Below are 109,829 nucleotides of genomic sequence, written 5' to 3'. Positions count from 1 at the left end.
CACCACCCTTATGGCAGAAAGTAAAGAGGAACTAAAAAGCCTCTGTATGAAGCTGAAATAGGAGAGTGAAAAACTTGGCTTAAAGCTCAACATTCAGAAAACTAAGATCATTGCATCCGGTCCCATCACTTCATGGCAAATAGATGGGGAAACAGTGGAAACAGTGGCTGACTTTATTTTTCTGGGCTCCAAAATCACTGCAGATGATGATTGCAGCCATGAAATTAAAAGACGCTTGCTCCTTGGAAGGGAAGTTATGACCAATCTAGACAGCATATTAAAAAGCAGAGACATTACTTTGCCAACAGAGGTTCGTCTTGTTAAGGCTATGGTTTTTCCAGTGGTCATGTATGGATGGAGAGTTGGACTATAAAGAAAGCTGAGTGCCGAAGAATGGATGCTTTTGAACTGTGGTGTTGGAGAAGACTCTTGAGAGTCCCTTGGACTGCAAGGAGATCCAACCAGTCCATCCTAAAGAGATCAGTCCTGGGTGTTCATTGGAGGGACTGACGCTGAAGCTGAAACCCCAATACTTTGGCCACCTGATGCGGAGAGCTGACTCATTTGAAAAGACCCTGATGCTGGGAAAGATTGAGGGCAGGAGGAGAAGGGGCTGACAGATGATGAGATGGTTGGATGGCATCACCGACACAATGGACATGAGTTTGGGTAGACTCCGGGAGTTGGTGATGGACAGGGAGGTCTGGCATGCTGCGGTTCATGGGGTTGCAAAGAGTTGGACATGGCTGAGCGACTGAACTTAACTGAACTGAATGACATAGAAGGAAAAAAATATACATATATATGGAATTGCTTTGCTGTACACCTGAAACATTGTAAATCAATTATAATTTTTTAAGAAAAAAAGGATGTTATGAGTTCAGAGGTTATGGTAAATTAGGTACAACAACAAACTCCTAGATTGCTGGTAGAAATATCAACAATCTCAAATACACAGATGATACCAGTTTAATGGCAAAAAGTGAAGAGGAACTAAGAAACCTCTAGATGAGGGTGAAAGAGGAGAGTGAAAAAGCTGGCTTAAAACTCAACATTCAAAAAACTATGATCATGGCATCTGGTCCCATCACTTGATGGCAAATAGAAGGGGGAAAAGTGGAAGCAGTGACAAGTTTTATTTTCTTAGACTCCAAAATCACTGAAGATGGTGACTGTAGCCATGAAATTAAAAAACACTTTCTCCTTGGAAGGAAAACTATGACAAACCTAGACATCATATTGAAAAGCAGAGACATTAGTTTGCCCACAAAGGTGTGTATTGTCAGAGAGCTATGGTTTTTCAAGTAGTCATATATGGATGTGAGAGATGGACCATAAAGAAGGCTGAGCACCGAAGAATTCATTCTTCCGAACTGTGGTGCTGGAGAAAACTCTTGAGAATTCCTTGGACAGCAAGGAGATCAAACCAGTCAATCCTAAAGGAAATCAATCCTGATTATTCATTGGAAGGACTGATGCTGAAGCTGAAGCTACAATACTTTGGCCAACTGATGGGAAGAGCTAACTCATTGGGAAAGACTCATATTGGGAAAGACTGAAGGCAAAAGGAGAAGCGGCGAGAGGATGAGATGGTTAGATAGCATCACCGACTCAATGGACATAAAGTTGAGCAAACTCCGGGTGATTGTGGAGGACAGAGCCTGATGTGCTGCAGTCTATGGAGTTGCAAAGAGTCCGACACGACTTGGCAACTGAACAAAAACCACAACCAATTCTTACACTGGAAAAGTTCCTATGAGTTATGTTGGGATGGGCCTTCTGAATACAGTGAACATGGAATGTTGTTTTGGCAGAGCTATCCACAAGGGCTTCTCTTGTGGCTCAGTTGGTAAAGAATCTGCCTGCAATGCAGAAGACCCTGGTTCGATTCCTGGGTGGACAAATCTGCTGGAGAAGGGATAGACTATCCACTCCAGTATTCTGGCCTGGAGAATTCCATGGACTGTATAGTCCATGGGGTCGCAAAGAGTTGGGCACGGCTGAGTGACTCACTTTTCACTTTCTCACTCATTAGACATCGAGTTCACACCCGAGGATGTCCTTCTGAGTTCAGTGAATGTTAAGATTCTTAACAGATTAGTGTGTTTAAAAGTTCACATATTTGTACAACTTGCAGAAATGGAACTCTGTATGCAATGAACAGCCTCTAAAACGTCAATATAGTTGTATTTGAAAAGTAGCAAGATAGCTGATAGCTAAGAGTGGAGGCAGACTGTCATGCTATGCTGTAACCATTGGGGTGTGTAGGACCGGGACCTTGCTGTGTTCCATAGAGTCTGAAATAATAGGAATGGAATGCATGTGTGCTCAGTTGTGTTCAAATCTGTGCTACCACATACATTATAGCCCACATTGTTCTTCTGTCCGAAGGATTCTCCAGGCAAGAACACTGAAGTGGGTTGCCATTTTCTCCTCCAAGAGATCTTCCCAACCCAGCGATCAAATTGTGCCTCCTCTGTCTCCTGCACTGGCAGGTGGGTTCTTTACCACTGCACCACCTGGGAGTGACAGAAATAACAGGGCCCTAACCAGGAGATCTTCCCTGGTGGCTCAGATGGTAAAGCGTCTGCCTACAATGCAGGAGACCCGGGTTCGGTCCCTGGGTGGGGAAGATCCTCTGGAGAAGGAAATGGCAACCCACTCCAGTACCCTTGCCTGGAAAATCCCATGGGAGGAGCTTGGTAGGCTACAGTCCATGGGGTCGCAAACAGTTGGACACGACTGAGTGACTTGACTTCAACCAGGAGATGCTAGTAGTGAAGAACCCGCCTGTCAGTGCAGGAGGCATACAAGACATGGGTCTGATCCCTGGGTCAACAGGATCCCCTGGAGAGCAGCATGGAAACCCATTCCAGTATTCTTGCCTGGAGAATCCCATGGAGGGAGGAGTCTGGTGGGCTACAGTTCATACAGTCACAAAGAGTTGGGCATGACTGCGGTGACTTAGCATGCAACCTTTCTCAGGTTTTCCAAGCTCGTGTGTATGTGCTGAGTTGCTTCAGTCGTGTCCAACTCTTTGCGACCCTATGGACTGGAGGCCACCAGGCTCCTCTAGACTACCAGTTTCCTCTGTCCAGGGGATTCTCCAGGAGAGAATAATTTTCCTGACCAGGGATCAAACCCAGATCTCTTGTGTCTCTCTTGCATTGGCAGACTGGTTCTTTACCACTTGTGCCACCTGGGAGTTCAATTCAGTCACTCAGTCATGTCAAACTCTTTGTGACCCCATGGACTGCAGCATGCCAGGCCTCCCTCTCCATCACCAACTCCCCGAGCTTGCTCAAACTCATGTCCATCAAATCGGTGATACCATCCAACCATCTCATTCTCTGTCATCCCATTCTCCTCCTGCCTTCAATCTTTCCCAGCATCAGGGTCTTTTCAAATGAGTCCGTTCTTCACATCAGGTGGCCTAAGTATTGTAACTTCAGCTTCAGCATCAGTTCTTCCAATGAATATTCAGGACTGATCTCCTTTAGGATGGACTGGTTTGATCTCCTTGCTGTCCAAGGGACTCTAAAGAGTCTTCGCCAACACCACAGTTCAAAAGCATCCATTCTTCGGCACTCAGCTTTCTTTATAGTCCAACTCTCCATCCATACATGACCACTGGAAAAACCATAGCCTTGACAAGACGAACCTCTGTTGGCAAAGTAAAGTCTCTGCTTTTTAATATGCTGTCTAGATTGGTCATAACTTCCCTTCCAAGGAGCAAGCGTCTTTTAATTTCATGGCTGCAATCATCATCTGCAGTGATTTTGGAGCCCAGAAAAATAAAGTCAGCCACTGTTTCCCCATCTATTTGCCATGAAGTGATGGGACCGGATGCAATGATCTTAGTTTTCTGAATGTTGAGCTTTAAGCCAAGTTTTTCACTCTCCTATTTCAGCTTCATACAGAGGCTCTTTAGTTCCTCTTTGCTTTCTGCCATAAGGGTGGTGTCACTTGCATTATCTGAGGTTATTTTTATTTCTTCCAGCAATCTTGATTTCAGTTTGTGCTTCATCCAGCCTGGCATTTCTCATGATGGACTCTGCATATAAGCTAAATAAACAGGGTGATAATATGCGGCCTTGATATACTCCTTTCCACATTTTGAACCAGTCTGTTGGTCCGTGTCTGGTTCTAACTGTTGCTTCTTGACCTGTATACAGATTTCTGAGGAAGCAGGTAAGGTGGTCTGGTATTCCCATCTCTTTCAAGAATTTTCCATAGTCTGTTGTGATCCACACAAAGGCTTTAGTGAAGTCAATGAAGCAGAAGTAGATGTTTTTCTGGAATTCTCTTGATTTTTCTATGATCCAACAGATGTTGGCAATTTGATCTCTGGTTCCTCTTTTTCTAAATCCAGCTTGAACGTCTGGAAGTTCACGGTTCATGTACTGTTGAAGCCTAGCATGAAGAATTTTGAGCATTACTGTGCTAGCATGTGAAATGAGTGCAGTTTGGGGTAGTTTGAACATTCGTTGGTATTGCCCTTCTTTGTGATTGGAATGAAAACTGACCTTTTCCAGTCCTGTGCCCATTGTTGAGCTTTCCATATTTGCTGGCATATTGAGTACAGCATTTTAACAGTATCCTCTTAGGATTAGAAATAGTTCAGCTGGAATTCCATCACTTCCACCAGCTTTGTTCTAGCGATGCTTCCTAAGGCCCACTTGACTTCACCCTCCAAGATGTCTGACTCTAGGTGAGAGATCACACCATTATGGTTATTTAGGTCATTAAGATCTCTTTTGTATAGTTCCTCTGTGTATTCGTGCCACCTCTTCTTAACATCTTTTCTTAAGAACCTGGGAACTCCGTTTCCCCGCGCGCCAGAAGGACTCTAGGCAACTCAGAGTTGATAGGCGTTGCGGCAGCGGAAACTACATTACCCAGAAGTCTCTACAGTGCGAGGCGGTGTAGGCTGAGCCAAAAAAGCTTAACAGCGCCTCGCATTCGTGCGTACGCATCGCCTGGGGGCGGGACTTCCGGCGTTTGCCTTGTAGTCTTTGAGCTGCCGTCCCGCTGCTCACTTGTTCAGGGGTTCTCAGTCGCTTGGTGGGCACCGCGGAGACGGAACGGGAAGCGAGAGGAGAGGCGTGGGCCCCGCTGCCCAGTGGCTGCTGTGAGGCCCCCTGAACCCATGGTTGACGGCAGTGCCCTCGATCCGTCCTCGCTCTTCCCACGGCTGGCGACCGAAGCCGCGGCGATGACGCCAGCTCAGGTGGGTTCTCCGTCTCCCGCCCCCACCCGGCCTGACTCCAGCCTCCGAGTCCCAGACCCGGACGGAGTGGCGCCCACTCAGGTCTCTCCCTGTCAGCCCGAGTCCAGAACTGAGGGCGGCCTTGTGAGGGGTCGCCCTTCAGCCAGTGGACAGGGGTGAGGGAGAGTTCCCTCGGGGGCGACGGTGCACGCCTTGCAGATGCTCACGAGTCCGGAGCATTGGGGAAATTTGGGGTCACTTTTTTCGGGGACAGAGAGGAACGAGCTGTCTCGCCTGCAACGACGTCTTAAGCGGATGGGAATCGTGGGAGGTTGCGAAGGGACTGAGGAAGACACGACCTGCGGTATTGTGATTTAGAAGCAATGTAGATGTGTTCGTTCGGATGGTCATAATGTATTTCCCTTGTGTATTTGGTCTTGATCCACAGTTGTAGACTCACAACTGCGAGGACACTTGGAATTTCCTAAGTGTTGAGAGTGTTTTTTGTAATGTGAGTGAGCTGACTTGAGGAAGCACCTCAGGATGGGAGCTGATTATCAGGAGAACCAATTTTAGAATTAGAGGGCTGCCTGTTTCAGTCCCACCTCACGCCCCTTCAGGGAGAGGAGAGGGTCTGGACGTTGAATCTAGTTCCCATAGCCAAGTATTATTATTATTTTAAAAATAGTTTTATATATTTTTGGCAGTCTTGGGTCTTTCTTGCTGCCCACTGGGCTTTCTCTAGTTGCGGCGGGGGCGGGGTGCGGTGGGCGGGAGCTACTGTTCCGTGCGCAGGCTTCTCAACTGCAGTAGCTTGTCATATTGGGAAGCACGGGTTCTAGGGCTGTGCAGTACTAGCCACACGTGGGCTCAGTAGTTGTGGTTCCCAGCTCTAGAGTTCCCAGGCTCAGTACTTGTACCACACGGCCTTAGTTGCTCCGAAGCCTGTGGGATCTTCCCGGATCAGGGATGGAACCCGCGTTTCCCCGCATTGGCAGGCGGATTCATTACCACTGACCCACCAGGGAAGCCCCCAAAGACAATTATTGAATCAGTCATGCCTGTATAATGAAACCATTAAAAAACCCCAAAGGGCCAGGGTTCGGAAAGCCTCCGGGTTGGGAAGATAGGGAGGCGCTGTGAGGTGAAGTTCTCAGAGAATGTGGAAGCTGTCTTCCACCTGGCTGTTCTTGAGCTGTGCCCTTTTATAATCAACCAGTAATCTAGTAAGTAAAGTGTTCTTTTCATTTCTGGGACCTGTACTAACAGTTTATTCAAGCCCAAGGAAGGGGTCTTGGGAATGTGTGATTTATACTCTGCGGGTCAGAAGCTCAAGTGAGGGCCTGGACTTGGGACTGAAATCTAAAGTGCTAGGGGCAGTTTTGTGGAGCAGAACCCTTAACCTGTGGAATACTAACTGTTTCCGGGTACATAGTGTCAGAATGAAGTTTAATTTTTGAGCGCCCTGCTGCTGCCTGAGGATTGCTTGGTTTTGTGTGGGATGCCCACCCCGCATTGGCACTGGATCCAGGAACCTAATTTAGGGGCCTATCCATATTTGAAGTATAAAGTTGTTTCTTTTTAAAAATGAATGAGATATAGAGTCAGGGAGGCTGGTGAGGAGGATGTGGTCAAAGAATTCAGGAGAATTGTGACAGGAATTTGGATTGAATTGGCAGAATTTCTTCCTGCAACACAATGGCTGTGAGTAGAGAATATAGGACCACCCCAGTTTTTTTCCCCTGAACACTTAAGGAATGGTGATGAGGAAGTCCATGCAGTGAATGGGATTCAGGAAGGAGATCATGAGTTGTATTTGGATATGGTTTTCCTGAGACATTTTGATATGATATTAGAAGATGGAGACATTTTGTGGGTAGAGGAGTATAAAGGTCTGGAGAACTGGGAAGGTCACTGGCCTGGTCCTTTCCGAGGGGTGTGCTGTGTGGACTGGACCAGTTGTAGCCTGGTGGTCAGACTGAAGGAAGGGAGTCGTTGTTATTTCGGATGGTTTCCGTGGTGAGGTGTGCGAGGTCTGAGAATGGAGGTGAGGGCACAAATGGGTGTAGGAAGGTGCAGCCCTGCTGTAGGATGGATTCTGGCCTGTGTTTGCAGAAGGGTCCATCCAGGTGGACTTGGGAGCTGACCTGGGAAGGAGGTTGAGTGGTGGGTTGGTGTAGATTCTTTCCACTGCAGGCTTCATAGACCCTCAAAACCACTCCCTGTAGAACATGGCAGAGGTCACCTGGGCTACTGGAGTAGCTGGTCCCAGACCAGGGCACTGCCTCGTCTCCTCCAGCCCTCAGAGCAAGAGGGGTGGTGCTCTGTACAGCCCAGGGCTCCCTGCACCTTCCTCCAGGGTACTGTTACAGGCAGGCTCGAAAGGACTAGTAGCTGATCTCCTTGCTCGGTGCCTTCCTGCACCTCATTAACTTAAGAGTACATGACACACTTACTGATTTAAACACCAATGAACCGACATCCCTCTAAATATTCACATGTACGTAGGCCATTAGAAATGAACATATTGAATTAGTTAAATTTATCCAGACACTTAATTGTTGGTTTGCATGATAATATACATTTATGTATTTGCTTACAATGTGAAATTTTACTTGTCACATCCTCTTAAACCTTAAAAAGTAGGAAAAACACACATCCAAATTTCAAAACTGTACCGATTCATTTGTGCTGAAAGTGTACACAAAACTCTTGATTGTGTGAATGGTACCACTGACACGTAGTGTGTACTGCTTATGTTTGATACCAGTCTCCGGCCTCTGAATTGAAACCATCCTTATTCTCATTTTGCAGATGAAGACACTGAGGCCCTTGTGCCTTCTAAAATACTGACTTGGTGTGTGAGAGTTTGACCATGGAGGGGTTCCCAGGTGGCTCAGTGTAAGAGAATCCACCTGCCCATGCAGGAGATGCAGGAGATGTGGGTTCAATACCTGGGGTGGGAAAAGCCCCTGGAGGTGGGCACAGCAACCCACTCCAGTATTCCTGCCTGGAGAATTCCACGGACAGAGGAGCCTGGCAGGCTGCAGTCCATGGGGTCACAAGAGTCGGACACGACTGAGTGACTGAGCAGTCATACATGTCAGACCACAGATTCCAAATGGTAGGGGAGATATAAACACATTTGGTGGTTAGTTTGGCCCTGAAATTGGTGGATGAAGAGTAGACCAATACAAAATGGAAGGAAATACAGCACATGCAGCTTCTTATGGGGTGAACTGTCTTAATTTTTATTACAGGGCTTTGTGGTCTTTGAGGACGTGGCCATATATTTCTCCCAGGAGGAGTGGGGACTTCTTGATGAGGCTCAGAGACTCCTGTACTGTCAAGTGATGCTGCAGAACATTGCACTTTTGTCCTCTGTAGGTAAGGCCTGTCTGCCCACTGCAGCATCCTGGGCTGGGCTCTGCTCTTCGTCACTTTCTAGGGGTGCCTCTGACCTTCCCACAATTGATTCTCATTCTGTAGGTTGTTTTTTTTTGTTTCATTTATGGTTTCCTCTCGTGCAAAAGCTTGTAAATTTGATTAGGTCCCATTTCTTGATTTTTGTTTTTATTTCTGTCGCATTGGGAGACTGACCTAAGAAAACATTGGTCTGATTTATGTCATAGAATGTTTTGCCTATGTTCTCTTCTAGGAGTTTTATGGTGTCGTGACTTATGTTTAAGTCTTTAACCCATTTTGAGTTAGTTTCATGTCTGGTGAGAGTGTTCATCCCACTTCATTGATCTACCACTGGATTGTTTAGACCCCCCTTTGACGTCCTTGTATTGATCATTTTAGAGTGTGGGATTTCGTACAGTGGGCCCCATCCCTCTCCCAGTCTTTCCTCTTTGAGTGGTGTCTTCAGGCCCAGGTGGTTGCTTACCCCGAGCAATAGGAGGGCCCTGGGTGCCTGACAGCGTGGACGTTATTTCCATAACGTCAGGAGAGGTTCAAGGGCACATGGCCCTGGTACCTGGGGATGAGGAAATGGTGAGATGTCAGAGCTGGGGTCCTATCACACCAGGCATGTGTCCTGTATCCAGCAGTGTGTGGTGCCAGAGTCCACACCTCACTTCCTCCTTTTCTTCCCCATTGACTTTTTGACTCTTCACTTCTGGCCCTGGCTCTCACCCGTTCCTTTCCACTGCTCCTTTTGCAGCGTTCTCAACATAACCTCCATTAAAAGTGGTGGAACATGTGCATGCATCCTTAAATACTCCTTGTAGTCCAGCTGCCATGTTGCATTTAGACGTTTGGGGTCTAGACAGAGCCTTCTATTCATTGCTCACCAGTTACCAGTAGCCAGGCCTTGTTCAAGTGAGTTGTAGACCTTCCTCCCCTCCCTGCACCATACCCCTTCCTCCTGTCCTTGTCCGTCATCTGGGCTCTGCCCTCAGATGAGCCTCCCAGGCTCCACCCTGCACCCCAGGCCTTCCTCACATGGGCTCTGCAATCCCACAGACTTATCCCTGGGCCGGTCTGAGACACACTGATGGGACTGCCTTTATGGGCATCTCTCCTTCCAGGTTGTTGGCATGGCACCCAGGATGAGGTGGCCCTTTCAGAGCAGCATGATGCGGCTGCAAGGTCACAGGTCAAGACTCCAAAGCCAGGCCCGTGCATCCAGAAGCCTCCCCCGTGTAAGACGTGCGGCCCACTCTTGAAAGACACTTCGTGCCTGGCTGGGCACGGTGGGACACAACCTGAGCAGGAGGTGTCCACATGTGGGGAGAGTCCTTCCCAGCATCCAAAGGAGCCACATCAAAGGAGACTCCCTGGATGGGGTGAGGGGAAGACTTTCTGTGTGAAGAACGACAGTGCTCACGTGACAGATCAGACCTGGCCATGTCGGGTGAAAGGGCAGGAGTTCCTAGCCCGATCCAGCATTCTCCAGCACCAGGCCCCTCACACGGAAGGGAAACTGCACAGTGACATGGAGGGAAGGGCAGCCTCTGAAAGTGGACAGAATGATGACAAGCGCAGTGAATGTGGGAAGACCTTTAGCCAAGAACACACACTTGTTGAGCACCAGAAAAACCTTTGCTGTGAAAGCGGGAAGACCTTCATCAGAAGGTTCCACCTGGTTCAGCAGCAGAAAACCAACACTGAGACAAGATTCTCTGAGCAGCTTGGATGTGGAAGGTTCTCTGCACAAAGGTCTGGCTTCACTGCACACCATACAGTTCACACTAGGTCAGCGCCTTATGAGTGCAGCCAGTGTGGGAAGTGTGTTAAGGACAGCTTCACACTCAGTGTTCATCAGAGAGTTCACACAGGAGAAAAGCCATATAAGTGCAGCGAATGTGGAAAATTCTTTAGGTACAGCTTCACGCTCAAAAGACATCAGGGAGTTCACATTGGAGAAAAACCATATGAGTGCAGTGTGTGCAAGAAATTTTTTGTAGACAGCTCCAGGCTCATTATTCATCAGAAAGTTCACACTCGGGGAAGGCGTTTTGAATGCAGCAAATGTGGGAAATTCTTTAGGTACCGCTTCACACTTGAGAGGCATCAGAAAGCGCACATTGGAGAAAGGCCTTATGAGTGCAGCGTATGTGGGAAACTCTTTAGGCATAACTCAAATCACATTAGGCATCGGAGAAATCACACTGGAGAAAGACCTTATGAGTGCAATATATGTGGTAGACTCTTCAGTCAAAACTCCCACCTCATTCGGCACCAAAACGTCCACACCAGAGAAAAAACTTATGAATGTAGCAAATGTGGGAAATTCTTTATGGACAGCTCCACCCTCATTATTCATCAGAGAGTCCACACTGGAGAAAAGCCTTATGAGTGCAGAGAATGTGGGAAACTCTTTAGGTACAACTCCAGCCTCATTAAACATCGGAGAGTTCACACTGGGGAAAGGCCTTATGAATGTGTCAGCTGTGGGAGAGGCTTTAGCCAAAACTCCCACCTCCTTCGACATCAAGAAGTTCACACTAAAGAGTATTGCAACCGGGGGAAGACTTCAAAGCAAAATCTGGTCTGATTTAGCACTGGGATGGACTGCTATCTAGGTGTTTAAAATTTTTTTAATTGTGAAGTATATGTAACAGAATTTACAGTCAACCATATTTAAGTGTAAGTTCAGTAGTAATAATACATTCACATTGTGCACAAATATTCAAAAGTCTTTTCATCTTATAAAACTAAACCCATTAGACAGTAACTCTTTGTCCCCCCTCTTATTGACTGATAACAACTATTCTGCTTTCTGTGTATGAATTTGTTCTCACTGAGGAACTTATATAAGAGTCATCAAGTTATTCTTCTTTTTTGGCTGGGTTATTTAACTGAGCATAATGTTCTTAGGGTTCCTCCGTGTTCTAGCATGTATCAGAATTTCATTCCTTTTTTGAGTAATGCTCCATCTTCTGTACATTCTACTTTTTCTGTTTCCTTTCATCATTGGGCACTTGAGTTGCTTTCCCTATTTGGCTGTTGTATGTAATGCTGTTATAAATATGATGGCATAAATATTTTTTTGAGGCCTTACTTTCAGTCCTTTTAAGGTATATTCCCAGACATAGAGTTTTTGGACCATATAGTAATTCAGTATTTACATTTTTTTAGGAACTGAGGGGCTGTTTTCCATGGTAGCTGGGCTGTTTTACATTGATGCAGCTCGAGGTTTCCAATTTCTCTACACCCTCAGCAATGTTTTTATTTTCTTCTTGCTTTATTTTTTATAACACTATCCTAAGGGACACGAGAAGATATTTCATTGTGATTTTGATTTGCATTTAATGATGTTGAACAGTTTTTCATCTGCTTGTTGGCTGTTTGTTTAGTCCTTTGAGAAAATGTCCCTTCCAATCCATTGCCCATTTTTTAATGTGGTTATTACGGTCATTGTTATTGTTATTTAGATGTTGGAGTTCTTTATATATTCTGTGTATTAACTTCTTATTAAATAGTTTGCAAATATTTTCTTCCACTCTGAGGGTAGTCTTTTCACTGTGTCGACTTAGTAATTTTTTTTGCACAGAAATTTTAAATATTAGTGTAGTCTAGTTTATTTCCGTTAATGTTGCCTGTGCCTTTGTTATCATGTCCAAGAAATTATCACAAATCCACTGTCATGAAGCCTTTTTCTTATGTTTTCTTCTCAGAGTACTATGCTTTTAAACCTTAATGTTTAGGTCTTTCATCCATTCTGCATTTCCTTTCTCTTTTTTTGGCCACATCACACAGCTCAAGGTATATCAGCTTCCAACTAGGGACTGAACCCAGGCCACAGCGGTTTTGTTAAAAACCAAGGAGAACAGATTTCTGTGCTCTCTTGCTTTCTCTGCTGCCCTTGTGGCTCAGCTGGTAAAGAATCTGCCTGCAATGTGGCAGCCCAGGGTTCAATCCCTGGGTTGGGACGATCCCCTGGAGAAGAGAAAGGCTACCCTCTCCAGTATTCTGGCCTGGAGAATTCCATGGACAGTCCATGGGGTCGAAAAGAGTTGGACACAACTGAGTGACTTTCACTTTCACTTGCTTTATCTGGAGTATCGCCAGCCATTTGAGCCCTTTGCTAAGAATTAGTGCCCCACCCCCTTGGTTGGTTACAGTGTGAACATCACCCAGCTTTGCCAGAGGACTGGATCTGGCTTTGCTGGCAGTTTTCAGAGGTTTCCCTTGTTTAGGGTCATCAGTGGTTGTCTTCTGATAGTCTTGACAGATTTTTCCAGCCTCCATTTTACTCACTCCTCAAACTCCAGGCTAACCTTCCTGGTTCTTGCAATAAAGTTCTTTTTTTTTTTTTTAATTTAAGTATAGTTCATTTACAATGTTGGGTTAATTACTGCTGTACAGCAAAGTGACTAATTATACATATATATTCCTTTTTAAAAATATCCTTTTCCAGTATGGTTTATCATAGGGTATTAAATAGAGTTCCCTGCACTTTACTGTAGGACCTTGTTGTTTATCCATTCTATGTATAAAAGTTTACATCTGCTAATCCTAACTTCCTATTCCACTCCTCCCCTCGGTCTTATTGTTTAAGCTATCTTTACTCTTTAAGTTTGTGTGCCCTAAAGGAAATAGTAGGAGGACAACGAACAGCTCTCAGTGCAAATCTGGACTACTTGTATTGCTTCCTGAGACTTCCTAGGAAAATCTGAAGGGGCCCCTGCACCAGGATCTCATGCTCTAGAGATGAAAATTATTTGTGGATCCACACAGTCACTTGGGGCAAATGGTTTGCAAACAGTGGTATTTGGCAGTAGGCATTTGGGTGGGTATTTGGTTGGGGCCCTTGAATTTAGTGGATGTCCCATGGCAAAATTGAGAGACGGCTGTCTTCTGAGATCCACCATAGGAACTGTGTGTCCTGAAGAAAAAACTCATGTAGGTATATGTCCATGGACTTAAGATCTAAGAAGGCCTAGGGTGGGAACCATATCGTGTACAGAAACAGTGACCGGGTTAATAGAGACTGGGGGAGATTGCAGCAATGTAGAATGGATAAAGTGAAGTCGCTCAGTCGTGTCCGACTCTTTGCGACCCCAAGGACTGTAGCCTACCAGGCTCCTCCGTCCATGGAATTTTCCAGGCAAGAGTACTGGAGTGGGTTGCCATTTCCCTCTCCAGGGGACCTTTCCGACCCAGGGATTGAACCTGAGTCTTCTGCATTGCAGGCAGACGCTTTACCATCTGAGCCACCAGGGGAGCCTTTTAGAATGGATAAGCCCCTTCCAAATGGGCATGTGTTCCAGTAACTAGATAAGTGGGAAGAGAGTGTACAGAATGAAGGACCTACAGTCCAGTCCGTGGAAATCTGGGTGCATCCCCTTTAAGAAATCTGAAAGCCACAAGGCTTCCTGTGTAGCTTAGACAGTAAAGAATCTGCCTGCAATGCAGGAGACCTGGGTTTGATTACTGGGTTGGGAAGATCCCCTAGAGAAGAAAATGGCAACCCACTCCTGTATTCTTTCCTGGAGAATCCCCATGGACAGAGGAGCCTGGTGGGCTACAGTCCATGGGGTCGCAAGAGTCAGACACGACTTAGAGACTAAAGCACCATCGCCACCACAGCCCAGTCCATGAAAATCTGGGTGCATCCCCTTTAAGAAACCTGAAACCCCGCCCGGGCCTGGAGCCTAAGGATCCTCCTCTCCAGCAACTCTTCCGTGGTGTGGGGGGAACCTTTTCTGGATCTGGGGAGCATCGCCCTTTACCTGGACTTGGGGCCCAGTGAGCTACTTTACTCAGAAGGCACTGCGCCGAACTGTCACAGGATCACTGAAGACTCAGGCACTTCCGTTCTGGAGGACGATGTCTGGGCGGGTCTGTTGGTGTGCACCGCGGGTGACATTTTGTAAATACGGATGTGTTTACTTGGTGGGGAGCTTGGAAACGGTGGACCAGCCCGACATCTGGGAGGTGGGAAGCCTGACCCTTCTGCTTCTCTGAGGCGGGCACGAGGCAATCTCACTCCACGTGCCCATTCTGCAGCAATAAAGATTCAACTGCAGAGTGGTATTATTAATATAGAGACTCGTTTGGAGGTTTGGAGGCCGTTTTTCTCCGTTCCCCAACTGATCAAAAGGCCAGGCACTGCTACAGTAGAATTTAAGTCTCTTCTTTTTTAACCCTTCGATTTTGAAGAATTTTCAATTCTAAGGATACACTCCAAGGGCGCTTCTTCTGGCTTAGAAGGGGATCCGCCCATGTTGAATAACCAGTAACTGAGAACTGCGGGTCACAGTGTTGTCACAGGTCACCATGGAAATAGGAGGTCTGGCGCTTCGGGACACAGTTTCTCCCCGACCTTTCCGCCTGCATCCGCCTCTGCAGCTCTCAGTGAGAACCAGAAACGTGCCCTCTCCCTGGTTGGACGGGGTGCACAAACTCCTTAACCTAGAGGTCTCTGCCCAGCGCATGCGCGCTGTGCCAGTGGCCGCCCAGAAGATGGGCGTTTCCGGAAGCCCTTGCAAGCAGAGGGGATTTCTGGCGTCGCGGTTGTGACGTCTTTGGCTGGTGGCCGGGATCCTCGAGTTGCTGTGTAGGCTGGGAGTCCTCACTGGGGTCCGCTTTGGGGGAGGCTCTGGAGAGGCGAACATAGGACAGAAAAAAAGATGGTACTTCCGTCCGCTTGGTTATTACGAACCATGGTCGCTGTCGTGGGACGGGCCGCCTATCGCGGAGCTGTAGCCTGGGGCTGCGCTCCTTCGCAGCCTTCGCAGCCGCCCTCTGTCCTCGTCCGCCTCTGGAGGCAGCATCCTGAGCTTCTGCGCCTTTTGACCAGGAGGAGATCGGGGCTCGGAGCTCGACCGTCCTCTCGGGCCCACCACTCCCAGGGGAGTGTGCGGGTTCCGCCGGCTTTTCAACCCGGTTTTGCTCACAGGACCCCATGGCCGCTACCGCGCTTATGAGCTGGGCTCAGGTGAGTGGAGAGTCCTCAAGCCTTCCCTACTCAGGTGTGGGGGATGGTGTATTCTCGGGCTTTCCGAACTTGGCCTTCGTCGCTCACTTCTCTTGAGTATGAAGGCGGTGAAGGGCGGTCAGTGACGGTGAACATGTGGCAAGGAATCCCTTAGCAGTGTTGACGGGATGAGGTGCGAAATGGTTTCCAGGATTTAGGAGCCCCAGGTACAAACTACCTGGAGGTGAGGATGAATTAGGCGCGTTCTGGAAACGGCAGGTCTCTACGGTTACGTGTGCTGAGAACAGAGAGCAGGCAGTCAGGAGTCCGAACTGGTACGGCAGCCTGGGAAGCTGGACCTCTATTCTGACGGTGATGGGAACCACGGAAGGTTTATAACAGAGAAGGGAGGTGGTCTGACGTCGGTGTTGACAGGCTCCCTCTAAGTAGAGTGGAAAGATTAGGGAAGCCTGAGGGTGACAGGGAGACCAGGCGGAATCGACTGCAATAGCCCAGGTGTGTTGATGGTGGGGCCAAAAGTGGACGTTAAGGAAGTGTTTGGATTTTGTATGTTTTTAAATTAGGGCCGGTGGAGATTTTGTGATGAGAAGTAGTGATGTTCTGGGACTCTTCACCTGTCCCTCCCTCTGCACTTGAGTCTGGGGCTCTTTCAGAAGGAGTCCTTTCTAGCCCAGCACCCTGAATCTAAGCCAAGAGTTATATGAAGAGGTTCCTGCTTTGGGCAGCCAGTAGGAGGAAGACTGGACAGGTGTATTAGACTCAGGAAGAGCTTGCACAAGTGTTTAAGAGGTTAAGATTGAGTTGGGAGTCATCAAGGAACCACAGGTCTTCATTCTGTCTGTTGAGAAAAGGGCCAGAAGTTGGGCAACAATAGCAGGCTGAGGAGCTGGGCTTCTGTTTTGAAGGTGATGAAAGACATGAGCTTCCCGGATGCCTCGGTGGTAAAGATTCCACCTGCAGTGTAGAAGATGCGAGAGACACGGTTTGATCCCTGGGTCAGGAAGATCCCCTGGAGGAGGGAATGGCAACCCATTCCCGTAGTCTTGCCTGGGAAATCCCATAGACAGAGAAACCAGGTGGGCTGCAATCCTTGGGGTCCCAAAGAGGCAGACACAACTAAGTGAACATGTAGCATGCACAAAAGACATGGAAGATTTGGAAGAGAAGAGAGAATTAAATCAAAATAGGCTCCCTCTGGCTGCTGTCTAGTTGAGAATGGAGTGTGGGCGTGAGGGAGGAGGCTGCAGTGATCTACAGAAGTGTTGATGGTAGCAAAGAAAGTCCCAACTGGGCACTGAGGACTGGGTGTCTTGCTGAGGCACTGGGGTGGCAGTGGAGCCTGTCAGACACAAAGGTGTTCTTCCTGGATTCTGTGTGCAGAGTGGCTTCAGGGGTGGGATGTGCCTTGGAAGTGTGGACTGGAAAGTTTTCAGTCTTAATGGGGGGGAGGACCCCAGATATGAGGAAGGTGTGGTTCAGAGTGATGTACATGGGGAAGAACATGGGCTGATGCCTTAAAGTTGTATCTGGGAGGCATGGTCAGGAGGATGCCAGCGGGAGAGATTTGCTGCCCTTCCTGCTGGACCCGTGACTTACACACAGTCTCTGTCTGCCCACTTGCCTGATTTTGCTCTGGGCTGCACACGGTGGTCAGAGGGACAGGAGAGGGCACCCAGGAGTGGTGTCATGGCCGAGTATCACCTCCAAGTTGGGAGGCTGGGGAACACCAGAGCCAGGGGGTGGGAGGTGAGTGGGGGGCCTGGGGAGTCCTGTTGTCTGTGGGCTCAGCTGTCCCCATTGTGGCAGGGCGGTGTGACCTTTGAGGATGTGTTCGTGTACTTCTCCCGGGAGGAGTGGGAGCTGCTGGAGGAACCTCAGAGACTCCTGTACCGCAGTGTGATGCTGGAGAACTTCGCACACGTGGCCGCCTTGGGTAAGTCCCAGTTTCAGTTATCTAGTGGTACATGTCAAACTACTCCAAAAGTGAGTGACGTAAAATAATAAAAAGGCATTATGTAAGTTTCAGCATGTTAGGAACTCGTCACAGCTTACCTGGTGCTTTTGGCTCAGGGTCTGTCGTCAGGCTTCAGTCAAGCTCCCAGCCAAACTGTTCTCATCTGAAGGCCATTCTTGGGAGGATCTCATTCACAAACTCACTCATGTTTTGTGTTTCCAAGAGGTCGTTTCTTGGGACTTGTTGGACTGTAAGGCTGTTGGTCAGACGCCCCCTGGCTTCCTTGTCACCGTAGCCTTTCTGTAGCGCATCTCACAGCAGGGAAGGAACTTTCTCTCTGACCGGAGAGAATGTTCAGGATGGTAGCTGGTCTTTTTCTAACCCGACCTGGAAACAGTGATCCCATCATTTCCCCCTGTTTTGTTCTTAGAAATGGGTCAGTCAGTGTAGCCTCTGGTCAAGGGAAGCGGCTCACGCAAGGGCAAGAACACTGGGCGGCAGGTCTTCCTGGGGCCATGGGAGAGGCTGCCTGCCCCAGGCCCCCACTGCCACGCCTGCTGCAGTGTCCTTGGGTTTTTTTCCTGGTGCCCTGGGGGCAGCTCTTCCTGTCCTGCCAAATCAGGGGCTCTTCCCCGTCCCGTCTTGGTTCCCAGGGTAGGGGCTGTGGATGCTCAGGGCTGTGTGTAGTGTCCCCTCGCTGAGCAGTCCCGACACCTGCTGCCCAAAGCCTTTCTGGATCAGGTTAGGAGGTTAGGGCTCGTGAGTTGGCTTCACAGATTCTCCCTAGCTTGGGCACTTCCAGATCCATGATGCGTCTATGTCTATGTTCTGCCCCCATCCTCTGGCTGACAGTTCTCAGGGACTGACTTTGCCAGAAATTGTAGCCATTGACATGTCACTGCTTGTGGAGGGCATAGGGGTGTTCTGCCAAATCCTCCTTTGTGGTTTTTTGTCTTTTTTATTTTAACCTTTTCTTCTCTGTGAGATGGGTCTATCTGGGCTACTCATTTGTGCTATGTGTTTTTTTTTTTTTTTCTTTTTTTACAACTTCCACCTTCCAGATCCCATGTAGTTGCCCAGTAGCAGAGAGGCAGAAAACCCCGGGTACCTGTGTGTGGACCTGTCTCCAGCCACACTGACAGCACAGAGCAGGTCTGCCCTGCCGCACGGGAGCTGAGAGAGAGCCATCTGAGGGTTGGGCTCCCATCATGCGGTCAGCCGACTTTGTGTTCACCAGGGTTTTCTTGCCAAGGCCCATAGCAGTACCTCACGTCTCCCTTTCCTCACCATTCTTGGCACTTGACGTTTTTCTTCTGTCTTCCCTCCCTTGGCTGTTGTCCCACCTCCTGGCCTACATGTCTGTCATTCATTCTCCTCTGCTCACCCTGCAATGCTCTGCAACATAGGCTGCGTCAGTATGCCACGAGTTGTGCACATATCTGTATGTAGTCCTGAAGAGCCAGCTACTTACTTGCAATCAGATTTTCCTGGGCCTGGACAGAGCCTTCTGACAGGTGAGCTTGACACCAACAGCTGATACCCTGTTTAAACCCTTCTTAAACGAGTGAGTTGGAGACCTCGCCTCTGCTTCCAGTACTGTTCACCATCATTGTGTCTTTACCCATCATTGGAAGTACTGTGTACTATGACTTTTTGAGGCCCAGGACTGACAGTGGGCCCTTCCTCACTGATCCTGGCCCCCTCATCCTACCAAAGGTCCATGGACTCACTCATTGGTGTGTCACAGACTCAGCATGTCCTTCACTAGCATTTCTTTGCTTTTAGGTTGTTGCTGTGGAGCAGTGAGGAGGCCCCTTCTGAGCAGAGTGCTTTTGCTGAATTAGTGTCAGAGTTCAGGGCTCTTGGGTCCTGTGCACCTATCCTGAAATCTCACCCATGTGAGACAGATGACCTGCTCTTGAAAGGCATTTTAACACCTGGATGAACAACAGGGGTCGTGCCCTGCACTGGACCTGGACATATGTGACCCCTGTGGGTGAGGATTCCTGTTGAGTGAAAACTTCCATTAGCACCAGAAACCACATAGTGGTAAGAATCCTGTCAGTGAAGACGATGATGTAGCCTCACGTATGAAGAGCTGTGCTGTCCATGAGTTAGGGAGGTCTTTTACTTGCGGGGGGCAGTGATGGATGTGCCGGGTAACTCTGGCCTCTTCCAACACCAAAGCACTCACAGTGGACTGAGTCCACAGAGAACAGCTGAGTTCGTGGAATCTTTTCACAGAAGTCCAGTCTTGGGCGACACCAGGGAGACAGTGATGAACTGATGCTTTTCAATTGCACTGACAATGAGAAAGCCTTCCTGAACGCTTTCACTCTCCTCAACAACCAGATAACTCAGGATGAAGTGCGAGCCTTTAGGTACCTACCGTGTGGAAATCTGTCCAAGGAGAAATCCGCTCTTATTCATCACAGAAAACTTCCCTGTGGGGAAACATCACGTGTGTAAGGAGTGTGGACAAGCCTTCATTCACCTGTCTCACCTAAAAACCCACCAGAAATTTCACACTGGCAAAGACAATATATGTGCAGTGAATGTGGAGAAACTTACAACAGATGCTTGCACCTTGTTCAGAACCAGAGAACTCACACCAGAGAAAGACCTTATGAGTGCAGTGAATGCGTAAAAGCCTTTAGTCATAAAAACACACTTGTTCAGCACCAGTGTTCACACTGGCGAAAGGTCTTATGACTGCACTGAATGTGGAAAAGCCTACAGCAGAAGCTCCCACCTTGTGCAGCACCAGAAAATTCACACAGGGTAAAGGCCTTATGAGTGCAGTGAATGTGGAAAATTCTTTAGCCAAAGCTCTCACCTTATTGAGCACTGGAGAATTCACACCGGGGCGAGGCCTTATGAGTGCATTGAATTTGGAAAATTCTTTAGCCATAACTCCAGCCTCATTAAACATAGGAGAGTCCACACAGGAGCAAAGTCTTATGTGTGCGGCAAATGTGGGGAGACTTGGCTGCAGAGACACACTTGTTCAGCACCAGATAATTCACACTGGTGCACGGCCTTATGAGTGCAGTGAGTGTGGAAAGGCCTTTAGCCGTAAAGATACACTTGTGCAGCACCGGAAAATCCACACTGGAAAAGCTTATGAGTGCAATGACTGTGGAAAACTCTTTAGCCATAGCTCCAACCTTTTTGTTCACCAGAGAATTCACACTGGAGCGAAGCCTTCTGAATGCAGTGAATGTGGGAAATGCTTTAGCCACAATTCCAGCCTCATTCTACACCAGAGAGTTCACAGTGGAGCAAGGCCTTATGTGTGTAGTGAATGTGGAAAAACTTAAATTAGTAGCTCCCACCTTGTTCAACACAAGAAAGTTCACACTGGAGTGAGACCTTATGAGTGCAGTCAATGTGGGAAATTCTTTAGCTGCAGCTCTAGCCTCATTCTACACCAGAGTTCACACTGGAGAAAAGCCTTACGTGTGCAGTGAATGTGGGAAGGCCTATAGCAGAAGCTCCCATCTTGTTCGGCACCAGAAAGCTCACCCTGGAGAAGGACGTCATGAATGCAACAGTTTTGGTGACCCTTTAGCTGCGTCTCTTAAACTTGTTTAACACCCAGAAACTTCACACTGGAGAAGTTATGAATGCAGTCAATGTGCTGTGTCCTTCTTTAAGATTATAGGACTCACACCAGCAAAGGTGGGAATCATCATTGGTACAGAGACACTGAGATAATGGAGTGGGGATGACTGAGGCTCGTGAGAGGATGGGTGTCTGTTCCTAAGGCGGCGTCTCTATATGTCCCTGCGATTTTGGCTGTATGGCATGAAAGTATACAGAAATTCTCAGGACCTTCACACCTCTGAGTCTCCTGTGGCCGACACACTGTCTCAGTAAATAAAGGTTTGTGGATTCCTGTATTTCCCTGGGCTGTTTACCTTCTGGTCATCACTGCACAGGCAGGAACCCCAGCAGTGACAGAAGAGAGATCCAGGGCTCAGGCTTCTCTGACCAGCCAACATTCCTAGTGACTGAAGCGGACGTGGACTTCATTGCTCTGCAGTTTTTGCTGATCCTGAGGCAGGGCTTATGCTCCTACGTTGTGTGGAGAGGGATATGGTAGAACCAGAACAGCTGGCAGATGGGACTTTCCAAGAAGAATGGTAAATATGGATATTTCTGGGGAATATTTAATTATTAACATCTTTATTGAGGTATGGTGATATGAAATAAATATATGTAAAATATAAAATGTGTTATGTTTCAGCATGTGTATATACTGATGAGACCAGACATGGAGATAATGGAGATATCCGACACAGCCAAGAGATTCCTTGTGTCTCTTTATAATGTTTCTCGCCCAGTCCTTTCTAACCCCCTTTCCCACAATTCACGAGTAATAGCAAGCATTTTGTAGTATTTTATATAAACAAAATCATGTGATATATACTTTCTGGGGAGTGGGAACTCTGACTTTTTTCACGAGCCATAACTATTTTGAGATTGATCCATTTTGCTGCATGTATCAATTATTCATTTGTATTGTTGCATATTCATCCATTATATGGATATACCACAATTATCTTTTATCCATTTGCCAGTTAGTGGATATTTAGGTTGTTTCCAGTTTGGGGCTATCACAGATAAAACCGCTGTTTATGGATGTACCACAGTTTATCCATTCACTGAGGGATATCTTGATTGCTTCCAAGTTTTGGCACTATGACTAAACCTGCATTATGCATTGTTTTGTGTGGGTATACATTTTCAGTTCATTTGAGTTCAAGCCTCAGGGCATTATTTGCTGGGTCACATAGTAAGAGAATATTTAGTTTTATAAAAAAACTGCCTTCTTGGAGAAGGAAATTGCAACCCACTCCAGTATTCTTGCCTGGAAAAGTTCATGGACAGAGGAGTCTGGCGGGCTAAAGTCCATGGGATTACATGACTGAGCATGTGTGCACGAGGGTGAAGGGAGATGGGTTGGTAGCAATAAAGTGGTAGAACTAAAACAAACAAACAAAAAAAAACTGCCTTCTAAAGTGATTGCATCATATTGCATTCCCACCAACAGTAGGTGAGAGTTCCTGTTGCTCCATGTTCTTATATTTGATGTTGTCAATGGTTTGGTTTTTGCCATTCAAGTCGGTATGTAGTAATAGTATATTGTTGTTTCTTTCATTTGCAATTCTCTAATGACATATGCTGAATATCTTTATATTCTTCTAACAGTGTCTTTTGCTGAACAGAAATTTTAAACTTTAGTCAAGTCCAAATTACTCAGTGTTTCTTTCATGGATTGTATTTTTGGTGTGTCTAATGCATCATTGCCTAACCCAAGGTCTGTGTCCCCTGTATTATTGGCTACGTGTTTTACTGTTTTGTATTTAGGCTTATTATCCACTTGAGAAAATATTTGTGAAAGGTGTGAGGTCTGTGTCTGGATCACTTTTTTTTTTTTCCCCGTGCTATGCAGCTTGTAGGGTCTTAGTTCCCAAACCAGGGATTTTAACCCATGTTCCCTGCAGTGGAAGCAGGGAGTCCTAACCACTGAATCATGTTTTAAAGCCCCATTTGTTGAAAAGACTATCATTTTTTCATTCCTTTGCCTTTGCTCCCTTTTCAAAGATCAGTTTACTGTATTAGTGTGGGTCTATTTCTGTGATTTCTATTCATTTTTTGCACTTAGTGAGGTAATCATCACGTGGCTGTGTTTTTGTTTTTTTTCCTTGCTGTCTTTTATTTAAATGGTGCATGTGTGCTAAGTTGCTTCAGTCATGTCTGACGCTCTACACCTGTGAACTGTAGCTTGCCAGATTCTTCTGTCCATGGGAACTAATCTTGCATTTCCTGCAAGAAATCCCACATGATCATCTTGAATAATCCATTGTATATATTGCTGAGTCATTTTTCTGATATTTTGTTAATGTATTGTATAGATAGATGAATGGTAGTGGGTTTATAGATCTGTTTTTCTCTGACTTTGGCTTCAGAGTAATTCTGATGTCAAAAAATAATTGTTTCCTCCTCCTTATTTTCTGGAGGAGTTTTGAAGGATGAATGATAGTTCTTTTTTAAATGCTTGCTGGAATTTCTTAGTGAAGGCACCTAAGCCTGGAATTTTCTTGTGGGAAGACTTTCAATAAAAATACAGTCCAGTAATTTTTTCAGTTTTTTTCTCTTGAAAGGAACGGCTTTGGAGTATAGTTGATTATCAACACTCTGTTAGTTTCAGGTGGACAGCAGAGTGATTTGGTTATACATATACATGTATGTATTCCTTTTCAAATTCTTTTTCCATCTAGGTTATTTCAGTGTTTTGAACAGAGTTCCCTGTACTATATATAGTATGTCCTTGTAGGTTGTCTATTTTAAATACAGAACTGTGTACATGTCAATCAACTCAATAATCTCTTGCATCCCCCTCCCCCCACCACCATCCAAGTTTGTTCTCTAAGTTTGTGCATCTGTTTGTTTTGTAAATGTGTTTTTTTAAAATCATTCCCTTATGATACCTTCAATTTCTCTAATCAGTAGTGTCTTCACTCTTGGTTTTGTTGTCTTCTTTTCAGTCAACCTACAGTTTTGTCAATTTTGAAAGAACCAACATTTTTCTTCATTGATTTTTAAAGTTTTTTTTTTCAGTATGTTCTAATTTTATCATTTCCTTTCTTATCTTTGCTTTGGGGTTTGGTCTTATTTTCTAGGTTTCTCAACAAGGAAGGTTAGGTTATTGACATTATTCTTCTTCTGTAATGAACTGTAAATAAAGCGATACATTTCCTTTAAAAATTCCCCTTGTAATTAAGATATTGGGCAGTGTGTAGTTTAATAAATCTCTATTAAATTTGCAGGGATGGTACAAGAGTGGGAAGAATGCTTATGATTTTTCAGTCCAAGTATTTACTGCTGAAATGGGGAAAATCTGGGTTATCTGAAATACCTTCCACTGTCAGGAAGATTGAGCTAAGCTGTTGGTGACTAATGTAGGATTAGCCTCCACGTCCACCAGAATTTGATGAGGATGACCATGTACAGTCAACTCATCTTGAATACTAAAGGGTATGACAGATTATTGGGCACTTTCCTTTCCTCAGGGCACCCCGTTTTGATTTGAGGCATATTCTCTGTGTCAGTTTTTCTCCGTAAGATAGGAAATTCTTTCTCCAGTGTTCACTCCATTTATTTACAAGTGTCCTTGTCAATAGGTAGTTGGTTGGGATGTGGGCCCCTTAGCCTCTGCCCATCATCTGCAGGGACACGTTTCTTTGGATCCCGTCTTATAAATATGCTAATCTGTCCTGAAAATCTACAACTTAAACATATTTTTGTTTCATTGATTAAACTGCAATCAATTTTTCTTTTTAATACTTCAGGTCTGGATTTTAGGAGCCTTAGACTTCCTTTCCTGACCTTTCTATGATCCTCAGAGTTTTTGTAGAACGAGAACTCCCCATCAATCCCTTCCTGATAAAGTTTCCAATCAGCTTTTGTCACCTTTTCACAAAAGCTTAGCATCTTATGTTCCAGCCAACAAGGCTGTATAGGTTAGATGACCTTAGTTAGATGTACCCTAAAGAATTCTAAATTTTTTAATAACTACTTGCTGGTTTATTTGGGTTGAGGAGAATCTGTAGTTATATATTTTAATTCAGCTCAGGCCCAAGGTTTAAATTCTACAATTTTCTGCATGTGACTCACAGCTGGAGTCGATCTTCAGAAGTAACTGGCATTTGGAGTTTTAAGAGGAATTGTTGGGAAAATGTGAAATTGTGTGTGCATGCTAAGTTGCTTCAGTTGTGTCTGACCTTATGGACTGTAGCCCACCAGGCTCCTCTGTCCATGGGAATTTCCCAGGCAAGAATACTGGAGTGGGTTGCCATGCCCTCCTCTAGGAGATCTTCCCGACCCAGGGATCAAACCCATGTCTCCTGCTTTGGCAGGCAGGTTCTTTATCACGAGCGCCACCTCAGAAACTGAGTTCCCCTGCTGAGTTTATGATTAACCTCCCTATCCAAAAATCTATTCCTTTTCTTTTCTCCTCTTACCTAAATCCTGTGCTAAACTCAACATTAATAATACTTGAATATTACAAAAAGTTATTAACAGTGATTGTGTAGTTACTCAATGAAATTGGAAAAAATATATAGTTCTAGAGAAACTTAACTGTTATAGGGGAAATAAAAAACTTAAGATCTCAGTGGCTACAGCTTATTACAGTGAAAAGGATACGATGAAGAGTAGCAAAGGAAGATGGCATAATGTGACAGACTCCAAGAGGAACCATGTTGGCAGGCTGCAGTTGCCCCATTGCTTAAAGTCTTGGGTGTCTCAGTTTCTGGCCTGTGCACCTCTGGAAATGTTACCTGGTTTGGTAACAACCTCATTCACAGCTTGAAATGGCCATAGTTTGGAGTATTTGTACCAGGGAAATTAGCAAACACTACAACCAGGGGTCGATTTGCTGTTTTATAAATTGTTGAGACTTTAGAAAGTAGTGCAGAATGAGTTAATAATGAGGAGTATATATGGGGAATACCACAAACATTCATTCCACCCAGCCACGCTGAACTGAAGAAAAGTCAAGTTCTAACACATTTCTTTTATTGTCTTCTTAGTTATTCATAAAAAAGGAAATATCAGCTAAAATTCAGTACCAAATGATAAATAACTATTATGAACATTTTATCAAAGACATGCATTTGGCAAGTGAACACATTAAAAATGTTCAACCAGACAGACCATCAGGCAATAGTGAGGTAACTACACACTTTGAAAATGGGTAATATTTAATATGCTGACCATACCAAACAAGTACAGGTGAGGAATATAGGGGAGTTGGAATGCTCCCAGTACTGTTGATGGGGAATGCAAAAGGGTAGTCATTCACTTTAGAATATGAAACCATATATTCATTTAAGAAAATTTATGTACATGTTCACAGTAAACTTTCTGTGATAGCCAAGCTGGAAACAAAGCACAAAATCCCATTCATCCATTAACAGATAAATGGATAAACAGTCAACAGGTGGTGTATCCAGTGCATTTTTCAGGAATTAAAAAAATTAACCATCAGGTAATTCCCCAGTGGTCTCTGCTTTCACCACTGAGGGCCTGGGTTCAATCCCTGCTTGGGGAACTAAGATCCCAAAACCTTGTGGCATGGCAAAAACAAACAAAAAGACAACCATTCACATCTGCAACATGGATAATTCTCAAGATAATCATGTACCATGAAAGGAAAAGGCAAATTCAAGAGGAAACACATTAACACTCCAATGACATTAACGTTCTAGAAGACAGGAACTAATAGAATGTGAAATAAAGAGATTGAGTCCCAGCTGCCTGGGGGCCCAGGGAGATTTCAGAAGGTAGATGTGGGAGTAATCAGTGTTTGTTGTTATGGTGGTTCTGCGGTTTTACACACAGTAAAAGTTACCAAGCTATACATTTTAAGGCTATTCAGTCCACTGCATATCAACTATACAGCTCAATTAAGTTTAAATAAAAATTGGCTTCACGTAAAAATCTGAATCTCCTTTTTAGAAACGTGGAACTCTGGAAACCAACACATTAACTATATCACCTCTCCATGTCTCATGCAAGGGGTTGGGTCCCAGTAGTAATGAAGGCAGATGAGCAATGGAAGGTGTTTCCACTTGAGTTCTCCAGGAACTCTGCCTGGGTCCTAAAAAAATCACACACCTGGACTACAGGATCCACTCTCCCTCTTTTCCCCTCCACAACTGTGCAGCAATGGCCTGGAGATAAAACCACCTGCAGGTGCTGTGAGGATCCTAAGACCTTTACACTGGCTCAGGACGAAGTAACTCTGTAGATCCAGAGAATTCCTTTTAAAAATCTCCTAAACAACCAGTCACATTTGAGGATGAAACTTTAGAAAAGGACCATTCCTTCTTCTTTGCTAGTCTCTCGGGACCTATTCACTCCCCGAGTGTCTTCTGTACCAAGTATGGTTCCTGCTCAGTGTCTGTAATCTCACACTTAGCAACACCAGCCTGCCATGTTGTGGACATTATGGTATGTGGCTCTGTTCCAGCTGGACCTAGAGAACGTCTTCCCTTTGACAGTGCTGGGGGGATGATGTGACACTCATGCTGTTCTAAAAATCACTGGTGGTTCTCACGGCTGCCCTCACCTCAGGGTGACCTCTGAAACCAAAAATTATGACATTCAGGTCACAACAAAGCCCTGTAGTCTACCCCAGGAGGCCTTGGACAACAATGCAAATTAGACCAAAACTGCAGTGAAAACTCCTCTCTGCCATGATACTGTCCCCAAACAGGTAACACACAGCTGGAAAAACCCACTCTGAGCATGACGTGAAGCAAGCCGCCAGCAGGAGGCAGACTGGGTCACCTTGGTCACAGGTGGTTACGCCCATGTTCCAGTCGGTCAGATAAGAGAGTACCACCCAAGTGCTCAGGCTACTCAAGCTTCCCTCCGTAGCAGCAGGAGCACAAAACTCTACCAACTCTGATCACACTGAAGTGACCACCAGTTGGTGGAAGCAAGCTGATTTTTCCCACAGAAACTCACAGTGACATGAAGTCTGGAAAGGGCCACGGGCACATTAGAAAGTGCAGCATAGCTTCTTAAAAGCGTCCAATGAACCGGGTACCCACAGGTAATCTCCACACTAGGGCTGTGCAGATGGGTGGCATTCAACTTCCAGTTGCTGAGCCCCGCACAGAGCCTGTTCGGTAAGATGTTAGCTAAGGAGACAGTTCATTGTTTGCTTCTCTGCTCATCTCATTAGAAGCTCTTTGTCGACTATGAACTTTCTGGTGACGAAGAAGGTTAGACCTTCGGCTGAAAGCTTTCTTACACTCGCTGCACTCATAGGGTCGATCTGGGCTGTGATGTTTCCGGTGCTCAATCAGAGCAGACCTTTGACTAAAGACTTTTCCACATTTGCTGCACTTGAGAGGCCCTGCTCTGGTGTGAATTTTTCGATGTTGAGTAAGCTGGGTGCTCTGGCTAAAGAATTCTTCACATTCAGTGCACTTGTATGGTCTTTCTCCAGTATGAATTCTCTGGTGTTGAGTGAGGCCAAAGCTTTGGCTAAAAAGTTTTCCACATTCAGTGCATTTATAAGGCCTTGCTCCAGTGTGAACTCTCTGGTGCTTGATGAGAGTAGAGCTTTGGCTAAAAACTTTTCCACATTCACTACATTCATATGGCCTTTCGCCAGTGTGGATTCTCTGATGTTTAATGAGGCTGGGACTTTGGTTAAAAAATTTCCCACATTCACTGCACTCATAAGGCCTTGTGCCTGTGTGAACCCGCCTGTGTTTAATTAAATTGGAGTTCGATGTAAAGAATTTTCCACATTCACTGCATTTATAAGGCCGTGATCCAGTGTGAATTCTCTGATGTTCACTAAGGCTGGAGCTTTGGCTAAAGAATTTCCCACATTCACTACACTCATAAGGTTTTTCTCCAGTGTGAATTCGCTGGTGCCGAACAAGTGTGGGTTTGTTGCTAAAAGCTTTCCCACATTCCCTGCACTTATAAGGCCTCTCTCCAGTGTGGACTCTCCGGTGCTGAACAAGTATGTGTTTGTAGCTGAAGGTTTTCCCACACTCACTGCATTCGTAAGGCCTCTCGCCAGTGTGGACTCTCTGGTGCTGAGCAAGTCTGTACTTGCGGCAGAAGGTTTTCCCACATTCACCGCACTTATAGTGCCTCAGTCCATTGTGAGAGGCCTCCACACACTCGGTGACCTCTTGTGGAGTGACCTGGTGCTGGAGAAGATCAGAGCCACCAGGGAAATCCTTCCCAGGCTCCTGGCATGGGAAAGACTTCTTGGTTGTATGAATGGTGCGACTCTTCATAAAGGCCTTACCCATGTCTCTTCTAAAGAGTTTCTCTCCACTGTGCTGCTGAAATTCCACACCTGCCCTACACAGTGTCTGGACAGGGTTCACTCCCAGGTCCTCAGCTAGACGCAGACCACCTTCTACATCCAGGTTACCCATGTCCCAGGGATAGGCCTTCTGGATGGACAGGTCTGTCTTTGAAGTAATTATCTGTGGCACTTCTACAGAAGCACTGTGCTCAGAAGTCTTCTCCTTCATCTCTGCTCTCTGCCAATAACCTGAAAGCAAAGAAATGTGGGTGAATTTCATGTACATCTTGGTAGAAGCGGGGCGCCCCATCACAATACATGTCTGACACAGAAAGAATAAATCCATGGGATTATTTTCAGGACAAGGGAGGTGGGAGCAGCTTAGGAAAGGGGCTCTACACATCACAAAACAGGGACGACTCACCAGGCAAAAGACACAAGGATGGGGTGCAGAACACGGGGAACCAGGGGTCCACAACTCACTCCTCCGGAAACGGTTTTCACCAGGGCCTTGGCTGCTGGGGACACGTGTGTGCTGTGTGCAAAGCTGTATCCAGACCCAGGAAAATCCAATTGTCACTGAGTAGCTGGTGATCAAGGACCATTTTGAGGATAAGTGCAGGCCTCACGACACATTAGGTGTAGGCCAATATTGAACAGCAGAGAGGTGAGAATGGAGAGGACTGCCGAGGAGTGGAAGGCAGAGAGGTGAGGGATAATCCTGGGCGCAAAGTCAGAGTAGGTATGACGGAAAGAGCAAAGTGTCAGGAGTGGCGAGGAGAGAGAGGAATGAGGTTCACAGTCACTGGCCTTGGCACCAAAATAGTGTGTGGCACGGGACACGTTCCTGATATGGTCTGAATCCAGCCACGACATCACTTCCTCCCCCCGATGCCAATCGCCAAGGCCAGGCCCACTCTGAGCCCCTCTTGCTGTGCCTGGAGTCATGTCCACTCTGTCCTGTACCCAGGGTTCTCCTCCCAGCTCCAGCGGGACAATAACATGGGACCTAGAAGATGCAAGTCCTAAGGGAAAGACAGGACAGGTGAGTGGTCAGTACTGGCCCACGGGGGCAATCAATTCCAAAATCATCTCAGGAAACAGACACTATCACATAAAAAACCTTTGAGGGGGGGTATCACAGAAATAGCCAGGTGAGCCCCAGGAAAAGTGACTATGCTGGCTCCCAACAATTGCTGGTATAGTGAGGGCCAAGGAAATAAATGTCAGCTGGAAGGGGGAAGAGCCTGGAGCGCCAATGTGCAGGGGTCCACTGAGTCATCTCAGCAGGGAGTGGCTGGGAACCCACAGAATGCATTCTAAGTCTTTTGGCTCAGAAAACCTTTACTAAGAAAACTTCAGAGCCGCTGGCACTGGGGCTACCTGTGAAAGGAGTTGGTCCACACACTCATTCAGCCTTGGCACCCAAAGCACAGAGGACAGGGAAGCAGTAAATGAGAGGTGCCTACTGTCCAGCTGTGAGACGAACAGACTTGCCTTGGAGAAAAGCGGAAAGTCAGGGACCTGCCCAGGACACTGGGATGGGGGTGAGGGCCTTACCCAAGGACGCAACTAGTGCAAAGGTCTCCAGCATGACATAGCAGTACAGGCGTCTCTGGGTCTCATCAAGGAGCCTCCATTCCTCCTGGGAAAAGTACACAGCCACGTCCTCAAAGGTCACAGGGCCCTGTGATGATGGGAACAGAGTGTGCATAAGCAGCCTGTCTCCCCAGGACCCCATAAGTACCCCCAACCTAGTCCAAACTCACTCCGGAGTCATCCTCTTCCCCAGCGACCCAACTTAAGAGGGCAATAGTACCCAAAACTCTTCATGTTTTCTTGAGCACTAGCTCCAACCCCAGTAACAACACGCACATCTACAGACAGATGCCTTCTACGCTGTGGGCCTGGGATGTAAGGCCTACTCCCTCTCCTGAAAAACAACAGCCTGACAGTTCCCAGGGTGATGCACCCCAGATGCCAGCAACTTGGGCTCATCCTCCTTTCTTAACCTCCTGGAGTGAGGGCACTGGGACTATTTGTTCACACACCTTCCCCACATCTGTGTCACCCACTGGACCACCTTATACATCTGACCCCCATCACTAGCACCTGGACCACAAAATTGTCATGTCTCCTGTCTCCTCATATATCCTTCTGCACATGACACCTGAAAATCCTTTTCAATGCAGCATAATCCCACCAAACCCCAATTCTCCACTGGCAGCTCGCCAGCCCTGTTCTGAAGGCCTCCCCACCAGGCCTTGGTCCTAGTTCCAACCTCACTCACAACATGCAGACCTAAAACCCCTGGTCAGGGTCCACTTCTATACTGCACATTATGTCTCCTTACCAATTCCAATCTCTGTCCATTCAAAATCCACACCTACTTGACACACCTTACAGAAGTTCACACGACATTCTGTCACAAACTCCCCAAGCTCCACCACAAAAGCCTGGTAAGTCCACAGGAAGAAAAGCGAGCACCAGTCTGACTTTGCTATCACTTCATCTCCATTTCTGCTTTCCCTCTGCATCAATTTCACAGCCACTGTCCCATGAAAACCTGGGCCACCTGCTGACCCCCCCCAACACCTTCCCGCTGATGACCTTTGTAACAGCCCCCTTTGTTCCCTTGTCCCATAATTGCATCCTGAAGCCTCCCTGGCCCTCTAGAGTGGCATGTTCAGCCACCCACTTGTCTCTTGTATTTGAGAGTCATTGGAACATCATCTGAGATTCATCAGGGCCAAAACCCAATTCCTAATATTCTCAGTGAAAACGACTGCTACCACTGACTTCCCTGAATCAGTTAATGCAACTTCCACCCTTCCAGATGCAAAGGGAATAAACTCTGGTGTTATGTATGATGCCTCCATTTTAGAAAATCTGGTCAGCCCTACTTGTAAAAGTCCTGAAGTCAAGTATTTCTCCTACCTCCATATCCACCCCTCTGTCGAGTCACAACAAATGCTCATCTGGATGACTGCAATAGCCTCCTTGATTATCTCCTCGTCTTTCCCTCCCCTAGTCTGTTCTGCACTCTGCACTTAAGAGGGAGCCTCTTAAAACCTAAGTCAGATCACTCTTCTCCTCTATTCCAAATACTCCATGGCTGCCATCACTCTGAACAGACTTCTGAGAGTACAGCTTCTCAGCAGAGTATCATTCCAGGCCTGACTCTGGCCCTCTTGCTCTCTGTCCTCACCAGACATTAACAGAGACTTACAAGTCCTAAAACACACCCATCTCAGTTGCATCCTCAAGCATTTGTGTGGATTTCCCCTGTACCTAAGACAAGCTTTCACATTTAGGCCACTGGCTGCCAAAAATGTGAATCTCCCCATAGAACCTGTGGCTTGGACTTGGAAACCTGGGCTGAGGGTTTCTCCAGGGTCTCCAGACACCAAGTCCAGGAAGAGTAGCAGCAAAAGACGTCCAGGACACCACTCACCAGTGAAGGGTCCATAAGTGGCTCTTCTGAATGTGGAACCTGTGGGAAGAGAAGGGCCATGTGACTTTAATACCCATCAGCAACATAGACAAAAGATTAGAGTGAACCACTATTTCAGACAGACACATAAAGGAAAACTAAAGTCATGTAAAAGAGGGCAGAAAATGTTATGCAGTTGTGCCATAAAATCATGTGGATAACCTGAGAAAAGGTTTTTCAACAGTGGTATAAACAAGTGCAAAGCCTCCCTATCAGAATCAGGTCTGGTGTGTCTGAGTGGCATCCTCGAGGCTAGTGTGATTGCAACCCAATGAGCCAGAAGAATAACGGATTGTATTAGTGAGGAAATGCTTGTGGCAGGTCACATAGCACTATTAACACTGAGCCACAAATATCAAAATCTACTCCATTTTATGTTAGGTCTGTTTCTGACACTCCCATTTGAGTCCCTTTTCTGTTTTTCCCTTGCCAATAATACATTTTTCTCTTCCTATCACTTGTGGTTGGCTCTAACAGGTGACCAGGAGTTCTTATATGTCCTTTTCAAATTTTTTTCTGGTTATATTGTAAGTTATTGTATATAAACCTCCAGTTTACATAATCCAGATTAAATTCTGGTTTGAAATTATTATAACATTATATAGTATAATTCAAGAACATGTACTTTTTCTATTTATCTATATTCTTTGATGTTAAAACTTTTCCATAAATATTCAGAGTATCTGTAATTTCTTACATGTTTTTCTCTCCTGCAATAGAGAATGGAACCACCATGTACTGACTATGCATGCAAAATGAATCTCTGATAAAGGGGTTGTTCCTTAAATTTGAGTAAAATGCTTTGCCTCCAGCAGCTGGGGATAACTGGACCTCATTTTGGACTCTTTAAACTTAAGAGAAAAGATATAAGTGATAGGACCTGAACTCTTGTCCATCCTCATTATAGAAGCATGGAAATATCTTCTTGAGTTCTTAACATCCTGTTACAGGTTTGAAGCATTATAACTTTTTATCCTTATAATGATATATTTGGCCCACTTAAAATAGGTACTTAGTAAAATATCTCAATAATTTTCCCTTACAAGATGGCCAGAGGAAAATGATTTAACAGTGAAATAAATATTACTGGAAAAGCACAATCTCTTAAAATACTAAAACAGTCTGTGTGTGTATAGACTGTAAAACAGAAAAGTTTATATAAGGCATAAGTGTGTATCAAAATATAACTATGAAACAGTTTAATAATTTCATTCAAAGAACTAAGTTAAAATTAGTAGTATGAAGGAAAACAAATTCAGTAAGTGGAAATGTTAATTTAAATACAATAAAAATGTTAACATAGAAACTAAACAGATGTATGCTTAATGTATCTTCCCAGAACACATGGCAAGTGTGGCTACAGTACCACTGTTTATAGACACATCGGAAATAAAACAAAGACCACCACCATCAACATAGAGAAAAGCCTTTAACAGAAGGATTTATAAAGACATTTATTCATATATTCAGATCTATAAAAAACTATACAAAAAGGAAAATGACTGGCTACTCTGCATGAAGGAGGGTATCCAATTCAATGGACATGAATTTGAGCAAACTCCAGGAGATAATGAAGGACAGGGAAGCCTGGCATGCTGCAATCCACAAGGTCACAAAGAGTCGGAAACGACCTAGCAACTGAACAACCTCGCATGAGAAACATGGGTAAAGTCACATCATATTGTGCAAATGAAGAAAAAGACATCGTAAGTGAAAAAGACATTCACTAAGTTTTAAAACGAAGGAGCGAAACTAAACTACAGCCGTCGCATGTTTCCCACATAGTTGGCAAAACTATTAAGAAAAGCAAGGAAACCCTTACTTTAAATAACAGACAATACCTTAACTTTGGGGGATGAGTATGTTTTGGGCTTCCCTGGTGGCTCAAATGGTACAGAATCCGCCTGCAATGTGGGAGACCGGGGTTTGATCCCTGGGTTGAGAAGACCCCCTGCGGGAGGGCGTGGCAACCCACTCGAGTCTCCTTGCCTGGAGAATCCCCAAGAACAGGAGACTGGCGTCTCCTCAGTCCATGAGGTCGCAAGGGCACGACTGAAGCGACTTCCTGGGGTCCTGTTGATAACGCATATTTTTTATCTCAGGTGGTTAACGGATACTAATTTTAGATCTGCTTATTCAGCTGCACGAGTAAGTTCTCCGTGATTTTTTTCCCCCCACGCAGGTCATATTTTAAAATCGTAAAGTCAAGGTTTGGGGGGCACGAATAAATATACATATAAGACATTAGTAAGAAAACACTAATAAGAACAAAGATAACTCAGGATGAAAAGAACCGGGTGGGGGGAGGGCCCGCAGGACGCAGGATTCACCTGAGTCGGAACCATCAAGGTGGCTGCCGCCAAAGAGTCCGTTGGCGAAGGCGGGGTCGGGCTCTGCAGCCCCCGTCCCGACCCCGAGACACAGTCAGGTCGGATGGCGCCCGCGCCTCGCCTGAGACTCGCCTCGGAGCAGCAGGCACAGCGGCCCTCCAGCTCCCAGGTCTCAGGCCGGCTCAGCGTTAGGAGACACCCCAACCGTGAACTGATCCGAATTTACAATATGTCGCCGGGGACCCACACCGGAAGGTCCGCCCAGAGACCGTTTTCTAGAACGGAAGTGTCTCTGTCCTGAGTCTTCATTGGTCCATTGTCCCTGGCGCCTGGCGCGGTGCCTTTAGGGTAATGTAGTTCATAGCGCTCCCGTCGCTGGCAAGAGGTACAGCTCCCCAAGTCGGGGAATTGCACCGCCTCACCGGTAGGGTTGCTGTGAAGTCCCCAGGCTGCGAAGACTGCGCCAGTTACACGCGCTTTAAAGGGTTGCACCCGGATTTCCATGAAACATAGTCTGTGCTGATCACATAGAAGTATAGTAACAGTAATATTTCAGATGTTTGGCCTCTCTTGCCTTCTGAGATGGCCCACTCTGTCTATGGAGTGTGTCTCTTTCTGATTTAGCCTTCTTTTACATTAAAAAAAAAGAAGAAGAAGAAGAAGAAAGAAAGAAATTTTGAGACGGTCCCCAAAGCTTCCCAAGTGGCGCTAGTGCTAAAAAAAAAGAAAAGAAAAGAAAAGAAAAAAAAATCTACCTGCCAGTATAGGAACCCAGGGTTCTATCCCTGATCCCAACTAGGAGGGAAATGGCAACCCACTCCAGTATTCTTGTCTGGAAAAATCCCATGGACAGAGGAGCCTGGCGGGCTACAGGCCATGAGGTTGCAAAGTCGGAGGTATCTTAGCGACTAAACTTCAACAACAAAACAGGCCAAACTAAGTGGTCACATGATACCAGGTTGTCACTCAGACAGAGTGCATCCATGCATAGCTGGAGTCCAATAAATATTGTCTTATTGCTCTTCATATAAATGTAACCTAACTTGTTGGCTACAATTTATGAGTGGTTCTGTGTTAGGTCATAGTAAAACAACCTAAGACTCCAGACAGGGCCATGGTGAACAAGACAGAGGAGGGATGTGGGGCAACTAGAAGCAGATGGACCATGTACTGTGTCTTTGGTTCCCTCAGAAAAAATGTAGACTTAGTGATGGCGTGTCCCATTCAGGAACTGATGCATATTTCAGACTCCACATTTTAATACATATCCAGTTCTTGTCTCGGAGAAGGAAATGGCAACCCACTCCATTACTCTTGCCTGGAAACTCCCATAGATGGAGGAGCCTAGTAGGCTGCAGTCCATGGGGTCGGGAAGAGTCAGACACTTTCACTTTTCACTGTCACGCATTAGAGAAGGAAATGGCAACCCACTCCAGCGTTCTTGCCAGGAGAATCCCAGGGACAGAGGAACCTGGTAGGCTGCCATCTATGGGGTCGCACAGAGATGGACATGACTGAGGTGACTTAACAGCAGCAGCAATTCTTATTTAGAAGCTAAAATCTACCTATCTGAAAAGAAGAGTGACTTATAACATGTCACTTCCTGCCTGGAGAGTGACTCCATGGTTACAGTCATAGTTTATTTGGGGCAGAGGCAATTGAACCCTGAGATAAAGCCTTGCAATTTCATGATCCTCTTTCCTTTCTGGGGAGTCAATATATTATTTCACCTGCAAGTGCAGAGACAATGCATAGAGTTGAGATTACCTCGGGAAAATATCTGTGAAATGTTGAAGTCGTTGAAACCAATCATCGGTTATTCAAAGTGCTGGCCAAAATAACTCTTGGCCATGTCCACAAAGTTAGAATCTTAGTGAAGCTTAAAGGGACACTGAAGACTGAGAGTGAGGAAATGAAGCTGAGCATGTAGTTACACAGGAACTTGGCTAGTCTGTGGATCTGGCTCTCTAAATTGTGATTTATTGTTTATTTATTTAATAAACAATAGTGATCTTTTTTTGTTTATGAAACAATGCCAGCTTGAAGGGAGAGGTGGAGAGAGCAGACTGACTTGCCAGAATGCTGAAAGCAAGCAGGGAATCCATGGCATCATATTTGTACCCTCACTGACAAACACTCAGTAGATTGTGTGTTCCATTCCAAGCACTGATTTGGCTGTATAGGCTCATCAAGATTCAAAGAGCCCAAGAACCTCTTTCCTCTTGAGTTTGACCTTTTGGTCAAAGTGATAGACAGTACAAACTTAGTGATAAGATTTTCAATTACATAAGATTTATGTGTAATGAGTGTTAACCAAAATTTCAGAAAAAAATACCTGATTGGTAGAAAGAGACATTTGTTTGGGGCTTGTTAGGACTGCAGCCTTGAAGACGCAGTTTTGACAAGCATTAGAATCATGTTCCCCTAGACCACAAAATCCCCACTCCAGTGTTCTTGCCTGGAGAATTCCAGGGACGGGGGAGCCTGGTGGGCTGCCGTCTATGGGGTCGCATAGAGTCAGACATGACTGAAGTGACTTAGCAGCAGCAGCAGACTACAAAATGGAGGAATTTTAGGATGCAAAAAAAAAAAAAAAAAAAAAAAGGAAGGCTATGATTTTTTTCAATAAATTGTGAAGAATTGTAATTGTAAAGCTGTCACGAAGTAAGGGTGCTTGTAAAGCAAGGATTGATTAGAACCAGAAATGTCTGCATACTTACAAGGGGGAATCTTGAGACCGCGAGGCTATAGGTAGAAGATTTTTTTAGAAGTAACTTTATTTTTAAATTTTTGCTTGCACTGGGTCTTCATCGCTGTGCGTGGGTTTTTCCTAGTTGCAGTGAGTGGGAACTACTCTCGGTTTCAGTGCTTGGGCTTCTCATTGCGGCGGCTTCTCTTGCTGCACAGCACAGGCTCGAGGTGGCGCGGGCTTCCGTCCTTGCAGGATGCGGGTTCAATAGTTGAGGCGCACCGGCTTGGTTGCTCCCCATAATGTGGGATCTTCCCGGACCTAGGATCAAAAGCCCTGTTCCCTGCATTGGCAGGCAGATTCTTATCCACTGAGCCACCAGGCAAGTCCAGTAGCAGAATCTTTAAAACATCTAGTGTCTGCTGTCGAACTGAACTTGCATTTACTCATTCGCTTTACAGCAAAGTCAATCTACTAACCGGGTTGTGGTGAATGAGAGTACATTGTTAATTGTGGGACATCAAGTGAGGAGAACAGGCAGCTCTAGCTTAAAAGACCCAGACTTCCTGATGGATTTTAGGCAGTGGTGTTTGGAGGCAACATTTGTGTTGAGGGGTGCAGCTTGTGGACTTTCTTCTAATTGGTTGGTGTTGAGGTACCTGGGTGATGTTTTGGGAATGTAATTGTAAGCATCAAGTAATCAGCATCCTCCACCTGGGTGGGGGGTTTGTTTTTTGTGTCAGTCGCTCACTCATGTCCAACTCTGCAACCCCATGGACTGTAGCCTGCCAGGTTCTTCTGTCCATGGGATGCTTCAGGCAAGAATACTGGAGTGGGTAGCCATTCTCTTCTCCAGGGCATCTTCCTGATCCAGGGATTGAACCAGGTCTCAGTCAGGTGGCCCAAGTATTGGAGTTTCAGCTTCAGCATCAGTCCTTCCAATGAATATTCAGGGTTGATTTCCTTTAGGATAGATTGGTTTGGTCTCCTTGCTTTCCAAGGGACTCTCAAGAGTCTTCTCCAGCACCACAATTAGAAAGTATTCTGGAGAAGGGAATGACAAACAACTTCGATATTCTTGCCTCGAGAACCCCGTGAACAGTAGCCTTTGCCATAAGTAAGTAAAAAATGCAGCATATACAAAACAGGAATATAGGACAATTTAACCACCAGTGTAGACCAGTATAGGGCAAGGTACTCTCTTTTAGATATGGTTCCAAAGGAACGACAGTGATAAAGACTTGAAATTTTACCATTTATTCAGGAAGAGGGAGAAAAGAAAACTTTGTTTAAGATTTATCTTATTTGTTTATTTAAATTTTGGCCGTGGTGTCTTCGTTGCTACACCCTGGCTCTCTCTCGTTGTGGTGAGCAGGGGCTGCTGTCTAGCTGTGGTATACCAGCTTCTCACTGTGCTTCTCACTGCAGGGGCTTCTCTCTTGTTTCAGAGCATGGGCTCTAGAGTGCTCGGGCTTCAGCACTTGTGGTTCAGGGGCTTAGTTGCTCCACGGCACATGGGATCTTCTGGGACTAGGGATCACACTGGTATCCCTTTGGTTTCAAGGTGGGTTCTTAACTTCTGGACCACCAGGGAAGCCCCAAGAAAACTTTTTTCTTTTAAAAATATCTAGGGAATTTCTTAGTGGAATTCTAGCACTGCAGGGGTCACAGGTTCACTCCCTGGTTGGGGAACTAAAATCCTGCAAGCTGTGCCAAGGGGTCAGTAAATTAAAAAATAAATAAAATAACTGTGATGGGAGAGTTCTGAACTCTACTAAGTGAATGGTGCACATCAACTACCCTCAAGCCCCAGTCCTGGAGAAGGTTCAGGATCATGTGGGAGAGCCTCTGGCTATTTCTACCGCTCTGGTTGTCAGCACTGGGACTTGTCCCTATATTTGGTCCTCAAGATTATTGGGAGAGGCCCTTGCTGGCCTTCCTGAATTGGCCCATGTGCCCTGTCTGCTTGATCCAGCAGCCCTGCTGCAGAGGGGCTGGGCTACTCTTGGCCAAGGATAGAAGGGGGTCAGCATTGCACTTAAAAAAACTTTAGAATCAAGAAGGCAACAGTGGAGCTGCATGCAGGGATGGGAGAAAAGCCCCTCCCAACTCCATTTTATTTCATGTTCCTGTTAGACTGGGTCCATTTTCTATGTTCTTTTCCTAAGGAATTTGTCTTATTTTTACTTTTCCTTCATGGAGACTGCTTCCCTGATGACTCAGATGGTAAAGAATCTGCCTGCATTGCAGGACACCTGGGTTTGATCCCTGGGTGGGGAAGATCCCCTGGAGAAAGGAATGCCTACCCACTCCAGTATTCTTGCCTAGGAAATACCATGGACAGAGGAACCTGGCAGGCTGTGGTCCATGGGGTTGCAAAGAGTTGGAAACGACTGGAGCAACTAACAATTGCACTCATCTCACATGCTAGTAAAGTAATGCTCAAAATCTTCCAAGCCAGGCTTCAGCAATACGTGAACCATAAAATTCCAGATGTTCAAGCTGGTTTTAGAAAAGGCAGAGGGACCAGAGAACAAATTGCGAACATTCAATGGATCATCGAAAAAGCAAGAGAGTTCTAGAAAAACATCTATTGCTGCTTTATTGACTATGCCAAAGCCTTTGACTGTGTGGATCACAACAAACTGTGGAAAATTCTGAAAGAGATGGGAATATCATACCACCTGACCTGCCTCTTGAGAAACCTGTATGCAGGTCAGAAAGCAACAGTTAGAACGGGACATCGAACAACAAACTGGTTCCAAATAGAAAAAGGAGTACATCAAGGCTGTATATTGTCACCCTGCTTATTTAACTTGTATGCAGAGTACATCATGAGAAATGCTGGGCTGGAAGAAGCACAAGCTGGAATCAAGATTGCCGGGAGAAATATCAATAACCTCAGATATGCAGATGATACCACCCCTATGGCATAAAGTGAAGAGGAACTAAAAAGCCTCTTGATGAAAGTGAAAGAGGAGAATGAAAAAGATGGCTTAAAACTCAACATTCAGAAAACTAAGATCATGGCATCTGGTCCCATCACTTCATGGGAAACAGATGGGGAAACAGTGTCAGACTTTATTTTTTTTGGGGGGGGGCTCCAAGATCACTGCAGATGGTGACTGCAGCCATGAAATTAAAAGCTTACTCCTTGGAAGGAAAGCTATGACCAACCTAGATAGCATATTAAAAAGCAGAGACATTACTTTGCCAACAAAGGTCCATCTAGTCAAGGTTATGGTTTTTCCAGTGGTCATGTATGGATGTGAGAGTTGGACTGTGAAGAAAGCTGAGCACTGAAAAGTTGATGCTTTTGAATTGTGGTGTTGAGGAAGACTCTTGAGAGTCCCTTGGACTGCAAGGAGATCCAACCAGTCCATCCTAAAGGAGATCAGTCCTGGGTGTTCATTGGAAGGACTGATGCTGAAACTGAAACTCCAATATTTTGGCCACCTCATGCGAAGAGTTGACTCATTGGAAAAGACCCTGATGCTGGGAGGGATTGGGGGCAGAAGGAGAAGGGGACGACAGAGGATGAGATGGCTGGATGGCATCACCAACTCGATGGACATGAGTTTGAGTAAACTTCAGAAGTTGGTGATGGACAGGGAGGCCTGGCGTGCTGCGATTCATGGGGTCCCAAAGAGTTGAACACAACTGAGTGACTGAACTGAACTGAACTGAGCAACTAACACTTTCACTAGCTGAGGTTACTTAATTTTTACAGTGACTTTGAGACTGAAGAAGCATGGAATACCTAAGTGAAAGTGAAAATGTTAGTCACTCAGTCATGTCCAACTCTTTGCAACACCATGGACTGTAGTTTGCCAGGCTCCTCTGTCCACGGAATTCTCCAGGCAACAATACTGGAGTAGGTTGCCATTTCCTTCTCCAGGGGATCTTCCCAATCTAGGGATCAAACCCGGGTCTCCTGCACTGGAGGCAGATTCTTTACCATCTGAGCCTAGGTGGGGACATCCCTAATTCAGCAGGGATTAAAAAAAAAAAAAACAACTGACATGTCAGTGTTTGTATGAGGAGTGTTTAGAATATGTAATATTAATATTAAACATGTAATTTGTTTGTGAGTCTTAGAAAGCTGACTTGCAAGAGAGAGAAATTATTAGTTTGGCCTTGCTATAAATGAATGCTAAATGGACAAATACAGAATCTTGTGAAACAGGAACATTCATGCATACACAGAGAAGGTGTCAAAGTATGAAATAGAAGCACATTTTGGAGATAAAGCCACAGCTTCAGCTTCATTTTCTGGCTTTTCAGACTTCACTACCTCTAGTTTAAACTTGGCTAAGATTTTACTTTTTTTTCTTTACATGTCACAGTTATGCTCCCCTAGAATTATTCCTGCTGCTATATATTTATATAGTTTTATTTATTTGTTTATGGCTGTGTTGGGTCTTTATTGCTGCACAGCCTTTTCTCTAGCTGCAGTGAGCCAGGACTCCTCTTTAGTTGTGGTGCATGGCTTCTCACTGCGGTGGAAATCAAGTAGGTGGCTTTGCCTTCTGCCTATTCATGAGGAAACTCTCCTTGAACCTGTCGCTGTCTGTCCTGACTCAGGGAGGCCTAGGGGGCTACAATTCTTTTTTACAGACAAGAGGCAGGACATGGAGTTGGGCAGAGAAGTCTGTTTCAAGAAAGCCCCAAAGGGTCCAGTTCTATTTCAAGTCTACCTGTATCTGAAAAGCGACAACATAGCTGATTATCGGAGTGCACGCAGAGTGTCGTTATAATATGCTGTTGTCTCTTAGGATTTGTAGATTTGAGACCCTTCTTCTGTTTCACATTCTGAAATAAGAGGTCCCTAAACTTTCTGATGCTGGGAGGGATTGGGGGCAGGAGGAGAAGGGGACGACAGAGGATGAGATGGCTGGATGGCATCACCGACTCGATGGACATGAGTTTGAGTAAGCTCCGGGAGTTGGTGATGGACAGGGAGGCCTGGCGAGATGCGATTCATGGGGTCCCAAAGAGTTGGACACGACTGAGCGACTGAACTGAACTGAAACTTTCTGTGAATTTCCTAGACTGCTCTCCAGAAATCCGGGTGCACCTCTTGTAAAAGCAAGCGAAGCTTCGCCCCATCATTGGAGCCTGAGAACTTGGTTTCCCTCAGCCCGTGGAGAAAAAGGGGAGTTCTGCTCTGACCAGAGGCAAGTGTGGTGGCAGCGGAAACTACATCACCCAGAAGTCTGTAGGGTGCGATGCGGCTGTGACTGAGCCAGTGAAAGCTTAGGAGAGGCACTCGTACGTGCGTGCGCATTGCGTTGGGGCGGGACTTCCGGCGTTTTCTCCCGTAGCATTTGGGAGGCTGTTGGGCTGTTCACCGGCTACGGGCCTTGCCTTAGCCCGCTGATCGGTGAGGTGACCTCGCGGAAAAGCGGGAGGAGACAAGTTGTCCCCGTTATCCAGAATCGGCTCTGAGGCCCTTTGAGCCCGTAGTTGTCGGCGGTGTCCTCCTCCCCGCCCCACTCGCCGCATCTCCCGGCCCAGCTCATCCCACCGGCCAGTGACCGAGGTCGGCACAGGTGGGTGCTGCGTCTCCCGGGCTCCACCTGGCCCGACTCCGAGTCCCAGATCCGGACGGAAGGGTGCCCGTTCAGGTCCCTGCCGTTCAGCCCCAGAGTCCAGAACTGAGGGCGGCCTTGTGAGGGGTCGCGCTTCAGCTAGTGGTCTGGGATGAGGGAGAGAGTTCCCTCGGAGGCGACGGCTTGCAGGTGCTCCCCTAGTCGGCAGCCTTGGGGAAACTTGGGGTCACTTTTTTCTGGGACAGAAGGGAACGAAGTGCCTTATCTGAAATGGCAACCTGAGCAGGTGAGAGCCATGGAAGGTTGTTGTGAAGGAGGTGGGACTGGGAGAACCGTCTCTAGAGTTAGAAGTTGGGAGAAAAGGATGCGAATGGAGGCAGGAAGACTGCTGAGGAGGCCACCTCAGCAGTGGGAGGTGCTATAGACCCCAGGAGAATTTTGGGAGAGGCTGGGCCACGGAGGTAGCAGGACATCGGAGATGGGATAAGACTCTGGGTAGGTTTCCTCAGTAGAGTCTACAGGACTTTCTGATGTTCCATGTGTGGCCAGGAGGATGTGGACTGGCCCAGCCTGGCGTGGGAATCAGATTGAGGAGGCGGGGGCCATAAGCTTGTTGCCTGAGATGGGCCCTGTGTTGAAGGAGGGGAGGGCTGAGAGTAAGAGGGCAGGACGTGAAGACTGGGTGCTGGCATCCCTGATGCTCCTTCCAGGAAACAGCGTACCTGTCTGAGGAGAGATTCTGGCCTGTGTCTGCAAGGTAAAGAGCTTCGCTTCTGTGGAGCCTGCTGTGGGTGCTGGAGTGGATTCTCCACTGGCAGGCTCTGCTGACCCTCACTGCCTCCCGGATGGAAGGAGGGAAAGATCAACCAGGCTGGTGTGGCCAGTGGGTCCTAGACCCACCTCACCCCTCACCTCACCCCTCAGGGCAGGAGCGATGAGACTCTGCTTCAGTTAAGGGCTCCCAGCAAGCTCCCTTATGAGGTTTATTTACTGAGTAGACCTGCTTGCTGGCTGGACTAGGAGCTGACTTGCCTGCTCAGCCCCTCCCAATGACTCATTAACTTAAGACTGTATGAAAATTAACCAAGAATTAATCAATATTTCTCTAAATACACACACAGGCAATTAGAAATGAGCCTGTTCACTCAGTTAAATCTTTGTGAACACTTTGTAATTGGCTTGTCATTGCTTTACCTCTATATATTTGCTTACAAGGTAAAGTTTTATGTATGACATCTTCTGAGATCCTAAAAAAATGTAAAGACCCCAAATTTCAAAACTATACCACTTCAGTTGCCTGAAAATACATATAAAACTATTGTTCCTATGGACAGTCATAGCTGATACATGGTATGTCCTCCTTACGTTAGATACCAATATGAGTCTTCTGAGGTTGAATAATTCTTATCTTCAGTAGAATTTTCTTTTGTCTGAAGTTCAGGGAGGCTCAGTCCTTCTCCAGGGCCACTGGTAAGAGGCAGTACTGTTTTCTGACATGCTTGGTCGTGTCTGACTCTTTGTGACCCCATGGACTATACAGTCCGTGGAATTCTCCAGGCCAGAATACTGGAGTGGGTAGCCTTTCCCTTCTCCAGGGGATCTTCCCAACCCAGGAATCAAACTAGGGTCTTCTGTGTTATAGGTGGATTCTTTACCAACTGAGCTATCAGGGAAGCCTGAGCTTAGACTTGACAGGCAGAGGTCCTGTTACACCAGGGCCTGGAACGGGTGGAGGTCCAACTCTGCTGTAGGATTCTAGTACTGTTGTCCTTGTCTCATGACTTCTTTCTTCTCCCAGGGCCACATGGCAGTAGTAGAGGTGCTCATGAGTCCTGTACAGGTGAGTCATAATTATCAACCTGATAGTTTTATCCTGATATATATGCCCTTGAGATATGGCAGGGTCCCAAGACTTATATCCCTATTTTCTGTCTTGCATCTGTAGACCATGTACTCTCACCATGCCTAGGATCTTATATTTAGTCCTGGGTTATAGATTGGTCAGCGATTTTATTGGTGACAGCTGATGGGGGAAGGTGTGGCAGGGAGTCCTGACCACAGGATTTAGAATGTCCAGACAGCTGCAGGTGATACTGAGGTGGAATATGCAGGGAACTGTTGGTTCTGTCATATCTGGTGGGAATGGGGTGCTGGGATAGGGGTGCACAGGTATCAGGTCTTGACTGATAGCCTGAGGTCCTGGTTCTCTAACCCTCAGGTTGAGGGCAGGTAGGGAAGGTTTGAGGCAGAGCAGGAAGGTGCCATGTCTTAGATTTTAACAGGCTCCCTGTGACTGCAGAGTAGAAGACAGGCTAGGTGTGAATGAAGGCTGGGAGATATGAGAGGAATTTCTGCAATCATTCATGTGCATGTTGGTGGGGGCTACACCTGAGTGGTGGCTGTGAAGGTAGGGATAGAGCTACCCATGTTTTGTTTTTTTTTTTTATCATATATTTTAAATTGAAGTATAGGTGGTTTACAATGATGTGTCCATACTTTATGTAATGGAGAATGAGGGACTTAAGGAATTAGGCTGATAGGAAGAATCAGGGAGGACCCAGGTTTCTGGCTTTATTAGGAGATGGGCACCTCATCAGCTAAAATGAGGAAGCAGCTCTAATTGTAGGGAGAATTTCCAAATGGAAATTTCCAAATTTGGAAATCACAGATATTCCAGAGATTTCCAAGGGGAGGTATCCCAGAGTTGTCAGGAAAGTGCAGTCCCACAAGTGAGATGCAGTGAGGAGGAGAATGAACAGTTTGCCCTGAGCCCTGGCACTGGGCTTATAAAGACAAGGACAAATCTGAGTTTGTCTGAGGGTCAGCATCTGGGGGGGGAACCCCAGGGAATCACTTTCACACAGAGTCTGGGTTTCAGGGGAAGGATCCAAGGTGGAGACAGCCATGGCATCGGGGCTTTGGTGTGGACTAGGATAAAGCTGCAGGTAAGATTTAGGCAGTATCATTTCTAGTTGGTGGTGGGGATGCCGTTAGAGGACAAGGAGTGAGGATGAAGGGCCTGAGTAGTAGGTCTCTGGGTTGGATACCTGGCTGGTGGTGATGAGCTTCACCAAGACAGATGAGGAAGCAAAGTGTCCGTGTGTCTGTGTGACAGCAGGGTGTAGGTGTGAGAAAGTCTTCAGGCCAGGGAGGACAGGAGATGGATGTTGAGGATGGAAAAGGGATTAGCTGGGAGAGTCTCTGGGCCTAGGGTGAAGTGGGAGGGTGACTGGGGAGGTCTGCGTGCCTGGGCTTCACGTGGAGGGAGAGGAAGGTGTTGACTGCTTGTGGGACAGTCCTTGCAGTTCAGAAGAGGAAGAGAGCTAAGGGCACATGAGGTCTCATGTAGGCAGGATGGCTAGAGAGGAAGCAAAAAACGGCCCTGTGGGGAGACCTTCTGGGGTGTGCCTCCGGGGCTTGGGGTGGGGCCTGGCTTTAGAGGACTTTGGTGTTCAGGGGCCGGATTGGCTGCATTAAATATTGGACGCATTTGCCATTCACTGCCTGGACTCCGTGTGCAGAGCGCCCTGTAAGGAGGTGAAGGAAGTGCTTGTGGTGTGGGCTGGGGTGTCTGTGGTGCCCAGGGAGGGGTCAGAGTTGTCAGGAAGGGGCAGTCCCACAAGTGAGATGCAGTGAGGAGAGGGAACGGTTGGCCCTGAGCCCTGGCACTGGGCTTATAAAGACAAGGACAAATCTGAGTTGGTTTGAGGGTCAGCATCTGGGGGAGGGACCCCGGGGAAATTGTCCAGCAGGAGAGGGATAGGGCCATGCATGGCAGTCCACAGCCTACATGGTGGTTTGTTTTCTGCTGTGTACTGGACACAGGGATCCATGGTCATGAGGAGAGAACAGGCACTGATGCCCCTAGGGCGTGTCTTGAGGGTGGGACATCTGGGATGAGGCTGAGTGGGGACAGATGCTTTGGGAGAGGGTAAAAGTCCTGGAGAGCGACATGTATCAGTGGTCGTACTCAGAGTATATTAACTTGTGGAAGTGAGTGAGTGGTGATGAGTGGTGACACAGAGAGGCCAGTGACATTTCAAGACAATTTCCTTACTTATATTTCCTGAGAGGAGGCTCACTGTGTAACCCAGGCTCCTGTGGGGAAGCACCAGACTTGGTTAGCAGGTGCGAGCCCCAGTTTGGGGAAACCAGTGGTCAGAGTCAGAGCCTTTTTTGGATTTCCAGGGGAAATGTGGGGAGCGTTGGACAGAAGGCTTAGGGATGACTAGTTTGAATAATTCTGTGTACCTGCAGTATGGGAGCCGTCTGTAGCTGTCTGGCACCTGGCTCTGGACTGATTTAGGGCAGGGGAGATACTGACCTGGTGAGTGAGTATTAGTTCAGCAGTTAGTTCAGAGTATGAGCTCTGGAAGCAAGGGAGATGTGAACAGATTTGGCCTTAAGTTTAGCCCTGTAATTAATGGATGGCAAATAGATAAATACAGAATCCACCAAACTGTTCATGAGCCAGACTCTTTTGGTTTTGGCAGGACTGTGTGGTCTTCGAGGACGTGGCTGTATATTTCTCCCAGGAGGAGTGGGGCCTCCTTGATGAAGCTCAGAGACACCTGTATCGTGCTGTGATGACAGAGAACTTGGCACTTGTGACCTCCCTGGGTAAGCTCTGCACGTTCACCTGGTGTTCTGGCTGCACTCTGTGCTGCCCCTTTCCCAGGGCAGCTCTGTGCTCCCCTCCCTGAGACCCTCCTTCCCTGGTTTGCTGGCACGCGTGCTGTGGTGCTGGGGCTAGACCATGTGTAAGTGTCACTGTTCTCCGCACAGAGCCCTCTCTCTTCCACTCTGAGGACTTGCACAGCAGGGCGCAGGAGCCAGAAATCTAAATTTTATCTGAGACCCCTCTGGCCTGGCTTGTCCCTGGTAGGTGATCAGACTAGATGCTTGGACTCTTGTTGCCCCAGGCCTTCCCCTCCTCTTGCTGACATTTCTTTCAGGCACCAACCAATATATGAATTTTGGGACCATTATTGCTTCTGCAGGCTCCCCTGTGAAGCTGTTAGAATTTTAGCACGTCAGATGCCCTGTGTTGAGTTTCTGGACATATGCTGGCCCCCCTGTTTCTGTCTTTCATGTAGGACTGGCGTCTCTCTGACGCCACATCAGTGCTCACCTGGTGCGGGAGGGAGGACCCTGGGTGCTTGATAGTGTGGACATTACTGCATCTGTGGCAGGAGACACTCAGAATTACCCCAGCTCTGTGTGAGGTCCTGGGAAATGGCACCACGTCAGAACTGGGAACTTGTTCTGTGTTCACCATTGACTGATGCTGTGACCGCTGATCGTACCTCATTTCTTCCTTCTCTTGCCAATTTTTATTTCTTCTGTCACCCTCCAGCCACCCCTCTGTGACCCTCACTTGTCACACCTTCCATATCACTGCTCTGTATGTAAGATGTCCTGAGGTCTGCGTGTATGTATCCTTAAATAGTGCTAGAACTTTAGCATCTCCTTTGTATCAGATGTTTCAAGGTCTGGGCACCATCTTCATCATAGTGCTCACCTGTCAACCATAGCCATGGGTGTGGTGGAGGCCTTTTGCAGAGGACTGATTTGGAGGCCTGCTGTGGTCTGAATGTTTGTGTCTCCACACATTCCGTATGTTGAAAACTTCATGCCCAAGGTGGCAGTGTTAGAAGATGGGGTCTTTGGGGTGATTAGGTCATGAGGGCAGAGTTTAAGAATGAGGTTAGTGCCCATTTAAAAGGGGCCCCCACTGAGGCTTCCCTGGTGGTCCACTGGTTAAGACTTCGCATTTCCAGTGCAGAGTGCCTGAGTTAGATTCCTGTTGGAGGAACTAAGCTCCCACATGATGTGCAGTTCAGCCCAAAAGATTAAAAGAATAAAAGGAGGGGACCCCACAGAGCTTCCAGGCTCCTTCCACCATGTGTGAGGACACAATGAGAAGGCTGTGACCTAGAAAAATGCATACTGGTCTCTGGGTTCCATCCTCTAGAAAGGTGAGAAATAAACTTCTGTTCATTATAAGCCAGTCAGCTTATAACTTTATCATAGGATCCCAAATGGACTGAAAGAGTAACTCTTCCTTCAGTCTTTACCTGTTGACAGGACTGTCTCATCATGGGAGCTCCCCAGGTCCATCTCTGCACAGCAGACCTTCCTCTCTCTGGCTTTGGTCTTGGGTGTGTGTGACACACATATTTCTGATGGGGCTGTCCTTTCCATCAAAGTCAACATGCACTTTACCAGCATCTATCTGGTTACAGGTTGTTGGCATGGAGCCCAGGGTGAGGAGCCCTCTTCTGAGCAAGGTGTTTCTGTAGGGATGTCAGAGGTCAGGACTGCAAAGCCAGATCCATCCTCCAGGAAGGCCCAGCCCAGTGACATGTGTGGTCCACTCTCCAGAGACCTTTTGCCCCTGCCTGAGCATGACGGAATGTACCCTGATGAAGGACTGTACATTTGTGGAGCAGACCTTTTCCAGCACCAGGAGGAGATTAGAGACAAACTTTGCAGAAGGGCTGAGGGGCAGCCTTCATTTCTGACCAACAGCAGTGTTCACACAGGAGAGAGGACCTTGACCTGCAGTGGAGATGGGAAGCCCTTCCCAGGCAGCACAGGCCTTCTGCAGCAGCTGGGCCCTCGTGGTGAGGGGCAGCCACATGGGGACACTGAATGCCAGGAGGCCTTTGGTCGTGAACAGAGTGGTTACAGGTGCGCTCAGTGTGGGAAAGCCTTCAGCCGAAAACAGATACTTGTTGAGCATCAGAAAATCCACACTGGAGTAAGGCCTCATGAGTGCAGCATATGCGGCATGGCCTTCATTAGAAAGTTTCACCTTGTTCAGCACCAGAGAATCCACAGTGGAGAAAGGCCTTTTCGGTGCAGCGAATGTGGGAAATGTTTTAGGTACAACTCCACGCTTATTAGTCATCAGCGAGTTCACACTGGATTAAGGCCTTATGAGTGCAGCAAATGTGGGGAATTTTTCAAGTACAATGCCAACTTCGTGAAACATCAGAGAAAGCACAATGGAGAAAGGCCTTTTGAGTGCAGAGAATGTGGGAAATTCTTTAGGTATAACTATAGACTGATAAGACATGGGAGAGTTCACACTGGAGAAACTCCTTATAAGTGCATTGAATGTGGAAAGTTTTTCAGGTACAGCTCCACATTCATTAGACATCAGAGAGTTCATACTGCAGAAAAGCCTTATAAGTGTAATGAATGTGGGAAATTCTTTAGGTACAATTCCACACTCATTAAACACCAGAGAGTTCATACCGGAGAAAGGCCTTATGAGTGCAGTGAATGTGGCAAATTTTTTAGGTACACGTCCACCCTCATTAGACATCAGAGAGTTCATACGGTAGAAAGGCCTTATGAGTGCAGCTTGTGTGGGGAATACTTTAAGTACAAATCCAAACTCATTAAACATTGGCAAAACCACACTGGAGAAAGGCCTTATGAGTGCAGTGAATGTGGGAAGGCCTTTAGGTATCACTGCAGACTCATTAGACATAAGAGAGTTCACAGTGGAGAGAGGCCTTATGAATGCAGCGAATGTGGGAAATTCTTTCGGTACAACTCCAACCTCATTAAACATTGGAGAAATCACACTGGAGAGAGGCCTTATGAGTGCAGAGAATGTGGGAAAGCCTTTAGCCACAAGCATATACTTGTTGAGCATCAGAAAATCCATACCGGAGAAAGGCCCTACGAGTGCAGCAGATGTCACAAAGCCTTCATTAGGAAGTCCCACCTTGTTCATCACCAGAAGATTCACACTGAAGACACTATGAGTGCTGTGAATGTGGGGAACTCATTAGATACAACTCCAACCTCATGAAGCAGGGAGTTCAGTGGTAGAGACCTTATGAAGGGGCCTGCTGTATAGCACAGGAAACCATATTCTATATCATGTAATAAGTTATAATGGAAAAGAATCTGGGAAAGAGTTTTATATATAAAACTGAATCATTTTGACATATGCCTGAAACACTGTACATCAACTATGCTTCAATTAAAAAACAAAGACCATTATAAGCACAGAAGCTACGGTAAATGAGGTACTGCTCCAGACTACTAAGTCATAGGTGCTGGAGAAGCCCCTGTGAGTTATGTTGGGCTGTGTTCACTTCTGAGTACAGCAAACATGGAAAGCTGTTTTGGTACAGCTCCCCACTTTAGCCATCAAGAGTTCATACCAAAGCAGACCTTTTCAGTGAATGTAAGTTTTTATCTTAAACTCCAGCCCAATTAAATGCCAGTGATTTCACAATGTAGAAAGGCCTTAGGACATATGTACTGCCAAAACTTCGACCTTATTCAGCACCAAAAAGTTCACACCAGAGGGAGTATTGCAAATGGGGAAAGACTAGCAAGTTGCTCTAATCCGTCCCTGAGAACATCTTTGTTTTGATGGTAGTAAAATATATCTAACAATGCTGGGCTTTCCTGGTAGCTCAGCTGGTAAAGAATCCACCTGTAGTTCAGGAGACCCCGATTTGATTCCTGGGTTGGGAAGATCTGCTGGGGAAGGGATAGGCTGCCCACTCCAGTACTCTTGGGCTTCCCTGGTGGCTCAGCTGGTAAAGAGTCCACCTGTAATGCAGGAGACCCCGATTGGATTCCTGGGTTGAGAAAATCTGCTGGAGAAGGGAAAGGCTACTCACTCCAGTATTCTGGCTTGGAGTATTCTATGGACTGTATAGTCCATGGGGTTGCAAAAGGGTTGGACATGACTGAGTGACTTTAGGATTTCCCTGATAGCTCAGTTGGTAAAGAATCTGCCTGTAATGCAGGAGACCCTGGTTCAATTCCTGGGTAAGAAAGATCTGGAGAAGGGATAAGCTACCCACTCCAGTATTCTGGCCTGGAGAATTCCATGGACTCTATAGTCCATGAGGCTGAAAAGAGTCAGACACAACTGAGCAACTTTCACTTTCATGTGTAACAAAATTTACCCTCTCCCTTTTAATGTTCGGTGTAGTGTGTTTAAAAATTAATATCTAGTCTCCAGAATTCTTTTTCATCTTGCAAAAATGAAACTATACCCCTTAAACATCTCTGTCTTCTCCCTCCCTACCCTACCTGTCTACCTCTGTTTTATACTCTTGTCTATGAATTTGATTACTCTGGATACTTTTCATAAGTGTAATCATACACTTTTTCATCTCTTTGCAGCTGGCTTCTTTAGCTTAGAATAATGTCCCCATGTTGAAGCATTTGTCACCATTTTCTTCTGTCTTGAGAAGGAATCAGAATTGACCTGCCTAAAACATGGGGAAGGGTGCTGATTGTCGATACAAGTTTGTCTGATACGATGACATTTAGAGAAACAGGATATCTTGATTTTATATGGAACATATGTTAATAGCTTTACTGAAGTATTGGCATACTCAATTTCATTTATTAAGATTATAAACTGTATTTTCACATAGGTGTACACAGTGGGACTATCACCAAAGTTGTGATAATGAACATGTCCTTTACTTACAGAGTTTCCATTAGCACAAACCCTACCCAAGTTGCCATCTCCAGGTAGACATTGTAGTTTACATTTTCTAGAATTTTATATAAAAGAAATCCTACAGGTATTCTTTTATGAATTTTCACTAAGTTCATAAATATATTTTTTATTATATTTGTGCAAAGGAATAACATCAAATAAAAATAAGCAGGGGTTTCTTATGTATTAGAGGTGCATTGTTTGTAAGCAAATGTGGGTAGTTTTTTTGTTGTTCTCACTATCACTGAGAAAAATGTTATTTAAAGTGGGAACTGAAGTTGAAACTAAACTGAAATTCAGTTTTGTATGAATTCTTTATGAATAAAAAATTTTGAACCTTTTGCATCATACACAGCTTCCACTGACATTTTTCTAGATTTTTCTCTTCTTAATTGGCTTTTCTAGTGTCATTATCCTACATCTTTGTGTCATAAAAGTTCCTAGGGAATTTTAGCGGTGAAATACACAACATAAACTTTATCATCTCAGTATTTTGAGTGTTTAGTTCCATGATATATCGGGATTTCCAGCAAAACAACCCTTCAGTGTGTGTGTGTGTGTGTGCATCCTCACACACGTGCATTTGTGTAAAGACAGAAAAAAGAAATATATATATTTAAAATGTATTAATTTTATTTGGCTTTGCTGGCTTTTCGTTGCTGTGTGTGCTAGTTTTCTCTAATGCAGGGTGGTGGTGGGGCTACTGTCATTGCAGTACGCGGGCTTCTCATTGCAGTGACTTCTGACTGTGGAGCATGGGCTTTAGGCCAGCGGGCTCCGTAGTTGTGGAGAATGGGCTTAGTTGCCTTGTGACGTGTGGAATATACCCAGACCAGGGATCAGACCCATATTCCCTGCATGGGGAGGTGAATTCTTAGCCAATGGACAAGCACGGAAGTCCGCATTCCTGTGTTGCCTATTATGGCCCTGTCTTTAATCTTTGCTTGCTTTACCCTGACCTACCACAGTGAAAGTTATAAATTGAATCTAATGCTTAGGCTACAAGTATTTGCAGAGCAGGACACCATTTATTAGACCCGAACTATGGATGGATGCACTGTGTGTCTGAGCGACAGCCTAGTAGTTGTTCAGTTGCTCAGTTGTGTCCAACTCTTTGTGACCTCATGGACTGCAGCACGCCCGGCTTCCCTGTCCTTGAACATCTTGCAGAGCTTGCTCAAACTCATGTCCGTTGAGTCGGTGATGCCATCCAACCACCTCATCCCCACGATACAGCCTGGTATCTTGTGCCTACTTGGTTTTGTAGGTTTGGGGACCATCTGAAATACTGTCTCTGTACCTGTCGTGATCAGCACAGAGTATATTACACCCAAATCTGGATGCATCGCCTTTCAGACGCGTGAAGCCCCACCCCAGTACTCAGAGCCTAGGGACACCCCTTATTGAGGTGTCCTCTGATTGAGGCTGACCTGTCCCGGAGGTGGGCAGCGCCGCCCCTTGCCAGGACCTGAGACGCTGTGAACTACATTACCCGGAAGGCCGTGCGCCGCCGCCTGCAGCCCAGAGCCAATGAAGGATCAGAGAGAGGCACTCTGGTTCTAGAGGACCGCGTCTGGGCGGGCCTTCCGGCGTCAGCCGTAGGCGACTCTGTGAACTCAGCTCCCTGGTGGGGATCTTGGGAACCCTGGGCCGCCGTGAGGTATAGCGAGCGGGGCGGGCGCTGGCACAGCTGTTCTGAGGCGGGTCTGAGGCTCGGCGTGGGCTCCATTCGGCCAGAATCTGCCTCCGGGCTGGATCGGGAGCCGCCGTGCCCGGGCCCTCCTTCGCCTACAGACGGCTGGGACGGCTGCGTTCATGAGTACGACTGAGGTAAAGGCTTTGACCTCTGGGCCCCTCAGCCGGCATTGTTTTTTGTTTTCTTTTTTTTCCCCCAGTACTTTTATTTTGCTGTTGCTGCGCTGGCCTTTCTCTAAGGGCGGAGAGTGGGGTCTGCTGTCTGTTGTGGAGCTCGCGCTTCTCATTGCGGAGCCGGGGCTCTAGGGCTTGGGCTCGGTAGTTGTGGTTCTCCGGCTCTAGAGCACAGGCTAATTATTTGTGACACAGAGGCTTAGTTGCTCTGCAGCATGTGGGATCTTCCCGGATCAGGGATGGAACCCATGCCTCCTGCGTTGGCAGGTGGACTCGGACTCTACCACTGAGCCATTGAGGAAGCCCTCTGGTGGTGGCTCAGACGGTAGAGTTGGCTTGCAGTGCCAGAGACCCAGGTTCGATCTTCTGGTCTGGAAGATCCCCTGGAGAAGGAAATGACAACCCGCTCCAGCTTTCTTGCCTGGAAAATCCCATGGACGGAGGAGCCTGGCAGTCTACAGTCCATGGGGTGGCAAAGAGTCGGACACAACTGAATAGCTTCACTTTCAACTCTTCATTTTTAAAAAATATTTTCTCTCTATTCATATATTTGGATGCGCCAAGTCTTCTTTGCGGCTTGCAGGTTGAGTCATGTGGCTGGGATCCTGACCTTGGATCCAGCCAGGGACCCCTACATTGGGAGCTCAGAGTCCTAGTTACAGGACCACCAGGGAAGCCCCTCAGTCAAGTCTTACCATTCTGTGGTACCTTTGTCCTTAACAGTGTTTTCTTACAAGTGTCATATATTTCTACTTATTGTTTCCCCAAGCGGTTGGTTTTCCACATACAGAAATATGAGGTGTATAGAAAAAACTTGCAGAGAACCTCCTACTAAAATTGAATAAGCAGCTCTAATAGTCATTCTCTTCTCGAGCCAAGAAGTCCGATATAGGGACTTTCCTGGGGTCCAGGGGTAAGTGTCTGCCTTGCAATACAGGGGAGGAGGGTTTGATTCGTGGTCAGGAAATTAGGAGGCGTCCCTGGTGGCTCAGATGGTAAAGAATCTGCCTGCAATGTGGAAGGCCCAAGTTTGATCCCTGAGTCTGGAAGATCCCCCGGAGAAGGGCATGGCAACCAACTCCAGTATTCTTACCTTGAGAATCCAATGGACAGAGAAGCCTGGCAGGCTACTGTCCGTGGGGTTACAAAGAGTCCACACGACTGAAGCAACTTAGCACACATACACACAGGGAACTAAGATCCCACATGCCTCAGAGCAACTAAGCCCATGAGCCACAGCTGCTGAGCCCACATGAGGTAACTCAAGAGTTCCTGAACCACATGGAAAAGATCCTGCATAAGGCAGTAAAGATCCCTAGTGTGGCAGTTAAGACCTGATGCAGCCAAATTTAAAAAACGAAAAAGAAATGCAGTATAAATAGGATCCTGGAAGCTGCATAAATGTGGGTGTTCTAAAACAATTATCCCATCCCCCAAAAGTTAAAGTATTATCTCTTTTCTTTCATGGAAGCATTTCCTTGCTTTCCTTGATAATTTTGCCAGCTATGTTGAAATTATTCAAGGACTATGGCTTACTGTCACTCCATTGTTTTAAAATTCTTTTCTGAGTGGAATCACATAAATATGTGTTTTCCTCATTTGCACAACTTGGCATGACTTTAATCCGTGTTTTCATAGCTATTCATTTATTTTCCTTTTTTGTGCAGTATTCTATAGCATAAACATATGAGGACAATGTTCTTATAAATTCAGCTGTTGAAGCTTCTTTTGTTTTTGTTTTGTTTTGGTATTTATAAACATTGCTACTGTAGATATACCTGCCATGTCTTCTGGGATATACCCAGCACACATTTGTGTAGCATATAAGTTAAAATTATTATTTACTTAAATGAACGTTTCCACTTTTTAGTCTTGTTTTATTTCTTGTTACTAATTTTTTTAAATTCCTTGTCACTAATTTTAACTTAGTTCTTTGAATGGCTTGATTATACTTAATCTACATGTAGTTAATTTTGCTACACACTTATTATGCACTACGTACATTTACAGTTTTACATTACACACCCACGTAGAGAGTTTTTGCTTTTTCAGTCATTGTACTCTTCTAATATTTATCATTTATAAGTTATTTAAGTCTTTACTCTGGTGGTATCAGAAGAGAAAATGATGAAGATATCTTGTTAAAATATTTGTTATAAGGGGAACAGAGTGAATCATTTTAAGGGTAATAAGTTATAAGGCTTTGACTCCATATCATGTTTTAGAATCCAAGAACATTTACAAGTGATCTCTCTGATCATTGGTGGAAAAAACCCATATAAAAATCAAAATATAAATAAAAAGTACATGTTGTTTAATTCTGTTGTATAATGTAATAATAACTTCAAATCAGAGTTTAATATATGAATTATGTAAGCTGAAATTTTATATCTAACAATTTTTAACATAACTGTTGGGGGAAATGTGTAATTTCCTCGGTTCTGTCTTGCCACAGCAAAAATTTGAAGCGATGGATGGATCGGTGTTACAGCTTGGTGTTACAACTCAGTTTTATTTGACAAGCAAAGAAAATTACATCCTCAAGGCGTGAGAGCAGGCCGATCCAAAAGACACGAAGAGAATAGAAGCCAGCTGTTCAATTTTGGCTCCTCTTTTTATATGTTTTTTCTCCTCCCCCTCAGCCTGCTCTATGTAAATTGGGCTAGCCAGGAGGCCTGTTTGCTTTGCCTGAGGTTCTCACTCCTGTCCTCAGACCTTCCTTTGTTCTATTTTCACAGGCTTTTCCCGTGTTTTTTGTGTTTTAGCCACCAGCATTCTGGACTCCTTTTTCCTATTCTAACTACCTAACATAACCAAAATAAACTTTCAAGGAGAAGTATAAGAACTCCTGGTCACCTATTGTGGCCAACTACAAGTGAGAAGAAGAGAAAAATGTATTATTGACAAGGGAGAAACAAGAAAATCAAATGGAGGTGTCAGAGCTGTACATAAAGTGAGACTTAATTTTGATATTTATAGCCTAGGGTATAATAATGTTATATGACCTGCCACAACCATTTCCTCACCAACATGATTGCTTTCATTTTGTCTCATTGAACTGCAGTTACACTACCCTCATACATGGTACTCAAACACACTGCACATGACTCAGATAGACTTTTCACTTGTATTTTCCATTCTGGGAAGCCTTTTCTCAAGACATCCGTATTACTTTATGGCAGAACTCCATAATATTTTCTGTCATCTTTTACATGCTTAATTTTATCCTTAAGTATTTCTCTTTGCCTTAGATATAGAATGTTTCACTCACTGATATTCTTTTTTGACTATGTTGCTGATGGGAATTAAAGTTACATGGCCCCGCCCTTCTCACAGGTTTCACATTCAGCAGAACCTTTTAGGCACTCTTCACTGATGAGTGTCAGGTGTTCTGGAAGTGTTTTGCTGCTACTCTTCCTGGACCTGGTGTCTGGAGACCCTAGAGAAACCCTAAGTCCTGATTTCCAAGTCCAGGTCAGAGGTTATATGAAGGGATTCCCATTTTTGGCAGCCAGTGGACTGAGATGTGAAAAGTTATCTTAGGTACAGGGGTAGTCCATACAAATGCTTGAGCTCGTGATAGAGGTGGGAATGCTTTAGGACTTGTAGGTCTTTGTTGATGTCTGGTAAGAACAGAGAGCAAGAGGGCCAGAGTCAGGCCTAAACTGAGAAGTTGGGTTTCTCTTCTGAGAATGATGGCAGATGTGGAGTTTTTGGTATAGAGGGGAAAAGTGATGTGACTTAGGTTTAAAGAGGCTGCCCCTGGCTGCAGAGTACACAATAGACTGGGGAAGAGGAAGACAGTCAGATAGCAAGGAGGCTATTGTAATCATCCAGATGAGCAGTAGTTGTGCCTAGACCAGAGTGATAGATATGGAGGTAGGAGAAATACTTGGCTCCTGAATTTGTTTTTAAAGTTTTAACAGTGGACAAGATTTTATAATGTGGAGTGAGTCACAGATGACTCCAAAGGTATTTTCCCTTTACATCTGAAAGGGTGGCAGTGCTATCAGCTGAGATGGGGGAGTCAGCAAGCAGAGTCCCTTTCTGTGAGACTTAGGAATTGGGTCTTGTGTTGAATCTCAGATGTTTCAGTGACTCCCAAGTATAGGAGACCAGTGGATGGGTGAACTTGCAGACCCAGAGTGCTGGGGAGTCTTCATGATGCCATTAGGGGACAAGGGAAGGTGGGGGGCTGTTACAAAGGTCATCAGCAGGAAGATAGGGTGAGGGAAAGTTCAGCATGTGGGCCAGGTATTTATGGGATAGTGGTTATGAAATTGATGCAGAGGAAAAGCGAAAAAGGAGATGAAGTGATACCAAAGTCAGGCTGGTGCTTATTGCTCCTCCTGTATACTCACTAGGTTTTTGTGGTGGAATTTGGGGAGTTTATGATAGAATGTCAGATGAGTTTACTCAAGATCTGTCAACTGGGTGTGGATTTTGAATGATTGTTATGTGAACAAAGATTGTAACTGTTGAAGAGACATAATTTGCAGTATGGAAGTGGAACCTGACCAGGGGTAATTAGATCTGCATGTTGTGACTGAGAATAAAGTCAAGAACAAGGTTTAGTGGGGAATCCTTCAGAACAGGGCTAGGGAGCTGCCAGTGGAAAGTGGGTGTTCAGTGGGGTTGTGTTGTATTTGTCAGGCACTTTCTGAATGTTCAGAAGGAGATGAGAGGAAGTAGGAGATATGCCAATTTTGTGAACCAGGTGGCGGTGATGAGGGTCAGATGTATAGTACTGAGTGATATGCTTGTGGGAAAGGTGTGTGAACTAACTTCCTGAGGTACTAGGAGTCTGAGAGAAAGGTGGGCCTAAGTTTCTGTATGTTTGGGAGACATAATCCTGGGAACTGTGGCTGTTGTTTTACAAGAAAGGGAAGGGTCCCTGCATGCCAGGCTCACCACACAGATAGCCTCTGTCTATCAACCTGCCTGTTGTCACTGAGAATTGTACCTAGTGTGCAAGGAAGGATGAAGTGTTTTGGGTACCACTGCCCTCTATGTTAGGAAATGGGAGGATGATGATCCCAGAGTTAGAGTGGGCTGGGGTTGGTTGATTATGAGGTCCTGGGGAGAGAGGTTGCTTATGCACACATCTCTTCCCATCATCAGAGGGCCCTGTGACATTTGGGGATGTGGCTGTGTACTTTTTCCAGGAGGAATGGAGGCTCCTTGATGAGGCCCAGAGATGCCTGTACCATGATGTCATGCTGGAGACCTTTGTACTGGTTGTATCCTTGAGTAAGGCCCTCACCCCTGTCCCAGCATCCTGGGCAGGTCTCTGACTTTCCCCTTTTTTCTAAGGTCAAGTCTGTTCTGTTCACAGCTTGACAGTGGTTGCATGACTGATACTGCTTCCCTGTCCTCTGTTTTGTGGGTGTTAAGGCTGAGTGAATGTGTGTACCACATCTTTTGACAGGCAGCCCCAATACCAACAGCTCTGAAGTTTTCTCAATGAAGATTTTCTAAGTCAAAAGACTTGGAATGAATTCACTGGGTTCTCAGCCACTCACTGCTAGTTTGACTCAGTGGACCCCTGCATCTCTGTGCTCCAGGTTCTGCCTCAATCCAGTTGACATTTCCTGGAGCCTGACTGACCAGGAATTACTGGGAACCAATGTAGTCACTATTTGTGGTGTCCACTTGGCTGTTGCTGTCAGACTGTCTTGTGGAGAGGTCCATTATTGCGCAGCAGTGCTTTTCTAACCTGTCTGAGGATCCTTGTCCTCAAAATAGTTCCATGGTTTTATTCCTTCTGTGTCAGACACATATGTGTGATGGGGCTGCCCATTCTACCAAAATCTATGTGAAATTCCTCTTCATGTCTCTAGTTTCAGGTTAATGGCATGGAATAAAGGTCAAGCAGAGAACTTCAGAGCAGAATGTTTCTGTAGAAGTGCCACAGAGAAATACCTCAAAGATAGACCTCTCCACCCAGAAGACCTCTCCCTGGGAGATGTGTAGCCTGAATGTAGGAGGTGGTGTGTGTGTAGCTGAGAACCTGGGAATAAACTCTGGCCAGACCCTCTGTGGGCAGGTGTGAAATTTCAGCAGAACAGTGGAGATAAGCTCTTTAGAAGAGACGTGGGTAAGGCCTTTATGAAGAGATGCACAGTCCATGCACTGGGGAAGGCTTTTATGGGCTGTGAGGCTAGGAAGGATTTCCCTAGTATCTCTCACTATTTCCAGGACTAGATTAAATTGCAAAAGGACACTGAGTTTTTGGAGCTTTCTCAATGGACAAAGGCAGCATAAGTGCCACAAATGTGGGAAGACCTCCAGGAAGTCCAAGCTTGCTCAGCACCAGAGAGTCCACACTGGAGAGAGGCCTTATGAATATGCTGAATGTGGGAAAGCCTTCAGCTATAAATATATACTTGTTTAGCACTGGAATGTCCACACTAGAGAAAGGCCTTATGGGTGCAGTGAATGTGGGAAAGCTTTTAGTGACAAACATGTACTTGTGTGGCACCAGCGAATTTACACTGGAGAAAGGCCTTACAATTGCAGTGAATGTGGGAAATCCTTCTGTCACAAATACAGACTTACTCAGCCAGCATCAGAGAGTCCAAACTGGTGAGAGGCCTTACGAGTGCTTGCGAATGGGGGAAAACCTTTACCTGTAAACCCATACTTTTTAAGCACCAGAAAATCCACACTAGAGAAAGGCCTTACAAGTGCAGTGAATGTGGGAAAGTCTTTAGGTGTAATTCCAGCCTTGTTATACATACAAGAATTCATACAAGAGAAAAGCCTTATGAAGGTAGAGAGTGTAAAAAGCTATTTAGCCAAAAGTCCCAACTTGCTGTACACCAGAGAACTCACACTGGAGCCCAGCCATATGAGTGTAGTGAATGTGGGAAAAGCTTCACCACTAAAAGCAAACTTGTTCAGCACCAGAGAGTCCACACTGGAGAGAGGCCTTATGAATGCAGTGAATGTGGAAAAGTCTTTAGGTTCATATCCAGCCTCAGTAAACATAGAAGAGTTCACACTGGAGAAAGGCTTACAAGTGTAGTGAATGTGGAAAGTTCTTCAAGCATAGCTCCCAACTTAAAGTCCACTACAAAATTCATACTTGAGCAAAGACATATTACAAGTGCAGTGGATGTAGGAAATGTTTTAGCCAAAGCTCTACTCTGATTATGCATCTGAGTTCACAACAGAGAAAAACCACACAAGTGCACTAAATGTGAAGAAGTCTTTAGCCAAAGCACCCAACTTAATTAACACCAAAAGGTTCACACCACAGAAGTGCAGCACCAGCACAGCAGTGGGGGAATATTTCCTGTCAAGTGTGTGCTCTAACTGAGCACCAGAACCTAACAGCCCATAGAGACCCTATGTGTGTAGTGAATGTAACAAAGCTTTGAGCTGAAGGTCTAACCTCTTTTGTCACCAGTAAGCTCATATTAGAGAAAGTCCTTCAAATGAGATAAGAGAAGCAAATGAGCTGTTGCCTTAGTTAATACATCTTACTGAACTGGCTCTGTGAAGGACTTCTCAACTGTAAGGTGACTGCCATCTGTGTGCACAGCCCCAGTGTGGAACTAGTCTGCGGGTACCCAGTTCCTAGGAAACTCTGAGGAGCTAGGCTGTACTTTGTGGCCTCCCAGGCCCCTTGATGGACCTCGTGTCATTGTGAGTTTCTCACCTCTACCAAGTGGCAGACCCTCATACTGGGCGTCTACCAGGTGGCAGATGCACACACAGGGAGATCACTGTAGGTAGACCTCTGTGCTGTCCTGTCCCCTGGAGGGAAGCACAAGTGGCCTGAGGACTTGGGTGGAGTCATGCTCTTAGGTCCCGTCAACTGCGCAGGACACAACCTGAGCAGCTGTGCCAGTCTGGCTTCTGCTGGAAGCTCATAGAGGTTTACATTATTTGGTGGTATTGGATCATTTTATGCTCAGGATGGATTTTCTAGCTCCAAGTCACCCTTTGGGGAACTGCCTCATTTTGCACTACTTTATGTAAAAATAAAGACTACTGTTTAACACAACATGCGTCTTTGGTTTTGTTAACTTTGAGACTGCTGTTAAGAACCACATTGGACTATAAGGATGAAGAGGAACAGGTTTTGTGGGTGTTCCAAACTTTGTGTACTTCAGTGGGGATGATAATGGCAGAGAACAGTATTCAGTCTAGTTTGATCTAATTTACAGTGTTGTCCAAGGCCTCCTGGGGTAGACTGCAGGGTTCTGTGGGACTAATATGACCAGATGTCAGAATTTTTGGTAGGTCTTCAGGTCACCCTGAGATGAGGATATTTCTGAGCAGCACCAGTGGTTTTTTTGTTTTTGTTTTTGGAGCTGCATAAGTTGTTGTCTTTTCACATGGGATGTCACATCATGCCCCCAGTATTGTTCAAGGGAAGAAGTTCCCTAGGTCCAGCCATAACAGAGCCACATGCCATAATGTCCACAACTTGGGGCTGGCGTTGCTGAGTGTTAGGTTACAGACATTGGGTGGGAATCATACTTGTTACAGAAACAGGCGTGGAGTTAATAGGAACTGAGAGACTAGCAAACAAGAAGGGACACACCTTTTCTAAAACTGCATCCACAAATGTTCCCATGGCTGTTTATGATAAAGTTTTTGCAAAAATTCTCAGGTGTTACAGAACTGGTTTTGGCATCACATAGCATCTGCAAATTGTTTATCTAAGGCCATTGCTGCACAGTGAAGACAGTGGGGGATGACAGCAGAAATCCTGTAGTCCATGCATGTGATTTTTAGGACCCAGACAGAGTTCCTGGATAACTTTGATTGCTCATAGTCTTCATTGCTACTGTGACAGAATCCCTGCCGTGAGACCAAGAGAGATAATGGATTTGAAGTGTGATTGCAAGAGTTCTCCTTTTCCAAAAAGATTCATATTTTTATGCGAAGCCAATTTTTATCCAGATTTAATTGAGCTTATGTATAATTGGTCTGCACTGAATAGAATGTCCCTAAATTGTCCAACTTGATAAGTTTCAACCATGCATGGAACCATCATCATAACAAACATCCATCACTACCCATAGAGCCCCTGTGTGTGTAGTGAATGTGACAAAGCTTTGAGCCAAAGGTATAACCTCATTTGTCACCAGTATGCTCATACTAGAGAAAGGCCTTCAAATGAGATGAGAAGCAAATGAACTGTCTCCTTAGTTAATACATCTTACTGAGCTGGTTCTGTAAGGGACTCCTCAACTGTAAGTTGAATGCCATCTGTGTGCACACCCCTAGTGTGGAGATGGCCTGTGGGTACATCTCCAATTCAGTAACTCAGTGTTTTCCAGAACTTTAATATCATTGGAGTGTTAATGTTTACTTTTTTATTTGTCATTTTCTTTCTACATGCATACTTACTTTAAAAATCATCCAAGTGGGACTTCCCTGCTGGCCCAGGGGTTAAGACTCTGAGGTCCCAATGCAGGGGGCCCAGGTTCGATCCCTGGTCAGGGAACTAGATCCCATATGCTGCAACTAAGACCTGGTGCAGCCAAATAAACGAATAAATTTAAAAAAATCATCCAAGTTGCCAATGTAAATAATTTTTTTCTGATAAATATATTTTTTGGATAAACCATCATTTAACTGTTTATCCATTCATCTGTTAAAGGATGAGGTTTTGTGGTTTGTTTCCAGTTCGCCTGCCACAAGTAAGCAAACAAGTAAATAAAATGCTTTATATGAACACTTGGTTTCATATTCTAAAATGAATGACTACCCATTTGCATTCCCCTTGACAGTATTCAGTTCCCCTATATTCCTCACCAGTAGTTGGTTGGTATGGTGGGTATTTTGAATATTATCTGTTTTAAAAGTGTGGAGACTATTATCTGATTGCATTTCCCTACTAATTCATGATGTTGGACATTTTTGTTTTCATTTGCCAGATAAATAACTTCTTTGATATAGTGTCTGTTTTACTAGTATCTGAGAAGACAATAAGTGTGTTGGAACTTCAGTTTTCTTCAGTGAATGACTTGGCTAGGTTCTCATAACATTATTCACCACTTATACTCCTAATAATTAACATACTTGACATACATAAAAAATATTTACTCATTTTTACATGGGACACTTAGCCCCACCCTGCCTCATTTAACTTTTAAATAATTTAAAGTGTATTTCCAGACATTGACACTTTTTCATAATTTCCATAATTTGATCAAATACAGGAATCTCCTGCTTTGCAAAAGTTCAGATTACATCACTTGGGTTTTATAAAAGACATCTTATTACGTGTTTTCATGAAATCCAAAGAAACTTCCGAAGTGTTTTAATCATTTTTATGAAAAAAGCCATAACACCATATTAATGGCTGTCCATTGAGAAAACCGAAGTGGTGTATCAGAATTTTGAGAAAGAAGGGAATACTTATTCCTTATGACATCTCAGTTTATGAAATATTTCCTAGGAAAACTGTTCATTGGGATAGCAGGAGTAATCTGTAATTAAGCCCAAGTCACTAAACCGTATCCATTTTCTATGGCTGCTATAATGAATAACCACAAAGTTAATGGCTTCAGACGAAACATTATGAATTATTTTACTACTCTGGACGTCAGAAGTGACTCTAAGTCACTTTCACAGGGATAAAGTCAAGGTATGACTAGGGGCCTGGTCTCTCTGGAGGCTCTAGGAATGTGTTGTTGTCCTTGCCTTTTCCAAAGTCTAGAGCTGCATTCCTTGTGTTTGAAGGCCGAAGACCACTTCCTTCTTCAAAGATCAGCACTGCAGCATTTCAGTCATCAAATCGCCTTCCTCTACCTATCTTTTATGAGGAGGCTTTGGAGTACACCTCCGGACAAACATACTTTCGGGGTAATCTCATCTCCAAATCCCTAATCGAGTTGGCAAAGTCTCTGACCATATAAAGTAACATTTATGAGTTCCAAAGATGAGGACCCAGTTGTCTTCAGGGAATATTCATCAGCCTGCCACTGTGAGTCTAAGTCCTTCAAAATGTGTCTGTTTTAAGGTATATTCATTGCAATCATAATGCAAAATATTACTTGTAGGTGTGTATCATAAATATGTCTTTGACCTCTAAGTATGTATGACCTCATAATTTTTCCAAAATACTGACGTTACTAAGTCCTCTACCTCTACCACATTCTCAATTTCACGCTGACAAGTTAAAATTTTAGAATGCTTGATGCCCTGTGTGGCACGACTCCCTACGCGTGCTGACACCTCCTTTTTCTGTCTTTGAGAAGAGTGGTTCCACGGATAGCTGGGTGCGTCCCCTTTAAGAAGCGTGAACCCCGCCAGTAACTCGGAGCCTTGGAAAACTGCTTCCCAGCCACCCACCGGGGTCCGGCGGAATTTTCCTGGAAGTCTGGGGCTCCGACCCTAGCCATGGCAGACAGCGGTGTTAACTACATTTCCCTGAAAGCAAAGCGCAGCCCGTGTGGGTCACTGGGCCAATGAAAACTCAGGACTGGGCCACTTCCGTTCTATAAGGCGGCGTCTTCCGGCCGGTACCGCGGGCGACATTTTTAAACGCCCTCCTGATTTCGTGTGTGCAACTTCGGAACTTGGCCGGCCTGAGGTAAAGGAAGGCAGGAAGGCGCTGTGCCCGCTGCTCTCAGGGGGGTGAGGCTCTGCGCGGCGCCATCCGGCCTGACTCTGACTTGGGGCCGAGACAGGCGCCGCGGTGCCCGGTCCCACCTTCTCCCTCAGACTCCGCTGTGACGGCCGTGCTGACAGATCCGCTTCAGGTAAACGCTGCGCCCTCCGAGCCCTCAGCCAACTCTTGTCATTCTGCGGTGTTTTTGTTCTTATCTGTGTTCTCTTTCAAGTGTCCTGTGTGTTTTTCTTTCCCAAAACCTCGGTTTTTCTAATGTTGAAATGTGACCTGCTTGGGGGAAAATAAATGCTTCTGACCTTCTACGTACAGTTGAAAAACCAGTTGTTATAAATAGCCTTTCAACACTCAAATCAAGAAATGAGGTACAAGTAGGCCCCAAAAGCCGCCTGTGGAGGTCCTTCCAAAACTATTATACCGTCTCCCAAATGTTAAGATGTTGTCTTTTGTTTCAGGTGAGCATTTTTTTTGTTTTCTTGATTGTTTTGCTTTTCAAATGTCGCTACTGGTAGAACCTACCTGCCAATGCAGCAGACATAAGTGACGTGGGTTCCATCTCTGGGTCAGGAAGATCGCCTGGAGGAGGAAGTGGCAACCCACTCCAGTGTTCTTGCCTGGAGAATCCCATGGACGGAGGAGCCTGGCGGGTTACAGTCCATGAGGTCGCAAAGAGTCGGACACGACTGAAGCGGCTTAGCACACACGCATAGTTTTGCCAACTGTGTGGGAAATATTCGATGACCGTAATTTCCCTTTGCTCAGTTGTTCTAAAACTTTTACAACTGAAATCATATAAGTATTAAGTGTTTTTGTTTTCATTTGGAGAAGATGGTGTGACTTCACCCATTTTTTCATGTCTATCCGCTAATTTTCTTTTCTTTTGTTTTGCAGTATTATATAGTGAGTGTACAGTCTATGGGATTTCTGGGGTGGCGCTAGTTGTAAAGAATCCACCTGCCAGTTCAGAAGACACAAGAGAAGCAGGTTCAATCTCTGGATGTGGAAGGTCCCCTGGCACCCTATTCCAGTATTCTTGCCTGGAGAATCCCGTGGACAGAGGAGTCTGGCGGGTTACAGTCTTTGGTGTCACAAAGAATCAGACAGGACTGAGTGACTGAGCACATACATTATATGAGTAAGATGTCTTTATAAAATCAGCTGTTGAAGGCTTTTTTTGTCAGCTTTCTGTATTTATAACCATTGCTATTCTAGCCATAACTTCTTTGCCTTCTGTTGTGTGTAAAGGACATATCTGTCTAGCATATATGTTAAAATTATTATTGTATTTAAATGAATATTTCCACCTTTTGATCTTATTTTGCTCAATGTTACTAATTTTAGTTTAGTTCTTTGAATGAGATGATTATACTTACTTTTAATGGATCCTGTAGTTGTGTTTTCACACTCTCTTTTTGCATTATGCCTACTTAACAATTCTATAGTATACAGCTATTTAAGAGTTTTTCTTCTGTTTCAGTGATTGTACTCTGTTAATATTTATTTCACCGTTATGTGATGCTCCTCTGGTAGTATTGGAAGAAGACGATTAAGTTATCTTGTTAAAACTCTTGTTTTAAAGGGGGGATTAAATGAATCATTGTAACAATAAAAACTTATAATGCTGGGAATCCTTACCAAGATACTTAGAACCCAGGAAGGTATTTTCATGTTTATTTAAAGAGAATTGAACAGTGATCAGGTCATATAGGTTCTTTCCTTTGTCTTAAGTTTAAAGAGTCATCAGTGATGCAGTTATCTCAAACTATTGGAAGCCAAGCACTTTTACTCTGATTCTACCAATAACCCCTTTCTCACAGATTAATTTTCTGGTGCCATTTTCTTCTTATAATTCTCTCTTTTTTTTAATTTTTTTGGGTTGCACTGCTTGGCTTGTGGAATCTAGGTTCCCCAACCAGGTATAGAACCCTGGGTCCACTGCCGTGAAAGTATAACATTCTAACCACTGGGCAACCATAGAATTCTGAGATTCGTTTTCAAAGTGAAGTTAGTCAGTGGTGTTTCCATTCTCTACAACAGGAGAAAAAAGCTTGTAGGAAGTTAAAGATAATCTGTTTGAACATTTATGGGAAAGAAACTGGATATATTAAAGAATATGGTTAAAGTATAAGTTTTTTAAAAAACAATTTTTAAGATAACCAAAGTATAATTGGAAAAGGAGTATAGGGACTCCTGTCCAAATGTTGGGTCCAACTACAAGCTATGAGAGGAAAAAGTTATTGGCAAGGAAGAAATGGAAGAATGGAATCAAATCGCAATGTCAGAAAGAGCTCTGCTTAATGTTTATATGCATGGCTTGGGGCTCTAATAGCCCTATATGACCTGCCACAAGCATCTCCTATCTAACCAGATACCTTATTCTTTGGATCATTGGGCTCCAGTCGCACTAGCCTCATGGAGCTACTCAGACACATCAGACATGAATCTGATAGAGAGGCTTTGCACTTATTAGTTCCACTTCTAGGAAACCTTTTCTGAAGTCAGACATATGACCTTATGGCACAACTCCATAACGTTTTCTGCCCTCTTTATGCTTTAGTTTTCTGTTGAGGAATTTGTCTTCACCTGAAATATTAAGTAGCTGTCTCCTTAATCTTTCTTGTCTGTGTTGCTGATGGGAACTAAAGTTACATGGCCCTCCTCCTCCTGCAGGTTCCGTGTTCAGCAGAGCCACTTATGGACTCCTCACTGGTGAGTGTTGGTTGTGGAAAGATTTTGCTGCTGCTCTCTGTGAACTTGGTGTCTGGACACCCTGGAGAAACTCTTGACTGCAGAGTTCCAAGTCCAGGCCAGAGGGTAGATGGAAAGACTCCAAATTTGGCAACCAGGGGACTGAAATGTGAAAGATTGTGGGTATAGGGGTTAGTATGTCCAAATGCTTGGGGATGCAATTGAGATGAGTGTATTTCAGGACTGTTGGGTCTCTGTTTATGCAGCAAGAACAGAGAACAAGGGAACCAGAGTCTGGGCTAGACTGGTAGCCTGATAAGATGGGTTTCTGTTCTGACAATGATGGCAGAAATGGGATTTTTATAATAGAAAGGAAAACTGATGTGACTTTAAGTTTTAAGAGGCTGCCTCTGGGTGCAGAATGCACAACAGCTTGGTGGAGAGGAAGACAAAGAAATATAGAAGCTGTCTTAATTTTCCAGATGTGCATGTCTCTAGCTGCACCAAAGTGGTGGATGTGGAGATATAAGAAATACTTGATTTCTACATTTTTTTTTTTTTTTAAGTAAAGGCTGATCAGATTTTCCAATGTGGAGGAGTCACATGCCTCCAAAATTTTTTCCTTTTACATCTGGAAAGGTAGAAGTGCCATCAACTGATTTGGGGAAGTCTGGTAAAAGGACTTTTCAGTGAGAATATTAGGAATTGAGTTTCGGCCCTGTTAAGCCTCAGATACTGCAGTGGCTCTCAAGTGTAGGAGACAAGTGGATGGCTGACCATGTAGATCTAGAGTAATGGGGAGGCTTTCCGATGCTATTAGGGGACAGAGGAGACACAGACAGACAAGGAAGAGGAATGGTCATCAGCAAGAAGGTAGGGGGAAGGGGAAGGCCAGTTGGTAGGTCAGGTTTCTGTGGGGAAAAGCTATGATACTGATGCAGGAGAAAAGCAGAAATGGGATAAATTGATAGCAAAGTCATGCTGGTGCTTATTTCTTCTCCTCTAACTCACTAGGCTTTCGTGGTGGAACTTGGGAAGTTTGTGACAGAATGTCACAGTTTCTGTAGGCTGTGTCAAGTGGGTGTGGATTTTGAATGGGTGTTATATGAGCAAAGATTGTAACTGTTAAAGAGACAATATGCAGTATAGAAGTGGAATTTGACCAGAGGTATTTAGATTATGTGTCTTGTGACTGAGATAAAGTCAGGATCAAGGCCTGGTGAGAAAGCCAATTTTGTGGTCCAGGTGGTAATGATGGGGGTCAGATGTCTGAGAACGTCCACTGAGTGATATGATATGCATGTGGGGAAGGTGTGTGAACTGATTGCCTGAGGGCTCTGTAGTAGTACTTTGAGAAGGGTGGGTTCAAGTTGCTGGTGTCTGGAGTGGATCACCCTGGGGACTGTCAGGCTGTTGTCTTACAGGAGAGGAAAGGGGCCCTGCATGCCAGGCCCACAGCCAAGAAGGCATCTGTCTGTAGACCTGCGTGTTGTTGCTGGGATTCAGAGCTAGTGCTCAATCATGAAGAGTTTTGGGTACCACTGCCCTCTAAATTAGGGAGCCAGGGAGGATGATGACACCAGAGTGAATGTGGATTAGGGTTGGAGGTGTTCATGGGATCCTGGGGAAAGAAGCTGCTCATGCACACATCTGTTCCCATCATCATAGAGCCCTGTGACCTTTGAGGATGTGGCTGTGTACTTTTCCCAAGAGGAATGGAGGCTCCTTGGTGAGGCCCAGAAATTCCTGTACCGTGATGTCATGCTGGAGACCTTTGCACTGGTTCTGTCTTTGGGTAAGGCCCTCACCCCTATCCCAGCATCCTGGACAGGTCTCTGCCTTTCCCCTTTTCTCTAAGAGCAAGTCTGTTCTGTTCACAGCTAGACGGTGGGCACCTCTTTTATTACTGCTTCCCTCCCCTCTGTGCTGTGGGTGCCAAGACTGAGTGAGTGTGTGTTCCACCTCCTTTCACAGGTGGTCCCAATGCCAGAGGCTGAGGTTTTCTCAGTAAAAAATTTTCTGTATCATAAGCCTTGGAGTTAGCTTAGTGATTTCCATTCATTTCAGCCTCTCCCTGCCAAGTTGACTCTCTAGACCCCTGTACCTTTGTGCAGCTTCTGCCTCCTTCCTGCTGACATTTCCTTGGGCCTCACTCTTTCAGGGATTGTTGGGACCCAGCATGGTCACCATTTATGGGGTGCACTTGGCTATAGCTATGAGATTCAAAGATTATTTTTATCATTATTTTTTTCTTGAATTCTTTTGAGATTGGTTGTTTTGCCATGGGCAGTACTTAACGCTAACTTGTCTTGTTCTTCTCTTAGAACGTGGATCTTCTAAGTCCCATGTTGTTGTCCAGTTGAAGCTGGGAGGACAACCTTGGGTATAGGAGAGAGTGGACATGATTTCAGGCACAGGAAGCAGGGCTCAAAATGGGTCTGGTCCTGGTGATTGGCATCACAGGGAGCAGTGACGTTGTGGCTGGATTCAGTCAAATTTTGAATATGTCTTGGCCCCAACACTGTTTGTGGTCTAAGAGCAGTGACTTTTTATCTCATTTCTATTTCTCCTCCATTCTTGACACATTCCCCCTGTGATTTCTACTCTGCCTGCCAACCAGGATTATCCCTCACCTCTCTGGCTTCCACTCCTCATTGTTCCTCAACACCCTCACTCTAAAGCTTTCCACTGTTTGCCTATGCTTACTGTGTCATAAAACCTGCACCTTTCCTTAAAATAGTCCTGAACACCAGCTACTCAGTGACACAATATCGTGGGCCTCAACATAGCTTTCCACGCAGCACACATGTGTCACTAGCAGCCAAGGCCCTGGTGAAAACCGTTCCTGTAGGAGTGCGTTGTGGACCACTGGCGCCTCCATTTAACATCCTCCCTCTTGTGTCTTTTGCCTGGTGAGTCCTTCCTGTTCTATGATGTGTAGAAGCCCAGTTCTACAGATTGGGGCTTTTCCTTACCTGCCCACAGCTCCTTTGTCCTGAACTAGTCCATGGATTTATTCTATGTCAGACACATATGGCACAACACATCTGCCTTTTTAAAAAACCTTTTCCTACATTAAGTTCACCCTCATTTTTCTGATTTCAGGGTGTTGTCATGCAGCAGAGGATGAACAGACACCTTCTGAGCAGAATTTTTCTGTAGAAGTGCCACAGAGTAATACCAAAAAGACAGACCTGTCCAGCCAGAAGATCTGTCCCTGGGAGATGGGTAACCTGGCCTTAGAAGGTGGTTTGTGTGTACCCGAGGTCCTGCGAACAAACCCTGGCCAGACACTGTGTGGGACACATGTGAAATCCCACCAGCACGGTGGAGAGAAACTCATGAGAAGAGATTTGGGTAAGGCCTTAATGAAAAACTGCACAGCCCATGCATTGGAGAAGGCTTCTGTGTGCCAGGAGGCGAGGAGGGATTTCCCTGGTAGCTCTGGCCATGTCCAGCACCAGGTTAAACCACAGATGATGGAGTTTGTAGCAGAGTTTCACAATGGAGAAAAGCGTTTCAAGTGCAGTGAGTGTGGGAAACTCTTCTACCGGAAGTCGAGGCTTGCTCAGCACCATAGAGTCCACACCGGAGAGAAGCCTTATGGATGCAGCGAGTGTGGGAAAGTCTTTAGATGCAGCTCCAGCCTTGCTATACACAGAAGAATTCACACCGGGGAGAGGCCTTATGAGTGTAGAGAATGTGGAAAATTCTTCAGGCAGCACTCCCAGCTGGTTGTGCACCAGAGAATTCACACTGGAGCCAGACCATATGAGTGCAGTGAATGTGGGAAAACATTCAGTACTAAAACCAAACTTGATCAGCACCGGCGAGTCCACACTGGAGAGAGGCCTTATGAATGTGGAGAATGTGGGAGAACTTACACCTGTAAACGCATGCTTATTCAACACCAGCTGGTCCACACTGGAGAGTGGCCTCATGAGTGCAATGAATGTGGGAAAGCCTTTAGATACATGGCCAGCCTTGTTATGCATAGAAGAATTCACAGTGGGGAAAGGCCTTATGAGTGTAATGAATGTGGGAAGTCCTTTAGGCAAAGAGCCCACCTTCAAGTCCACCATAGAATTCATACTGGAGCAAAGACTTTTGAGTGCAGTGAATGTGGAAAATGTTTTAGCCAAAATTCTATTCTTACTACACACCAGAGAGTTCACACTGGAGAAAGACCTTATAAGTGCTGTGAGTGTGGAAAATGTTTTAGCCAGAAATCTACTCTCATTAAGCACCTGAATTTACACTGGAGAAAAGTCACCTGAGTGCACCAAATGTGGAGAATTTCTTTAGCCATAGCACCTGAAGGAGAAAAAAGTAAAAGCTGAAAAGTTCACACCACAGTAAGACCTCACAAGTGCAACAAATACGGAAATATTTTCTGTCATAGGTCAGCTCTGATTGAGCACTGGACCTTCACAGCCCAGATAAACCCAAGAGTGCAGAGAATGCAGGAAAGCGTTCAGCTGAAGGTATAATCACATTGGTCACCAGAAAGTTCACACTGGAGAAAGATCTTCAAACGAGATGAAGAGAGAAGCCAGTGAGCTGTCTCCTTAATGAATCCATCTTACTGAACAGGCTCTATGAGGGCATCATTAGCTGAAAGCTAACGCCATCCATGTGCACAGCCCTGGTGTGGAGAGGGCCTGTGGATACTCGGTTCTCTGGAAGCTTTAAGGAGCTAAGATCTACTTCCTTACCTGTGCAGCAGCCTTGCCAGACTCCATGTCACTGTGAGTTTCTTCCCTCTACCAAATGGCAGATTCCCGTTCTGGTTGTCAGTCCCCCAGTGTGATCAGGGTAGGTAGACCTTTGTGCTCTCCTGTCCCTTGGAGGGAAGCATGTGTAGCCTGAGCACTTGGGTGATGTCATGCTCTTAGATCCTGTCAGCTGCCTAGGATATGGCCTAGGCAGCTTTGATCTTGGGCATCCAGTGTGGGTTCTACTGGCAGCTCATAGAGGTTTACTCTGGTGGTATTGGGTTGTGTCATGTTCAAGATGGATTTTCTAGCTCCAAGTCACCCTTTGGGGAACTGCCTCATTTTGCACTGCTTTGTGTAATAATAAAGACTATTGTTTAAGACAACATGCATCTTGGGGTTTGTTCACCTTCAGACTGCTGTTAAGAACTAAACTGGACTGTCAAGATGAAGAGTAAAAAAGTTTTATGGGTGTTTCAGACTTTGTATAATACCTCAGTTGGAATGATACGACAGAGAACAATGTTCAGTATAGTTTTGGTCTAATTTGCATTGTCCAAGGGCTCCTGGTATGGACTCCAGGGCTCTGTGGAATTAATGCTGTGACCTGGATGTTAAGATTTTTGATGGGTCCCGAAAGGATTTTTGATGGGTCCTGAGGCCACCTTGAGATGAGGACTGTGAGCAACACCAGTGATTTTGGAGCTGCGTGAATTGTTCTCTTTTCACGTGGGGTATCACATCATCCCCCCAGTACTGTTCAATGGAAGAAGTTCTCTAGGTCCAGCTGGAACAGGGCCATGGCCATAATGTGCATAGTGTGGCAGGCTGGTGTTGCTGAGTGTTAGGCTACAGACATCAGGGGGAACCATACTTGGTTCAGAAACGGGGGATTAGTAGGAACTGACAATCTAGCAACAGAAAGGGATACAACTTTTCTAAAAGGGCGTTCATAAATGTTCCCATAACTGTGGCTGTTGATGATAAGGTTTTTGCAGAAATTTTCAGAAGTTACAGATGTGTTTCTCTTCCTCTTGAGCCTGCAGTCAGTGACTGAAGAATATAAAGGTTTTAGCATCGCATAGTGTCTGCAAAGTGTTTATCTTAAGGCCATTGCTGCACAGTGAAAGCAGTGGGTAAATGAGAGTCCTGTAGTCCAGGCATGTGATTTTTAGGACCCAGGCAGAGTTTCTAAATAACTGAAGTGTAAGCACCTTTTTATTGTTCAGCAGTCTTCATTTCTACTGTGACACAATTCCTCCCATGAGACCAGGAGAGGTGATAGATTTGAGGTGTGGTTGCCAGAGTTCTTTTCCAAAATGGAGATTGAGATTTTTATGTGAAGCCAATTTCCCGATTTGGTTGAGATGTGCAGTTGCCATGCACTGAGCATAACTGCAGCTGAATTACCAAACTTACCAGCTTGGTAAGTTTTAACACTTGCAAAGTCACAGAACCGTCATCATAGCAAACATCCATCACTACCATATGTCTCCCAGGATTCCAGGCAACTACTATTGACTGATTTTTCTCTCATTAAATTAGTGTTTTCCAGACTTCTAATATCATTGGTTTCTCTGGTGGCTCAGATGGTAAAGAATCCACTGCAGTTAGGGAGACCTGGGTTTGATCCCTAGGTTGGGAAGATCCCCTGGAGGAGGGCAGGGCAATCCACTCCAGTATTCTTGCCTGGAGAATTCCCATTGAGAGAGGAGCCTGATGGGCTATAGTCCATGGGGTTGCACAGAGTTGGACAGGACTAAGCACAGTAATATCATTGAAGAAGTCCAAATGATTACTTTTGTAATTGTCGTTTTCTTTCCCCATGCACAGTTATTTTGAGAATCATCTAAGTTGCCAATGTGAATAACTCATTTTTTCCTGATAAATATGTTATTTGATATATTTTCATTTTATTTTTTAATCCACTCATCTCTTAAAAAATGAGGTTTTGTGGTTTGTTTCTAGTTTGCCTGTCACAGATGAGCTTACTGTAATCATACATAAAATCCTTTATATGAACATCCAGCTTCATATTCTAAAATGAATTACTGTACCCATTTGCATTCCCTTCAACAGTATTCAGTTCCCCTGTATTCCTCACCAGTACTTGGTTGGTATGGTCAGTATTTTAAATATACCTGTTTGAGAAGTGTGGAGATGTATCTCCCTATGATTTGATTTCATTTCCCTACTGATTCATGATGTTGACCATTTTTGTATTTTATTGGCAAGTATATATCTTCTTTGACATAATGTCTGTTTTCTTATTAGTGACTGAGAATAAGATAAATATGTGGGAACTTGACTTTCTTTCAGTGACTGACTTTGCTGAGTGGCATAAATATTTGTACTGACAACATTATTCACCATGTATACTCCTCATTATTAACATATTTCTATTACTTTAGGCCTAGATAGTTAATAAAAAAGGCAACTGGCCTTTCCTTGTTGTATTTGCCAATTTCCCGGCACGAGTCCTCCAACTGTGGGCAATTTCATGCTGTTTGTGTGTGGTTGCTACTGAACCAGAGGTGCAGCAAGCTAAATGCTGAGATGCCGAGGTTTGCTGGGGGGAATTTTCTTTCACAAGACAGCCACATGAGGACACAGAAGGACAAGTTTCAGAACCACCACCTTCTTGGAGGTGAGGTGCTTGTGATATTTAGGGGATAAAGAGGCAGCCTGCTCTTAGGTGTGGGGACAAGCGAGCAGAGAAAAGGTGAGTTAACTGGCGTGTGCATTACATGCTTCTTCACAGATACATGTTCATAAATGGAGGCACTTTGCATGATCTGAGCATGGAAGTTTAGCTATCTTATGTCAAAATTCATTCATCAGACACCTGGGCAGGCCGTTTTAGGGGTTGGTAGTTTTGATCATTTGTAGCCTGCTCAAACTGGAAAAGAGTTGACTCCAGGTTCCCAAGAACTTGAGACTCCTTTACTATAGTGACCCATATGTCAGAGGTGTCACCTCTAGGGCTTGTTAAGGTGTCACCTCTTGTGTTAGCACCTTGGCCATGGGAAACTCATATACAACTAAAGGAAGGGGAGGGAGGTCCCCAGAGCAAGCTTAATCAGTGAAGGCAGCTTACAAGCAGGAGGGTTTTAACATGCTGTTTTCTTTTCTGTAGTTCTGTAATACAAGCCCAAGAATTTGTCGTTTGTCAGCTTCTGTTCATCCTTGGGGCATGTTTCAAGGTCACCCGATGTGGACGTGGGAAGACAGGTGCAGTAGCACTCTTTGTACTCTATTTCCATTATCAGATGACTTTATCCTTGAGAACCCAGATAATATTAAAATGCATTAAAATAGGAATGGTATGAGTTTTGAGTATCTTTACTTGGCCTATGTAAAGGAAGACATACAGGCCTGAATTGTGCAACCTCTTCATTCCAAAGAAATGTCTGGCACTGACTTGCCCAAATCCTGGGAGATAACCTCTAAGCACTTGACATATTTGGCTCAATAAGAGTGTCTTTGTTTACCTGGGGCCTTCCTTGTGCTGGGCTGTGCAGTTTATGTTAATACTCTACTGGGATATTGAGAGGCTTAGGTTCTTGATACCAGTTTGACATTTGGAGAAGTTGGAGAGTAACAGGTCAGTCACACAGGTGCCCCTTGTCTGTGTGACAGACACTCAGAAAACCTGGACAACACCTAGGCTTGCATGGGGTTCCCTGTTAGGAATACTAGATGTGCATTGTCATATGTCGATGTCAGGCTGAAGTGGAGTGGTAGGGGGCAACTGGAAGCTGGCAACGTGATCTCTCTTGGACTCTGTCCTATTGTGCCATCTTTCTTTGCTGATTTTTATCTGTATCCTTCCCTGTAATAAGCCATGCTGCTGCTAAGTCACTTCAGTCATGTCCGACTCTGTGCGACTCCATCCCTGGGATTCTCCAGGCAAGAACACTGGAGTGGGTTGCCATTTCCTTCAATTAAACAGCTTCCATGAGTTCTGAGTCCTATGGAATCTGAGGGTGGTCTTGGGCATTCCGGAACATAATTCTGTTTTGAAAGGGTTTCCTTAAGGATAATTGATGTAAAACATTTTAGCAGTGCAGGCTTTGATAAAGTTTTTCCCATGCTTATACTTCTCAAGCCAAAAGTTTTCTCATGCCATTTGAGAGTTGTCCCCCTTTTAACTATAAAATACAAACCTGAAAATCCTTTCTGGAATAGATATTTTTCAAGCATAACAAAAATGGGAAGGGCCCTGTTTGATGCCCAGTGAACCAATTTGCAATTTTCCACCATTATTGATAATTTATTGGGTATTGTTCATTCATATTCTCACATTATGGGTCATTTTCGCATAGAACGCCTAGCCTTGTCCTGTCTCAAAAGACTTACGTTAGTACTTATTTTCGCAAGATCGAAAGAAACCTAGCAAGGATTTTAGTCACTTTTATGAAAAAGCCATTACACCATATGAATGGAGGTTCTTCCATAAAACTGAAGTGGTGTATCAGAACTTTGAGAAAGAAGGGTATACTCCTGCTTTATGGCATCTCAGTTTATGAAATGTTTTCTAGGAAAGCTGTGCTTCAGGATGGTAGGAGCAACCTGTAATGTATGTTACTAAATTGTATTCCTTTCCTACAGCCGTTGTGATGAATAAGCTCAAAGTTGACGGTTTCAGACAGCATCTGTTTAATTATTTCATTGTTCTGGAGTCAGAAGTATTAAGTCACTTTCACAGGGGTGAAGTCAGGGTGTTGGTAGGGGCATGGTCTCTCTAGAGGCTCTAGTGATGAATTGCCATCCTTGCCTTTTCCAAATTCCAGAGCTGCATTCCTTGTGTTTGTTTACTCAAGACCACTTCTTTCATCTTCAAAGAGCAGCAGTGCAGCATTTCAGTCATCACATCGCCTTCCTCTGCAGAGTACATCTCCCTCTGCTTTTCTTTTATGAGGAGACTTTTGTGTACACCCCCCAGGCCAACATGAACTTTAGGCCAATCTCATCTCAAAATCCCTAATTGCACTGGCAAAATCTCTGACCATGTAAGGTAACAGCTACGAGGTTCAGGGTTGAGGAACCAGTTGTCTCTGGGGATATTAATCAGCCTGCCACCTTGACTCTGAGTCTTTTAAAAATGTGTTTGTTTTAAGGTATATTCATTGCAGTCATGATGCAAAACATTACTTGTTGTAGATTAATTGCCTTTAATCTCTTAAGTATGACCTTGTAAAAAAATTTTCCAAAATGTTGACATTATTGAGTCCTGTACCTAATTGGGATCTGCCACATTCTCAATTTCATGTTCTTAAGTTCTCAGAATTTTAGAATGCTGGATGCCCTGTGTTTGATCTCTTGCTGTGTGTGCTGGCCCCTCCTTTTTTTGTCTTTCACATAGGACTGACCTCTTTCAGGTGCCACATCAGTGGAGCAGTAAGGACCCTGGGTGCGTGATAGTGTGGACATTACTATATCAATGGCAGGAGATGCTTAAAAGTACATGATGTTGTTGCGAGGTTACTAGGAAAGTTGTGATGACAGAGCTGGGTGCCTGTCCTGTGTTCATCATTGATTGATGCTTTGATCACTGGACACACAGCGTTTTTTCCCCATTTTTCTTTTTGTTGCTACACTCCAGTGACACCTGCGCAGCCTTCACTGGTCACGTGTGATCCTTCATTGCTCCCTTTACGGTGTTTCACTTTTGACCTACATGTTAGATGTTATGAAGTCTGTGCATATTCTTACAGTCCTTGAAGTGAGGCATTGCTTTTGAGAGTCAGGTATGTCTATGTCCCTCAGCAATGTTCAGCGCAGCGCTGACTAGTCACCAGTGGCCATATGCGTGTTGAAAACCATTTGATGAGAACTGACTTGGTGGCTGGCCCAAGTCCATCTTTGTCCTTCATTTCTTTTTTTTTTTTTTTTCCCTGACACTGCATGACTTGTAGGATCTTGGTTCCCTGACTAGAGATTGAACCTGTGCCCACAGCAGTGAAAGCTTGGAGTCCCAATCACTGGACCAGCAGGGACACCCCGCTCCCACCCAGCCTCATTTGTTGTTTGTAGAGAAAGGCTCCAGTTTCCTAGACATTCCCTGCTTGCAAAGAGCAGTCTTAAGCAGTTCCTAAGCAGAGATTCTAGAGAGTCCAGAAAAAAGGAAAAGCAGTCAAGTAAGAAAAGTTATGAGACCTTGAACAACAAGTCAGTGATAAAGCAATCAGAGGAAGTCTACTGCTTCCCAAGGGGCTGTAAGCAATACTCTAAGGTGTGTCCTTGTGGTGTTTTACAGAAAGAAATCTGTGCCTAGGTTGAGGATGGTGACCGCATGCTGACCACAAGCACACTGACCTGAGCCTTCCTGGAAGCAGAAGGCTGCCGATGAAGATTCCTGAAGCGTTGCCTTGTTAACTTGCTACCAGCCGATCAGAAGAAAGTAGGTGAGTGCAAACAGGTTCAGTTCAGCAACACACTAGGCTGTTTAAAATATCTGCTAGCTGCCACTTTGCAGTTTCAACATTCTCCCTTGTGACTGTACAGCCATTTCAGACCCAAACCAATCTTTGCTTTGCAAGTACCCTTGACTTCCTTGTTGGTCCAGTGGTTAAGAATCCGGCTGCCAGTGAAGGGGACACAGGTTTGATCCCTGCTCCAGGAAGATTGCACATGCTGCGGGGCAACTAAACACATGAGCCACAACTGTTGAGCCCATGCCCTAGAAATCATGCTCTGCAAGAGAAGCCGCTGCAGTGAGAAGCCTGCACACCGCAACTGGAATAGCCCCCACTTTCCACAGCTGGAGAAAGCCCACACATAGCAACGAAGACTCCGTGAAGCCATCAATAAATAAATAGAAGCACTGTTGATTGTTGCCAGCTCCAATTTTAATTCTTGGCAAACAACTTATAGAAACAACTCTGGCCTTTATTTTTTGCCATTATAAGCTTTCTCCATTTTTCAGTTCAAGATCAAACAATTCAAGTGCTTCTCGCATCTCTGTCTCCTGGGCTGCTGTCCTAACAAGCCCTCAATAAATGCTTGTTTAGTTCAGTTAGGTCTTCATTTCTGAAATTTTGGTTAATGCTCAGTAATAAAAGTATTATGTAATTGACTATGTTGTCATTTAATTTTTACTGTCCATTGGCTTTAACTTGAAAGATAGCCTCATGAAAGCTTTAGTCTTTGACTCTGTGGCCCTTGATGTGTGCCATGCAGCCAAAATAGTACCTGTAATTGGATAGATAGTTAATATCTGTTTTTTTAAAGAGGGACTAAATATGATGCTATAGATATTTTATTTGTTTTTAAGTATTCTGGCAAAGCTGTCTACTCTGTTTTCATAGCCCTTCCAGGTGTACTTAAAATTTTTTTTAAATAATAGATCACATGTTACAAAACTATAATCACAGGTTGGGAAAGTTTCCTAGGTAACTGTGAGCTCTGCTTCATTCCCTTACTTCTCAGAAATCATTGTGTCTAGGGACCTTGCTGAGATAGAAATGTTCACATGGTGAAAAGTGATTTTGACCACTAACTGAGTAATAAAATAATGATTGGTTTCAGCAGTTAAAACACTTCACAAATATTTTCAACTCTTCTTGCATTTTTACTGCAGTTGCTGGTGAAATTATATTGTCCCCAGCCAGGAAAGAGGATCTTGTAATCCAATCCTTTATCTCAGGCTTCAGTTGCCCCCTTTGGAAATATACTAGGACTGAGGCTATACAGTCACTGTCCAGGGAGAAAATAGCAAGCAGGAAGTCACTTTTCAGATAGGTAGATCTTAGCTGCTAGAAAAGTACTGAATACACATCAAAATGTGAAGTAAGAAATATGTGTCAGGTCTTGGGTTGGACATTGTCACTTGGTTTACATTTCTTCTGAGGCAACCAGAGATGCAGCACGTGGCCCGCCTGCTTCTGGTTACCCGTCACCCCTCCTCTGTCTTGCTTGCTGTGGCTCTGTCTTCACTCTCTGCTTCTGTGACCATGACCAAACACAGTGACACTCGTAAATCTAAAGCTTCAGCATACAGGTATTGGTAGAGCAATGGTAGTTTGTTAGATGCACTTTCTGTCCGAGTGACAACCTGGTATCATGTGCCCATTTGCTCTCTAGGTTTGGGAGACATCTGAGATACTGTGTCTGGGTTCCTCTCTTTTTTTTTATTTTGACTGCCTCAGGTCTTAGTAGTGGCATGTGGACTTCGTTGACCATGGACTTGTTTGCCCCGCTGCGTGTGGAATCTTCCGGGACCAAGGATCCAGCCCCAGCTTCCCCTGCATTGCAAGGCAGATTGTTTACCACTGGCCACCAGGGAAGTCCCAATAGCTGGGTTCCTCCCTCTGATCAGCACAGACTACATTCCACAGAAATCTGTGTGTGTCCCTTTAAGTAGTGTGTTCCAAGGAAATCTGGGTGCGTCCCCTTTGAGAAGGGTGAGCCCCGCCAGTATTCGGAGCCTTAGGGTGAGGCTGAGTTTTCCCTGACTTGGGTAGCGGCGCCCCTTGCAGTGCACTAGAGCGATGTTAACTACATTACCCGGAATGCAAGGCGCGGTGCGTGTGGGTCGCTGGGCCAACTGAAAGCTCAGGACTGAGGCACTTCCGTTGTAGAGGACGGCGTCCGGGCGGGTCTTCCGGCGTCCAGAGCGGCGACATTTTTAAACTCTGATCTGGTAGCTGCTGGGGAAGTTTGGGTCTTAAAGGTCCCCAGGTAAAGACGCTGTGCCCGCTGTTCTGAGGAGGGTCTGAGGCTGCGTGGCGCCATCCGGCCTGATTCTGACTTGGGTCCGGGACAGGCGCCGCCGTGCCCGGGCCCCACCGCTCTCAGGCTCTGCTGAGACGGCCAGCTGACAGATCCGCTTGAGGTAAACGCTGCCCTCTCCGGGCCCTCCGCCAACTCTTACCATTCTGCGGTATTTTTGTTCTTACCTGTGTTCTCTTACTAGTGTCCTCTGTGTGTGTGTATTTCTTTCCCCAAACCTCTGTTTTTCTAATTTTGAAATATCTACGTGGGAAAAAAAATTGCTGAGATCTTCCACCTGCAGTTGAAAAAGCAGCTGTTTTTAATAGCCGTTCACTGGTCACGTCGAGAAACGAGATACAAGTAGGACCCAAAAGCCGCCTGTGGAGGTTCTGCCAAAACAATTATCCTGTCTCCCAAATGTTAAGGCGTTGTCTGATGTTTCAGGTGAGCATTTCTTTACTTTCTTGATAGTTTTGCCGGCTGTGTGGAAAATATTCGACGACTGAGTTTCCCTTTGCTCAGTTTTAAAACTTTTTTTTTTTTTTTAATTTATAAGTATTTTGTGTTTTTCTTCACTTGCACAAGATGGTGTGACTTTTCCCATTTTTTTATGGCTATTTGCTAACTTCATTTTTTGTAATTCTATATAGCGAGTGAGTGAGTAAAATGTCTATAAATCCTGCTGTTGAAGGCTTTCTCTCTCTCTCTGCTTTCAGTATTTATAATCATTGCTATTCTAGCCATACCTTCCATGTGTTCTGTTGTATATAAAGGACATGTTAGTGAGTATTTAAATGAACGTTTCCACTTTTTGATCTTTTGCTCCATGTTATTAATTTTAGCTTAGTTCTTTGAATGACATGATTGTACTTATTAATGGATCCTGTAGTTGTATTTTCATACACACTCATGCATTATGTAAAGTTAACAGTTTTACAGTATACAGCCACTTGGAGGTTTTCTGCTTTTTTAGTGATCGTACTCTGCTAGTAATACTTACTTTGCTATTTTTTTTTTTTTTTATTAGTTGGAGGCTAATTACTTCACAACATTTCAGTGGGTTTTGTCATACATTGACATGAATCAGCCTTACTTTACTATTAAGTCATCGTCCTCTGATGATACTGGAAGAGAAAATGATTAACATATCTTATTAAAATACTTGTTTTCAGGGAGACTAAATTAATCATTGTGATGATAGAATGTTATAATGCTTGAAATTCCTGTCAAGATGTTTAGAACCCAAGAAGATATTTCCATGTTTATATAATCAGAGTGGAATAAAGGTCAGGTCCTATAGGTTTTTTTCTCTGTTTTGGGTTTGAAGAGTCATTAGTGATGTCCAGTTATCTCAAACTGTTGGAAGGCAAGCAGTTTTAGATTCTAGCAACAACCCCTTTATCACAGATTAATTTTCTGGTCCCATTTTTTTCTTGTAACTCTGTTTTAGTCTGTTTGAACATGTTGAATTCTATTATATAATGTTCTAATAATTTTAGCTCAGAACTTAGTGTATAGCAATTTTTTAAAAAGCAATTTTTAAGATTACCAAAGTAAAATTGGAAAAGGAATCATAAATTGTTCAGAAGTTAGGTCAAACTGTAGTAATCTATGAGAACAGAAAAATGTTTTATTGGCAAGGGAGAAAAGAGAAGCAGCCAGTCAAATGGAAGTGTCAGAAACAGATATACTTAATTTTGATATATTAATACCTGGCTTACGGCTATAATAGGGGTTTCCATGGTGGCTCAGCAATAAAGAATCCACCTGCAATCTAGGAGACACAGGCTTGATCTCTGAATAGGGAAGGTCCCAAGTGATTCCCTGGTGGCTCAGAAGATAAAGAATCTGCCCACCATGTGGGAGACCTGGGTTCGATCCCTGGGTTGGGAAGATCCCCTGGAGAAGGAAATGGCAACCCACTCCAGTATTCTTGCCTGGAGAATCCCGTGGACCAAGGAGCCTGGTAGGTTATGGTCCATGGGGTCACAAAGAGTCAGACATGACTAAGTGACTAACACTAAGGAGGGCATGGCAACTGACTCCAGTATTCTTGGCTGGAGAATCCCATGGACAGAGGAGCCTGGAGGGCTACAGTCCATTGGGTCACAGAGAGTCAGACACGATTGTAGTGACTGAGCATGCACACACAGAGCTATAATAGTCCTATATGACCTGCCACAAGCATTTCATCTGCAACCTGATATCTCATTCTTCTGGATCATTGAGCTCCAGTCATACTAGACTCGTGGATACTACTCAGGCACATCAGACATGATTGATAGGCCTTGCACTTATTTGTCCCACTCTTGGAAATCCTTTTCTCAAGATATCCACATGACTTTATTGCGTAACTCCATAACATTTTCTTTCATCTTTTACATGCTTTCGTTTTCCCTTGAGTATTTGTCTTTGCCTTAAATGTTAAATGGTTCACTCATAGTCATCTTTTTTGTCTATGTAGCTGGTGGAAATTAAAGTTACATTGCCCTGCTCTTTCCACGTTCAGCGGAACCACTTATGGACTGTTCACTGGTGAGTGTCGGGGGTCCTGAAGTGTTTTGCTGCTATTCTTCCTGGACTTGATACCTGGAAACCATTCAGAAACCCACAGCCCAGGTTTACAAGTCCAGGTCAGAGATAACTTGAAGAGATTTCCATTTTGGGCACCCACTGGACTGAGATGTGAGAAGTTGTCTTAAGTTCATGGGAAAGTCCACACAGATGCTTGAGCATGCTGTTGAGATGGGTGTGTTTTAGAATTTGTTTGTCTCTGTTAAAAGTCTGGTAAGAACAGAGAGCAAGGGGACAAGAGTTAGGGTAGACTGGTAGTATGAGAAGATGGGTTTCTGTTCTGAGAATGATAGTGGAAATAGAATTTTTGGAATGGAGAGGAAAAGTGATGTGACTTAGGTTTTAAGAGGCTGCCTCTGGCTGCAGAGTGCGCAATCACTTGGGGGAGAGGAAGACAAGAGATAATCAAAGGGCTGTCTTAATTTTCCAGATTTGGATTGGTTATAGCTGGATCAAAGTGGTGGATGTAAAGGTAGGAGGAATATTTGGATTTTAAGTAGAGGCTGACCAGATTTTCCAATATGGAGGGGTCACATGCCTCCAAAGTCTTTTTATTTGCATCTGGAAGAGTGGAAGTGTCATCAACTGATTTGGGAAAGTCAGTGGTTTTCAGTGAGAGTATTAGGAATTGAGTTTCAGCCCTGTTGAGCCTCAGATGTTCCAGTGACTCCCAAGTGTAGGAGACAAGTGGATGGCTGAACATGTAGATCTAGAGTGCTGGGGAGGCTTCAGGATGCCATTAGGGGACAGAGGAGGAGATGGGGTACTGTCACAAGACAGACAAGAGGAGTGGTCATCAGTGAGAAGGGAAGGGGAAGTCCAGATAGTAGGTCAGGTTTCTTTGGGGGAATGGCTTTGAAATTGATGCAGAATGAAAGCAGAAATGGAGATGAAGTGATAGCAGAGTCAGGCTGGTGCATATTTCCCTTCCTGTGACTCACCTGGCTTTTGTGGTGGAACTTGGGAAATTTGTGACAGGATGTCAGATGAGTTTACTGAAGATGTGTCAAGCAGGTGTGTTCATATAACACCATTTTAAATGGGTGTTATATGAACAAAGATTCTAACTGTTGAAAAGACATAATGTGCAGTATGGAAGTATAGCTGGACCAGGGGTATCTAGATATGCATGTTGTGACTGAGGATAAAGTCAGGACCAAGGACTGGTAGGGAAACCTTCAGAACAGGGCTGGGGAGCTACCAGTGAAGAGTTGGGGTGTGATGGGAACCTGTTACATTGACAAGGATTTTCTGTTGCCATGTGCAGAAGGGTCTATGAGGAGACAGGAGATATGCCAACTTTGTGGTCCAGAGTATGGACTGGGGTTAGAGTACTTACGCGGTCCTAGGGAGAAAGGCTGCTTATGCACACACTGTCCCCATCATCCCAGGGCCCTGTGACCTTTGATGACGTGGCTGTGTACTTTTCCCAAGAGGAATGGAGGCTCCTTGGTGAGGCCCAGAGACTCCTGTACCATGATGTTATGCTGGAGAACTTCACACTGGTTGCATCCCTGGGTAAGGCCCTCACCCCTGTCCTAGCATCCTGGCCAGTTTTCTGCCTTTCCCCTTTCTCCAAAGGCAAGTCTGTTTGTCTTAACAACTGGACAGTGGGCACCTCTCACTTAATGCTTACAAGTAGCCCCAATGCCAGCTATTCTGAAATTTTCTCAGTGAAGCTTTTATAGGTCAAATGATTTGAATCAGCTCAGTGAGTTCCATTTCTCTCAACCATTGCGTGCTAAGTTGATTCTGTAGACCTCTGCACCTCTGTCCTCCAGAGTCTTTTCCCTTCCAGCTGACATTTCCTGGGGCTCACTATTCCAGGAATTGTTGGGATCCAACGTGGTCCCTATCTAGGAGGTACTCTTGGCTGTTTCTGTGAAACCATCATAGAAGATTCTTTGTACTATTATTTTGGACTCCTGGGCCAGTACTGACCACTCACCTGTCCTTTCTTTCTCTTAGCACTTCCATCTTCTAGGTCCCATGTTACTGTCCAGTTGAAGTTGGGTGGAGAATCTTTGGTATATAGGACCAAAGTGGACATGATTCTAGCGACAGGAAGAAGGGCTCAAAGTGGGTCTGGTCCTGGTGATTGGCAGCATGGGGAGGAAATGATATGGCTAGGTTCAAATCAAATTTGAAGCCTCCCCTGGCCCTAACGCTATTTACGGACCACAACCAGTGACTGATTATCTCATTTCTATTTCTCCTCAGTTCCTGACAGATTCCTTCTGTGATTTCTACCCTAGCTTCCAACCCAGGATTATCTCTCATATCTCTTTCTTCCACTCCTCATTATTCCTCAGCATCCTCACTCATGCTTTCCATTTTTCACCTACGCTTAATGTGTCACGAGGCCTGCATCTAGCATTGAAATAGTCCTGAACACCAGCTGTTCAGTGACAATCAGAATATCCTGGGCCTGGACATAGCTTTCCACACAGCACACATGTGTCACCAGCAGCCAAGGCCCTGGTAAAAACTGTTCTATAGGAGTGTATTGTCTGATTGTGGCTCTTTGCACTACTTTCCATCTTTGTATGTTTGCCTGATGAATCTTCCCTGTTCTGTGATCTGCAGAGGCCCAGTACAGCAGATTGGGGCTTTCCTGTCCTGCCCACAGTTTGTTTTTCCTGTTGGATTTATTCTTTCTGTGTCAGACACAAATTTGTGATGGGGTTGCCTCTTTGTACATTTTTCTCCATGAAGTTCACTACCAGGTTTTCTTTTTAATTTCAGGGTGTTGGCATACAGCAGAGAATGTTTCTGTAGAAGTGCCACAGAGAAACACCCAAAAGACAGACCTGTCCAGCCAGAAGATCTGTCCCTGGGAGATGGGTAACCTGGCCTTAGAAGGTGGTTTGTGTGTACCCGAGGTCCTGCGAACAAACCCTGGCCAGACACTGTGTGGGACACATGTGAAATCCCACCAGCACGGTGGAGAGAAACTCATGAGAAGAGATTTGGGTAAGGCCTTAATGAAAAACTGCACAGCCCATGCATTGGAGAAGGCTTCTGTGTGCCAGGAGGCGAGGAAGGATTTCCCTGGTAGCTCTGGCCATGTCCAGCACCAGGTTAAACCACAGATGATGGAGTTTGTAGCAGAGTTTCACAATGGAGAAAAGCGTTTCAAGTGCAGTGAGTGTGGGAAACTCTTCTACCGGAAGTCGAGGCTTGCTCAGCACCATAGAGTCCACACCGGAGAGAAGCCTTATGGATGCAGCGAGTGTGGGAAAGTCTTTAGATGCAGCTCCAGCCTTGCTATACACAGAAGAATTCACACCGGGGAGAGGCCTTATGAGTGTAGAGAATGTGGAAAATTCTTCAGGCAGCACTCCCAGCTGGTTGTGCACCAGAGAATTCACACTGGAGCCAGACCATATGAGTGCAGTGAATGTGGGAAAACATTCAGTACTAAAACCAAACTTGATCAGCACCGGCGAGTCCACACCAGAGAGAGGCCTTATGAATGTGGAGAATGTGGAAGAACCTACACCTGTAAACGCATGCTTGAGCAACACCAGAGAGTCCACACTGGAGAGTGGCCTTATGAGTGCAATGAGTGTGGGAAAGCCTTTAGGTACTTCTCCAGCCTTTTTATGCATAGAAGAATTCACAGTGGGGAAAGGCCTTATGAGTGTAGTGAATGTGGGAAGTCTTTTAGGCAAAAGGCCCACCTTCAAGGCCACCAGAGAATTCACAGTGGAACAAAGACTTTTGAGTGCAGTAAATGTAGGAGATGTTTTAGCCAAAAGTCTGTTCTTACTAAACACCAGAGAGTTCACACTGAAGAAAGACCTTATAAGTGTAGTGAATGTGCGAAATGCTTTAGGGATAGAACTAGTCTCATTAAGCACCTGAATTTACACTGGAGAAAAGTCAGCTGAGTGCGCCAAGTGTGGAGAAGTCTTTAGCCAAAGCACCTGAAAAGAAAATTTCACTCCACAGAAGGGCCTCACAAGTACAGTATTGTGGAAACTCGGTGGGTTTGTTTGTTTGTTTTTTTTTCCTAGTCAAACGTCTACTCTAAGCACCAGAACCATCGTGGCACAGGTAGACCCAAGAGTACAGAGCATGTAGGAAAGTTTCTGCTGAAGGTCTAACCTCATCTAACACCACAAAGTTCATACTCGAGCAAGGCCTTCAAACCAGAGGAAGAGACCAGCAAATGAGCTGTGTCCTTAGTGAATACGTCTTACTGAACAGGCTCTGTAAGGGAATCATCACCTGGAAGTTGAATGCCATCCATCTGCACAGCCCTAGTGTGGATATAGCCTGTGGGTACCCGATTTGTTGGAAGTTTCTAAGAAGCTAAGATCTACTTCCTAACCTGTGCAGCGGCCTTGCCAAATTTCTGGTCATTGAGTTTCTTCTACCAAGTGGCAGATCCTCATATGGGCGTCAGTCCCCTCAGTGTGATCAGGGTAGATAGACTTTTGTGCTCTCCTGTTCCCTGAAGGAAAGCACATGTAACCTGAGCACTTGGGTGGTGTCATGCTCTTAGATCCTATCAACTGCCTAGGAAAGGAACTAAGCAGCTTTGACCTTGCACATGCACTCTGGGTTCTGATGGTTGCTGACAGAGGTTTACTTTCTTTGATGGCATTGAGTCATGTCATGCTTATGACATGTTTCTAGCTTCAAGTCACCCTACTTGACAAGTGCTTTCTTCTAAGCAATTCTCTTTTCTTTTAATAAATAAAAACTTTTTAAAGCCACTGCATTTGTGTGTATTCCTCACTGAGAATAGTATCATGACATAGAATAGTGTTCACTCTAGTTTCGGTCTACTTTGCATTGCTGTCCAAGGCCTTCTGGGGTGGACTGCAGGGTTCCTTGGGACTAATGTTGAGACCTGTGTGTGAGAATTTTAGGTGGGTCCTGAAGTTATCCTGAGGTGAGGACAAGTGAGAGTCACCAGTGGTTTTTGGAGCAGCATAAATTGTTCTCTTTCTCACATGGGATGTCACATCATTCCCCCAGTATAATTCAAGGGAAGAAGTTCTGTGGGTGGAGCAGAGTCGTGCCATAATAGCCACAATGTGGGCAGACTGGTGTTGCTAAGTGTTAGGTTATAAACATCAGCAGGGAATCATACTTGATACAGAAAGCATCGGGGCATTAAAAGGAAGAGACCAGCAAACAGGCATGAAAGGGTCTTTTCTAAAGCTGCATCCAAGAATGTGAGTTTGGCTGTTTATGATCAGGGTTTTGTAGGAATTGTCCAGAGCTACAGAGCTGTTTCTCTCCTCCAGAGGCCCCAGTCAGTGTCAAACTGATTAAAGGTTTTAGCATCCCATAGTATCTGCAGATTGTGAAGGTGAAAGTCGCTTACTTGTGTCCAACTGTTTGCAACCCCATGGACTATACAGTCCATGGAATTCTCCAGGCCAGAATACTATAGTGGGTAGTTGTTCCCTTCTCCAGAGGATCTTCCCAACCCAGGGGTTGAGCCCAGGTCTCCTGCATTGCAGGCAGAATCTTCACCAGCTGAGCCACAAGGGAAGCCTTGTTAACTCAGAGCCATTTCTGCACATTTAAGATACTGGGGAAAGTGAGTGAAAATCCTATAGTCCAGTCATGTGATTTTTTTTAGGACCCAGGCGGTGTTCTTGATAACACAAATGGAAACACCTTTCACTGCTCACCAATCTTCACTACTACTGCAGCAAAATCCCTCACATGAGACAAAGAGATGTGATGGTGTTAATGTGTGGTTGCCAGGGTGCTACTGAAAAGGAGTTTCAGAATCAGTTTCAGGGGATTTCCCTAGCGGTCTGGACTCTGGTCTCTCACCTCCAGGAGCCTGAGTTTGATCCCTGGACAGAGAACTAAGATCTGCAGGCCACCCAGCTGTGGAAAAAAAAATTCACATTTTTATGTGGTGTCAATTTCTATTAAAATTTAATTGTGCTGTTTAGTTGGTATGCATTGAAATGAAAAGCCCTACAATGTACACCTTGGTAAGTTTTTTTTTTATTTAATAAAGTTTTATTTTTTTAAATGTACAGCTGGTGGGACCTGTTCATGCATCTTCACCAGCAACTGGGGCATCTCCACCCTTGGTGTTTCTGATGTAAATCACTTGAGCTCTGTGCTTTGAAACCAGTTTAATAAGTCCTTTACTAAGGAGTTCCCGAAGGGCTGCTCTGGCCAGGGAACCACGAATCTTCAGTCTCTCAGAGACGACAGCTGGAGTTATAAGCTTATAGTTGGGAACTTCTTTGCAGAGTTTGTCATATGTTGCTTTGTCAAACAAGACTAGGTTATTGAGCTTGTCCCGAACTTTGCCTTTGGACCACTTCTTTTTGGCCTTGCCCCCAGATTTGTTCACTGGATCTTTGTCTTGGCCGACTTTCCGGCATCTTTTTTCTTCTTGTCGTCCTTGGGCAGCATAGCAAAGGCCGGAGAGCAACTGCGACCACTGCCGCCTCGCTAAGATGTCGGACAAAAAGTACACTTTGGTAAGTTTTAATACGTGTAAATCCACAGAACCATCATCATCATTACAAACATCCATCACTCCCATATGCACCTAACATCCATTTTAGAAGTCCCAGGCAACTAGTATTGATTTACTTTTTTCCTATGTAATTTTTCTTTGTAATTTCTAGACAATATCATTGGGGTCTTAATGTTTACTTTTATATATTTTTTCATGATGCATAATTACTTGGAGAATGATTTGCTGTTACGAGTAATTCTTTTTTTCTGAAAAATACACTATTTGAATATACCACCCATTGACTGTTTACCTTTTTTTTTTTTTTAATGTATTTTGTTGTGCCTCGTGTTAGATGAGGTACACAGTATATTTAGTTGTACCATAGGACCTCTTAGATGCATCACTTGGAGTCTAGTTCCCTGACTTGATTGATCTTGGGCTCCTTGCACTGGGAGTGTGGAGTCTTAGCTACTGGACACCAGGGAAGTCCCTCCATTAATCTTTAAAAGGGTGTGATTTTGCTTATTACAGATAATATGAAGATATACATAAAATTATATGACCATGTGGTTTCATACTCAAAAGTCAATGATGATACCCTATTGCCATCCCATCGATATTGGGGCATTCCAGTTTTCTTGTATTCTTCACTAGTAGTTGATTGATATGGCCAGTATTTTGAGTATTACCTCATTAAAAAGTGTACCGGTAGACTTCCCTGGTGGTCTAATGGTTGAGTCAGCCTACCAGTGTAGGGAACATGAGTTTGATCCCTCGCCTGGGAAGATTATTCATGTGGGGCAACTAATCTGGTGCAGCACTGCTACTGAACTTGCATGCTCTAGGGCCCACGTGATGCAACTATTGAGCATGTTTGCTGCAACTATTGAAGCCCACACACCTAGAGCACTAGGTGCCCTAGAGCCCATCCTCTGCAACATGAAAAGCTCTTGCAGCTCAATCAGAGTGGCCCCTCCTCTCTGAAACTAGAGAAAGACTGTAGCAGTGAAGACCCAGTGAAGCCAAAAATAAAATATAGCTGTATCTCACTATGCTGATCGAAGTTCCTGAATGATTCATTCTTATATTCATTTGCCAGGTGTGTGTCTATGATAAAATGTGAGTCTTTTATTAGTAACTGAGAAAGCAAAACTCTGCTGGAACTTTTTTTCAGTGACTTTGCTGGATGGAATAAGTATTTGTGCTCACAATATTATTCACCAAGTATAGTCCTTCCTCATTATTAACAGTTTCCATTACTTTGTGTCTAGACACATATAAAAAATATACCCACCCCACTTTTGATGGTTGTGTTTGCCAATTTCCCTGATATGAGTACTCCAATTGTGGGCAATTCCATGCTATGAATATTAAGTTTTTATCGCAACAGAGGTGCAAGGAACCAAATGCTGACATGCCAAGGGTTGCAGGTGAGGAAGTTCATTCACAATGCAGCCAAGCCAGGAGACAGTCTCATATCTACCTTCCTGAAGGCCAGGTGCTTGTGATACTTAGGGGACAAAGAGAGAGCGTGGTCTTAGGTGTGGGGACAGGCGATCAGTTAGCGAAAAGGTGAGGTAATTGGTGTGTGCATTACATGCTTCTTCACAGATACAAAAAAAAAGGGGGGGGGGGAACACCGTCACTGGCTCTGCTGTTTTCAGAGGGAACCGGAGAATCTTGTCGCCCCACACCCTTACTCTGTCTTGTTCACCATGACCCTGTCTGGAGTCTTTTCTCTTGACTCTGACCTGACAGACGCAATTCATAAATTGAGTCTAAAACTTTAGTCTACATCCATTGGAAGAGCAATAAAACCATGTCTATCAGATCCCAGATATGCATGGATGAGATAGAAAGCATCACCCGCTCAGTGGACATGAATTTGGGCAACTCTGGGAGATAGTGGAGAACAGAGGAGCCTGGCATGCTGCAATCCATGCGGTCACAAAAAGTTGAACGTGACTTAGCGACTGAACAATAACATAAGTGGATGCACTTTATATCTGAGTGACAAGCTGGTATCATGTACCCACTCGGTTTTGTTGGTTTGGAAGCACTTGAAATATTATGTCTGGCCACCTCTCTGATCAGCTAAGACCACGTTCCATGAAAATTTTAGTTCATCCTCTTTAGGAAGCGTGAAACCCCACCCCCGTCCTCAGGGCCTCAGGACTGTCTTACTCACCCAGCCTGGTGCTGAGGCGGGACGCTTCCCACAGGAGCGGAGCGTCGCCCCTCGCCGAGTCCACAGGACGCGAAAATCAGGCACGCCGTCCTCGGCGCCTCTGGACCAATGACGGCTCAGGACAGAGGCACTTCCGTCCTAGCGGACGCTGTGTGGGCGGGCCTTCCGGTATCTACCGGCGAGTTGTTCCCGCGCTCCCGCGTGCTCGTGGGGAACCTCTGAGCGCTGGCCGGCCGAGGTCGGGGAGTCGGGAAGCGCTGTGCCCACTGCTCAGTTTGGTTTGAGGATTGGCGTGGGCGCCATGCGGCCTGACTCTGTCTCGGGCCGGGAGGTGCTTTTGTGCTCGGCCGCGTCTTCGCCAACAAATGTCGCTGCCCCCCGGCTCGGCGGAGGTGTATCCCGTTCAGGTAAACGCCGCGTCTTCCTCCCCCAGCCCTTCTCATTCAGCAGCGCTTTTGTTCTTTGTCTGTGGTCTGCTGTTGTTTAGTCGTTCACTCGTGTCCAACTCTTCGTCACCGCGTGGGCCGTAGCCCACCAGTCTCCTCCGTCCACGGAATTCGTGCAAAAACTGAAGTGGATTGCTTTTCCCTTCTCCAGGGGATCTTCCCCACCCAGGGATCGAACCGGCGTCTCCTGGATTGACAGGCGGATTGTTAACCACTGAGCCACCTGGGAACTGAGTGAAGTCGCTCAGTCTTGTCCGACTCTTAGTGACCCCGTGGGCTGTAGCCTACCAGGCTCCTCCATCCATGGAATTCTCCAGGCGAGAATACTGGAGTGGGTTGCCATTTCCTTCTCCAGAGGATCTTCCTGATCCAGGGATCGAACCTGGGTCTCCCACATTGCAGGCACATGCTTTAACCTCTGAGCCACCTGGGAAGCCCAGAGAAAATAAGATACTGAGACATTAATTAGTTAATATTGGCTTCCTTTGACAGAGAGAGATAAAAGGTATTTTATTTAGGAAACTAAGGGTGCTTGGTGCAACCCTGAGCTAGTTTCCATAAGAAAGTACATGTTTTTAGAGTTGTGTACCAGCAGGGTTTTCTTAGATTGGATTAAATCTAGTTGGGTAAATGGATTTTGTTGGGAAGGGGCTAAAACAAAACCAGAGTCTGTTTCTCCCTTCAGAGTTTTCTTGGAATACTGCTTTTGATGACAGCTGGTGCGTTCCTTTTCCTTTAAGTGATCTGTGTTTGCTGTTGAAGTCTTTTTACTTTGGTTAAATATCTGACAGATTCTAAAATTTCTTTCAACCTCCAGCTAACTTTAAGATGCTTTAGAAGGCCAAGGATTCTCAGAGAGAAATACTTTTTGTCAGTTTGTTAAATTACATGGGGGCGTCCCAGGTGGCTCAGCGATAAAGAATTCCCCTGCCAATGCAGGAGACACAGGAGGAGGTGTGGGTTTGATGCCTGGGTCAGGAAGATCCCCTGGAAGAGGGCAAGGAGTTGGACATGACTGAACAAGCTCAAGCATGTACATGCATAAGTTATGTGGTTTCTAAAAGTCTAGGGCCTGTGTGCTGTAACCCACAGGCTCCTCTGTCCTTGGGATTTTCTTGGCCAGAATACCGGAGTGAGTTGTCATTGGCTTCTCCAGGGACTATCTTCCCAACCCAGGGATCCAACTGATGTCTCCTGCATTGGCAGGCCCCTTCTTTACCACTGAGCCACCAGGGAAACTATAGTTATTTTCCTTTGTCCCCCAAAACCTTGGCTCTCTTAATTTTGAAATATGACCTGTGCGGTGGGTGGGAGTGCCAAGAACTTCAATGTGCAGTTGAATAAGCTGTAAAATTAATATCTATTCACTGCTCATGTCAAAAGTGGTATGTACATCGGACCTCAGAAGCTGCCTGTGGGGTTCCTTCAAAACAGCTCTGCCCGTACTCAGAAAGTTAATGTATTGGTTAATGTTTTAAGTAAACATTTCCTTTATTTTATTTTTTTTAATTGATTTATTTTTACTGCACTGGGTCTTCTTTACTGCCCAAGGGCTTTGTCTAGTTGTTGTGAGCAGGGGCTGCTCTTCGTTGCGGTAGGCAAGCTTCTGTTGTTGCAGAGCATGGACTGTAGGCCAAGCAGGCCTCGGTAGTTGAGGCATGTGGAATCTTATCGGATCAGGGATCGAACCCATGTCCCCTGCAATGGCAGACAGATTCTTAACCACTGGATCACCAGGGAAGTCCCTCCTTTCCTCTCTTGCTTTTTGTGACAACTATGTGGAAAACGTCTGATTACTTTTGTTTAGTTTCACTCATTTGTTTTAAAACTTTATGAAGATGAATGTTTTATGACTTTTTTCTTTTGCACAATATGGTGTGACTTTACCCATGTTTTTCATGGCTATGCATTTGTTGCAGGAAGGGTTGAAGAGGTAAGGGGAGAGGTCACAGCCTTTAAAAGAACGACATGTCCATAGGAGGTGACTAAAACTGGTTAGAACCAAGTAAGTCCAAGATGGCGTAGGATTTGACTTCCTGTGGACCTTTTGAACCTCATTATAGTCTCAGTGGAATACATTAGCATCTAAATATCACCACCAGTGCCATGACAGTTCTAAGGCTAATCATGAAAGGCCAAAAAGTGGGTGGTGGCCCAATTCCTGAACATCTTTGCCACTTCCCCCATAATGGTTGGAATAATTCTCCTACACATTAGCCTGTGAAATTACCCAGGGCGTAAGAAGCAACCTCATCATATTTTGAGGCCTCTCGCTTTTGAGATGGTCCACACTCTGTGGAGTGTTTCTCTCTCAGTAAATCCAGTTCTTACCTATCTCTCACCGAATTCTTTTTGTGAGGAGACATCAAGAACCTGCACTTCATTAAGATCTGAGACTAGATGTACGATCTCATTTAAAAGTCCCCATGTGGGTTCTGGCCAGTTCAAGTCCTGGTATGTGGGTTGCAGGGTCTCAGAGGCACCCCTTCCTGGGCCTGAGAGTGGGCTCTTGTCTAACACTCAGGAATGAATTGTTACAAGGGACACAGGTGCTGACAGAGCAAGAGGCTTTATTGGAAAGGGGCACCTGGGTGGGGGCAGCAGGGTCAGGGAACCCAGGAGAACAGCGCCACCATGTGGCTCCAGTTTTATGGTAATGGGGTTAGTTTGCGGGTTGTCTCTGGCCCACCTTTCTGACTCAGGGTCCTTCCTGGAGGCACACACACCTCCCTGCCAAGATGGATTCCAGTCTGAGGGATTCTGGGAGGTCGGCAGGACATATCATCTCTTCCCTCCTCTCAGACCCTCGTGAAATCTCCCAGTTAGTTTTCAGAGACAGCACCTCGGTCTTTCTCAGGACCTTCTGTTGGTAGGCGTCCCAGGCAAGTGGTTGTCATTGTGCTTGGCCAAGGCAGGCAGTTTCAGTCAACAGTTCCCTAACACATGGTTTTTCCTTTCTTGTGCTTTATTCTGTAGGTGTGAATATATGAGTAAAATGTTTTTGTAAGTACTCCTGTGGAAAGCTCTTCTTTGTTTATGGATTGTTTTTTCTTTATTTTTCTTTTTGCCCTGTTTCCTGTATTTATAAACATACTGCTGTAGCCATACCTGCCATGTGTTCTGGGGTATATACAGCCTGCATTTTCTAATGTATGTGTTAAAATTATTGTATTTAAATGTACATTTCCACTTTTTAATTTTGTTTTGCTCTCTGTTACTAGTGTTCACTTAGTTCTATGCATGAAGTTATTATGTATTATATATGTTTTATCTATTCCATTTGTAGATTTTGAAACACTTATTATACAGTACATAAACTTACAGCTTTACACATACACACATTTAGAGGGTTTTTTTAAACAAATAATTTTTATTAATAACTTTTTTACAAACAATTTTTATTAGAGTATAGTTGATTTACAATGTTGTGTCAGTTTCAAGTGTACTGGAAGTAAATCATATATACAAATACATATATCCACTCTTTTGTAGATTCTTTTCCCATGTGATTCATCAGTATTGAGTAGAATTCCTTTGCTATATACAGTTAAGTGCTTATCAGTTAGCTGTTTTATATATAGCAGCAAGTTCAGTCGCTAAGTTGTGTCCAGCTATTTGTAACCCCATGGACTGCAGCACACCAGGTTTCCCTGTCCTTCATTGTCTTCTTGAGTTTGCTCAGATTCATATCCATTGGGTTGGTGATGCTATCTAACCCTCTCATCCTCTGCCGCCCTCTTCTCTTGCCTTCCATCTTTCCCAGCATCAGGGTCTTTCCCAATAAGTCAGTTCTTCACATCAAGTGCCCAAAGTATTGGAGTTTCAGTTTCAGCATCAGTCCTTTCAATGAATATTCAGGACTGATTTCCTTTAGGATTGACTGGTTGGATCTCCTTGCAGTCCAAGGGACTCTCAAGAGTCTTCTCAGCACCACAGTTCAAAAGCACCAGTTCTTCGGGGCTAATCCTTCTTTATGGTTCAACTCGCCATTCCGTACATGACTACTGGAAAAGCCATAGCTTTGACTAGATGAACCTTTGTCAGCAAAATAATGTCTGTATTTTCATACACTGTCTAGGTTGGTCACAACTTTTCTTCCAAGGAGCAAGTGTCTTTTAATTTCATGGTTGCAGTCACCATCTGCAGTGATTTTGGAGCCCCCAAAATAAAGTGTGTCACTGTTTGCATTGTTTCCCCATCTATTTGCCATGAAGTGATAGGACTGGATGCCATGATCTTAGTTTTTTGAATGAGAGTTTTTAAGCCAGCTTTTTTACTCTCCTCTTTCACCCTCATCAAGAGGCTTTTTAGTTCCTGTTCACTCACTTTCTGCCATTTGAAGTTGTTAATATTTCTCCTGGAAATCTTGATTTCAGTTTGAGCTTCATCTAATCTGGCATTTTGCCTGATGTACTCTGCATGTAAGGTAAACAAACAGAGTGACCTAAATAAACAGCTTCCCTGGTGGCTCAAATGATTAAGAATCTTCCTGTAATGCAGGAGACCCAGGTTCTATCCCTGGGTCAGGAACCTCCCCTAGAGAAGGGAATGGCAACCCACGCCAGTATTCTTGCCTGGAGAATTCCATAGACAGAGGAGCCTGACTGGCTAAAGTCCATGAGTCACAAAGTTGGGCACGATGAGTGACTAATACTTTGACTTTCAAACAGAGCGACAATATACATCCTTGTAATCCTTTCCCAGTTTTGAGCCAGTCCTTTGTTCCATGTCCAGTTTCAGCTGTTGCTTCTTGACCTGCATACAGGTTTTCTGAGGAGGCAGGTAAGGTGGTCTGGTAGTCCCATCTCTTTTAAGAATTTTCCACAGTTTGTTGTAATCCACCCAGCCAAAGGCTTTATCGTGGCCTAGGAAGTAAAAGTAGATGTTTCTCTGGAATTCTCCTGCTTTCTCTATGATCCAGTGGATGTTAGCAATTTGATCTCTGGTTCCTCTGCCTTTTCAAAACCCAGCTTATCCACATGGAAGTTCTTGGTTCAGGTACTGGTGAACCCTTGCGTGAAGGATTTTGAGCGTGACCTTACTAGCATGTGAAGTGAGTGCAGTCATGGTAGCTTGTACATTCTTTGGCACTGCCCTGCCTTTGGGTTTGGAATGAAAACTGGTCTTTTCCAGTCCTGTGGCCATTTCTGGCTTTTCCAAATTTGCTGACATACTGAATGCAGCACTTTAACAGATTCATCTTTCGGGGTTTTAAATAGCTCAGTTGGACTTCCTTCACTTCCACTAGCTTTGTTTGTAGGAATGCTTCCTAAGGCCCATTTGACTTCGTACTCCAAGATGTCTGGCTCTAGGTGAGTGGTCACACCATCGTGATTATTTGGGTCATTAAGATCTTTTTTGTATAGTTCTTCTGTATATCCCTGTCACCTATTCTTATTTTCTTCTGCTTCTGTTAGGTCCATACGTTTCTGTCCTTTACTGAGCCTGTCTTTGCATGAACTGTTCACTTGGTATCTCTAATTTCCTTGAAGAGATATTTAGTCTTTCCCATTCTGTTGTTTTCCTCTATTTCTTTGCATTGTTCACTTAGGAAGACTTTCTTATCTCTGCTTGCTATTCTTTGGAACTCTGCATTCAGTTGGGTATATCTTTCTCTTGCTGCATTGCTTTTTGCTTCTCTTCTTTCTTCAGCTCTGTGTAAAGCCTCCTTGGACAACCACTGTTCATTCTTGAATTTTTTTTTTCTTTGAGGTGGATTTGGTCATTGACTTGTACAGTGTTACAAACCTCTGTCCATTGTTGTTCAGGCATTCTGTCTGTCAGATCTAATTCCTTGAATCTGTTTGTCACTTCCACTGTATAATCGTAAGGGATTTGATTTAGGTCATACCTGAATGGCCTATGGTTTTCTCTATGTTCTTCAATTTAAGTCTGAATTTCGCAATAAGGAGTTCATGATCTGAGCCACAGTCAGCTTCAGGTCTTGTTTTTGCTGATTATATAGAGCTTCTCCATCTTTGGCTGCAAAGAATATAATCAGTCTGATTTCAGTATTGACCATTTGGTGATGTTCATGTGTAGAGTCCTCTCTTGTGTTGTTGGAAGAGGGTTTACTATGACTAGTGCGTTCTCTTGGCAAAACTCTATTAGCCTTTGCCCTGCTTCATTTTGTACTCTAAGGCCATACTTTCCTGTTACTCCAGGTATCTCTTGACTTCCTACTTTTACATTCCAATCTCTTACGAGGAACATGACCTATTTTTGGTGTTAATTCTAGAAGGTCTTGTAGGTATTCATAGAACTGGTCGTCTTCAGCTTGTTCAGCAGTAGTTGGAGTTACTACTGTAGTAATCCACAGTTGGATTACTGTGATGTTGAATGGTTTGCCTTGGAAAAGAACTGAGATCATTCTGTCAATTTTGGGATTGTACCCAAGTACTGCATTTCAGACTCTTATTGTTGACTCTGAGGGCTATTCCATTTCTTTTAAGGGATTCTTACCCACAATAGTAGATATAATGGTCATCTGAATTAAATAAATTCCTGTCCATTTTAGTTCACTAATTCCTAAGATGTTGATGTTCACTGTTGCGTCTCATGCTTGACCACATCCAGTTTACCTTGATTCACAGACCTAACGTTCCAGGTTCCTATGCAGTAGTGTTCTTTACAGCATCGGACTTTACTTTCATCACCAGACACAGCCACAACTGGGCGTTGTTTCTACTTTGGCGCAGCCACTCCATTCTTTCTGGAGCTGTTGGTCATTGCCCTCTCCTCTTCCCCAGTAGCACATTGGACACCTTCCGATATGGGGGGGCCCATCTTCCAGTGTCGTATCTTTTTTGGCCTTTTCTTACTGTTCATGGGGCTCTTGTGGCAAGAATACTGTAACGGTTTGCTGTTCTGTCATCCAGTGGACAGTGTTCTGTCAGAACTCTCCCCTATGACCCGTCTGTCTTGGGTGGCCCTGCACGGTATGACTCATAGTTTTGTTGAGTTATACAACGAAGTTATACAACCCCTTCACCATGAATACACACACACACACACACACACACACACACACACACACACACACTCCCTGGTATTTAGCTGGTAAAGAATCTACCTGCAATGCAGGAGACACTGCTTCGATTCCTGATTTGGGAAGATCCCCTGGAGAAGGGATAGGCTACCCACTCCAGTATTCGTGAGCTTCTCTTGTGGCTCAACTCCTAAAGAAGCCGCCTGCAATGAGGGAGACCTGGGTTCAATCACTGGGTTCGGAAAATTCCTTGGAGAAGGGAATAGCTACTCACTCCAGTATCCTGGCCTGGAGAATTCCATGGACTGTTTTTTCCATGGGGTTGCAAAAACTCGGACATGAATGAATGGCTTTCACTTCACTTCACCGTGACAAGGCTGTGATCCCTGATTTATATATAGGGATATTTATATGTGTTTATATATTTATATTTAATATTTATAAATATATTTAAGTATACATATATTTTTATATATCCCAATTTTTCTACTTCTCTGTCCCCTTCATCCCTGTTTTCCCCACTGGTAAGAAGTTTGCTTTTCACATATATGGTCTATTTCTGCTTTGTAAACAAGTTCATTTGGGTTTTTTTTCCTTCTTTTTTCACATTTGACATATAAGGGATATCATGTGGTATTTGTCTTTTGCTGTTTGACTTACTTCACTCTGCATGACAATCTCTAGGTCCATCCTTGTTGCTACAAATGGTATTACTTTCTTCCTTTTTTATAGCTAATAGTTCACTGTATCAGTTCAGTCACTCAGTCGTGTCTAACTCTTTGTGATACCATGGACTGCAACAACGCCAGGCCTCCCTGTCCATCACCAATGCCTGGAGATTGCTCTGTCTCGTGTCCGTCAAGTCGGTGATGCCATCCAGTCATCTCATTTTCTGTCATCCCCTTCTCCTCCTGCCTTCAGTCTTTCCCAGCAATAGGATCTTTTCCAGTAAGTCAGTTCTTCTCATCAGGTGGCCAAAGTATTGCAGTTTCAGCTTCATCATCAGTCCTACCAATGAATATTCAGGACTGATTTCCTTTAGGATAGACTGGTTGGATCTCCTTGCAGTCCAAGAGACTCTCAAGAGTCTTCTCCAACACCACAGTTCAAAAGCATCAGTTCTTCAGTACTCAGCTTTCTTTATAGTCCAACTCTCACATCCATACATGACTATTGGAAACACCATAACTTTGATTAGACTGGACCTCTGTTGGCAAAGTAATGTCTCTGCTTCTTAATATGCTGTCCAGGTTGGTCATAGCTTTTCTTCCAAGAAGCAAGTGTCTTTTAATTTCATAGTTGTAGTCACCATCTGCAGTGATTGTGGAGTCCAAAAAAATAGTCTGTCACTGTTTCCATTGTTTCCCCTGCTATTTGCCATGAAGTGATGGGACCAGATGTCATGATCTTTTTTGAATGTTGAGTTTTAAGCCAGCTTTTTCATTCTCTTTCACTTTCATCAAGAGGTTCTTTAGTTCCTCTTTACTTTCTGCCCTAAGAGTGGTATTATCTGCATATCTGAGGTTATTGATGTTTCTCTCAGAAATCTTGATTCCAGCTTGTGGTGCATCCAACCTGGCATTTTTCATGATGTACTCTGTGAAGGAGTCTTTTGGGCCTAGAAGAGAAAACAACAGTCTCAAAGGCCCTTGCTGAATCATCTAACTTGAGAGAAAACAAAACAGAAGTTTAGTTCCCCCAGATGCTCCATGCCGGTTGCATCTATCTGGGACTTATCACCCCCGTCCAGAAACCTTCCACTCCCAAAACCTGCCCAGAAGACTTATCACCCCCTGCCCAACTAGAAGTGTCATCTCAACTAAAGAATACTCAAAATATCCTACCTGATTAACGGTTCCCTTATCACTTCCACAAACCTACCTATAAATATGATGCCTCCCTGATCCCTCTCGGTGCTCAGCCTGGTCATTAGGCCGACGGTCGCCCCTCCTTGCCTCAATAAAGGTAACCTACTTCTGTTGAGGTCATCTTTCCTTTTCTGCCTCGGCCCAAATTTTACCTTACACTCTGCATATAAGTTAAATAAGCAGGGTGACAATATACAGCCTTGACATAGTCCTTTCTCAGTGTGGAACCACTGTATTGTTCCATGTCCAGTTCTAACTTGCTTCTTGACCTGCATACAAATTTCTCAGGAGGCAGATCAGGTGGTCTGATACTCCCATCTTTTGAAGAATTTTCCACAGTTTGTTCTGATCTACACACTCAAAGGCTTTGTCATAGTAAATGAAGCAGAAGTAGATGTTTTTTTGAAATCCTCTTGCTTTCTCGATGATCCTACAGACATTGGCAATTTGATGTCTGGTTCCTCTGCCTTTTCTAAATCCAGCTTAAACATCTGAAAGTTCGCGGTTCACATATTGTTGAAGCCTGGCTTGGAAAATTTTGAGCATTACTTTGCTAGCATGTGAGATGAGTGCAATTCTATGGTAGTTTGAAAATTCTTTGGCAGTACCCTTCTTTGGGATTGAAATGAAAAGTGACCTTTTCCTGTCCTGTGGCCACTACTGCAGTTTCCCAATTTGTTGGCATATTGAGTGCAGCACTTTAATAGCATCATCTTTTAGGATTTGAAGTAGCTCAACTAGAATTCCATCACCTCCACTAGCTTTGTTTGTACTGATGCTTCCCAAGGCCTGCTTGACTTTGAATTCCAGGATGTCTGGCTCCAGGTGAGTGATCACACCACCATGATTATCTGGGTCGTTAGGATCTTTTTTATGCTTCCCTGGTGGCTCAGATGGTAAAGAGTCTCCCAATGTGGGAGACCCGGGTTCGATCCCTGAATCAGGAAGGTCCCCTGGAGAAGAAAATGGCAACCCATTCCAGTATCTTTGCCTGGAAAATTCCATGGAAGGTGAAGCCTGGTAGGCTACAGTTCTTAGGGTCGCAAAGAGTCAGACACGACTAGACGACTTCACTTCTTTCTGTGTATTCTTGCCACCTCTTCTTAAAATCATCTGTTTCTGTTAGGTCCATACCATTTCTGTCGTTTATTGTGCCCATCTTTGCATGAAATATTCTCTTGGTTATCTCTTAATTTTCTTGAAGAGATCTCTAGTGTTTCCCATTCTGTTGTTTTCCTCTATTTTGCACTGATCACTGAAGAAGGTTTTCTCCTCTCTTATTGCTATTCTTTGGAACTCTGCATTCAAATGGGTGTATCTTTCCTTTTCTCCTTTGGCTTAAGCTTCTTCTCTTTTCTCAGTTATTTGTAGGACCTCCTCAGGCAATCATTTTTTCTTTTCTTTTTTTTTTGTCTTTTTTTAAAATTCATTTTGTCTTTTTACATTTCTTTTTCTTGGGGATTTTTTTGGGGGGCGGGGGGGGGATCGTTTTGATCCCTGCCTCCTGTACAGGGTCTCAAACCTCCATCCATACTTCTTCAGGCACTGCTTATTGTGAGGCTACCAGGACTAACGCCATGACAGGCGGCCTGGACTGGGAGTAGGCCTAAGTCTCAGTTCCCCGAAATGGTAAGATTCCCTACCCCCATCAGGCCACCTGGAACCAGCCAATCAATATGCGCCCAGTAAGAAAAAGGGAACCTATCGGGAAGAACTGAAAAGCCCCCTGAAAAGCCCGTGAACGCCCAAGTTTGGAAAAACCCCACAAAAGTTTGGACCAATAAAATTGCTTTGCAACCATGTAACCAATCCGCTTAAGCCAGCTACCAACGGCTTATGCTCACCCTATAAATTTGTGTAACCGCTTGGGCTCGGGGCTCTCTGATCCCGCACCACTGCGTTGGATGTGGCAGGAGCCCTGACTCGAGTCAGCAATAAACTTCCCTTTTTGCGACTTGCATTGTCTTGGAGGCCTTCTCTCTTCCCGCTCGGGGATTTGGACATCGGGCATAACATTTGGGGGCTCGTCTGGGATCCCTTGACTGGGGGAAGAGAACACTTCCAGGACAGAGGGGAAGGATAGATAATAGCACCGGTGCTCGGGCAGGACAGGAAGTCCAGTGTAAATCCGAGGCCCTGCTGTGAGGCAGGAAGGTATCTGGCACAGGAGAAAGCTTTCTATAGGGGGTTAGGAACTCACCCTGACATTAGGTCTGGTGGGGAAACAGATTAAACATTCCAGCCGGCGCAAGATCGAGGCCAGCAGACGTGCTGGAAGGCAGCCGACTCTGTGGGAAGGAGAGTTCCTCTCCTGATCCCAAGTCTGGTTAGCAGTGGACGCCATTCGGTAAGGTGAACCTAGTACCGGGGGGCAAGAAAACTCAGGGGGCCCAAAAACCCAGCGCTGTGTTGTTGGCCGACGTTTGTCTGTCCGTGTGTTTGTCTTCGGCTCTCCGTGTTTGTGTGTGTGCCGGCATTGTCTCTGGTCTCGTTCTCTTCTGGGGCATCGTTCTCTTCTCTCTCTTCTGACTTATTCTCCTTCTCCCCTTCTCCTCTGATCTGCCCTCAACTCCTGCTCTTTTCAGGAGTTTCAGTGAACAGGCGAACGGTTGTGGGGCAATTGATGAATCCTGGCCAGGGCTATACTCTGGCGGACTCTGGAGGCCCTACAATAAGTGAGCCTCAGTAACTAGAGCCCGACCGGGTGAAACTCTCCTTTAACATCCCTAACTGAGGACGTGGCCTAAAATTCTTCTTGTGGGCACGGGTCAGGCACTTAAAGGCCATTAGGGCGCCTGCCACTTGAAGACTCCCGTGAGAGGATAAGGGGGTCACGGAACGGGCTAGAAACCCCTAGGGTGCCTGCCCCCAGCAAGAAAACGTCCGTGCTCAGAGAAACCCCAACGTCCGTGCTCAGAGAAACCCCAAGGCCTCATTGACCTATTAGCACTCACAACCCCACCTGGGACGACTGTCAGCAGCTGTTGCAGGTGCTCTTCACCACAGAAGAACGGGAGCGAATCCTGGCAGAGGCGTGAAAATGGGTCCCAGGGGCCGACGGGAGGCCAACCGCCCAGCCTCATCTCGTGGACGAGGGGTTTCCTCTGTTGCGGCCTAACTGGGATTTTGAGCGAGCGGAAGGTAGGGGGCGTCTCCAAGTGTACCGCCAGACTCTAATGGCTGGCCTACGGGCCGCAGCTAAAAAGCCGACAAATTTGGCGAAGGTAAATCTAGTAAGGCAAGAGCCCACTGAGAGCCCGTCAGCCTTCCTAGAGAGGCTGATGGAAGCCTTTAGGCAATATACACCTATGGACCCCCAGGCTGAGGAGTCAGCGCTGCAGTTCTGTTAGCGTTTGTAAAGCAGGCAGCCCCAGATATCAGGAGGAAATTACAAAAGATAGGGGGATTGGGAGAACAGACGATACAGGATTTACTGGAAGCAGCTGAAAAGGTGTTTAATAGTAGAGAGACCCCAGAAGAAAAGAAAGAGCAAATTCGACGGGAGGAAAGGGAATTAGCTGAGAAGATCAGGAAGGAAGAGAGGGAACATAGGGTGAGGGAAAACCGGAAGAACCAGAGGGAGCTAGCCCAGATTCTTTTTGCTGGGATAAAGCCCGGAAGAGAATTGAGGGAACCTCGAGACCCCCAGACGGGAGAAAAAGAGACACCAAAAAGGCAGGCCCTAAAGAAGGATCAGTGCGCCTACTGCAAAGAACAGGGGCACTGGAAAAACGAGTGCCCTAAGAGGGACCCAAAGAGAGGAACGACCCAGAGAGAGAAAATCCCCCCTGGAACTCGAGTTCTATATGTGGGGGAAGATAGTGACTAGGGGAGTCAAGACTCGGCACCCCTCCTCGAGTTCTGGGTAACCGTACATGTGGAGGGGAAACCCGTTGGCTTCATGGTGGACACTGGCGCCCAACACTCTGTTTTAAATTAAAAACTGGGACCAATGTCTAAAAAAACCAGCTTAGTGCAAGGAGCCACGGGGACAAAAAGATACTGGTGGACCACGGAACGGAAAGTAAATCTGGGGACCCACCAGGTGTCCCATTCGTTTTTGGTGATACCAGAATGCCCAGCCCCTCTACTTGGAAGACACTTGTTGACTAAAGTTAATGCTCAGATCCATTTTGACCCTGGGGGAATGTCAGTCACGGATGGACTTGGACAGCCGATACATGTCTTGTCTCTAGCCTTAAGAGAAGAATACAGACTTTTTGTGCCTAAGCCCTCAGAGGTTATAGCACCAGATATACAACTGTGGGTCCACAAATACCCGTTGGCCTGGGCAGAAACGGCAGGAATGGGACTGGCTAAACAGAGACATCCGGTCGTCATCGAGCTAAAGGCCGAGGCAACTTCTGTGAGGGTGAGACAGTACCCCATGAGCCAGGAGGCTCGGCGGGGGATCACTCCCCACATTCGATGGCTCATGGATGCCGGAATTCTCAAGCGGTGCCAATCCCCTTGGAACACCCCCTTACTACTGGTGAAGAAGCCAGGGAGTACGGATTACAGACCTGTCCAGGACCTACGAGAAGTCAACAAGCGGGTGAGTGACACACACCCTACTGTCCCCAACCCGTATACCCTCCTGAGCAGTCTACTGCCTGAGTACACTTGGTACACTGTGTTGGACTTGAAAGATGCTTTTTTCAGCCTACCCCTGGCGGCCCAGAGCCAGGAAATATTTGCCTTTGAGTGGACTGAGGGGGAAGTCCAACCGGTAGTACAACTAACTTGGACCCACCTCCCACAAGGGTTCAAGAACTCCCCTACCTTGTTTAATGAGGCTTTGAGTGAAGACCTCTATGAATATTGGACTCGCCACCCAGAGGTCATCCTGCTGCAATATGTAGATGACCTCATGTTGGCTGGAACCACAGAGGAGGCATGCAGCCGTGCCAACGGTGACCTCTTACAGACTCTCGGCAATGTAGGATATCGTGCTAGCGCAAAGAAGGCGCAAATATCCCAGCAAGAGGTCACCTATTTGGTGTATAAGACCAGGCAGGGGCAAAGGTGGCTAACCCAGGCCATGAAAGAAACGATATTGCAGATACCAGAGCCCAAGGCCCCCCGCCAGGTGACAGAGTTTCTGGGGACTGTTGGATATTGCAGACTGTGGATCATGGGGTTTGCTGAGAAGGCCCGGCCCTTGTATGAGGGAAGTAAAGAGACTCCAAACTGGACTTGGACTGAGCCAATGAAACAGGCTTTCCAGACACTCAGACGGGCCCTACTAGAAGCCCCAGCCCTTGCCCTGCCTATCCCAAATAAGCCATTCCAGCTGTTTGTAGATGAAAAGCAAGGAATAGGAAAGGGGGTCTTGACGCAACAATGGGGACCATGGAAGCGGCCGGTAGCATACCTTTCGAATCGATTAGACCCGGTGGCCGCTGGGTGGCCCCATTGCCTCCGCGTCATTGCAGCTACAGCCCTCCTCGTCCGCGACGCTGACAAGTTGACGTATGGACAGCAACTCTGGGTTTACACCCCCCACGCCATCGAAGGGGTTTTAAAGCAGCCGCCGGGTAAGTGGATCTCCAATGCCCGCTTGACACATTACCAGGCCTTGCTGCTCGATGCCCCACGGGTGCGTTTTCAGACCCCTTGCTTCCTGAATCCAGCCACGCTTCTACCCAACCCAGAGAAGGACCGCCCTCTCCATGATTGCAATGAGATACTGGCTGAGGCCCTGGCGGCACGAAAAGACTTAACTGATGTTCCCTTAAGCAACAGTAAGCTAGTATGGTTCACCGATGGGAGCAGCTATGTAAAATATGGGCAAAGGAAGGCGGGAGCCGCCGTAGTTGATGATTCAGGGCAGACGGTATGGGCTGAGACACTTCCCCCAAACACTTCTGCACAAAAAGCAGAATCGATTGCCCTAATACAGGCTCTGGAGCAAGCCAAAGGGAAGAGAGTCACCATTTTTACTGACAGCCGATATGCTTTCAGCACTGCCCATATTCAAGGTCCCATATACCAAGAAAGGGGATTTCGAACAGCTGAGGGAAAAGAGGTCAAAAATCTGCCCGAGATTCGCAGGCTCCTGGAGGCTGTTCAACTGCCCCGGGCAGTAGCGATTGTACATGTCCCCGGTCACCAGAAAGGAGAAGGCCCTAAGGCGCGGGGCAATCGTGCCGCTGATGCGGCCGCTCGAGAAGCGGCTAGCCGGGACTACGCCGCCCCCATATTAGCCGTGGGACTTCCACCTCCTGGTATGGGGACTCTGCCACCAGTTCCCGAATATTCCCTCCCTGATCTCGCTTGGATCAACAAGGATGCCACCCTCCAGAAGGATGACCAAGATGGATGGTACCGGGACCAAAACAACAACCTGATATTGCCTGCCACCCTGGGTCGTCACCTGTGTGAACACCTGCACACAACTACACACCTGGGAGAGAAAAAGACCCTAACACTTCTCCAGACGGCCTGCCTGAGGTTCCCTCGACAAAATGCAACTGTACGAGAGATAATTCAAGCCTGCAAAGCATGCCAGCTGATGAGGGCAGAAAAGAAGCAGCACTCGGGAATGAGGTACCGAGGGGAAGAGCCAGGGCAACACTGGGAGATAGATTTCACTGAGGTAAGGCCAGGCAAGTACGGGTATCGCTATCTGTTGGTTCTGGTTGATACCTTCTCGGGGTGGGTGGAAGCCTTCCCCACTAAGGGAGAGACAGCCATAGTGGTTGCTAAAAAGATCTTAGAGGAGATGTTGCCTAGGTACGCGCTGCCAGTGACTATGGGCTCTGATAACGGAC

The 109,829-nt window shown here is 45.3% G+C and overlaps 5 protein-coding genes and 3 pseudogenes across 7 annotated transcripts; 6 read left to right on the top strand and 2 right to left on the bottom strand.

The window, feature by feature from the left end:
- Window positions 1-5,017: 5,017 nt before the first annotated feature.
- LOC136161799 (zinc finger protein 17-like) lies at window positions 5,018-12,356 on the top strand. 2 transcript variants are annotated; one of them, XM_065926899.1, is made up of 4 exons: window positions 5,106-5,230; window positions 8,024-8,110; window positions 8,470-8,596; window positions 9,742-12,356. In XM_065926899.1, the coding sequence occupies exons 3-4, from the start codon at window positions 8,563-8,565 to the stop codon at window positions 11,208-11,210; spliced, it is 1,503 nt and encodes a 500-aa protein (XP_065782971.1). In that variant the 5' UTR covers window positions 5,106-5,230; window positions 8,024-8,110; window positions 8,470-8,562; the 3' UTR covers window positions 11,211-12,356. The 2 variants fall into 2 exon arrangements, with proteins under 2 accessions (XP_065782970.1, XP_065782971.1); XM_065926898.1 differs by lacking the exon at window positions 8,024-8,110 and having other exon boundaries at window positions 5,018-5,230.
- A 21-nt stretch (window positions 12,357-12,377) lies between these two features.
- On the top strand, window positions 12,378-21,787 carry LOC136157708 (zinc finger protein 304-like; annotated as a pseudogene).
- A 7,689-nt stretch (window positions 21,788-29,476) lies between these two features.
- LOC136161829 (zinc finger protein 419-like) lies at window positions 29,477-35,452 on the bottom strand. The gene is made up of 5 exons (XM_065926942.1): window positions 35,231-35,452; window positions 32,862-32,900; window positions 30,968-31,094; window positions 29,832-29,922; window positions 29,477-29,656 (listed from the first exon to the last, which is right to left on the bottom strand). Exons 1-5 carry the CDS (start codon window positions 35,243-35,245, stop codon window positions 29,617-29,619), a joined length of 312 nt encoding a protein of 103 aa, XP_065783014.1. The 5' UTR covers window positions 35,246-35,452; the 3' UTR covers window positions 29,477-29,616.
- A 7,805-nt stretch (window positions 35,453-43,257) lies between these two features.
- Window positions 43,258-58,988, top strand: LOC136161780 (zinc finger protein 548-like). Its single transcript, XM_065926866.1, is given in 5 exon segments — window positions 43,258-43,471; window positions 45,270-45,311; window positions 47,965-48,091; window positions 49,717-51,237; window positions 51,240-58,988. Coding segments are annotated over 4 exon segments (1,764 nt in total). The 5' UTR covers window positions 43,258-43,471; window positions 45,270-45,275; the 3' UTR covers window positions 51,320-58,988.
- A 74-nt stretch (window positions 58,989-59,062) lies between these two features.
- Window positions 59,063-62,836, top strand: LOC136161781 (zinc finger protein 154-like; annotated as a pseudogene).
- A 3,493-nt stretch (window positions 62,837-66,329) lies between these two features.
- LOC136161813 (zinc finger protein 547-like) lies at window positions 66,330-73,388 on the top strand. Of its 2 annotated transcripts, XM_065926919.1 has the most exons (6): window positions 66,346-66,387; window positions 66,485-66,556; window positions 67,315-67,558; window positions 69,094-69,132; window positions 70,780-70,906; window positions 72,217-73,388. In XM_065926919.1, the coding sequence occupies exons 4-6, from the start codon at window positions 69,118-69,120 to the stop codon at window positions 73,386-73,388; spliced, it is 1,314 nt and encodes a 437-aa protein (XP_065782991.1). In that variant the 5' UTR covers window positions 66,346-66,387; window positions 66,485-66,556; window positions 67,315-67,558; window positions 69,094-69,117. The 2 variants fall into 2 exon arrangements, with proteins under 2 accessions (XP_065782990.1, XP_065782991.1); XM_065926918.1 differs by having other exon boundaries at window positions 66,330-66,556.
- Window positions 73,389-82,844: 9,456 nt separating this feature from the next.
- LOC136161810 (zinc finger protein 773-like) lies at window positions 82,845-89,834 on the top strand. The gene is given in 5 exon segments (XM_065926915.1): window positions 82,845-82,985; window positions 85,006-85,076; window positions 86,507-86,633; window positions 87,861-88,980; window positions 88,982-89,834. Coding segments are annotated over 4 exon segments (1,329 nt in total). The 5' UTR covers window positions 82,845-82,985; window positions 85,006-85,061; the 3' UTR covers window positions 89,049-89,834.
- A 1,255-nt stretch (window positions 89,835-91,089) lies between these two features.
- Window positions 91,090-91,574, bottom strand: LOC136161826 (small ribosomal subunit protein eS25 pseudogene; annotated as a pseudogene).
- Between the last annotated feature and the right edge of the window lie 18,255 nt (window positions 91,575-109,829).

Source organism: Muntiacus reevesi, chromosome 2, assembly GCF_963930625.1.
Source record: "Muntiacus reevesi chromosome 2, mMunRee1.1, whole genome shotgun sequence".
NCBI lineage: Eukaryota > Metazoa > Chordata > Mammalia > Artiodactyla > Cervidae > Muntiacus > Muntiacus reevesi.
This window is presented reverse-complemented; position numbering and strand designations above follow the sequence as displayed.

What these genes read in the sequence shown, in the direction of transcription:
- LOC136161799 (XM_065926898.1), top strand. Translation starts at nt 5,150, where the DNA reads ATGGTTGACGGCAGTGCCCTCGATCCGTCCTCGCTCTTCCCACGGCTG. An exon ending in CGGCGATGACGCCAGCTCAG is followed by an intron (nt 5,231 to 8,469) that starts GTGGGTTCTCCG and finishes TTTTTATTACAG; the next exon opens with GGCTTTGTGGTCTTTGAGGA. An exon ending in TGCACTTTTGTCCTCTGTAG is followed by an intron (nt 8,597 to 9,741) that starts GTAAGGCCTGTC and finishes CTCTCCTTCCAG; the next exon opens with GTTGTTGGCATGGCACCCAG.
- LOC136161829 (XM_065926942.1), bottom strand. An exon ending in CACTTATGGACCCTTCACTG is followed by an intron (nt 31,095 to 32,861) that starts GTGAGTGGTGTC and finishes CCATCATCACAG; the next exon opens with GGCCCTGTGACCTTTGAGGA. An exon ending in ATCCTTGTGTCTTTTGCCTG is followed by an intron (nt 29,657 to 29,831) that starts GTGAGTCGTCCC and finishes CTTTGCTTTCAG; the next exon opens with GTTATTGGCAGAGAGCAGAG.
- LOC136161813 (XM_065926918.1), top strand. An exon ending in TGCACTGGTTCTGTCTTTGG is followed by an intron (nt 70,907 to 72,216) that starts GTAAGGCCCTCA and finishes TTCTGATTTCAG; the next exon opens with GGTGTTGTCATGCAGCAGAG.